Source organism: Capra hircus, chromosome 18, assembly GCF_001704415.2.
Source record: "Capra hircus breed San Clemente chromosome 18, ASM170441v1, whole genome shotgun sequence".
NCBI classification, from domain to species: Eukaryota; Metazoa; Chordata; class Mammalia; order Artiodactyla; family Bovidae; genus Capra; species Capra hircus.
In genome coordinates, this window is record NC_030825.1 from 18,767,211 (window position 1) to 18,911,389 (window position 144,179).

General features: G+C 41.6%; 2 protein-coding genes and 1 non-coding gene across 4 annotated transcripts; 1 reads left to right on the forward strand and 2 right to left on the reverse strand.

Annotated features, from left to right (window-relative positions):
- Positions 20,757–56,984, reverse strand: HEATR3 (HEAT repeat containing 3). 2 transcript variants are annotated; one of them, XM_018061951.1, is made up of 15 exons: positions 56,687–56,984; positions 56,368–56,540; positions 54,447–54,534; positions 52,954–53,066; positions 50,302–50,411; positions 48,013–48,153; positions 46,000–46,277; positions 41,516–41,606; positions 41,253–41,410; positions 40,900–40,982; positions 39,257–39,393; positions 34,300–34,388; positions 29,071–29,214; positions 25,488–25,664; positions 20,757–21,527 (listed from the first exon to the last, which is right to left on the reverse strand). In XM_018061951.1, exons 1-15 carry the CDS (start codon positions 56,819–56,821, stop codon positions 21,405–21,407), a joined length of 2,040 nt encoding a protein of 679 aa, XP_017917440.1. In that variant the 5' UTR covers positions 56,822–56,984; the 3' UTR covers positions 20,757–21,404. The 2 variants fall into 2 exon arrangements, with proteins under 2 accessions (XP_017917440.1, XP_017917441.1); XM_018061952.1 differs by lacking the exons at positions 56,368–56,540; positions 56,687–56,984 and adding an exon at positions 56,023–56,189.
- TRNAG-UCC lies at positions 51,968–52,040 on the forward strand. The gene has a single exon. It is a non-coding gene; the product is annotated as a tRNA-Gly (tRNA).
- On the reverse strand, positions 73,569–86,701 carry CNEP1R1 (CTD nuclear envelope phosphatase 1 regulatory subunit 1). Its single transcript, XM_018061953.1, has 6 exons — positions 86,548–86,701; positions 85,445–85,516; positions 83,174–83,247; positions 78,315–78,424; positions 78,146–78,200; positions 73,569–74,932 (listed from the first exon to the last, which is right to left on the reverse strand). The coding sequence occupies exons 1-6, from the start codon at positions 86,570–86,572 to the stop codon at positions 74,891–74,893; spliced, it is 378 nt and encodes a 125-aa protein (XP_017917442.1). The 5' UTR covers positions 86,573–86,701; the 3' UTR covers positions 73,569–74,890.

The window sequence follows — 144,179 nt, forward strand, 5'->3', positions numbered from 1 at the left end:
ATGGATTGAATCCTAAGTCCGGAAGATCCCCTGGAGTAGGCAGTGGCAACCCACTCCAGTGTTCTTGCCTGGAAAATCCCACAGACAGAGGCGCCTGGCGGGCTACAGTCCATGGGGTCACAAACAGTAGGACACAACTGAGTGACTAAGCAACAACGAAACTATTGGATTGCCAGGGAATGCCCAAGGGTGTGCTATTGTAGATGAGGGGGGTGGGAAGGGACATCATTTTATATGTTATATATAAATATATTAGTCACAATTACTAAAAGATAAGAAATGCATATATATATACACATACACATATGATGTATTATTATGTATTATAATTATATATAATGTACCATATATGTACAACTGTGTGTGTATATATATATACATATGTGTGGGTATGTATATACACACTTCTTATCCTTTAGTAATTCAAGTTCTAGGATCTTGTGCATAGACATTTGTGTAAGTACTAGAATATTCACTTCAGCAGTGTCTGTAGCAGCCAAAGACTGGAAACAGTCTAGCCATCTATCTAGGTAAGAAACATTTGTATAGCTTTAATATGTGTCAGGCACTATTCTGTGTTTTACAGATATTAACTCACTTAATGCTCAACAAGAAACCTATTGAGGATCTAATGTCATTATTCCCTTTTTCAGGTGAGAAGACTGAGGCACAGAAATTAGGTCATTTGTCCAACTTAGCACAGTGAGGAAGTGGTAGAATCAGGATTCAAGCCCAGGCTATACAGCTTCAGAGTTTGAACACTTAACCTGGATGCTGTCTTCTCCTCTGAGGGGAGATTAATTAAATCAAGGTTCCAACACTTCAGTGGAATTCTAAGGCATTGCTTTTTTTAAAAAAATGGGGGGACCTCACTGGTGGTCCAGTGGTTAAGACACTCAGTGCAGGGGGCATGGGTTCAATCCCTGGTCAGGGAACTAAGATCCCACATGCCACGAAGTGCAGACCCAAAAAAAAAGGAAAAAATGAGGGCAGTTCTATAATAGTTGATATGGAAATATCTTGAAGATATTGACTAACAGCATGAAGATACTGAACAGTGTGAAAACTACACTAACATTTTTACAAAACGGGGAAGAACACGTGTATGTACTTTATCAGTTAGAGAGCGGTTCTATAAGGATGCATGTAAAAACAGAAGGGGTACATTTTTTGGGGGAAAGGAACTGGGAGAAGAAAAAATTTTAAAGACTTTTCTGGAATTGTTTAATTGCTTATAATGCACATGTAATACCTATTTTGTTGACTATAACTTTAAAAAATTGAGGAAATTCCCTGGCAGTCCAGTGGTTAAGACTGAGCACTTTCACTGCTGGGACCCAGGTTCAATCCCTGGTCAGAGAACTAAGATCTGGCCAGCTGCACAGTATGGTCAAAAATTAAAATCTTCTAAATTAAAAAAATTTTTAAATAAATATAATAAAAATTGAAAGGAAATAAAACTTCTGCCAATAGAACAATGGAAAATGTCATCTGAATTTTTTTAAAGATTTATTTGTTTATTTTATTTTTGGCTGTGCTGGATCTTTGCTACCTCTCACGGGCTTTCTCAAGTTGCAGTGAGTGGGGGCAATCCTTTGTTGCATGGTGCAGGCTTCTCATTGCAGTTGCTTGTTGCAGAGCATGGGCTCTAGGCATTTGAGTTTCAGCAGCTGCAATGCAGGGGCCCACAGTTGTGCTGTGTAGGCTTAGTTGCCTTGAGGCATATGGGATCTTCCTAGATCAGAAATCAAATTCATGTCCCCTACCCTGGCAGGTGGATTCTTAACCACTGCACCACCAGGGAAGCCCTCATCTGAAAATTTTTCAGAACTTATACCTCAAGGTCAAAGTAAAAGACCCGAGGTGAAAACTTCGTTAACTTTCATATGGCTTAAAAAATTCTGGCTGACTTATCAGCTTTACTTTTATCAAATTGTGAAACGCATTAAATTCACGAGTAAATTTTAATGAAAATAATTGCACAATATGGAGTTATTTCCTTAGCGTGTATAATGTTTTTAAAATGGCCATGATGTCAAGCTTCTTTTCTGACTTTGTACACTAACCTTTGAAATAAAAAAGAAAAAGAAAGGCAACTACTTCCAACACTTTTGTGAAATCATTTTTGCTCCATGTTCAGCACCTATTCCACTATCTGTAATTTTAAATCTCATGGCCCTAAAAATGAATCCACTATTCTTTTAATTCAATAGCACTCAGTTCCCCCCAAAATCTTCATTTCTTCCTATTTTACTTGAATAACTTTAATTACCTTTATGTTAAATAACCTCAGGAAATTGGTTCCTACAAATGAAAGAAAGAATTTTTTCCTGGTTTCGTTAATAGTAAATGAAAGTAATCGAAGACTATATCTCCTTTATTCAAAAAGAATTTGTTTTTTTCATGGACAGGCATACATTGCTGAAAATGTTAAAACTTTAGGACAACTGTGTTCTCATAATTAGGATTCCTATAGGATATTAGGGAGGAGGAAAATATATTTAAGCAAATATTGGAAACCACTTGCTTGTAATTTCTCACTCTGCCTAGAAAAAAATGACTCAAGTTAATTCTGTTTATTAAAATAAGAAAATGCTCAATTGAGGGGACCAAAACAGTTTCAACAAAAGATATAAATTTCTTTAACAAGGCAAAATTTGAGAATCTTCCATTATATGAAAATATGACATTATCCTGGTTAGATGGTAAAACTAAGAAGGGAAAAGATTAAAAGAGCATTTACTAAGACTTTGAAATTCTCCATGTTTGTTACCAACAGAAGCAGTAAGCAGGTTTTGAGGTTTGGAGAGATAAAAACCAACTTCTCTAAAAGGGAAATTAAGATTTTCTAGATAAAAGCTTCCTTGACCGAAGCTACAGGTATGTTCTCCCTAACTTAGGTCTTGCTTCTAATCTTGAAAAAGAGACCACTATTCAATTAGTTCCATAAGCTGGAAACCAGGATCATTCTTGGATTTTCTTTTGCTCTATCGTCCATATCCAATGCACTTCCCAGGTGGCTCAGTGGAAAAGAATCCACCTGCCAAAGCAGGAGACGTGAGTTTGATACCTGGGTCAGGAAGATACTCAGGAGAAGGAAATGGCAACCCACTCCCGTATTCTTGCCTGGGAAATCATGGTCAGAGGAGCCTGGTAGGCTACAATCCGTGGGGTCACAAAAGAGTCAGACCAGACTTGGCAACTGAGCATGCTCACACACCACGTCCAGTGCATCACCAAATCACTCATTCATCGATTTATCCTAAGTGAACCAGGATGGCTCCTTCCTTCAACTGCTGCCTTATTTTCTTCCTCTCTTCGCAAATCTCTCTAAAGACCGGTCTCTGCACCAGCTTCATTTCCTCATATTCCCCTAACTCTGCCCAGGCTGACCTCTGACCTGACCACTCCACGGAAATAGCTCTTGCTACTGACACTGATGACATCTGAGTCACTAAACCAGTGGCTGCTTTTCATCTCTCCCCTTTCTGGATCTTAACCACATTCCACAATCTTAGCCCTTTCCTCCCGAAAGCATTTCCTAGTGCCCCTGTTTCTGCGTTCATCTGGTTTGCTCCTAGCTCTCAGGTTACTGCTGTGTATCCCGGTAAGACGACCCTTGACCTCACTATCTACAGCAGGTCTCTCTTATGGCCTCAGAGCAGCGTGTACTCTCTACAGTGCTTTTCACTTATGTAATTTTACATTGACTATGTCTGCCTCCTACAAATCCATAAGCTCTGTAAAGACATTTTCCTTACCTTGGTGTCCTCGGAGCAGAGTGCCTGGGACACAGTTCAGTTCAGTTCAGTCGCTCAGTCGTGTCCGAGTCTTTGAGAACCCATGAATTGCAGCACTCCAGGCCTTCCTGTCCATCACCAACTCCCGGCTGCTGCTGCTACTGCTGCTAAGTCGCTTCAGTCGTGTCCAACTCTGTGCGACCCCATAGATGGCAGCCCACCAGGCTCCGTTGTCCCTAGGATTCTCCAGGCAAGAACACTGGAGTGGGTTGCCATTTCCTCCTCCAATGCATTAAGTGAAAAGTGAAAGTGAAATTGCTCAGTCGTGTCTGACTCTTAGCGACCCCATGGACTGAAGCCTGCCAGGCTCCTCCGTCCATGGGATTTTCCAGGCAAGAGTACTGGAGTGGGGTGCCACTCCCTTCTCCGCACCAACTCCCAGAGTTCACTCAAACTCATGTCCATAGAGTCAGTGATGCCATCCAGCCATCTCATCCCCTGTCATCCCCTTTTCCTCCTTCCCCCAACACCTCCCAGCATCAGAGTCTTTTCCAATGAGTCAACTCTTCGCATGAGGTGGCCAAGTACTGGAGTTTCAGCTTTAGCATCACTCCTTCCAAAGAACACCCAGGACTGATCTCCTTTAGAATGGACTGGTTGGATCTCCTTGCAGTCCAAGGGACTCTCAAGAGTCTTCTCCAACATCACAGTTCAAAAGCATCGATTCTTCAGCACTCAGCCTTCTTCACAGTCCAACTCTCACATCCATACATGACTACTGGAAAAACCATAGCCTTGACTAGACAGAACTTTGTTGGCAAAGTAATGTCTCTGCTTTTGAATATGCTGTCTAGGTTGGTCATAACTTTCTTTCCAAGGAGTAAGCGTCTTTTAATTTCATGGCTGCAGTCACCATCTGCAGAGATTTTGGAGCCCAGAAAAATAAAGTCTGACACTGTTTCCACTGTTTCCCCATCTATTTCCCACGAAGTGATGGGCCCAGATGCCATGATCTTCGTTTTCTGAATGTTGAGCTTTAAGCCAACTTTTTCACTCTCCTCTGTCACTTTCATCAAGAGGCTCTTTAGTTCCTCTTTACTTTCTACCATAAGGGTGGTGTCATCTGCATATCTGAGGTTATTGATATTTCTCCGGGCAATCTTAATTCTAGCTTGTGCTTCTTCCAGCCCAGCGTTTCTCATGATGTACTCTGCATATAAGTTAAATAAGCAGGGTGACAACATACAGCCTTGACGTACTCCTCTGCCTATTTGGAACCAGTCTGTTGTTCCATGTCCAGTTCTAACTGTTGCTTCCTGACCTGCATATAGGTTTCTCAAGAGGCAGGTCAGGAGGTCTGGTATTCTCATCTCTTTCAGAATTTTCCACAGTTTATTGGTATCCACACAGTCCCGAAATCAGATTGATTTTATTCTTTTCAGCCAAAGATGGAGAAGCTCTATACAGTCAGCAAAAACAAGACCAGGAGATGACTGTGGCTCAGATCATGAACTCCTTATTGCCAAATTCAGACTTAAATTGAAGAAAGTAGGGAAAACCACTAGATCATTCAGGTACAACCTAAATCAATCCCTTGTGATTATACAGTAGAAGTAAAAAATAGATTTAAGGGACTAGATCTGATAGATAGAATGCCTGATGAACTATGGATGGAGGTTCGTGACATTGTACAGGAGACAGGGATCAAGACCATCCCCATGGAAAAGAAATGCAAAACAGCAAAATGGCTGTCTGGGGAGGCCTTACAAATAGCTGTGAAAAGAAGAGAAGCGAAAAGCAAAGGAGAAAAGGAAAGATATAAGCATCTGAATGCAGAGTTCCAAAGAATAGCAAGGAGAGATAAATAAGAAAGACTTCCTCAGTGATCAGTGCAAAGAAATAGAGGAAAACAACAGAATGGGAAAGACTAGAAATCTCTTCAAGAAAATTATAGATACCAAGGGAATATTTCATGCAAAGATGGGCTCGATAAAGGACAGAAATGGTATGGACCTAACAGAAGCAGAAGATATTAAGAAGAGGTGGCAAGAATACACAGAAGAACTGTACAAAAAAGATCTTCACAACCCAGATAATCACGATGGTGTGATCACTCACCTAGAGTCAGACATCCTGGAATGTGAAGTCAAGTGGACCTTAGAAAGCATCACTACGAACAAAGCTAGTGGAAGTGATGGAATTCCAGTTGAGCTATTTCAAATCCTGGAAGATGATGCTGTGAAAGTGCTGCACTCAATATGCCAGCAAATTTGGAAAACTCAGCAGTGGCCACAGGACTGGAAAAGGTCAGTTTTCATTCCAATCCCAAAGAAAGCCAATGCCAAAGAATTCCCAGACTACCGTACAATTGCACTCATCTCACATGCTAGGAAAGTAATGCTCAAAATTCTCCAAGCCAGGCTTCAGCAATACGTGAACCGTGACCTTTCAGATGTTCAAGCTGGTTTTAGAAAAGGCAGAGGAACCAGAGATCAAATTGCCAACATCTGCCTGATCATCAAAAAAGCAAGAGAGTTTCAGAAAAACATCTATTTCTGGTTTATTGACTATGCCAAAGCTTTTGACTGTGTGGATCACTATAAACTGTGGAAAATTCTGAAAGAGATGAGAATACCAGACCACCTGACCTGGGACACAGTTAGGCAAATACTAACATTCAGATGAAGAATGAAGTGCTACGAAGGAAGGGTATACAATACAAGACCCTCTGAGTGTCTAAATCTTTTCTGAAGGATTTGTGAAAGTTTCCCTGGGAAACTGCTATTTGGCTGACTTTTGAAGGATGAATAGGACTTAACTAGATTAAGGGGGAAAAGCAATCAGATGGTAGGTTTGCACACACATGTGATACCGAAGAACATGGAACATTCAAACAATCAAATAAAGGACAAGAAGGCCGAAACTTAGAGAACAAGGCAGGTAGGAGAGCAGGAGAAATGACAGGGTCAAGCAGGACCAGACTATGTAGGGATGACTCTTTAATTTACTGTTTAAACTGAAGAACTTTGTTTTCCCCAATTTAAAAACATTACTTTCCTACGTTTTAATTTTGATATCCTGATGCTGGGAAAGATTGAAGGCAGGAGGAGAAGGGGACAACAGAGAATGAGATGGTTGGATGGCATCACCGATTCAATGGACATGAATTTGAGCAAACTCCGGGAGATAGTGAAGAACAGGGAAGCCTGGTGTGCTGTAGTCCATGGGGTTACAAAGAGGGGGACACAACTGAGTGAACAACAACAATTTTTGATAACATTTCAAACTTAATGAAAAAAGTGCAGGAATAGTTCAGCGAGGTCCCACGTACCCTTTACCTAATGTACTGTTTACATTTTGTCCCATTTGCTTTATTTCTCTCTATATTTATACATAAATGATTTTTTTTCCTTTGAATCATTGAGAGTAAATCAAAGGGCTTCCCTGGTGGTTCAGATGGTAAATAATCTGCCTGCAATGCAGAAGACCTGGGTTCGATCCCTAGGTTAGGAAGATCTCCTTGAGAAGGGAATGGCTACCCTCTCCAGTATTCTTGCCTGGAGAATCCCATGGAGAGAGAGCAGCCTGATGGGCCACAATCCATGAGGTCACAAAGGGTCATACATGACTGAGTGACTAAGACACACACAGAGACATTTTGCTCCTTAACTTCTGAATGATTCAGTGTACATTTTCTAAGAACAAGAACACCCCCTTTCACAATCACAGTGATCAAATGAGGCCATTAGACAGTGATAAATTACTATTATCTAGTTCACAGGACACGTTCAACTTGGTCACTTGTCTGTTACGTCCATTGCAGCTGCTTCTACCCTGGTCCTGGACCGTATTCTGAATCTCACACTGGATCACTAGTTTCCTTTCATCTTAATCTAGAGCACTTCTGATGGTCAAAGAGAGTCCTATTAGTAATTATGCTGGACTCACAGGCAAACCTGGGCATACTTGCAGGTGATGGCAAGGATTTCAAACTTTTATCTTTTGGGTTATGGAAGCCACTGAAATATTAAGACTAAAAAGCAAGGAAGCAACATGAGTTCACTCATATTTCAAAAAGACTAATCTCATTCCAGTGTGGAGAAAATATAACAATGGAGCAATATTTGTTTAATAAAACATAAAATGTTGAATGAATAAAAGAAATCTATTAATAGACAATTCCATCTAGCTCATCATTGCTAATTTATTAGAGAAATGCAAATCAAAATTGCAATAAGGTATCACCTCACACTAATCAGAACGGCCATCATTAAAATGTCTACAAATAAATGCTGGAGAGGGTGCTTTTCACTATTGGTAGGAATGTAAATTGATGCAGCCACTATGGAAAACAGTATGGAGGTTCCTCAAAAAACTAAAAATAGGGTTGCCATATGATCTAGCAATCCCACTCCTGGGCATACATCCAGACAAAACCATAATTTGAAAAGATACATGTATCTTTATGTTCATAGCAGCACTATTTACAGTATCCAAGACACGGAAGCAACCTAAATGTCCATCGACAGATGAATGGATAAAGAGGATGTGGTAGAATGCTTGTCGTTGTTCAGTTGCTAAGTCGTGTCCAATTCTTTGTGACCCCAAGGGCTGTAGCCCAGCAGGCTCCTCTATCCATGGGGTTTACCAGGCAAGAATACTTGAGTGGGTTGCCGCTTCCTTCTCCAGGGGATCTTTCTGACCCAGGGATCAAACCCACATCTCCTGCATTGGCAGGTGGATTCTTTACCTACTCAGCTATAAAAAAGAATGAAATAATGCTGTTTACATTATTGCAATTTGCAATCTACAAAACAGAAATAGATGCCCAGATAGACAGAATAGATTTGTGGTTGCCAAGGAAGAGGGGAGAAAATGATTGGGAGTTTCGAATTAGCAGATTCAAACTGGTGTATATAGAACAGATAAACAACAAGGTCCTACTATATAACAGAGGAAACTATATTCAATATCCTGTGATAGACCATAATGGAAGAGACTCTGAAAAAATATGGATATATATACAAATGAGTCATTCTGCTATACAGCAGGAATTAACATAACATTGTAAATCAACTATATTTCAATAGAATTTAAAAAAATTCAATAGACAATTGAATCTAGCAGTGTTCAGAATACTTTTTGACTTAAAGTTGGAAGAGTAAGGAACTCAGTATAAAATCACAAAACTCAACCTAATGTCCATGAGTGAGTTGAAAAATCCAAAAACAACTTCTCTGATGCAGAATAAAGGTATGTATGTTTAAAAATACGTCTGCCAATTCTTTGCTCTTTCATTCTTCAAGATATGGGACTTAGTTTCCCTCCTCCTGAGTGTGGTTGGATTTGGTGGCTCGCTTACAACAAATGGAACATGGCTGGAGTGACGGTGTGCTACTTCTGAAAACAGTTTTATTTAATTTCAAAATTCTATTGAAGTAGAGTTGATTTACAATGTTGTGTTAATTGCTGTACAGCAAAGTGATTCAGTTATACGCATACATATTCTTTTTCATATTCTTGAAAATAGATTATAAAAGGCATCACCGCTTTCTCCTTCTCTCTCTCTTGGAATATTGACTCTGGGGAAAGCCACTTGCTGTGTCATGAGGATGGAGGCTGACTGCCAACAGCCAAGTGAATGGGCTACCTTGGAAGAAAGCCTCCAGCCCAGTCAAGCCTTCAGCTGACTGCAGCCCTGGGCAATATCTTTACTGCAATCTTGTGAGACCCTGAGGCAGAACCACCCAGCTAAGCTGCTCTTGAATTCCTGATCCACAGAAACTGTGAGGTAATAAATTTTGTTGCTCTAAGCTATTAAATTTGGGATAACTTGCTACACAGGAGATAACTACTAATGCAGTGCATTTATTTGAAGGGTCTATGATTTTTATCAGACTCTCGGCATAATTAATGACCTGGAAAAGGCTAGGAATTACTACTGTATAATAGTATAAGTACTAGATTTCTAAAAAGCTCTGGTCTCCATCTTATAGTTCTTTTGGGTTTATTTTTAATACAAGTTTGGGATTGCTTCCAACAAATGAGGAGATTCAATTCTCCAAATCACTGGAAGACTCAAACGAATGTTTAAAAGTGCTGTCTCAAGAACAGGCCTAGAGATGCAAATATCCATTCCACATTATATATGAAATAGACAAACTACAAGGTCCTACTGTGTAGCACAGGGAACCATATTCAATATCCTGTGATAAGCCATAATTGAATTATTAAAAAGAATGTATATATATGTTTATATATGTGTGTGCAGGCTCAGTCGTGTCCAGCTCTGTGACCCCATGGACTGGATCCTGTCAGGCTCCTCCGTCCACAGAATTTTCCAGGCAAGAATACTGGAGTGGGTTGCTATTTCCTTCTCCAGGGGATCTTCCCAACCCAGGGATCAAACCTGCATCTCCTGCACTGGGAGGCAGTTTCTTTGCCATTGAGCTACCAGGGAAGCCCATGTGTGTGTGTGTGTGTGTGTGTGTGTTTTTTTTTTTTTTTTTTTGTGTGTGTGTGTGTGTGTGTGTGTGTGTGTGAATCACTTTGCTGTACAGCAGAAATTAATACAACATGTAAATCAACTACACTTCAATAAAAAAAAAAAAAAGAGGCAGCCTGGAAAAGTAAACCACCCCAATCTATCAGACTGAGATCTAACAGACTCTTATGTGGAAATGAAGTGATTTTTCCTGTTCAAGAAGCAAGCTTTACCCTAAAACCTAAACACAATTCTGACATGACATCTCTGAATTACTGTTAAAGAAAAAAGCCAAGCTGCTGAACATTGTGTTCCTGTTGTAGAAAGAATATATTCATGTAGGTATAGATGGATATGCCCAGAAAGTACTAGAAGGATCAGGGTTTTCAGGTTGCAAGCAGCAGAAATTGAGAATGGCTATTAAAAATAGTTTATTCAGAGAGAACCACAGACTTAGGAACAAAGTTATGGCTGCCGGGGGGAAGGGATAGTTAGGGAGTTTGGGATGGACACATACACATGGATGCATTTAAAATGGATAACCAACAATGGATTACCAACTGTATAGCACATGGAACTCTCCTCAGAGCTATGTGGCAACTGGGATGGGAGGGGAGTTTGGAGGAGCATGGATACATGTAATGGATACGTGTATATTCATGGCTGACTCCCTTCGCTGTTCACCCGAAACTATCACAACATTATCAACTGGCTATACCCCAAGACAAAATAAGAAATTTAAAATAAAGAAAAAACAGCTTATTATTCTAGGGTAGCTCAAAGGAGGATCAGGTTCTGGAAATACACAGGACACAAGGGACCTGGTGCAGTCATAGGAACTGTCTAGTAAAAAGCTGCCACCCCAAAGAGAACATCATTGTGGCCACAGGCCTCTTGTTCTTGCTGGGAATCTCTCACTAATCCTTGACTTTCCATTGGTTCCACAACAGTTCAAGTCCTAGGACAGAATCAACCAAAGGACCAAGAATTTCTTTGGCAGCAGATAATCAATCACTACCACAGTCCACTTAAAACAGAAATAAAGGCTTAGAAACAAATAAAATAAATGCTTATAAATAAAAATAACTGCTTAGAAATAAATCTAGGCATACAATGAGGTACCACCTCACACTAATTAGAATGGCCATAATTTTAAAATATACAAATAACAAATGATGGAGAGTGGGTGGAGAAAAGGGAACCCTCCTTTTCTCACTGCTGGTGAGGATGTAAATTAGTGTAGCCACTATGGAAAATAGTATAGAGGTTCCTCAAAAAACTAAAAATAGAGCTACCATATGACCCAGCAATCTCACTCCTGGGCATATGTCCAGACAAAAGTCTAATTTGAAAAGACACAAGCATCCCTATGTTCATAGCAGCACTATTCACAGTAGTCAGGACAGGGAATGTTCATTAACAGATGAATGGATAAAGAAGGTGTGATATATATATACAATGGAATATTACTAGGTCATAACGAAGAATGAAATGATACCATCTGCGACAACACAGATGGACCTGGAGATTATCATACCATGTGAAGGAAGTCAGGAAGAGAAAGACAAATACCAAATGATGTCATTTACATGTGGAATCTAAAACACGACACAAATGAGCTCATCTATGAAACCGAGAAGACTCATGCACACAGAACAGGCTGCGGTTGCCAAGGAGGAAGAGGAGTGGGGGGAGGACTGGGACTGTGAGTTTGGCAGATGCAAACTCGTACATATAGGATGGACAAACAACAAGGCCCTACGTTACAGAACAGGGAACTATATTCAATATCCTGTGATAAATCATAATGGAAAAGAAGATGAAAAATAATACATACATGTATAAGAGGAATCACTTTGCTGTACAGCAGAAATTTACACAGCATTGTAAATAATTTTTAAAAGAAATAAATCTAAGTGGTAACAAGATAGAGACAATGGCAGACTTTATTTTGAAGGAGAAAGAATATATGGACTAACAATACTCTATCAATCCATATTTTTAAAAAATAAAAGGGTAAGGAAAGGAAGTGTTCTGGTCCTAAAAGCAGATGTTTTAAAATAGTATAATACAACTTAACTGCTGCTGAGCACAAAGAGTTTCTGGATATGGAGATGAGAGTGCTAACATTGCCCATGTTCTATATATGAATTAAATTAGCACACCTTGCGCTTCACAGGTAATAGCATTTGTTGTTGTTGTTGTTGTTGTTTTACAAATTTGCTCACTCTGTGTGTCTGTGTCACGTTTTGCTCACTCACTCTGTGTCTGTGTCACATTTCGGTAATTTTCACAATATTTCAAAATTTTCACTATCAGTATATTTTTATGGTGCTCTGTGGTCAATGATCTTTGATGTTTACATTGTAATTATTTGGGGGCACCACGAACCACACCTAGATAAAATCAGTTCAGTTCAGTTCCTCAGTCGTGTCCAACTCTTTGTGACCCCATGGACTGCAGCACGCCAGGCCTCCCTGTCCATCACCAACTCCTGGAGCTTGCTCAAACTCATGGCGATTGACTCAGTGATGCTACAAGATAAGATGATGAACTTAATAAATTTTGTGTGTTCCTTTTATTAAAAAAAAAAAGGTTTATCTAATTTTTGACTGTGTTGGGTCTTAATCATGGTGCTAGGGATCTTTCCTGCAACACACGCTTCTCTCTAGTTGTAGCACATGGGCTAAGTAGCTGCTGCACATATGGTTAGCTGTTGCACAGCATGTGGGATCTTGGTTCCCTAACCAAGGGTCCAACCCATGTCCCCCACATTGGAAGGTGGATTCTGAACCACTGGAGCACCAGGGAATTCCCAAGTTTTGTGTGTGTTCCGACTGCTCCCCCAATGGGCTGTGCCATTAACTCTCTCTCTATTGGGCATCCCCATTCCCTGAGACAAAATGATACTGAAATTAGGTCAATTAATAGTCCTAACTAGTCTCTCAATCTAATCACACGGACTACAGCCTTGTCTAACTCAACGAAGACGGGCGGGTCAAGGTGGAGAGGTCTGACAGAATGTGGTCCACTGGAGAAGGGAATGGCAAACCACTTCAGTATTCTTGCCTTGAGAACCCCATGAACAGTATGAAAAGGCAAAATGAAAGGATACTGAAAGAGGAACTCCCCAGGTCAGTAGGTGCCCAATATGCTGCTGGAGATCACTGGAGAAATAACTCCAGAAAGAATGAAGGGATGAAGCCAAAGCAAAAACAATACCCAGCTGTGGATGTGACTGGTGATAGAAGCAAGGTCCGATGCTATAAAGAGCAATATTGCATAGGAACCTGGAATGTCAGGTCCATGAATCAAGGCAAATTGGAAGCAGTCAAACAGGAGATGGCAAGAGTGAACGTCGACATTCTAGGAATCAGCGAACTAAAATGGACTGGAATGGGTGAATTTAACTCAGATGACCATTATATCTACTACTGTGGGCAGGAAACCCTTAGAAGAAATGGAATAGCCATCATGGTCAACAAGAGAGTCCGAAATGCAGTACTTGGATGCAATCTCAAAAACGACAGAATGATCTCTGTTCGTTTCCAAGGCAAACCATTCAATATCACAGTTATCCAAGTCTATGCCCCAACCAGTAATGCTGAAGAAGCTAAAGTTGAATGGTTCTATGAAGACCTACAAGGCCTTTTAGAACTAACAGCCAAAAAAGATGTCCTTTTCATTATAGGGGACTGGAATGCAAAAGTAGGAAGTCAAGAAACACCTGGAGTAACAGGCAAATTTGGCCTTGGAATACGGAATGAAGCAGGGCAAAGGCTAATAGAGTTCTGCCAAGAGAACACACTGGTCATAGCAAACACTGTCTTCCAACAACACAAGAGAAGACTCTACACTGAACATCACCAGATGGTCAACATAGAAATCAGATTGATTATATTCTTTGCAGCCAACGATGAAGAAGCTCTATACAGTCAGCAAAAACAAGACCAGGAGATGACTGTGGCTCAGATCATGAACTCCTTATTGCCAAATTCAGACTTAAATTGAAGAAAGTAGGGAAAACCACTAGATCATTCAGGTACAACCTAAATCAAATCCCTTGTGATTATACAGTGGAAGTAAGAAATAGATTTAAGGGACGAGATCTGATAGATAGAATGCCTGATGAACTATGGATGGAGGTTCGTGACATTGTACAGGAGACAGGGATCAAGACCATCCCCATGGAAAAGAAATGCAAAACAGCAAAATGGCTGTCTGGGGAGGCCTTACAAATAGCTGTGAAAAGAAGAGAAACCAAAGGTAAGGGAGAAAAGGAAAGATATAAGCATCTGAATGCAGAGTTCCAAAGATTAGCAAGGAGAGATAAATAAGAAAGCCTTCCTCAGCTATCAGTGCAAAGAAATAGAGGAAAACAACAGAATGGGAAAGACTAGAGATCTCTTCAAGAAAATTAGAGATACCAAGGGAATATTTCATGCAAAGATGGGCTCGATAAAGGACAGAAATGGTATGGACCTAACAGAAGCAGAAGATATTAAGAAGAGGTGGCAAGAATACACAGAAGAACTATACAAAAAAGATCTTCATGACCAAGATAATCATGATGGTGTGATCACTCACCTAGGGCCGGACATCCTGGAATGTGAAGTCAAGTGGGCCTTAGAAAGCATCACTACAAACAAAGCTAATGGAAGTGATGGAATTCCACTTGAGCTGTTTCAAATCCTGGAAGATGATGCTGTGAAAGTGATGCACTCAATATGCCAGCAAATTTGGAAAACTCAGCAGTGGCCACAGGACTGGAAAAGGTCAGTTTTCATTCCAATTCCAAAGAAAGGCAATGCCAAAGAATTCCCAGACTACCGTACAATTGCACTCATCTCACATGCTAGGAAAGTAATGCTCAAAATTCTCCAAGCCAGGCTTCAGCAATACGTGAACTGTGACCTTTCAGATGTTCAAGCTGGTTTTAGAAAAGGCAGAGGAACCAGAGATCAAATTGTCAACATCCGCTGGATCATGGAAAAAGCAAGAGACTTCCAGAAAAACATCTATTTCTGGTTTATTGACTATACCAAAGCCTGTGACTGTATGGATCACAAGAAACTGTGGAAAATTCTGAAAGAGATGGGAATACCAGACCTCCTGACCTGCCTCTTGAGAAACCTATATGCAGGTCAGGAAGCAACAGTTAGAACTGGACATGGAACAACAGACTGGTTCCAAATAGGCCAAGGAGTACGTCAAGGCTGTATGTTGTCACCCTGCTTATGTATCTTATATGCAGAGTGCATCAAGAGAAACACTGGGCTGGAAGAAGCACAAGCCAGAATCAAGATTGCCCGGAGAAATACCAATAACGTCAGATACACAGATTATACAACCCTTATGGCAGAAAGTGAAGAGGAACTAAAGAGCCTCTTATGAAAATGAAAGTGGAGAGTGAAAACGTTGGCTTAAAGCTCAACATTCAGAAAACGAAGATCATGGTATCTGGTCCCATCACTTCATGGGAAATAGATGGGGAAACAGTGGAAACAGTGGCTGACTTTATTTCTCTGGGCTCCAAAATTACTGCAGATGGTGATTGCAGCCATGAAATTAAAAGACACTTACTCCTTGGAAGGAAAGTTATGACCAACCTAGATAGCATATTCAAAAGCAGAGACATTACTTTGCCAACAAAGGTCTGTCTAGTCAAGGCTATGGTTTTTCCAGTAGTCATGTATGGATGTGAGAGTTGGACTGTGAAGAAAGCTGAGCGCCGAAGATTTGATGCTTTTGAACTGTGGTGTTGGAGAAGACTCTTGAGGGTCCCTTGGACTGCAAGGAGATCCAACCAGTCCATTCTAAAGGAGATCAGTCCTGGGTGTTCTTTGGAAGTACTGATGCTAAAGCTGAAACTCCAGTACTTTGGTCACCTCATGCAAAGAGTTGACTTACTGGAAAAGACTCTAATGCTGGGAGGGATTAGGGGCAGGAGGAGAAGGGGAGGACAGGGGATGAGATGGCTGGATGGCATCACTGACTCAATGGACATGAGTTTGGGTGAACTCCAGGAGTTGGTGCTGGACAGGGAGTCCTGGCATGCTGCAATTCATGGGGTCGCAAAGAGTTGGACAAGACTGAGCGACTGAACTGAACTGAATTGAACTAGTCTCTAAGTGTGTAAGTGAAAAGAAGAGTCACATATCTCTCACTTTAAATCGAAAGTTAGATTAAGCTCAGTAGAGAAGACCCTTCTACTTAGAAAAGAACCCGATGCTAGAAAAATTGAAGGCAGGAGGAGGAGGGGGCAACAGAGAATGAGATGACTGGATGGCATCACTGACTCAGTAGCCATGAGGTTGCGCAAATTCTGGGAAATAGTGAAGGACAGGGAAGACTGGTGTTGCAGTCCACGGAGTCACAAAGAGTCGGACACCACTTAGAGACTGAACACCACCAACAGTGAAAAAGTCAGGTGAAAGCCGAGACTGGCCAAACACTCAGGCTCTTGAGCCGGTTAGCCAAGTTGTGAATGCAAAGGAAAAGCGCTGGAAGGAAATTAAAAGTGCTACTTCAATGAACACATGAACGATAAGGTCGAAGAGCCTTATACCTGAAATGGAGAAAATTTTAGTGATCTGGATAGATCAAACCACTCACAACATTCCTTTAAACCAAAACCTAATCTAAAGCAAAGCCCTAACTCTCTTTAATTCTGTGACTCCTGAGAGAGGTGAGAAACTGCAGAAGGAAGTTAGAAGGTAGCAGAGGTTGGTTCATGAGGCTTCTGGAAAGAGACCATCTCCATAACGTGGAAGAGCAAGGTGAAGCAGCCTGTGCTGCTCTAGAAGTTGCAGCAAGTTATCCTGAAGAGTTAGCTCTCATAGTTAATGAGGGGTGAGTGTGTGTGTGTGTGTGTGTGTGTGTGTGTGTGTGTTCAGTCACTAGTCATGTCCAACTCTTGTGACCCCATGGACTACAGCCCACCAGGCTCCTCTGTTCATGGAAGTGGCTACGCTAAACAACAGATTTTCCCTGGAAGATGAAACATCCTTAAACTAGGAGAAGATGCCATCTGGGACTTACAGCTGAAGAGGCTCTCTCAATTCCTGGTTTCAGAGCTGCAAAGGACAGGCTGATTTTCTTGTTAGGGGCTAATATAGCTGGTGACTTTTAAGTTGAACCCAATACTCCTTTTTCATTCCTAAAGTCCTCATACCCTTAAGAACTAGACTGAATATACCCTACTGGTGCTCTGAAAGTCAAACAATAAAGTCTAGATGACAGCACATCTGTGTAAAACATGGTTTACTGAATATTTTAAGCTCATTGTTGAGAACTACTGCTCAGAAAAGATTTTGCAAAATATTAATGCTCATTGACAATGTACCTGGTCACTCAGAGCTCTGATGGAGATGTACAATGAGATTAATGCTGTTTTCATGCCTGCTAATGCAACTTCCCATTCTGAAGTCCATGGATAAAGAGTAATTTTCATTTTTAAGTCTTATTATAAGAAATAGATTTCATAAGGCTATAGCTGCCAGAGATAGCAATTCCTCTGGTGGACCTGGGCAAAATAAACCGAAAACCTTGCTTGTAGAAAGGATTCACCATTCTAGATACCATTAAAAACATTCAAGGTTCATGGGAAGAGGTCAAAATAACAACATTAACAGGAGTTTTGGAGAAAAAGACTCCAATTCTAATTCATGACTTTGAGAAGTTCAGGATTTCAGTGTAGGAAGTTACTGCAGATATGGTGGAAATAGCAAGACCTAGAATCAGAAGTGGAGTCTGAAGATGTGACTGAATTGCTGCAATCTCATTTTAAAACTTTTAATGGATGAGGAGTTCTTCTCATTGATAAACAAAAACTTAGTTAACATAGCAGGAACAGGGTTTGAGAGGATTGACTCCAGTTTTGCAAGAAGTTGTGTGGATAAAATGCTATCAAACACCTCTGCATGCTACAGAGAACTTGTTTGTGAAAGAAAGAGGCCATGGATGTTTCCTTGGTGACTTAGAAATTACTGCAGCCACCTCAAACCTTCAGCAACCACCACCCTGATCAGTCAGCAGCCATCAACATCGAAGCAAGACCCTCTCCCAGCAAAAAGATTACAACTCCCTGAAGGCTCAGATGATGGGTAGCATCTTTATTAGCAATAAAGTATTTGAAAATTAAGGTATTGCACACTTAATAGACCATAGTACAGTATACGTACTGCGAAATCAAAAATTCGTGATTCATTTTATTGTGATGCTTGCTTTAAAGTGGTTGTCTAGCCCCAAATCTGCAATGTGTCTGAGGTCTGCCTGTACAATCAAGTATTGGTCCATGCAATTTCAAAAAGGCAGGGAGCAAGGCTACAACAGAACTGGCTGAACAGGAACGCTGAAGAGATAAGAAACTTTCTCCATCCTGGTAACTCAGAGGTATTTTTTTGAAAGACTAGATAAAGGCAAAAGATAAGACTGCAGATAAAGAAATGTAATTACATGACTAATATTTCAAAATCAATTCTATCTTAAAATGAGTTTCCATGTTATAGAAAAAGAGAACTAAACAGTGATTTTTATTTCCTTGGATAGCATGCCATGGCAGGCTGGACACTTAAAGGTACCTTCTAGAACAAAGGCTGTCACATGAGCTTGAATATTTCAACTATTAAAAACAGTGTATCTTTTTAATGGACTATTCTGGATAATTTGCAAATAAGTATATTTTAAAGCAAATTTTTTTCCTTCAGGAAAAAAACTAGTTTCTATTTTGCTGTGCTGTGAATAATATTCATATGCTTACTGAGCTAGTATATAAACAGCTGTACATTTAATCTTTTCCTATCTTTCCTGTTGTTCAGAGTAGTAAAATTAAATGATAGCATTGCAGACTATTAATGCCTCAGAGCCTAAAAAATTGGGGGGATGGCACATTTCCAATGTCATAACTCACATGCTACTGTTCCATAGGATGATTCTGCATTGAACAACTGCAACAGCCTTGCTTAATAAGACAGAAAATCACTAACATTTATTTGACAAATTTATCGAGAGCCTACTATGAACTAGGCCCTGTGCTAGATATTTCACGTTTATGGGTTAGAAAGTGCGGGAAAGATGACAAAATTGGAAATTTTATTCTCTTTGAAAATGAATATATGCTATAAATATTTGATGCAGGGAGAACTCTGAAACTTTTCTTCACTGAAATAATTTGTCTCTCAAAACTACAATGAGCCTTACACCAGCTAGAATGATTTTCAAAAAGATAAAGTGTTGGTGAAGATGTGGAGAAAAGGGAATCTTTGTGCAGTATTGGTGGGAAAGTAAATTGGTGTAGGTACTACTGAACACAGTAGGAAGGTTCCTCAGAAAATTAGAAATAAAACCACCACATGATCCAGAAATTCCAACTCTGGGTATAGATCTGAAGGAAACAAAATCACTGTCAGAAAAACATAGCTGACTGCATGTTTATTGCAGCCTTACTCATAGTAGCCAAGACACGGAAACAAACTAAATGTCTACCAGTGGATGTATGGACAGAGAAAAGGTAGTGTATATACACAATGGGATATTACTCAGCCATAGAAAAGATGGAAATCCTGCCACTGGTGACAGCAAGGATATACTTTGAGGATATTACGCTAAGCGAAATAAATCACAGAAAAACAAATACTGTATGATCTCACTTATACATGGAACCTGAAAAACACCCAACCAACCAAACTCACAGAGAAGAGAGAATAGATTGTCAGTTGCCTGAGGCACGGGGCCAGGGCTGGGTGCTGGAAGACAAGCAAGATGGGTGAAGGTAGGCAAAAGGAACAAACTCCCAATTTTAAATTACTGGGCATGTAACGTAAGCATAGTGACTATAGTTAATACCGTATTGTACAGCTGAAAGCTGCTGAGAAGCAGATCCTTAAAGAGTCTTACCACAAGGTGAAAAAAATGTAAGTATGTGAGGTGATGGATGTCAGTTACCTAAAGTCCTATACTGGGTATGGGGCCTTTTAACAGATCAACTGAGATCTACAGCAGGGAAATTTTCAAGTCTCCAACTCCTCTGATCAGGCAAGTGGACAGACAATGGACCTGGGAGAGGGGCCGTGCTCAGTGACGTGCACTGAAACTCCCTCCCTTTGATCCACCTGCCACCTGCTTCTTGAAGGACACTGATAGCGATGCTGGAGATTCGAGGAATAAAGATGTCCTTTTTTAAAAATTAATTTTTATTGGAGTAGCTGCTTTACTGCTGTTAGTTTCTGCTGTACAGCAAAGTGAATCGGCTGTATGTTTACATATATCCCTCTTTTTTGGATTTCCTTCCCGTTTAGGGCACCACAGAGCACCGAGTAGTCTCCTGTGCCATGCAGTAGGCTCTCATGAGTTATTTTATGCATACTATCAAGAGTGGATATGGCAGTCCTAATCTCCCAATTCATCCCACCTCCCTTCATAAACCTTGTTTTTAATAGCACACATATATTCAAAGCAAAATCCATTAGCAAGCAGATACCCAGAAACAGGATTATCTGGCATTTTAAAAAAGATTTTGCAAGACACAAAGCTTTCAATTTAAAAATTATTTATTAAAAAACATATTCTCCCAATTTTGATTGCATTTCAAATTAAATAAGGAGTGATGTTACAAATTAACGGATCAGATCCTTTCATACAGAGGGTGATGATGGCCTCATTAGTGAGGAGTATAGTCTACTAAATAGTGGAGTATGAATCCAACTCATTCCCCTCGTCATGAAAGGTAGGCATAATTGATAGATCTCATACCAGAAAAAGTTATAGAGCGTGTTTTCATATTTCAGTTAAATATTCAGTTATTATAAAAGGACACTGGCTTAAAAGAGCATCCACGTTATGCTCTGGATTTTCTTTTGCAAAATCCAAGGGAACGTGATTGTTTGGCAGTGTCTCCCTGCTCATGAAGAAGCACCTGAGATTCACTGTGTTTCCCACCTTTGGGTTTCCAGTGATTGAAACATGCTGGAAGCCTGAGCGCGCCAGCAATGCCACACAGATCCCAGAGCTTAAAAGGAGTCTCTGACACATCCTGGAGCTTTTATCAACTTCAAATGAATACACAGAACACCAAGTCACTAAAAAGAAAATGACTTTCAGAAAAAACACCCTAAAAGGAAACCCTCTAGTAGTCTTCAGTGTTGAAAACTTTGGGGTGAGGACTGGTCTCTTTCAATGGTTCAAGTAGTCAGTCTTTTCTCAACAGTTTCTTGATAAGCGACAAATCTTCTCAAATTCATCTTCACGTTGTCAAGAACACACAGCTGATCTGGACTGTATTTAGTTCTCCCTTCTTTTCGTATCTGCCAAAAAAATATCATATGAGATTTGGTATCTACCACTAACGCCTTTAAATAAGAAAGCATTTAATTTGGGGTGTATTTATTTTTAGAACAAACGGTTGCCAGAAATTGGTGGAACAGTTTCACTTCCAAGGTGATGGAACACAGTACGTGAGCTGTAACAAAGATAAATTAGATCATGCACCTTTTCTTCATTTTTTACTGATTTCTGGCTGTGCCGGGTCTTCGCTGATGTGCGCAGGCTTTCTCTAGCTGGAGCGAGCAGGGGCTACTCTCCAGCTGCGGTGCACGGTCTTCCCGCTGTAGTGGCTTTTCTTTCTACAGAGCACAGGCTCTAGGGTGCACAGGCTTCAGTAACTCCAGTGAGTGGAGTCAGTTGTTGTGGTGCATAGGCTTAGCTGCCTCTTGGCATGTGGGATCTTCCTGGACCAGGGATTGAACCCGTGGCCCCTGCACGGGCAGGTGGATTCTTAACCACTGGACCACCAGGGAAATCCTGTGCACTTTTTAAATGATACTTATTTTAGCATTTGGAAAAGTCACAGTCAAAGTTGCTCAGTCATGTCCGACTCTTTGCAATCCCACGGACTATACAGGCCAGACTATTGGAATGGGTAGCCGTCCCCTTCTCCAGGGGATCTTCACATCCCAGGGATCGAACCCAGGTCTCCTGCATTGCAGGTGGATTCTTTACCAGCTGAGCTACCAGGGAAGCCCCCCGAAATACTGGAGCGGGTAGCCTAACCCTTCTCCAGGGTATATTCCCGACCCAGGAATCAAACCGGGATCTCCTGCATTGCAGTCAGATTCTTTACTAGCTGAGCTACCAGGCAAGTCCATTTGGAAGGCTTATTTAAAAAAGATTGCTAAAGCTCCAATACTTTGGTTACCTGATGCAAAGAGCCAACTCACTGTAAAAGACCCTGATGCTGGGAAAGAGAGGACAGGAGGAGAAGGGGATGACAAAGGATGAGATGGTTGGATGGCATCACCAATTTAATGGACATTAATTTAGGCAAATTCAAGGAGATAGGGAAGGACAATGAAGCCTAGCATGCTGCAGTCCATGGGGTTACAAAGAGTTGGATGTGACTGAGTGACTGAACAAGGCCGGTCCACATAGTTTCTGATAGGTCTGGAGTTAGGCCTGAGAATTTGCATTTACAACAAGTTACCAAGTGATGCTGGCACTGCTGATACAGGGCACTTTTGAGGATGTCTGCTCTAGAGAAGTTTTTTAGTAAAATGCATTATGCTGTGTTTAAATGCAATTTGGGGCTAAATATAAACCAAACAGCCTTTAATGCAACTGTGGTTTCATTTACAAAGGACAGTCATATAGAAAACTGCATGCTGCCACTCTGGCTAACAAAGATGCTTCATCAGGGCTTCATAGCTTTGAGAAAAGAAAGACAGCCGGTTAAACAGCACTATCACTGCCATGCATACCAGGTAGGCAAATCAATCAGAACAACGGGCGTTCCGGAGATGAGGGGCTATTCTCCTAGTTCACAGCTGGCATGACTGCTCTCTAAGCATTTGCTTCTGCAGAGTCTGACGACTCTCGACCACATCTGCTTTCCCAGGGGCTGCAAGGACAGGAGATATTTTCCTTTCCCTTCAGACTCCTTTTTCAGAAGTTTAGAGGGCTTGTGACCTTTAAGAACAATGTGGACACCCTCCATGTACTGGTTTAGAAATGTCTCTAGGAGACAGTGTAAAATAAAAGCGCATAAAGTACAAGGCTGTGAATATATTATGCTATCTGTTGGATAATAAAGGGGAAAAATACTAACGTACATTTGTCTTTGTGCAGAGAAACACCATTCCGTTTGGTTACCCATGAGGCAGGTTAGGAACAGGTGGGAATAAAACTTCTCACTGCTTAAAAAATAAATACCGAGGGAATGTGCTTGGAGGTCCGGTGGCTAAGACTCCATGCTCCCAATGCAGGGGGCCCAGGTTTGATCCCTGGTCAGGGAGCCAGATCCACCTGCTGCAACTAAAGATCCTGCCATGCCACAGCGAAGACAGAAGATCCAGTGTACCCAACTAAGACGCCAAGCAGCGAAAATAAACACAGAAAAAAAGCCACCCCAAACAAAAAACACCCACCCCCCCGGATGTGGGGAGGGTGAAATGGGTGAAAGTGGTCAAAAGGTACACACTTTCAGTTCCAGATGACCCCTGAACACTGCAGGGGTTAGCGGTGCCAACTCCCTACCCCCTTGTTGAAAACCCAAGTGCAAGCTCAGTGTTGGCCACAGGTCCAACCAACTGCAGACCATACTGCACTGCAGTGTTTACCACAGAAAAACTCCATGTGTTTAAGTGCATTTGCACAGGGTCTTGCACATCAACTGCGTAAGAGGAGTGAGTTCTGAGGATGTGATGCAAGGTGACTGCCGTTAGCAACACTGTATTATGTATTTGAAAGTTACTAAGAAAGTGGATCTTAAAAGTTTTCATTACAAGAAAATAAATTTATCACTACATGTGGTGATTTATGTTAACTCAATTTATTGTGGTAATCATTTTCTAATATATATACATCTCCAAACATTACGTTGCACACTCAAAACTAACACTATGTTGTAGTATGTTAATTATATCTCAAAACAAAACAAAACCCAAACAAACAGACCTAGAGGCTTAAACAAAGCATAATTAAGAGCAAGCTGATTAATTTTCCCCCCTTAAGACTAAAGTCACCTACTAGTGATGCTTAACTCAAAGTCAGCCACTATATTACTATATTTTTAAATGTAAGATGTCAAAACATGAAAATGCTACAAGACAAACCAGTTATTAACGTTCCTAAACAAACACTGACCTATCTGTGAGAATGGGCATGGCATATGTGGCTATTTTTTTTCCTTCTGGAAAACAAAACTATTTTTTACACCTTAAAAAAATTTAAAAAGTTTATATTTCTAGACATACAATCATTTTACCTAAAAACCTGTCACAGAGTTCTGCCTATGGGAATTGAATTCTGCCTTTGACGCTTGTTAGAGAAAAGAAATAGACACTGGAAAGCAACAAAAGTAAGCTAATTTTCCATTAAAACCTCTACTTTCCTGACAGAGAATTAAAGGCAAAAGTTAAATTCAAAATGTAAAGTCAAAAAATACAAATATTTTTGTTTCTCAAAATGAAATATATAGATTTAAATAACAGGAGAATTGGCCAACTTAAATTTGTGAATATGTGATCAAAGGCCTGCTTTTAAAATTTCTCATTGCTTTCCCCCAAACACCAAAACATTTAAAATTATCTTTTTGACTCAAAGTTAGCTTTGATGCTTCTGATGAATCAATCAATCCATCGATAAAAAGGCAAATGAAGGTAGCTGCATTCTCCATTACAGACCAGCTGAGAGTTTGTTTGCCTTTTTTTTTTTTTTTCAGAGGACCAAAGAGAAATAAATGAAGTCAGCCTACAATGCATTACATGATATAAAATAAATTTAACACTGTCTCTGAAAGTGCTTTGCAGGCCGGACTGTAGTGCTTACACATAAGCATTGTTAACACTGCTAAACCGCCGCAGAGAGAGGAACTTGTCCACACCATTTTGGCTCAAGTCACAGTGATTCAACAGAAAGGGCTCAGTCGCCCTGACTCAGCCAACAAGCATTTACACAGAACTGGGGACGAAGTGCTATGTGAATCACCAAGATTGCCAGCAGGGAACCACACACACCCTTGTCCCACAGAATGCGGAGACGTCAGCATTTCTAAATAAACCACTGGTTGTTTAGTCACTAAGTCGTGTCCGACTCTTTTGCAACCCCACGGACTGAAGCCTGCTGGGCTCCTCTGTCCATGGGATTTCCCAGGCAAGAATACTGGAGTGGGGCTGCCATTTCCTTCTCCAGGGGATCTTCCCACATCTCCTGCGTTGGCAGGTGGACTCTACCACTGAGCCACCAGGGAAGCCAAATAAAACGTTACATACCTTCATTTTGAAGACTGGCTGGAATTCTTTCAGAGTAGATAACAATTTAATTTGAACTGAGGCCCTTTCAGCTTCTTTGCCGTCTGCAAAAACATCAAAGAGGGCATCCAAGGCCTCCCCTGCTACCACAAGACAGGGGTCTTTGGTGGCAACCTCAAGCAGAAAGCACCCGATGGTCTGGAGAAAAGAAAACACAGCAAGGGATCGTCCAATATTCTAAGTCAGTATTCAAAATAAGTACTAACTCGAAATGTGACAACAATTCACGCATAAAGTTTTACATACAAATGCTAGGGAAAAGTTAACACTTCTAAAAGACTAAAGACTTGACATATATTTACAAAAATACCAAGTATAATGTAAGCAAGATAAATTCAAAACCTTAGTTTATATTAGTAAATAAAGTGAACTTAGATCCATAAATGACATACAATAGACTGACACTGGAAATTATTAAATTTTCCCTTCTATCTATCTCTATCAAGAAGGCTTTTCCCACGGTGTCAAATGCATATAAATATTATCAGTAACAAAAAAAACCCTGCCTTTTAAATTATATGAGAAACACTCAGACATTAAAAAAATTAAGAACATACAATCTCATCTTGCTTCACTGTGATGATTTTTAACATCCACTCATTTTTTTTTATGATTAGCTAGCTATAGGAACAAACTATTCCCAATGCAAAGAACTGGTCAAGAGTAAGGTTGCTTTATTATGGTTGTTTTGCTTCACCGTTTACATCTTTAAGGGCAATGTGCACACCTGTTATTATGGGTGAGAGAGTGAAAATGCTGAGTCTGAAATGCAGCTCTACTGTAAATAACAGGGTGACTCTGGGACCTTGCTACTCACTCTGGACCTCCATTTTCTCATCTAAATTTAAGTGGTCAAGAAAACCTCTAGGAGAGTATTTAAATTTAAATATCCCATTGGGACTTCTCTGGTGGTACAGTGATTGAGAATCCGCCTGCCAAAGCAGAGGACACAGGTTCAGTTCCTGGTTCGGGAAGATGCGACAAGCTGGGGAGCAGTTAGGGCTGTGCGCCACAACCGCTGAGTCTGCGCTCCAGAGCCCAGGAGCCACAGCTACTGAAGGCCGAGCGCCCAGGAGCCCGCGCTGTGCGACAAGGGAAGCCCCTGCAACCAGAAGTCTGTGCCCTGAAACGGAGAGTTGCTCCCGCTCACTGCAACTAGAGAAAGGCCACACGCACCAATGAAGACCAAGCACAGCCAAAAATATCAGTAATAAATAAATTTAATACCCTATTACAAACATGGAACGTTCAGCATCACCTATGAAGTAGTCTTACCGAAAAAGCTGAACCTGAATCTAACCTAGCCTTTAGATCTAAGCTCCACTCTGCAGGAAATTCAGAAGATAAAGGACCAAACTTACCACCACAAGGAGGCAATAGGACAAATCCACAAGGCTGAACACTAGGAGCCAACTGACCCAGAAGCTGAGGGAGAAAGAGGCGGCGTGCGGGAGGTACTAGACGGGACAAAGCTCTCAATGAAGAGAGACTTCAGTTCAGTTCAGTCGCTCAGTCGTGTCCGACTTTCTGCAACCCCATGAATCGCAGCACGCCAGGCCTCCCTGTCCATCACCAACTCCCAGAGTTCACTCAAACTCACGTCCATCGAGTCAGTGATGCCATTCAGCCATCTCATCCTCTGTCGTCCCCTTCTCCTCCTGCCCCCAATCCCTCCCAGCATCAGAGTCTTTTTGAAGACCCCAAACCAAGCACAACATGGAGACCTGACTTAGACCCTGCTTTAAACAGACAATCTATAAACAGTTATCCTGGCAACAACTGGAAGAATTTGAATATGGACCAAGTATTAGCCATATTAAGAAATAATTGTGTATGGCATAATAATGGTGGCTATACAAAAGAACTGTCTTTATTTTTAAGAAGTACATACTGAATAATAGGGACACAATACCAGGATGTCATTAATTTAACACATTCAGCAGAGGAAGTACTTTAAGTACAAATGATAGAAAATTCGTAACTGTTAAATACGCTTGATGGCTATACAAAATTCACTGCACTTTCTACTTTTCTTCATGCTTGAAAATGTGACTAAATAAAAACATTTTGGAAATCTTACGTTATGCCTGAGAAAAATTTGCGGTTCCTCTAAAGTGGGCCTTGGACTTGACAGTCTTAAGGGGTGGGAAGTGACTACACCTATACGTGCTCAATGGTATATGTGTACATGTACAGAGTGATACAGCCGTGCTCTCTCACTTAGGGTCTACATATTAGAATCTCTGGAGTGACACACAAGGAGTGGGTACCAGTGGCTGCCTCTCTGGAGTGGAACTAGGGGACTGGAATTTTAGGGGTGATGTGCCTTAGCTTCCCTGGTGGCTCAACTGGTACAGGATCTGCCTGCAATGCAGGAGACCTGGGTTAGAGCCCTGGGTTGGGAAGATCCCCCAGAGAAGGAAAAGGCTACCCACTCTGGTATCCTGGCCTGGAAAATTCCATGGACTATACAAGTCCATGGGGTCACAATGGGTTGGACACGACTGAGCAACTTTCACTTTCAAATGGTTTGGATGTGCACATATCATCGTTTTGAAACAGGCTTCTGAAAAATAACCAGTCACACTGTTAAGCTCTTAGCAAGTTAAGAAGTACTTTAGGGGCTTCCCTGGTGGCTCAGCGGGAAAGAATCTGCCTGCCAGTGCAGGAGACGTGGGTTCAATCCCAAGTCTGGGAAGACCCCACGTGCCCCGGGGCAACCAAGCCCGTGCACCACAGCTACTGAGCCCACGCGCCACGACTTCTGAGCCCACGAGCCCTACAGCCTGTGCTCCGCAGAAGAGCAGCCACCACAGTGAAAGCCTGTGCACTGCAACGAAGACCCACTACAGCCAAAATAAATCAATAAAGTTGTATATAGAAAAGAAATAATTTATAAGAACCAGCTTATTATTCACTGCCAGTAATCCACGCTTCAGCAATTACTGTTAGCACAAAGAAGGGTACCTTTACTATTACTGTCCCTTTAGTTACTAGGCTGTACCTCTGGCAGTGCAGTTGCTGAGCAACTTGCTTAGATCAAGTGCTGGAAGCAAACATGCGGAGTGAGCTCCTTGTGTGCGGGCACTACCAGAGTCGCCACTTAAAATTTACGGAGTGGTCTCGGGATGAACTGGGTGGCAAAGAGCAGACTGCACTTCAGCCTGGTGTGCTGGGAAAGCTGTTTGGATTGCTCTATATCCTCAGGAGAATACAATGTGCACACATTTTACGCAACAGTCAAAGCAGGGTCAACTTGAACAACTTTGAACCTTGGCCTTCCGCTGAAGACAAATTTACTTTTGAAAAACATCTCCAAAATAAAGTTAAATAGCAAAATGAGACTCGACTCTTCAGTCTGACTCATGGAGTAAGAGCAGACCAAAGGATATACTTTATAATGTATCTTAATAAACAATTTCTTGATATGATTTCATCTCATGAAATCCACAGGAGATTTTGAAATCCACAGAAGTGATTTTAAAGTCACTCTCCTTCCGTTTTTAGTGAGTTAATGGTTCAGGTTGGAAGCACAGTGTTTTACCTTGAGAGTGTCGAGTGTGCCATCTTCTTTGGCTAGGACGCTGCCTGTGATTCCTAAAATACTGACCACGTTCACTCTCACCCCCACATTACTACTGTGGATGCCTGCTGTGCACAGTATCATCAGCTGGTCAGGAGTCATGCACTGTTGAAAGAGAAGGAGAGAGTATTTAGCATGTTAAACTTGGCCAGTTCCAACAGCACATGCCTTGGGATTGGCGAGAATCTCTTGTACTGGGGGCACGACTCTACTACAAGTGACAAGAACAATGGGTGGGCAAGTTATTAAATATTCTAAACACTCCTAAAAACAACTAATTCTGCACTAGGATGAGGCTTGCTCACGTCACTGTCACCACTTACTCTATCATGGCTGGGAGCCTATAAACAATGGGCTGAACCTACATAAGGTAAGAGCTGACTCTTGAGACGTGTGCTACGGTAGATTATTAAAGATTGTAAAACGCTTTCAATTACATAGTGCTTCCACCACAGTGATAACTTTTATTTTAAGCTGATTTGACTTCATTTTTGGCCGCACCATGCAGCATGTGGCATCTGGGATCTTCACTCCTCAACCAGGAACTGAACCCATGCCCCCTGCATCCCAGCATTGGAAGCCTGGAGTTTTAACCCTGGACTACCAGGGAAGTGCCTTAAGCTGATCTGTACTCATGGATGAAGGTATCATTAGAGTGCGAATGTCACTTTCCATTTCACAGAAACTGAAGGTCAAAAGTTTTGTTCCTGGAAAAAAATTAAAAGAATACAATTTAAAGATATATATTACAGGCCAACATCATAGACTATATTTAACGGTAAAACATGAGCGGCTTTCTGTTAAGACTCTGAAAGAAGGCCAAGCCTGGATAGCACTGCTCTAGAGGCGTGGCCATGCAATGACTAAGGAAGGAAGGATGGAAGACAGCCCATAGGAGGAAAGGAGGCCCAAGAACTGCAAAGCCAGGTTCCTGGGAAGAGTATCCACGTGGATTCTGAAATCACCCAGAATCATATGGGACCAGTAACAAACAACAGGGTCCAACAGTAGGAATCTTTAAGGAATGAGTGGCCCCTGGGGATGGTGGGTGACTGTGACTGAGGGGTAGGTGGTGTGGTCTAGTGACATGTTACTCAGAACTGGAGGATTTCAGAAAGGAAGAAGTGAGCGTGGTTTAGATCTGTGATTCTCAAGTATCAGTGCACACGACCACTGCCTGGAGAACTTGTTAAAACGCAGACACGGTTGGGCCCCTCCCCAGAGCTTCTGCTTCAATAAACTGGGGGAGAAATCCTGGGATCTACCCTTTATTAGAAAAAGGAAAAAGACCATCAACTCAATAGCAAAGCTGGCCGAAGACAAGGAAAGTCACAGGAAAAGAATGCAAAAGCCCTTGAAAGACATGAAATGATCTCCAACCTCCTCATAACAAAAGAAATGCAGATTAAAATTGAGATACAATTTCTCGCCAACAAACCAGTAAAAATCCAACATTTTGACAACATATTCTTCTGGTGAGGGTGTGACAATACAGGCACTCTCAAACAATGCTGGTGGAGGTTTGAAATGGCTCAGACTTGTGAGGGGGACAAGAGCCATGCCTAGAGCACAGCTACTGGCCTATCTGTTCTCTGAGCTGCAGGCCCACCTCTAGAAATCGGCCGCAAAGACATAACGGCAAAAACACAACAGAACTTCGGTAAAGTGCTACTCGTTGCGGCTCTACTCGTAATAGCGAAAGATGGAAAGAACTAAAAATCCAGCAATGCAAACACGGCGAATAAAGATGGAATATGTACACAATGGAGGGCATCAAGCTGTAAAAAGGAAATGAGAAACATGTCGACATACTATGGAGACTAATAAGAGAGAAAAGCAAAGTGCAGAAGCATCCTTATAAGAAAAAGGGTGAAATACAAAGACATACATATTTTGCTTATGTTTTCTGAAAAAGAACAACAGAATGATAAATTAAAAAATCAATAAGGATGACTACCAATGGCACAAAGGAAGGAACAGGGGCAAGCGGACAGAAACCAGACATCCCTCTGCATATATTTGTGTGTGTGTGCATATAAAATATACATAAAACTTACCATTTCAACCATTTAAAAATGTATAGTTCAGTGGCAGGAAGTACATTCACATTGGTGTCTAAGCAACAATCACCACCATCCATCCCCAGGACTTTTTCATCATCCCATACTGCAACCCTGAACCTATTAAACTATATCTCTCTGAGCCCCTGGTAACTACTCTTCTACTTTCTGTCCTTACGAATTTAATTATTCTAGGTTCCTTACAAAGGATTCTTATAATATTTGTCCTTTTGTGTCTGGTTATTTCACTTAGCATAATGTCTTCATGGTTCATCCATGCAGTAATGTGTACCAAAATTTCAGTCCTCTTTAGAGCCGAATAATATTTCAATGTATGTATACACCATATTTTCCCTTGAATATATCCTGCTTTAGTTTTAACTCTGAAATTAGGTAAAAAATTTATTTAATTAAAAAAGAAAAATTAGAGCAATCAAACAAAAAATGCTTTTAAAAAGAGCTGAAACTGAAGCTAGCTTTATAACAAACCACACAAGAAAATTTGTTCAAAGCAACTTTAAAGCATAGTAATTTGTACAGTCCCAGAGGGATTTTTCTTCCTAAGGACAAAAAGAATCACAGAGAAATCTTACACTGCATCCAGTAGTGTTATTGTTAGTAATAACAGCATTACTCTGAAAATAATAACTATATGCCATATGATGAAGTAAATAATAATGAGTTCATAATGATACTTAAAAAAAAAAAATTCACTGATCATTTTTAGAGACTGCTAGGACACCAACTCCGGAGAAGGCGATGGCACCCCACTCCAGTACTCTTGTCTGGAGAATCCCATGGATGGAGGAGCCTGGTGGGCTACAGTCCATGGGGTTGCTAAGAGTCGGACACAACTGAGTGACTTCACTTTCACTTTTCACTTTCATGCACTGGAGAAGAAAATGGTAACCCACTCCAGTGTTCTTGCCTGGAGAATCCCAGGGACGGAAGAACCTGGTGGGCTGCCATCTGTGGGGTCCCACAGAGTCGGATATGACTGATGCGACTTAGCAGTGGCAGCAGCAGCAGTAGCAGGACACCAGCTCATTTTCTGGGAAAAAGGGTTGGGTGGGGAGAGAGAACCATACCCTGCCTTTTTTGGTATGAAGTGTATTCCAAAGTTACCAAAAATTGATGAAATAAGAAGTTCTTACTTATGGAAGAATCACAGCTAATAAATGTAAAAGGAACAACAAAATTAGGGTATCTTTATCTTGCAAACCCTGATGAAATAATGGATCTATATAATAATCACTCGTTGCTACAAGTGAATCTATGGATATTAAGATTTTAACATCATTATTTTACAACAGTATATCACTTGTGATATAAAAGTAAAATATACATACACCACTACCAATTATTTTTGTCTAAAAACTCTGAACCTGAATCTAATTAAGGCTCTAGACGTACCCCTCAATTTGTAGGAAATATGGAAGACAGACCCATTAAATAACATTGTTTCACCAGCCACATCTGAGAATGGGGGAAATTCTTTAGGATAAATGATAACTTACTCAATGGAAAGATAGCATGAGGAAAGGTGGGCAGGTAGGGGAGATGTTATAGATTCAGAGATTTCAGAATCTGTCAACATGTGAAAAATTGTTGTCTAGTTACTCAGTCGTGTCTGACTCTTTGCAATCCCGTGGACTATAGCCCACCAGGCTCTTCTGTCCATGGGCTTTCCCAGGCAAGAATAGTGGAGTGGGTTGACATTTCCTTGTCCAGTACTAAACGTTACTAAATTACATACTTTAAATGGGAGAACTGTATGGTATATGAATTATAAAAAAATACACATTTAAGAGACCAAAATATCAACTAAGAACAATACATGGATCCTGCTTAGATGCTGATTTGAACGAACCATTAAAAAAACGAGAGAGAAACATTTTTAAAGCAATCAGGGAAAAGTGAACTCAGACTGCATATTAAACGATAATTTTAAAACATCTGTTGATTTGGAGGTTTGAGATAATGGCAATGTGGTTAACTTGTTTACAAGCTCATTTTCTGTCTCAGACAACATAATGAAGCACACAATAAAACGTTCACGGGTGAAAGAATATGATTTGCCTTAACTATTCCAAGAAGCAAGAACGAAAATGTAGGGAAAACGAAAGACACAAGAAAGACAAGATGGGGCTTCCCTGGGGGTCCAATGGTTAGCAATCTGCCTGCCAAGGCAGGGCACATGGGTTGGATCACTAGTCTGGGAAGCTTCACGTGCCGTGGGGCAACTAAGCCCGTGAGCCACAACTACTGAGCTCACGTGCTGCAACCAGTGAAGCCCATGAGCCCTAGAACTCGTGCTCTGCAACAAGAAGAGCCAGCGCAATGAGAAGACGCCCATGAACCCCAACTACAGAATGGCCCTCACCTGCCCAGTCTTGAGAAAGCCTGTGCACAGCCATGAAGACCAGCACAGCCAAAAAGAGAGAAAGAAAGAAAACAAAGAATGACTTGTTGACGCTAGGTGATAATGCTTGCAGGTAACTAATATTATCTCTGCTTTTCGTGATGTTTCAAACTTTCCTTCGTGGAAAGTAAAAAAATAGAAACAAAAAGGCACCTATCAGAGAGGCGCAGACAAGTCACTGTGGAGTATCTGGAGGGCATGCTTGAAAATTTCTGTAATGCAGTATTTCAAAAAAAGACAAATGGCTTTCAGAGAAAATACAACATATATGTCAAATACATTATATCAATAAAAAGAAAGTTGTATAGGGGACTCCCCCGGTGGTCCAGGGTTAAGAATCTACCTTATAATGAGGCAGGGGGTGAGGTTCAATCCTTGGTTGGGGAACTAAGCTCCCTCGTGCCGAGGGGCAACTACTGAGCCTGAGCACCACCAACTAGATAGAAGACCCTGTGCCGCAAGGAAAATGATTCCACACACCGCAACCGAGACCGGATGCAGCCAAAACCAGACACATGGATAAAACTATGCTCCGGCGGCAGAGTGGCGATAAGAAGATTTCCCTGTTTACGCTCTAAGTAATTTTGTTTTCACTTTACAAGGAACATGCATTACTCTTCTAATAGAAATGCTTCAAAAAATTAATAAATTTTGCCTCCATTATACAGAATCTTTGCTAGCTTCATATAAAAAATTTTAAAACCTTACCTGAGGAATGTTCTTGGAGGCCATTGTTTGCAAAAGAGCCCTCAAGGCACCACTTATGGCTTCTAAAAAGTCAACGTGCTTAGCAAAATCTAAAACACAAAAGTGAAACATAAATTTGTCTTTTTCTTAGAAGAGTGAGTTTTTAGAAAAAGTCAAAACAAAGCATTGTTAAATGTTAATGTATGCTACTATAATAAAAACACCTTGATATTTAAGCCCAAACTTCCAGTGAACATCCCACTGTGAACTGAATATTTGAGTTTGAAAGATGACCACAATTGAAATAATCCTGACAGTCTTCAACTTGCAGATACTGGATTTTCACTTAACTCACACTTTAGCACACAATAGACCTGAGTGGGCCATTGTAGATGGAAGTCAGCTTGTCACTGATCACTATCACTGAGCTGAGCAGACTCAAATCAGAGTGCTGCCTGGCAACCCAAACCCACTGCCCAGCTGCGAAGTATCGCTAGTGTAGGGCCAGGCCACCATGCTTCTCTGCTTTTCAGTGGCTTTCATGGTTTTTACTGACCCAACTTCCCCTTCCCACTTTGGTTCAGTTTTACTCTTTTCTTATTGTCCCTTCTTATCATACAGGACAGAACACAACAGCAATCAACAATTATGCTAACAAAGCCATACAGCAGGGTGAGGGCCACCAGGTAAGCTGGCTCCCTCCCTGCTTCGGTGGGAAGGGAGAGTGACTGATGCATGAGATATGTTATGTCTCAGCCACCACAGTACTTCCAGTTCTACATGATTCTGCAGAAGCTTGCCACTTCCCACAAAGACATGGAGTCTATTTTCCCTCCCCTTGAACCTGGGTGGGACTTTGTGGCTTCTTCAACCAAGAGAATATGAGAAAGTGGCAGGCTGGGTGGTAGAAGGCATGACTCCCACCTGATTCACATGTGTTTGCCCTCTCCTCTCTCTCAGCTCTCGCTTTTGGAAACTAGCCATCACGTTAAGGTCACATGAAGGGGTCACCTGTGGGTGTTCTGGCTGACAGCTCCATGCTACCAGACATGTGAGCAGACAGACCTCAGACGATTCTGCCTGTCTTTCGACAGAGGCCCCCGGCTAGGGTTTCTCAACCTCAGAACTATGGACATTTTGGACCAGATCATTCCTTGTGGTATATGTGAGGTCCGCTGTGCACCAGGATATTTAACAGCATCTCTAGCCTCTACCCTTTAGATACCAGTTCAGTTCAGTTCAGTTGCCCAGTCGTGTCCAACTCTTTGCAACCCCATGAATTGCAGCACGCCAGGCCTCCCTGTTCATCACCAACTCCCGGAGTTCACTCAGACTCACATCCATCGAGTCAGTGATGCCATCCAGCCATCTCATCCTCTGTCGTCCGCTTCTCCTCCTGCCCCCAATCCCTCCCAGCATCAGAGTCTTTTCCAATGAGTCACCTCTTCGCATGAGGTGGCCAAAGTACTGGAGTTTCAGCTTTTACATGAGAATGCAAGCTCCATGAGCACAGCAACCTTGCCTATCTTGTTCATGCCTGGATACCTTGGACCGAGCACAGTGAGTGGCATTAAGTCAGTCAATAAATAGTTGTTAAAAGAAGGAAGGCCCCAAGGGCTTCCCTCGTGGTCTAGGGACTAAGACTCCAAGCTCCCAATGCAGGGAGCCTGGGTTTGACCCCTGGTCAGGGAACTAGATCCCACATGCTGCAACCAAGTTCACATGCCGCAACTAAAAATCCTGCATGCCACTACCAACTTCGAAGATCCCGAGTGCCACAACTAATACCTGGTCCAGACAAATAAATAAACAAAAATAAATTTTTTTTTTTAAATTTAGGAAAAACAAAAAAGGAACTCTCCTGAAAAAGTTCCTAAACCTCTAAATCTCAGTGTCCTTATCAGGAAAGTGGGGTGATAAAGCCTAGCTCATCAAACCTAGGACTTAACAGATCCTCAAAAGCTGGCATAAAATTGTTACTATTAAACTTCCGAAAGTTACCATACTGGCTCTGAAAAGTAACTTATGTTTGATTAAGCTATAAGTGTAACCCTGGATATTTGTGAGCTGCATATAACACAATTAAGATTCAAAATCCTAATCTAAACTACACTACTATTTTATATTATGTGAAATTCATATCTTCCCTAAATTTAGAAGATTTTTACTTAATTCATATTTCTGGTCATCTAACCCAAATTAGGGGAGGAAGTTCAAATGACTCTGCCTTTCTGACAAATTCTCAGTAAAAGGTCAGCAACACATGGTGTTGTCAAAAGAAGTTAAGTAAATGTCAAAAGAAGTTAAGCGATTCAAAATGTTTTTCGCCTCTCAACGACTTTGAGTAGGATCTAAGAATTTGCAGCACACCTAAATGTAGGTAAATAGTCAACCCGCGAGTAATCAAGCCACAAATTATTTTTAATTTTACAGACCTATTTTCAATGTTGACATGGAATAAAAAGCATATCCCAGAATGGGAGCTACGACCATTTTAACTGTAATGAGAAGAAGCTTTCTGCTTCCCAAAACCTAGGGAAACAGGGGATCCTAAACGATTTTAGAACCCATGAAATGAAACAAATGACAAACTGACCCAATTTGAAAATACAACATTGCTAAAAATCTCTTGATGTTCTGAAGATCAATATTTTAAATGAAGGAGACAAAGATATAGATGTTTTGAATGCAAGGGCCAGATTCTACTAAAAATGTTTTCCTTTTATCTCTGATGTCAGCCACAAAAAGCCTATACAGGTACGTATCACAAATTTTATAACTGTTCAGACTGTATTTAAGCATTAAGATGAAAGTAAGTTAAGTACAATACAGCTGTACCATCCTCATACATTACTTTCAAACATGGTAACACAAAAATGTAAAGAACTTTAGCCCCATTCTCCCCACCAAACTCCTCAGTAACAGTTCACATTATCCACCCAGAACTCACAGCGTTACATGACTTAATAAATCCCAAATGTCTGGGAGGACTATACAAGAGTACTGCCTCTAAATATAAAATTTCACTCTGATAAAATGGTTATGTCAAGAAAGCTGTGAAACTGAAACTTATTAAAAGATCAAAGTGTTTCATTATACTTTCCCACAATTCAGAAACTTTTCATCATTTCTCTAAGACTCGACTTGTTATGGTTTTCCTGTGACCTTTCCAGGCAATAAATGAGGATGTACCAGTGGCCACAAGCAGCCGGCTGAACTGGAAGAAGCATGCCCCAGTGTTTTCTCTCTAGCAGGGGGCAGAGCACATGCACTTACTTCCTGTGAAATAAACCCTTCATGCCGGCAGGAGACGGAGCCGGTGAGGTCTCGACTAGATTCGCACTGAGAAATGGCCCAGAGGAAAGAGACGGCAATGCAAGGGGTCACTCAAGCTAAGCACGTCTCGGGAGCATTAAGAGACCTGGGGAAGTCCTGCTCACCGGGGGCTTGGCTGTGGACCCTCCTGTGTGGCCCTGCTCCCTGCAGGGAGCCCACGGGAATGAGTGGATGGGAGCGGGCATGGGCAGTAGCGGTGCTCTACCAGGCACCCCTCCGTAGGACACTCTGCTGGGCTGACAGGAGCCATCCCCCGTACTTGCCATGCCATCCAGGAGTCTTCAGGTGTACTTCCTAAAAAAAACTGTGGCCGTTCTTCACATCGTGTGGAATCTTAGTTCTCCGACCAGGGACTGAACCTGCACCCCCTGCATTGGGAGGTGAAGTCTTAGCCACAGATCACCAGGGAAGTCCCCAGATCTCTTAGGTTTATAAGACTGGGAAAGAAATACAAAGCTTTAGTCATCACCTGACCAGCTTCCACTGACAGTCACCTCTGCACTCCAGAGCTGGCTCAGTCCAGGCTCGGAATGGGAATGGCACTGCTCATATCCTGTCTACGTCCTGTTTTAGATACGGATGGGCCTGGTTTTCACAGGATCGCACCAGCTAAAGAATACATAGCCTGAGATCACCTGAAAACTCCATCTATAATCTGACAAATGCTGACAACTATATAATGAGTTTCTGAATATTTATTTACTTAATCTTTAAAAATTAATCTAGAACTTCTAAAACAGGTACCATTAAATACACAGCACCTCTTCATAGAGAGCAAAACAGATGTCTTAAACTATCAGGGATCGGGCTTCTCTAGTGGCTCAGTGGTAACAACCTGCCTGCCAATGCAGGAGACGTGGGTTCAATCCCCGATCCGGGAAGATCCTACATGCCTCAGAGCAACTAAGCTCATGCCCCACGACTACGGAGTCTGTGCTCTAAAGCCTGGGAGCTGCAGCTACTGGAGCCCCATAAAGGCCGTGCTCTGCAACAAGAGAAGCCACGGCAGTGAGAGGCCTGTGCACCAGAACTAGAGAAAAGGCCGCACAGCAGCAAAGACCCAGCAAAGCCAAAGGAAAAAAAGAAAGAATCAGGGAACAACTCTTGAAGGACTGTTTATACAGAAACTTGTATTTAGTCAAAAGCGACCTTATTTTGATCTAAGAATTTCAGCTTTTAGATTCAGTGTTCTAAGAAGGGGAAATGTTAAAACAGTTTTGCAAAGAATTAGAGCAGATTCGTATCTCCAATATTAACCCTCACTCCAAACATACATGCAGGGTAAAGTAACGTGGAGAATTCTTCTTTACTGTGTAAAATACTCTATTTCCTCAGATGTACGAAGAGTCTCAGATGTAGAAAACAAACTTATGGTTACCAGGGGGATGAGAGGGGAGAGATAAATTGGGAAATTGGGACTGACATATATACACTACTATTTATAAAACAGATGACTAATAAGGACCTACTGTATAGCACAGGCAACTCTACTCAATACCCTGTAATGGCCTATATGGGAAAACAAGCTAAAAAAGAGCAGATATATGTATACGCATAGCTGATTCACTTTGCTGTATGGCAGAGACAAACACACTACTCCAGTAAAAAAAAAAAAAAAGGATACTATATACAGCATATTTACCTGGCTGAGAAAAGAGCAGCTGTGACAGGTGCTGTGCAAGCGTCTGAAGGGCAGCAGGTCCTCCCAGATGGTCCACATCCAGAAGGGAGACAAGGCTCTGGAGACACACGAGGGCTCTACACTGTATAGTGTTCATTCTGGAAAGGAAGAGAGAGAATGCTGTCTTGCCCTCTCACAGTCACCCGACAGGATTCAGCACTGACGCTGAACCTAGGCGTCTGGAGGTCTCAGGCAGTTGGCAAGAACACTTGAGGTGAACTGTGAATCTGACCAGATCAAACTGCTTGAGCACTCAAGGCCTCTGAGGCACAGTAAACTGATGAGTCGTATGGAATCTGCTCAAGAAAAATTTCTGTGCGTGGCAGCATGTTTAAAGCCTATTTTTAAATGTAAAATATGACCCACATAAAGCACTCAGGAATATACAGAGTTTAATAGTTTACAAAGCAAACACTGGTGCACCTAGATAAGAATGCTAGCGCTATTCACAATACTCAAGACATGAAAGCAACCTGAATGTCCATCAGCAGATGGATGGATAAAGAAGATGTGGCGTATTTATACAATGGAATCCTACTCAGCCACAAAAAAGAACAAAATAATGCCATTTGCAGCAACATAGGTGGACCAGGAGATTATCAGACTAAGTGAAGCAAGCCAGAAAAAGACAAATATATTATATTGCTTATAGGTGAAATCTAAAAAAAAAAGATACAAATGAACTTATTTACAAAACAGAAATAGACTCACATACATAGAAAACAAACTTATGGTAACCTACAGGGAAAGGCGAGGAAGGGTAAATTAGAAGTTTGGGATTAACATATACACAGTACTATATATAAAACAGATATCCAATAAAGACATACTGTATAGCCCAGGGATCTCTACTCAATATTTTACAATAACCTAGAAGGGGGAAAAAAATCTGAAAAAGAATACATATATATAACTGAATCACTCTGCTTATACCTGAAGCTAACACAATACTGGAAACCAACCCTACTTCACTAGAAGAAGAAAAAAAAAAAAAAAGAAATGTTGCTAGCACTCTCACCTACCCCCTCCCTATCACACCCACCTCCCTGACCCCTAAAGTGAAAGTCGCTCAGTCGTGTCTGACCCTTTGCGACTCCATGGACTATACAGTTCATGGAATTCTCCAGGCCAGAATACTGGAGTGGATAGCCATTCCCTTCTCTAGGGGACCTTCCCAACCCAGGGATTGAACCCAGGTCTCCTGCATTGCAGGCGGATTCCTTACCAGCTGAGCCACAAGGGAAGCCCAGGAACCATCTATGTACGCACCTCTCAATGAACTACTCACTATTTTGTGAGTGGTTCCAGTTCAGATTCTTTTTACTGCTGTATGTATTCTATTGTATGATCATGTCCGCATTGATTTATCCATTCTGCCACTGATGGACACTGAGATTGCTTCCAAGTTGGGGCAACTGTGAACCACACGGCTATGAGCATTCTCCTGCTTAGGGCACACACGTGCTCACTTCTCTAGGGAACATACGCAAAACACGGGACTAGAACTCTTGAATCTGGGGGGAGTCGGCATCTTCTATTTAATGGTCCATCATTTCCTATAATAACATAATGACAAATGGTTTTGAAAAGAGAAATGTTCTTACTTTCTAATCAAAGGTTTCCAAGTGGGGCTCCTAGAGCACACGTCAACTGCAACGCTGTTTGGAAAGGTAGTTTTGTCAAAAATCTAAATTTAAGAAAGACAGTAAGGCAAATGTTACAAGGAAAGGTTTTTTTCCTGAACACATGATTCCTTCATAAAATCCCAACTTCTAAGTGAGACGGTCAGGCTTGATGAACTTCAGCCCACCTCCAGCGCTATTCACTGTTCCACTTCCCGCATCTCACCCATCACCCACACCTGGCAGTATTAGCACACTTCCTTTGTGCACAGAAAGAATGGCTTTCTGAAACGTTCTCGATGCTCTAGAGTGAGCCCAGACTGGAAACAGATTACCTTCTTTGGGAGGAGGTGGTGGGTGAGAGCCGTGTGAACCTCATGGGACAGGCAGAGGGGAGAGAGCAGCTGCCCACCGCATTCACTGAGGGAATTCTCCATAAATGCATCGCTTTCATCACTGCTAGAAAGCTCTTCCCATTCGTCATCCGTGGGATCTGGGAAGAGTGCAGATCACACAGAACTGGACTGTTTAAGATAATCCTCATGGAAGCGCCCTCCCAGTGCTGGGGAGGATATCTAAATGTGAACTGGTAACACACCTTCACTGCAGCACATGTTCACAATGATTTCCAGAGCCGTCTGCTGAGCGGTCAGCAAAGCTATGGCTTCTCTCAGCTCCTTGTCAGTGGGCTAAAAAAAAAGAAGGCAAACAACCAACTCTCACTCCAAGGTTTAGAAAACTATTTTCAGGTGGCTTTCTTTAGTTAAAGCCCACTAAATGGTATTTGCACTTGGAATAGGGGACTTGGCGGCGGGGGTGGGTAAGCACAAGAAAAGTCGTAACGGGCTGGAAGGACAAGCAGGCATTATGGTTCCGCTTGGCACTCTGCGACACACCACTGTTCACTGGGTTCCCATCTCTCCGCATGGTTTCCCTAAGTGTTGCTTAGTTAGCTGGAGAGAAAAGATAAATATTCAGGAATTCTGAACTGAATTCACCCTGAAACTTGATATACTGTGTTAAGAAGTAGCTCAGCACACAAAGATTAAAACAAGGGTTCGTTACAGACGCCAGGCACTTATACACAACAAACCTGCTTTTAGATGCTTAGATGTCTTCTCGGAAAAGTCTGCACTAACCAGAATTACTAACAGGCCCTTATGTGACCAACAGAGCTTGGCTAAGGAGCAGATGGGTTTCCTCCATTCTGGCTTTCTTTGAAGACTGCAATAAAGCATTCCTTTAAGACTGAAGAAAAAGGGGGACTTTTTCTTGAGGAAATAAATAATGTGAATCTAACATCAATTAACAGTCTCAAAATGGGTTGCATAAATTTATATGACCTTAATTCTCAAGTCACCTATGAAAAGTGAAATAGCTATACTGATATTTCAAAGTAGTGCACATGCTAAAAAATGATGTATATTTTGTTGTCTGGATGATTCCCAAGCTCAAAAGTGTCTATTAAAAATTGTCTTTTCAATGGTTGTGCAATATTCCCTCAAATGAATGTTTCATAATTTATTTAGCATTCCTCTAGAGTGGAATAATTCACATTTGGTTATCTTATTTCCTCAGATTTACTGGATCAAAGGTTAAAAACATGTCTATAGATCCTATGACATATTTCTGTTCTCCTTTTCCAAAATGTTCATACTCATTTATAATCCTCTAGCAACTTCCTGTGCAATGAATTAACTATAATTTTGAAACACACTGTTAAAAAAAAAAAAAAAGCAGACTGCTAATTTAGTAGATAGACTTTAGGAATCCCTATATTTATGTTCCTTTTATTACAGGCAAGAATGTATCCAAAATTTATTCTTCTGCTGTGCTGTGCTGAGTGGCTCTGTCCTGTCTGACTCTTTGAGGTCCCATGGACTGTAGCCCACCAGGCTCCTTCCTCTGTCCATGGGGACTCTACAGGCAAGAATTCTGGAGTGGGTTGCCATACCCTCCTCCAGGGGATCTTCCCAACCCAGGGATCGAACCCAGAAAATTTATTCCTATTCACTTCATCTGTGTATGATGAGACTCTAAATAAGACACACCCTTGCTGGCCTCTCATCTACTTAACATGTATGAAGATCTGGCATGAAACAACTCTGAAAGAAGTTCCATTTCTTTACCTGACTTTCCTGCTCAGAACAATCCCCTGCTTCTTACTGTTATCAAACTGACATAAAGAACCAAGCTAGAGGAAATGTTATGACAGCTGAGATTTGCTTCAAAGTATTCAGTAGTGAGAGGGGAGAGTGGGTAGGAAAGGAGATGAAAGAAAATAGACCATGATTTGATAATTGCTAACTCTGGAAGCCAGGTAAGGAGTGTTCTACTTCTGCAAGTTATGGCAACAACTTGGGTTGGTTCTCTCCTTCCAGGTTTGTGATTACACTTGCACACCCACTGGGCAGCGTGAAAAGACCTGAGCTGCCTGCCTGTGAATCTGTATTCCTGGCACACGGCAGCACGATGCTTAGCACCCTACTGGCACCAAAACACCGGCTGCCTGACCAGCATGTTAACCATCCAGTCTGCTCAGCCACGGTGACAGACTTTAAAAAGCGAGCTTCTGTTAGGAGAAAACACTGCATTTTCTAAGCACCAAAATTCTACCTGTAAGTAATACCTGAGAACGTGCATCTCTAGATAACAGTTAAACACTGATACTTTCAAATAGTGGCACTTCATCTTGGTGGACTGGGATCCCAATCCCCACTCACCCATTCCCTGGAGGGTCCCCCGGAAGCAAAGCTGGAGATGGGGCAAACCCGCAGGGGTGGTTCTTCCCCCACCCCCAGCCAGGGACGTCCCATCTCTCAGAGTCCCCAGGCAGCCCAAGTGGAATTCCCACTGCTCCCCTGATGGGATTTTGGGGTGGGGAAACGCAGTATAGATGTGTCCATCAGGATAAAGTGACCTGGTCAGCACAATGCCAGCCCCTGCAGAAGAGCCTCCGAGCGCCGATCTGTTACACCTGACGTTCCACACGTGGACCCCAGATCTGTAACTTACCTCCACGTGGCACCTGAGAAGAGGTTGCTGGGGTTCTATCAATACCCTTTGGGATGAAAAGGCTCACAGCTATGCCTCTGTCTATCTTGTTTACCGACTTTAAATTCTACCCACTCTGACTCAGATGCACAAGAGAGATATGATATTGAGTTGCCAAGCAACTCAAGGGCAGGATGGACTTTTCATTTTTGTATTCAACCCAGCACTTAACACAAAGCTTTGCACCTAACAGCCATTCATGGGGTCTGAGAAAACAGCTCTTAACTACATTTGAGTGCTTTAGAACACCACCAGTTCAGCTTTACAAGACTACGTGAATGTAAGAAGGTGGTACACTGATGAGTTTATGCCCATTATGAATTCTTTAGGGACTTCCTTGGCGTTCCAAGGACTCTGTGCCCCTAATGCTTCTAATTAATGCTTCTAATAGGACTCTGTGCTTCTAATGGGTTCAATCTGTGGTTGGGGAATTAAGATCCCACAGGCCATGTTGCTGCTGTTGTTCAGTACTAAGTCACGTCTGACTCTTGTGACTCCACGGACTTGTAGCCCACCAGGCTACTCTGTCCACAGGATTCTCCAGGCAAGAGTACTGGAGTGGTTGCCATTTCCTTCTCATGCAGGGGATCTTTCTCACCCAGGAATCAAACCCAGGTCTCCTGCATTGCAGGCAGACTCTTTACCAACTGAGCTATGAGGGAATCCCACATGCCATGTGGTATGGCCAAAAAATAAAAGAAATTTTAAAGAATTCTTTAAAAACAAATCTATCCAAACTCGAAGACACTGACTTAAGACACTTCTCAGATTCAGTTTCTCATACACGAATCAGGACAGGCCACATGTGCGACGGTAGAGGGGGTGAGAGGACATCACTAGAGTCCTTCCAGTTCAAGCATGACCATCCTTCCCTAGAATGACTTCGGCAGCCCTGACCGGTTCTCCCGCCTCCAGGCCCCTCGAACAACGCTAACCTGCTTTCACCACGCTGTCTGCCCCATCCTTTCAGACAGCTCAGGTGTTCTGTCCGCCAAGCCTCTTCTGAGAGTCTCTTCCTTTCTGCTCCCGTCAGGGCTGAGTCAGCTGTGCCTGCTCTCTCAGAAGTCTGGGCACAGACCTATCACTGCTCTTAGCACAGGTACTGTGATAAGTTAGAATCACGTGTCCATCCTTACAAGATGGAAAAGGTCCCTGAAGACAAGAAATATGTCTTATCGTCTTTCTGCCAGTAGCCTCTGGCACAGTGCCTGCCACACAGCGTGAGCACGGAAAACGCGCACCTGGATGAACAAAGCCCAGCTCGCCGTCCTCCCTGGCTTTCTGATGACTTGCTTTCTTCCTCGGGAAACATGTTTTCCCAAAGAACAGCTCCATCTCTGCCGACGGGCTCAGCTGAAAAGTTGCCTGCGCTGGAGACTGGTCACCCACACTCTGACATCACACCCAGCCAAGTAAGCCACGATTATCCAGGCTGCAAACCTACAAACCGTCATTAATTCTCATGGTCACTCTGCCTCCTCTGCTCAACAGCAGTGGGCAATATAACTCTGGCTTGCTACTTTGGCTCAGTAAGGCTAAACTCTAAAGCAGAAGAGACAAGGATGCAAGGGACTATCTGAGCCAAGTAAAATCCTTTAGTATAGAGACAGTCTGGGGGAGAGTAAGAAACTTAAGTGAGACACAAATGTTAGGAAGGGGACCACATATTTTTTTTCTTGACCACACCATGCCACATGAAGTATCCTAGTTCACTGACCAAAAGTCAAACCCATGTCCCTTGCCTTGGGAGCTCAGACTCTTCATCACACGACTGCATGTTTCTGAAATATTGCAAAAGTACTGGTCTACCCATCTTTCAACTCCTCTACTATATAAATGTTTCATCTCAGATTTTTTTTTCTCCTTTGGGAGCTGATGTTTTAATGAGAATTAATAGGAAAACATGGCTGTTTTTACTGAAATTCACTTCATAATTAATTGTTACAACATTTTCCTACGAAGCTTAGGATATCTATTAAAAGAAAATAGCTGTCTTAATCTATGCTTGAAAGCACCAATCTGACTTACTGGAAGTAAATCTGAAATGAACGTTTTCCTTCTGACTTTCCTTCTATGAGGAATTTCTTCCATTTCATCGTCTTCCATCAGATCATCACCATTAGCATTCTGTAACGTGTCCTCGGTCTCTGCAGCGGTTTTTATCCTTTGAGTTTCAGCCTCCTTCATCTGAATAACCGTTTCGCCAGCATCCATTTCCAGAACTTCAGATAAGATCTTTAGTATGGCATTTATGATTTCTGCCTGACTCCTGGATGGAATAATGTCCTTTAGATTCCAAATTGTGCCTGTGGAAAAAATTGAGCATGAGGACAGAGAAATCGACTGTGAAATCTTTTATTAAATACAGTGTCTACCTTATTGGTTCTATAAGCTCAGGCATAATTTCAAGAAATCTCAGTCCTACTGCCTTTGTTGAGTTCTTATTAAATGTCAAAAAGCTCTGCCCAGAGGCAGCTCCCTATACTGCAGCGGTCCTTCATAATCGTCTCCCATTCCTGGCTTACAATGCCTTGCCCTGATAGAGAGCCAACAGACCGAGAGAACACCGATCGAGTTTCTTTCACAATGACAAACTAAGTTGCCTCGGCTTTCTTTCATCTTAACCTGAGATGCTCTCGTGAGCAGTTTCTTACAGTCCAAGAGGGGAAAGGAATGCATTAAAATTCCAAGATCTCACGGACAAACCAGGGAGCAGGTTCTTGGTATTGCACTTGTGAAACCAGAACAATAGCTACTGCTAAGTACACTAATTTTTAAAAATGGGACAAAATTAAAATAGTTCTGGGGTATATTCTGCTATGTTAAAAAAGAACTGAAAGGAGTCAGACAGATCATCTGAAGATCCACATTAGCAGCATTATTCAATAACTAAAGACTGGAAGCAACCCAAGTGTCTAACCAGGGATGGATGAACATACACAGGGAGCTGTTTAATGTGTACAGTGTTTCAGTTTTGCAAGATGGTTACACAACAACGTGGATATACTTAACACAACTGTACATTTAAAGATGCTTACTGCTGCTGCTGCTGCTGCTAAGTCGCTTCAGTCATGTCCGACTCTGTGCGACCCCATAGACGGCAGCCCACCAGGCTCCCCCGTCCCTGGGACTCTCCAGGCAAGAACACTGGAGTGGGTTGCCATTTCCTTCTCCAGTGCATGAAAGTGAAAAGTGAAAGTGAAGTCGCTCAGTCGTGTCTGACTCTTAGCGACCCCATGGACTGAAGCCTACCAGGCTCCTCCATCCATGGGATTTTCCAGGCAAGAGTACTGGAGTGGGGTGCCATTGCCTTCTCTGTAAAGATGTTTAAGAAATATCATAGAGCAATTATCCTCCAATTAAAAAAAATGGTTAAGAAGCCAGGGAGCTCTCTGCTGGTCTAGCGGCTAGGATTTGGTGCTTTCACTGTGGAGGCCAGGTTCAATCCCTGGTTGGGAAACTAAAGATCCCGCAAGCAGAGCAGCGTAGCCAAAAAAAGAAAAACTTCAACAATGGTTAAGATGGTAAATTTTATTTTGTGCGTATTTTATCAATTTAGGGAAAATACAAAACATCTCTCAAGATAAATTACCCTTGAAGCCCAAACAAAGGGCAAAAGGAAAATACACAGTAAGTTACCTACTACTTACACGCCATCAGATTATTTCTGTATTCAGAAATTCTGGGGAGAGGCACTGGGGGTGAAGATCTTATAGGAAAGTGAGTGGTCATGTCTTAGATGCCTGCAGTCAACTTCTGAACTCACTGCTTCAAAAATAAGAGGGGGTCCTGACAGCACAATTTCTCTATCAGACAACAGGAGCTATTAAATTGAAAACACGTCTAATCTTCTAAGGCTCTGAAATTATGCAGAATCACTTGAATTAAAGGTTTCCATTTAAATATTAAAAATTTGAGAACAGACATAAGCACAGAAAGTCCTGAAGTGGTGAAATGGGGGACTGATTGAATTTTGGCCTCTCCATCTTTGCCTGCTACAAGTTACTAAAATGCACACTATCGCAAGTGGTTAACTTTTACCTGCCACCAATGTCTTCAATAGAAGATACTCCATGGAATTGACAGGAGAAAGCATTGCTGATTCCAGCACATGCAATGCTGGGGTACTGAAAGATTTCAGTAGCTCTGGGTTATCTTCGGTCACCGTCTGCAAACAATATGCTATAGAGACAAAAATCAAATATTCAGAAACAAGTGAATTCCGCTAGGATAATTTAAACCAAAATGACTCATCAAAAAAAACTGCATCTTTACAACTTCTCTGGACACATTTTGTAAGAGACTCACCCTTTTCCTCAAACATAGTTTGTGCAAATGAGGCTTCCCAAATTATCAAAGCTATAAAAGACTTTTCTTTTTTCTTAACTTATAATCCTTTACAGAACTATACTTTCATAAATGAAAAGGCTCTCAATTGCCGTGACAACGTGGAATTACTATAAACATTTACAAAGATTTAGCCTCAATTTCTGTACTCGTCACAGACCAGTAGCAAACAGCCTGTAGGCTGAACACCAGTGCATGGAAAACTGTTGTCTATGACAAGTCCCAGGTTTGGGGACATTTAAAAAATTCTGCATGATCTTAAAAGTTAATTTATGATATAGCACATTTAAGAAAAACGGTATTTTATATAAAAATGAGTAAACTAAGAGATAGGTAAAGTGTTAACAGACATAGGGTTCACTTAGCACTTAACTCTTCTCTCGCAATTAAAACAAGATCATGGATTATAACTTGTAAATTAGAAATAATTAACTGGAAGTATAAAACAACTGGGACTGCATGAAAAGCTTGATGGAAGAGACCTCTGATGCACAAATGAGGAAGCCCAAATTTATTTTCTTTGAGATAGATACTGCATTCTATAAAATCCATTTCTATCCAGGTCTAAAAATTTCAAAGCAGATCATTTCCATCCAAATTAGTAGTCAAAATACATGTTATTATTGTGCTCTAGTCTGCATTCCAAAATACATTTATATACAAATCCATATGTACGCATATATGTATATATACATATATTCAAGTGTAATTTTTTTTCATTAAGAGACTAATTAAATTCACTTTAACAAAAAGCTAAGGTAAGTTGTGATTGCTAAGACAGCATGAGTCCAAAGAAAGCTATATTAATACATAGTATGGAATTTCAGTATTTCACTTTACTATATATAAGCTTTGCTTGATTTTCAAAACAGAAGCAATCTGACATTTGCCTTAAAAAAGTTATGAACCTAGCTAAGTGCCAAAGAAAATACTGCTATACACTGTAAAGTTACTTTATTCTGATCCCCTTTTTAAAAAATTCTTTAGGAAAAAAAAGAAATAACCAAATCCATAAAACTTAAAGCCCAAAACACAGAAGTGAAGTTTTTCTTTTCAAAACTATGAACTTTCCTGACATTCTTATTGTAATAAAGACTGTCCTCTGAGACTGAAAGTCACCAGCCAATTTTCTAGTTCAAGTGTTTTTAAAATCCACATTTACTCACAAGTCTCCCCTCTGCCAAATATCCCATTCTGAGAAACTGATTGAAAAGTTTTTCCCAATAGTATTTATTCCACTATTATTTTTTCCTTCTCTGTTCTATTTCCACTAGAGCCAAGAGAAACATTGGTAAGGGGAATACACTTCAGTAAGGGGAATAAACTTGTCCTTGCCAGGAGAAATGTGTAGTTAAATAAAAGGACAGATGCCTATTGTTATGAAGGGTTGAATAAAAAACACTTCTTATCCATTATTTCTCCACTTACCCCCCGCGTTCTGTTGAGACAGAACCCACCCCCTGGTTTGTCTCCTCCCTCTGCTGAGTGAGGGCCCCCAGTGGCTTGTAACCCCACGGATAGAAAGCGAGGGAGCCAAGGCTGCTAACGCTGCCAGACTCCTGTTTTCCCTGTCTGGAAGGGAAGCAGGCCTATATGAAATTGCAATCACTTATCTTCCTCTCTCAAAAAAAGCAGAGGTTATCGTCTACATTCCAATTAACTTTGGCTCAAGGCCTGGCAGTTGTGGGTTACTGCTTCTCCGTAAATGGGAGATGAAAACTTTCAAGAGTTAATAAAAACTTCTAAGAATGTTCAGGCATTAGAAACCACATATGCTCACATAATCCTTTTCCTCCCTCTTAGAGACAAGAGCAGGAAAACTGCATGAGTAAGTAAAGAATTAATCACACATTTTAAAAGATTCAGAATAGAACTCAGTGATGCATTTATATACAATGAGAAAAAAAATCACTGCCATAGAATAAATAAGTTATGTCTGAATAAAAAATTTTGAATAGGGCACACAAACTTTTCTTTACTTACCTACTGAAATAGCCAGGTCAACATTGGTGGAAAACCTACTTAAATACTTTAATACAATCTCCAAACACCCTTCTTTGTTGAATATAGATACTGCTCTACTACTGCATTCACTAAATGAAAGGGGGGAGAAAAAGTTTTACTATTCACATTTTAACATTAAGAAATCAACTACAGAAATTCATGAAAAAATAATGAGGCTTTATAAAGAACCGGAATTGTAGTCAAACCCCCACCATTTTTACAGATGAAGAAATTAATGCCCATTCCTAGTCACTGTGCATGAATACAGCTGGCTATCTGAATTTTTATTCCCATCACAGTACAATATATTAGCCAATCTCTTTACCTACATGCCAGCTTCCTTACAGGAGGTTAAAGATGGAAAAGATCTTAGAAATCATTTGCTTCAATTCCTCTTTTTGTGGATAAGGAAACCCAGACCCCCAAAGGTGAAGTGATCTGTCTAATGATCATACATTTTGTTAGTGGTGAGTCCCTGGATCCAGTCTGTCTTTCCACTATATCACAGTAATAATAAATTAAAGTAAGGGTTAAAGGCCTCTATTTTTATCATACAAAAAGCACAAGTTTAAAAGAAAGTAAAAATAAGTTTTAATTTTTCCATCTAGACTGCTATAATGATAACATTCTGCAATCTTCGACAGAGAAACTCTCACCAAAATATATTTTTGAAATTACAGTATCTTCTAATACAAGAATCAGAATTAATGCAATTGCTGTTATTAATTGACATATATGCTAAATATAGGGTAAACAGTTACTGATAATTATTACAATTTTATTCGTGGTTCCAGAGAATATTCTTCTAGACATACCACACACACACATGGCAGATTAGCCACTGACAGAGCTGACTAAATGGTTAAATCCAGTCCTGTCGTCTAAAGATAAACTGCTTTCTGTCTGCGTTATCCACCTATCCCTCCATCCATCTAGTCACTACGACACTGCTATGAACCTCCCCTCAAGAAGCCCACAGCAAGCTCAGGTACAGTCAGCAAAATAAAGCATATATCTGTTAAGATAATAAAACATATACATGTGTAAACATAATTTAAATGTAAACTATGCAATGGGAAGTGTTAAGAGCTATGAAAACCAGAAATGATAGAGACAGGGCTCACGGGCACTCAGGAAAGAAAGATTACTGGACCACTTTTTCAGGTGCTTTTCAAAGAAAATTTTTTTTAAATTTCCAAATTAAAAAATTAAAAAAGAAATTGCAGATTCAACAATTTATATAAGTTAAAGTCATTAGAAAAACAGCACGCACTAGCTTGCTTGAATGCCATTTCCTCAAATCTGCTGCTGCTGCTGCTAAGTCGCTTCAGTCGTGTCCGACTCTGTGCGACCTCATAGACGGCAGCCCATGAGGCTCCCCCATCCCTGGGATTCTCCAGACAAGAACACTGGAGTGGGTTGCCATTTCCTTCCCCAATGAAGGTGAAAAGTGAAAGTGAAGTCGCTCAGTCGTGTTCGACTCCTCGTGACCCCATGGACTGTGGCCCACCAGGCTCCTCCGTCCATGGGATTTTCCAGGCAAGAGTGTTGGAGCGGGTGCCATTGCCTTCTCCTCCTCAAATCTGACCTATCCTATTTTCCTGGTGGAATGCATCCACTAGTTCAAAATGAAATCACAGGGACTTCCCCGGTGGTCCAGTGGTTAGGACTCTGCGCTTCCACTGCTGGGGGCCCAGGTTTGATCCCTGGTTGGGGAATTAAGACCCCTCAAGCCGAGTGGTGCACCCAAAAAAACAAAGAAAGAAACCATAGGCAAGTTTGACTGCTTGTAGGTAGTCAAGCAATGTAGGCAGCTTTCCAGGATCCAACTTAACCTTGTATTCTGAGATATACCTCTAAGAGGTCAGAAATAACCATGGCTATTGATGGAAAATAATCATGACACACTCCAGATAGAAATGTGGTCCAATAAAATGGGGCAGAAAAAAAAAATCCATGTTGTGTTTCTAGCCATCTCCATTCCTAAAAGCAAGCCCCCATCTCCAAGCCCCCTTCCACTGCTACAATGATGGAATGGAGTGTGGTCTCCTTTCTACTGGGGCCAAAGGAGCTCTTCTCAGACGTCGACTTGCCTGTCAAATGGCACTCACCAAAGTCTGTGGTTCCTGTCTCCTTCCAGATCAAAGTACCTACTGCACTGGACCTGGCCAGCTTTAAGACAACTGCTGCTTAAGGTACACAGGCAGTGGGGGAGGAAGGGATGCAGGGGCCACTAGTGACCACAATTTCTCTTATTTCTATCAGTAGCAATAAATGGATAGAAGAGTTGTAAAGCAAGGAAAGATGTAGTGGGACTTCCCTGGCAGTCCAGTGGTTAAGACTCCAAGAAGCACTGGCACAGGTTCAATGCCTGGTTAGGGAACTAGGATTCTGCATGCCACATGGAAAGGCAAAAAAATAAAAAAAGATACAGTGATGCTAGGAGGACAAGGGCTTGGGAAGGACGGTTGATCTTAGGTCACTTGACGAGATCGCCTAGCAAGCATTAACAGATGCATTAACAGATGTACAGGCCTGCCAAGGAGAACGGAGATTTGTCTGCAGTTTAACAGAGAGAGTAGAAGCCTGAGTAGTGTTGAGGCAGCAAGCTGCACCTGGAAAGCATCTTACCATATATTCCACAGCACATTTACGGCCTCGTTGGCTATGTTCTCAATAGAATTTCTGTTCTCATCTTTTTTTTTCTGAGGGGACATCTCATTTGAATCCAGTCCAGTACTACACTGTAACCAAATACCATGATTAGCACTTTTGTTCAAAAGAATAAACACACAGAAATGCAAACGGCAGTGAAGAATCACAAAAACGAAACATCAGAAATGACAGTTAACACCAGCCCATCAAGTTCTCACAAGTCACTGTACAAGCTGGATACAAAGCATTTCACATCTTAAGTGAAAATGTAAAATCAATACAAAATATTTTATTTAACGTAGTCAAGATAATATATAAGACAAAAAAAAAAATAACCCATAATAAAAGCTAATATCTATACGGCATCTTCTAAGCGCGAGGCACTATTCTAAGCATTTCATGTCGATTAAGTCATTTAATTGTCACCAGAGACCTATAACGCAGATGAACTATTATCCCCAATCTCCTGCTACAAATGGGAAACTGAGGTACAGAGAGCCTGCTGAGGGTGCAGCCTAGTATCTAGTGAAGCGGGATTCAGATCCAGGCATCCTGGCTCTGAAGTGGGTGCTCTGAATCCCTCTGCAGTTCTGCCCCCTCCTACAATCCATGACATCCTCTCAATCGGGCTTCTCAAACTTGGCACTGCTGACATTTTGAACGGGATGATTCTTTGCTGTGGTGCACGTGGGACACTTTGCTGTTGTGCCCAGTATAGGATGCTTAGCGGCATCCTTGGCCTCTATGCACTAGCTGCCAGTAGCAACCCCTCCTCCAAAGCTGTGACAATCAAAAATGGCTCCAGACATTGCCAAATGTCCCCTGTGGGGAACATCACCCCTACGAGAATTACTGTTCTAAAGGGACAACAGGTCTTGTCCCTTTGATGATGATGTCTCTTATCAAACCTGGATATTCCTCCTATGGCCTCAAGTGAAAACTACCCATCAATACAGAACAGTGGACCAGAGGCATGACAGGGGGAGAATTCCTTAATCCCTGAACTGCATCTTGCAATAAAGAAGGCACATTAGAAAATTTGAAAACTTAATCTAGTCTTCTCAGCAAATTCTTAATGTCCATGCTTGAGCTTCCTCATCTGTAAAACAGGAATAACAAAGAATACCTGCCAAATAGGACTGCTTTCAGGATTCAGGAAAATAACACACAAGACACATAATTAAGCATCGAATAAATACAAATTCGTTTCATCCTATGAAGTTTGAAGTCTAAAGGAGACAGTCGATACTTTTAGGAAGGTCTTTTCCAACAAGCAGATAAATAAAGGCAGCGGGGACAAACTAGAGACTAGTGTCAACGATGAGAGATCAGTGTTTCCAGGAAAAGAAACACAATTCCTACAGAATGTTTTGAGGGAAGACAAAATGGCACCAAAGTACTTAGAAACAAGACAAAACCCCAAACTGTTCGAGTGCGTGCACTAACAGAGACTTGGGAAAGTGGCCTACCTCTTTCAGAAGGGCAACCAGTGGAGTCATGATATCCTTCGTCACCATGTCATCACAAACTTCGAAACCGCCACAAGCGCTGAGATTTCTACACAAGAAGTTTAAAACACACCCGCTTCAGATCACATGCCAAAAAACATGCTAAGCGCTCAAGTTTATTTCTATCTCTACCCATACTTAACATTTCCCGTTTGAAATTGCTTTACGATTTCTGTAAGACGCTGCAGAACCAATCCACAGAACTCCACCTGCTCTGATCCTTGCTCTACATGAACTAAACAGATGACTCTGTCTTGTAACAATGTAATTCTCAGGAATGAGGCAGCACCCAGCAAGAGGGAAGACTTTTCCTATTTAATGTAAATCAATTACTGCCTGATATTTATTTTTTTGGCCATGCCATGCTGCTTATGGAATCTTAGCTCCCTGACCAGGGACTGAACCTGCTCCTTCAGCAGTGAGAGCTTGGAGTCTTAACCACTGGACTGCTAGGGAATTCTCCTGCCTGATCTTGTATGAAGGGACCTTTTTCTGGAATCAAGACTTCAAGGATAGGAAGGGTGAGGCTATTGAGAATGACCTTCCCTGAAACAATTCTGACTACATTTAATTTTGATTGTGAAGACACTGCTCACCCTCCGAGTGCACAGCACTGGGCTAGGCACTCAGGCTATGAAGAGAAATGAGAAGATGTCTCACCATCTTCCAGGAGCTCCCAGTGTATGCTGTTTTCTCCATCAACTGGTTAATTCCCCCTCATCCCCCAGATCTCACTTCAAACATCATGCCCTTAGTTTTCTTCCCCAAACCCCTTCTCATAGCATCTTTTGTAAACATCATTGGTTGTAATTACACACTTACGTGATTATTTGCATAATGCTTGCCTCCCTCAATACTGTAAGATCCATTAAGGACTGAAATTATGTGTCTTGTTCACTCCCACTAGCCCACTGCCTGGCACTGCAGGCTCTCAATATAAACCTGCTACATTTAATGAATGAAACAGAACAAACACAGAGCTATGAGAACTACAAATATTAACATTACTCTGGCCCCCTCTACAGTCCATTCTCAGTGCAGCTACCAGCCCTTTTGAAAAGGTAAATTAGACTAGTCACTCTGGCTTAGAATAGGTCCTTAAGCTCTGCACCACTGAGTCCTTATCTGTCTCTCCAGCGCAATCCCTATAATGTGCACCCTCTACTCTGCTCAGCCACATAACCTTCCCTTTCCTTAACCGTGCCAAGCCCTCTGCTGTTGCTACTCCCTGTCAGGAATGCTTTTCCCCTGTGTGTCCACCTCTGGTTCCAGGCTACCTCAGCTCTTAGCTCACAAATGTTATCTAGAGATTATCCAATTTAAAGTAACTCCCCACCTCCGGCTATCACCTTCTTGGTTTCTCCATACCACCTCTTAAAACCTAATATTATGTTTCATCTGGTTACTAGTTCCCTGTCTCTGCATCAACATGGTTCTGTGAAGGCACAGATCCTGGCTGTCTTGCTCAGTGTTCTGCTTTCTCAAAATCCCTCGCGTCTAGAAAATCTGGCACATACAATGGAAGAGTTCACCGAACCTCAGGACTCTATGAAGTCTCCTTGGGGAGGGTACAACGTGCGTTAATAAGCCTTGAGCAGAGGACGCTTGGCAGATGGCTACTGCAGTTGAAGCAGTCAGGCGGACAGATGGAATACGTGTAGTCCGGGGCTCATGAGGTCCTCCGGAATCCGAAGCCTGAGTTCAGATCCCTCCTCTGCAAACAGGAGAGCATAGCCAGTTCTTGGCCCTCCCGAACTGTGCCGCAGACAAGAGCACTGAGGATGAAACCCGTGAGCGACGGTGCCAGGTGCACAGGAGGCGCTGGCTGGACGCCGATGCCCGGATCCGAGGGCACCAGCACGGATCCCCCTTCCCCGCTCACCTCAGTGCGCCGGCCGCCGTTTCCCTCACCGCCAGACTGGGATCGAGCAGCAGCGGCCCGAGGCGGCGCACGGCGTCCCGGCGAGCCAGACCCGGGAGCACCGGCCGCTGCTGCACCAGCCGGGCCAGCCCCGCGCAGGCGCACTCGCGGACCTCGGCGCTCGGGTGCTGAAGCTGCGGGACAGAGCGAGTGGTCAGGGGGACAGCAGAGCGCACGCGCAGGGGCGCGGCGGCAGGGGCGCGCGGCACGGCTGGGGGCCTCTGCGCGCCGCCTGCTCCCCCGCCCCTCCCCGCGCGGCCCCGGCGAGCCCTCGCCTCACTTTTTCCAGCAGTTCCGCCGCTGGCCCGTCGTCCTCCTCTGGCTCCGTCCCGTTCGCCGCCGCCGCCTCGGCCTGACAGTCGCCCGTAGGCGAGAACTGAGGTCGCTTGAAGCGCTTCGTCCGGCTCTTGCCCATTGCGAAGTCCGCTGTGGTGGAGGTGGGGGGTGGGAAGACCGAGAGAGGAGGGGAACAGCAAGACGAGGCAGGAGGGTCTTGCAACCTAGGGGTTTACTTGCCGCTGCTCAGCTGGGCCGGATGACGGCCCGCGCCCACATGGAGAAGCACTGCGCGTGCGCGTAGCGAGTCTGCGGCGGGGGCGGGGGCCAGCCGCGGGGAACGCGCAGGCGTAGAGAGGATGGTGGGCGGGGCCAGGCCTTGCGGAGAGGCAGGTCCTGGGGACCTGCTCGGAAGAGGAAAGGCTAGGTTTGAACGATGGTGCCGTCTCCGCCTCTCCTCAGCTAGTGACGTGTATCAAGAAACTGAATCTGCCAAACCTTTACCTATTTCCATAATAATCGAGGGCGATTAAGGGTACCTAACTTGCCTAACCTTAGTGAGAGGCTTAAAAAAAAATACCATGTAAAGCCCCTAACTCCAAACCTGATATGTATATTATCAGTTCAGTTCAGTCGCTCAGTCGTGTCCGACTCTGCGACCCCATGAATCATAGCATGCCAGGCCTCCCTGTCCATCACCAACTCCCGGAGTTCACTCAAACTCAGGTCCATCGACTCGGTGATGCCATCCAGCCATCTCATCCTCTGTCTTCCCCTTCTCCTCCTGCCCCTAATCCCTCCCAGCATCAGGGTCTTTTCCAATGAGTCAACTCTTCACATGAGGTGGCCAAAGTACTGGAGTTGCAGCTTTAGCATCAGTCCTTCCAATGAACACCCAGAACTGAGCTCCTTTAGTATGGACTGGTTCGATCTCCTTGCAGTCCAAGGAACTCTCAAGAGTGAGTAGGTGCTCAAAAATATTATCCTATCCTATCCTTTGTGCTCAGTCCTGTCCAAATCTTTGAGACCCCATGGGCATGGAATTTTCCAGGCAAGAATACTGGAGTGTATTGCCATTTCCTTCTCTAGAGGATCTTCCCTGATCCAGGGATCAAGCGCACGTGTCTGGCATCTCCTGCATTGGCAGGCGGTTTCTTTACCACTAGTGCCCCAAAATATTAACGATGATTTTATTCTGCGCCTAGTCCAGGTCCTGTCCTAGACAAGGTCCATATATTGGTCCATAAGATGGACTCCCTAAGAAGTTGCTTAATCTTCCTGCCTCAGTTTCCTCATCAGAGAAATAGGGATACTAATAATATATACCCAATGGAGTTGTAATGAGAAAAACTGTTCTAATGTTTGTAAGATACTAAGACAGAGACAGGCACAAAATAAGCATGATATAAATGTTTGGTTGAAACTTTTACTTAACAGAAGGATTCTTTCACAAATATTTACTGAGTACCAGGTGCAGTGTGGGGCACTGAGATAAAGCAATAACCAAGACAGATATGGACCCTACCCTTGTCCTCATGGAGTTGACAGTTTAGTGAGAGGTGATGAATAACTATTTCATTACAATTATGGTAAGTAGTAAGAAAGGAGGAAGGTATAGGAGAATCTTATGTACTCTTTATAATTATGTGTATATATTGAGCACCCAATAGATACATAGCTTGCAGGTCAACAATGTATGGGAGAAAAGTTCCACTCCATGCAACCCTGCCCTCAAAAAGTTGACTTTCTAGTAAGGGAAATGATTAACTACTTTAGTATATTTTGGAAAATAATCACGAAGGTGTAACTAAAGTTGTAAAGAAGCTCATGCCTATCAAAGACCAGCTTTAGGTATAAGGAAAAGTTGAAACCCCAGACATACACTGGTAACCTTAACTTCCTAGATCTCTCTTATCTGGTTACTGATCTGCATACCTCCCTGGTCCAGGCTATTGTCTGCTCTTGTCTTGACCACATGGCCTTCTGGCCTTGCCTTTCCCAGTCTGCCCATCTATAGAGCAGCTGGAGTGATTTTTTTTTTTTCAAACTGAATATCCTTCCAACTTTCTCATATGTGTTCCTTTGCTTGAAACCTTTCAGTGGCTTCACTTTCTCTTAGGACAGGGATCGAAACCTTGGCTGGCTGCAGTGTCTCATTCCAGCCTCCAGCTTCATCTCGTCACCTCTTGCATCCAGTCCTTTAGCCATCCTCCAAAGGCCCAACCTCTCTCCTGCCTTAGAATTTTGGGCAAGCCCCAGATCTGACCCGTGTCCTGGTGAATGCAAGAGTTGCTTCATAGGTTCCTCCTCTGATTTTGAAGTCTGAGATGGATCTCTCTTGAGATGACATTTATCTTGTCCCTTTGCTTCAAAGCACAGTTCAAAATTACAACTATACACAAGTGAATTTAAGTTACAAGTATGCCCATGCTCGGCCCAACCGCACACTGAACCTTGAAAGGATAAGACTGCCTGTTTTAACACACCACTGTCTTCTCAACACTGGCTGAAACCTGGCACAAAATAAGCATGCCATTTTTTTAAATGAATAGAGACCACCCTGATGCTGGGAGGGATTGGGGGCAGGAGGAGAAGGGGACGACAGAGGATGAGATGGCTGGATGGCATCACCGACTTGATGGACAGGAGTTTGAGTGAACTCCGGGAGTTGGTGATGGACAGGGAGGCCTGGCGTGCTGCGATTCATGGGGTCACAAAGGTCAGACACGACTGAGCAACTGAACTGAACTGAATCAAGAAAGAGTAGGGCAAGCAATCTAGACAGAATAGGGAGAGACAGATTCTTGCTATTTCTCCCACTGTAGGGATGAGTAAAAAAAAATAAAGTTCAAAACCTTAAACCCAGGGAGAACTTTGGGATCTATTTCATTACTATTTCCTGTGAGAAATTAACATTTCTGCTAAAAAATGAATAATGAACTATTTAATGAGAGTTGGACCATAAAGAAGGCTGAGCGCTGAAGAATTGATGCTTTTGAATTGTGGCGCTGGAGAAGACTCTTGAGAGTCCCTTGGACTGCAAGGAGATCAAGCCAATCCATCCTAAAGGAAATCAACTCTGAATATGCATTGGAAGGACTGATGTTGAAGCTCCAGTCCTTTGACCACCTGATGCAAAGAGGTAACTTTTTGGAAAAGACCGTGGTGCTGGGAAAGATTGAAGGCAGGAGGAGAAGGGGACAACAGAGGATGAGATGGTTAGATAGCACTGCCAACTCAATGGACATGAATTTGAGCAAACTCTGGGAGACAGTGAAGGACGAAGCCTGGCATGCTGCAGTCCACGGTGTCACAAAGTCAGATATGACTTAGCGACTGAACAACAACAAAAAACTATTAGTGAACTTAGGAGCCCTTCCAGAACCCACATCAGTCTTAGAGGCAGTGCAACCTTTAACCAGTCTGCTGCTACTGCTAAGTCACTTCAGCCGTGGCCGACTCTGTGCGACCCCAGAGACGGCAGCCCACCAGGCTCCCCCATGCCTGGAATTCTCCAGGCAAGAACACTGGAGTGGGTTGCCATTTCCTTCTCCAATGCAGGAAAGTGAAAAGTGAAAGTGAAGTTGCTCTGTCGTGTCCGACCCTCAGCAACCCCATGGACTACAGCCTTCCAGGCTCCTCCGTCCATGGGATTTTCCAGGCAAGAGTACTGGAGTGGGGTGCCATTGCCTTCTCTGTAACCAGTCTAATAATCCTTAAAGTGAAAGTGAAAGTTCCTCAGTCATGTCTGACTCTTTGTGTGACCCCATACACTATACAGTCTGTGGATTCCCAAAGCCAGAATACTGCAATGGAAAGCCTTTCCCTTCCCTGGGGATCATCCCAACCCAGGGATCGAACCCAGGTCACCCGCATTGTGGTCAGATTCTTTACCAGCTGAGCCATAAGAGAAGCCCAAGAATACTGGAGTGGGTAGCCTGTCCCTTATCCAGTGGATCTTCCTGACCCAGGAATTGAACTAGGGTCTCCTGCATTGCAGGCAGATTGTTTACTAATTGAGCTATCAGGGAAGCCCTATCTTTAACCAGTCATTAAAACAAAAAATCCAGCCAAGCAATAATTGACATGATCAATGTCAGTGATCCAGTCAATCATCCATATTCCTACAAATTGTCTTTGTCAAGAGGGAATTTTTGAATTCAATTGCATAGAATCCTCCTCCCTTTTGAGACAATAAAAATGCTTGTAATCAATTATCTGCAGACAAATTTTGTTTCAAATAAGAATGAGCCGTTTTCTCAGATTCCTGTTTCTCACCTATCACAAGGTTGAAGGACAGGGAAGCCTGGTGTGCTACAGTCCATGGGGTTGCAAAGAGTTGGGCACAGCTTAGCGACTGAACAACAACACAACTACATTTTGGCAATTATAAATAACGCTGCTATGAACATCGGGGTGTGTGGATCTTTTAAAATTAGTGCACTCTATGTATATATACATATATATACATCAGTTCAGTTCAGTTCAGTCACTCAGTTGTGCCCAACTCTTTGCGACCCCATGAATCGCAGCACACCAGGCCTCCCTGTCCATCACCAACTCCTGCAGTTCACTCAAACTCACGTCCATCGAGTCAGTGATGCCATCCAGCCATCTCATCCTCTGTCGTCCCCTTCTCCTCCTGCCCCCAATCCCTCCCAGCATCAGAGTCTTTTCTAATGAGTCAACTCTTTGCATGAGGTGGCCAAGGTACTGGAGTTTCAGCTTTAGCATCATTCCTTCCAAAGAAATCCCAGGGCCGATCTCCTTCAGAATGGACTGGATGGATCTCCTTGCAGTCCAAGGGACTCTGAAGAGTCTTCTCCAGCACCACAGTTCAAAAGCATCAATTCTTTGGTGCTCACCCTTCTTCACAGTCCAACTCTCATATCCATACATGACCACAGGAAAAACCATAGCCTTGACTAGACGGACCTTAGTCGGCAAAGTAATGTCTCTGCTTTTGAATATGCTATCTAGGTTGGTCATAACTTTTCTTCCAAGGAGTAAGCGTCTTTTAATTTCATGGTTGCAGTCACCATCTGCAGTGATTTTGAAGCCCCCCAAAATAAAGTCTGACACTGTTTCCCCATCTATTTCCCATGAAGTGATGGGACCAGATGCCACGATCTTCGTTTTCTGAATGTTGAGCTTTAAGCCAACTTTTTCACTCTCCACTTTCACTTTCATCAAGAGGATTTTTACTTCCTCTTCACTTTCTGCCATAAGGGTGGTATCATCTGCATATTTGAGGTTTTTGATATTTCTCCGGGCAATCTTGATTCCAACTTGTTCTTCTTCCAGCCCAGTGTTTCTCACGATGTACTCTGCATATGAGTTAAATAAGCAGGGTGACAACATACAACCTTGACGTACTCTTTTTCCTATTTAGAACCAGTCTGTTGTTCCATGTCCAATTCTAACTGTTGCTTCCTGACCTGCATATAGGTTTCTCAAGAGGCAGGTCAGGTGGTCTGGTATTCCCATCTCTTTCAGAATTTTCCACAGTTTATTGTGATCCACACAGTCAAAAGCTTTGGCATAGTCAATAAACCAGAAATAGGTGCTTTTCTGGAACTCTCTTGCTTTTTTGATGATCCAGCAGATGTTGGCAATTTGATCTCTAGTTCCTCTGCCTTTTCTAAATCCAGCTTGAACATTTGGAAGTTCACGGTTCATGTATTGCTGAAGCCTGGCTTGGAGAATTTTGAGCATTACTTTACTAGCGTGTGAGATGAGTGCAATTGTACGGTAGTTTGAGCATTCTTTGGCATTGCCTTTCTTTGGAATTGGAATGAAAACTGACCTTTTCCAGTCCTGTAGTCATTGCTGAGTTTTCCCAATTTGCTGGCATATTTAGTGCAGCACTTTCACAGCATCATCTTCCAGGATTTGAAATAGCTCAACTGGTCCATCACCTCCACTATCTTTGTTTGTAGTGATGCTTTCTAAGGCCCACTTGACTTCACATTCCAGGATGTCTGGCTCTAGGTGAGTGATCACACCATCGTGATTATCTTAGTCTTGAAGATCTTTTTTGTACAGTTCTTCTGTGTATTCTTGCCATACACACATATATATACACACACATACATACATATATATACACACATGTATGAGTGCATACTCATACATTATATGTACACATACGTATATGTGTGTGTTATCTATGTATACACACCCAGGAGTGGAATTTCTGGGTCTGTTTTTAGTTTTTTGAGACCTCCATACTGTTTTTCACAGTGGCTACACCAGTTTACATTCCCACCAACAGTGTGCAAGTGTTTCCTTTTCTCTATATCCTCACCAACATTTATTTGTGTTCTTTTTGATGGTAGCTCTGATGGTGTTATGACAGGTGTGAGGTGATATTTCACTGTGGTTTTAATTTAAATTTCTCTGATGATTAATGATGTTGAGCATCTTTTCATGTGTCTATTGGCCATCTGTATGTCTTCTTGGAAAAATGTCTGTTCAGTTCCTCTGCTCATTTTTTAATTGTGTTGTCTGTTTATTGATGTTGAATTGTTTATTTAGTTTGGATATTAACCCCTTAGTAATATCATTTCCAAATATGTTCTCTCATTCAGTAGGTTGTCTTTTCTTATTCTTTAGGATTTACTTCACTGTGCAAAAGCTTTTAGGTTTAATTAGGTCCCATTTGTATATTTTTATTTTTATTTCCTTCGCTTTAGGAGACAGATCCAAAAAAATATTGCTACAATTTATGTCAAAGTGTTCTGCCTATGAACACAACATTGTAAAGCAACTATACTCCAAAAAATTAATTTTAAAATAAATAAAAAAGAACAAAGAAAAAAGGAGTTCTGCCTATATTTTCTTCTTTCTAGAAGATTTATAGTTTCCTAGAAGTCTTCTTTAAGCATATTTATCCTCTGACTAAATTTCTGTTCCTCCTTTAAACCAATGTTTCCATCTTCCTGGTTCCTTCATTAAGGAACTGATGCATGATCACTATACGTTTATATGATAAACACAAAAATTTAAACTTGTTGAAATCATCCTTTGACAGTGTTTATTCAAGGCTAGCAAGGTGTTCACCAGATATGAAGTAAAATGGCAGGTTACAGACCAGCATATATAGTAAAATCCCATTTACAGAAAAGCACACACAGAGGGAATGTCTCTGGAAGTATATATACCAAGGGCTTCCCTGGTGGCTCAGATGGTAAATACTCTGCCTGTTATGCAGAAGACCTGGGTTCAATCCCTGCATCAGGGAGGTCCCCTGGAGAAGTGATGGCAACCCACTCCAGTATTCCTGCCTGGAGAATTCCATGGACAGAAGGAGCCTGGTGGGCTGCAGTCCATGGGGTTGCAAAGAGTAGGACACGACTGAGTGACTAACACTTTTCTTTCACATATATAGCAAAGCGTAACTTGTGTTTGACTACGGGGGAATTAAAGGAGATTATCTAACTATCTTACTTTTGAAATATTTTATTTTGGAGGTTTTCTAGAATGAGCAGGTAGTCTTTGCGTATATTTTTTTTAAAATCATGAACAATTTTAAAAAGAATTGTGATTTGACTTCTCTGGTGATCCAGTGGTTGAGAATTCGCCTGCCAATTCAGGGGACATGGGTTTGATCCCTAGTCCGGGAAGATTCCACATGCCTTGCCACAACTAAGCCTGTGTGCCCCAACCACCAAAGACTGTGCACCACGGAGCCCGGGCTCCTCAACAAGAGAAGCCATGGCAAAGAGAAACATACACACTGCGGTGAGGAGTAGCCCCCACTCGCCGCAACTAGAGAAAGCCTGCATGCAGAATGAAGACCCAGCACAGCCAAAAAGACATAATTTGTTTTAAATGTTAAAAAAAAGAAAAAGAAATGTGACTCAACTTCCGGATGGAGTCCCTATTCCTTTCGTATTACCCCACACCTACCTGCCACAGGATGAGCGGCTGCCCCTGGAGCCAGACTCTGCCCCGCTCAGGGCTCCTCCCACGATTCCCGTGTCTAGATCGGTATTTCGTACCTTTTGTTAAGATCAATACCATTAATATGAATATTGTGGACTGTTGTTTCCAGGTTAGCTGTAGCACGAGTTCCATGTAGTGTAACAGTCTTAATGTTTGTAGAGTTCTTAGAAATTTCTCACTTTAAAAACATTGTAATTTTCCAAATAAACCCATTTAATCCTATAGTTCTTTTTTCTCCCAGACGGGCAACACTTTCTTCCTGTTGGTAGTTGCTCACTTTCTTTGCCCAGCTCTTTATGAATCCAGTCTAGGTGCTTCGACAGTCCGCGAGGCTGCAAAGAATCACTCGTGACTGAGCGACTGAGCACAGACCACAGACCAAGCTCTCCAGTGAGGAGCCGGTATATTCCTGTGTGTTTTTTAAAATTCACTTTTTTTTTTTCGGTCTTTTTTATTTGGCTGTGCTGGGTCTTCCTGTGGAACACGGAAATTTCCATCTTCGTTGTGGCACGTGGGTTACTTGTGGCATGTAGGATCTAGCTCCCTGACCAGGGATGGAACGCAGGCCCCCTGCCTTGGGAGCAGAGTCTTAGCCACTGGGCGACCCAGGAAAGTCTTCCCATTTGCTTTTAAATGAGCTTGTCAAGAACTAGCTTTAGGGCATCTAAAGATTATTGTATTTTCCTATATGTTTTATTTGTTTTAACCGATCATGGGATAATATCACTTCAGATAAGTAACTGTGATTATAAAATTTTGCTTTTTCATTACCTTCTAAGCCAGATCAAAATCAGGGTTTATCAAATTTTCAAGTAAAACTGAAAGTAAGGAATTTTTTTAGATGACTGACAGCTTTTTTTGTGCATCTCAAATGTTAAAAAAAAGTTACAAACTGACTACCTAGGGAATCTGTATCATATGTGATATAACATGCAAAATCATATGAATTAAAAGATCATGGTTAATGATACCACATTTTACATCCAAAAGAAATATATAGCCTTGAAAACAAGTGGGGCCCTGTGGGGCTCCCAGGCACAGAGGCCTTTCTCTCCCCCATTTCTTGTAGGCAAGACTCCAGCCATTATGACCTTCCCTGGGTTCCAAGGGTCAGACTGGAACAGCTGCTAATCAAAGGAGGAGCAGCCAACACATAACACCTGATGCAGGATTAAGGGTACCCGAAAAGCTCATCAAGATTAGGAGACTGAACACCTGAGACTCTGCTCACACCCTAATCTTGTCAGAGACCCCACCTTTGACCCACTAACACAAAAACCCTCATCAAGTTCTCTGGGGTAGGGGCCACAGTTTTTCGAGGCAGAGCCTGGTGTGTCTTCCTTGGCCTGGCAAAGCAATGAAGCTGTCCTTTCCTACTTCATTCCAAACTCTGTCTCCAGAATTTGATTTAGCACCGATATTATAGAGAGGCTGAGCTTTTAGTAATAGCCTCTCTATAAAAAGTTCAGGCTTAAACTGTCATTTCACGTTTAGCCAATAGCAAAAGTGACAAAAATAATACCAATTGCTGATATAGCATTTCAATTTTTTTATTTTGTCCTAGCAGGTTAAAACTTTCTTCAAATAGAGAACTAATATTAAAAAAAAATTTTTTAAAGAAAGCTGAAACCTAGTGGTCTTGCCTAAAATGAGCCAAATTGATTTTGTGTTGTAGGATATTCACATTTCTGCCCTTGAAAACTATTGCCTGCTTTGTTGGCTGTTTGGCCAAAATAAACACTATGAAAAATACCTAGATTAGAACACATAATTTCTACCTCATAGGATTTAATCCTGAGTCGCCCTAAATTCCATCGAACTCAACCAGCCTTTGTTGTTGTTGTTCAGTTGCTAAGTCGTGTGTGTCAGACTCCTTGTGACCCCATGAACTGCAGCATACCAGGCTTCCTTGTCCTTCACCATCTCCTGGAGTTTGCTCAAACTCATGTCCCTTGAGTCCATGATGCTATCCAGCCATTTCATTCTCTGTTGACCCCTTCTCCTCCTGCACTCGATCTTTTCCAGCAAAGGGTCTTTCCCATGAGTTGGCTCTTCGCATTAGGTGGCCAAAGTACTGTAGCTTCAGCTTCAGCACCAGTCCTTCCAATGAATTAAGCCAACTTTTTCACTCTCCTCTTTCACTTTCATCAAGAGGCTCTTTAGTTCTTCTCCACTTTCTGCCATAAGGGTGGCGTCATCTGCATATCTGAGGTTACTGATATTTCTCCTGGCAATCTTGGTTCCAGCTTGTGCTTAAAACTCAACATTAAGAAAACTAAGATCATGGCATCTGGTCCCATCACTTCATGGGAAATAGATGGGGAAACAGTGGAAACAGTGGCAAATTTTATTTTTGGGGGGCTCCAAAATCACTGCGGAGAAGGCAATGGCACCCCACTCCAGTACTCTTGCCTGGAGAATCCCATGGACGGAGGAGCCTGGTGGGCTGCTATCTATGGGGTTGCACAGAGTTGGACGTGACTGATGCGACTTAGCAGCAGCAGCAAAATCCCTGCAGATGGTGACTGCAGCCATGAAATTAAAAGACGCTTTTTCCTTGGAAGGAAAGTTATGACCAGCCTAGACAGCATATTAAAAAGCAGAGACATTACTTTGCCAACAAAGGTCCATCTAGTGAAGGCTATGGTTTTTCAGTAGTTGTGTATGGATATGAGAGTTGTACTGTAAAGAAAGCTGAGTACTTAAGAATTGATGCTTTTGAACTGTGGTGTTGGAGAAGACTCTTGAGAGTCCCTTGGACTGCAAGGAGATCCAACCAGTCCATCCTAAAGGAGATCAGTCCTGAGTATTCATTGGAAGGACTGATGTTGAAGCTGTAACTCCAATATTTTGGCCACCTGATGTGAAGGACTGACTCACTGGAAAAGACCCTGATGCTGGGAAAGATTGAAGGAGAAGAGGATGACAGAGGATGAGTTGGTTGGATGGCATCACCAGCTCAATGGACATGAGCTTGGGTAAACTCTGGGAGTTGGTGATGGACAGGGAAGCCTGGCGTGCTGCAGTCCATGGGGTCGCAAAGAGTCGGACACGATTGAGCGACTGAACTGAACTTTCAATGAATATTCAGGATTCATTTCCTTTGGGACTGACTGGTTTGATCTCCTTGTCCAAGGGATTCTCAAGAGTCTTCTCCAGCAGCACAGTTCGAAATTAACCTTTGGAAAGCAACAAATCTTAATGATTTTGATCCAAAGAGAGGGATGGGAGTACATTTTAAGAGCATCCTGTATACCCCAAAATCAACAGAGTCAGCTATCACCTAAACCAGTATTGTCAGTCTTTCTCATTTTAGCCTTTATAGTGGTTGTATAGCTCCTGGAACTCTCAAACATTGCTGGTGGGAATGTAAAATGGGGCAACTACTTCAGAAAACATTTTGGTGGGGACCTCCCTGGTGGCTCAATGGTGAGACATCTGCTTGCCAATGCAGGGGACACAGGTTCAATTGCTGGTCTGGGAAGACTCCACATGCCTCAGGGCAACAAAACCCACGTGTCACAACTACTGAACCCATGAGCCTAGAGCCCAAGTTCTGCAACAAGAGAAGCCACTGCAATAATAAATTTAGAAGGATAAAAATAAACAAACAATGAAAAAAAAGAAAGATAACAGTTTGGCGGTTTCTTATAAAGTTAACATATACTCAGCCTATGATCCAGGTGTTCCCAGAAAAGTGAATATATCTACACTGACCTGTAGATGAATATTCACAGAAGCTCTATTAATAACAGCCCCAAACTGAATACCTGTCAACAGGTAAATGAAGAAACAAAAAAGCAATGAAAGGGAATGAATTACAGATACATGTATTAACATAGATAAAAATCTCAAAAACATATTTGGCAAAAGAAACCAGACAAAAGAGAACTGTACTGTATGATTATACTATGATTTCATTTATGTGAAACTCTAGAAACCACAAATCTCGTCTATAGTGATAGAGCTGACAAGGGTTGCCCAGAGCCAGAGGTTGGGGATGGGAACTGACTGGCAAACGGTGTGAGGGAACCCTTTGGGGTGATTGTTCTGCATCTTCCTTGTAATGGTTGTTACAGGGGTACTATATTTATCAAAATTCATCAAACTGTACAGTTAAAACTGCATTTTATGATAAAAATGAGTTGTTTTAAATTAACCTCAATAAAGTTGTTTTTTTAAAAAGCCTGCAGAACCTATCCCTGTTTTGATCATCTCCCCCATACTCATTGGTAATTACAATGGATTCCATTCCCTACTTGGAGAGTGAGGGTACCCTTGACAGTATTTATTGAGCCATCGCTATGTGCCAGACACTGAGAGCTCTGCGTGGATTAAGCTGTGTAACCCATCAACAACCCCATGTGACATGCATTGCCATGTCAGAGATGAGGGAAGCGAGGCACTGAGAAGTTACTTGCCTAAGACCACGTGATTTGTAAATGACAAAGACAGGACTGCCCCTACACACACAGACTCGAATTGGCTCCTAATAACTCCAATACATTGTCTCCTAATGAATTTTTTTGTATCTACTGAAGAGCTAGCAAATTGAAAAAAAAAAAACAAAACAAAAACAAAGTTTTATTGGGTAACACCAGGTAAAAGGAGGAACATAGAAAATGACTAAGTGTAAGAGCAGAGCAAGGGGTCCCAAACTGGGCAAACACTCTATAGTGTCTCCTAAAATGAACTACTGCCCCCAGCAAACTTATATTTTATTTTGCTGCCTCACTGAAGTCTCTTACGTAAATACACAATTCGAAAAGTTATAAGGAAGAACAGCAGTCCCTTGCTTTTCTTCTCCCCAACCCCAAGCCAATGTCTACTAAGAAGCAGACATTCTCAACTCTGTTTCTCCTGTTATTATCTCCATATTCCCGAGAGTAAGCTATTATTACTCTTTCTTGCCTTCTTGCCCTGGTAGGTATAAAGATTTTACTCTCCTGTACCTTCTCCTCCATTTCTACTTCATCCAACAAAACCATACCACAATTCTTGGTTAAATCAACTATTGCTCTTCAATTTACTTGGACAATGCAAATATTACTCACTGCTAAATGTCTAAGTATTATTCACTCAGTCGTGTCTGACTCTTTGTGACCCCATGGACTGTAGCCCTCCAGGTTCCTCTGTCCATGAGATTCTCCAGGCAAGAATACTGGAGTGGGTTGCTACTTCCTTCTCCAGGGGATCTTTCCAACCCAGGAACTGAACCCAGGTCTCCTGCATTGCAGGCAAACTCTTTACATTCTGAGCCAACAGGAAAGTTAAAATGCCTAGGAAGTCCACTGAAACCAGTCTCTTTCTTATACAATCCTTCATTTTCCTTGGCCTTAGTAATTGCCTTATTTTCATTACTTTGTCAATTGTATTTCTCACATGTTCCAACATACCCATTCCAGTTTCTCCCTGTGATCGTTCTCCTTTCCTCCTGCCCTTATCCGGACTGGGACCTGTCTACGCTGCATAGCAGTCATACTGGACTTTCAAGGTGGACTGCGTGTGGGTTCTCCATTTTCTTTGAAGTTGTTGATACATGGAAGAAATAGCAGTGGTGTTCACTGTGATAATGCTGTTTACTCTGGAAGCTCTTGACTGGAGTCACTTTACATAACTTATTAAAAACATATTTTACATGCATGAGTTCACAAATGTAATCAGACATAATTCAGAAATAGGGATTTCAGAAACCCAGTCCCAGACCCTAGGCTGTTATTTTTTTTCCCCAAACTGTGGCTACTCAAATTTATCTGATTCTTTTTAAAAATTTCAACAGTACCTGAATTCTACAAGTGGAATTTAGAAAAGGCACAGGAACCAGAGGTAAAATTGCCAACATCCACTGGATCAAAGAAAAAGCAAGAGAATTCCAGAAAAACATCTACTTCTGCTGCATTGACTATGCAAAAGCCTTTGACTGTGTGGATTACAACAAACTGTGGAAAATTCTTAGAGAGATGGGAATATCAGACCGTATTACTTGCCTCCTGAAAAGCCTGTATACAGGTCAAGAAACAACAGTTAGAACTAGACATGAAACAATGGACTGGTTCAAAATTGGGAAAGGAGGACATCAAGATTATATAGTTACCCTGTTTCTATGCAGAGTACATCATGTGAAATGCTGGGCTGGATGAATCACAAAATGGAATCAAGATTGCAGGGAGGGAAAAAAAAAGATTGCAGGGAGAAATAACAACCTCAGACATGCAGACGATACCACTCTAATGACAAAGAGCCTCTTGATAAGGGTGAGAGAGTGAAAAAGCTGGCTGAAAACTCCACATTCAAAAAACTAAGATCAAGGCATCCAGTCCTACCACTTCAAGGCAAACAGATGGGGAAAAAGTGCAAACAGTGACAGATTTTATTTTCTTGGGCTCCAAAATCACTGAAGAGGGTGACTGTAGCCACCAAAATAAAAGATGCTTGCTTCTTGGAAGAAAAGTTATGACAAGCCTGGACAGTGTATTAAAAAGCAGAGACATCACTTTACCAACAAAGGTCTATATAGTCAAAGCTATGGTTTTTCTAGTAGTCATGTATGGATGTGAGAGTCAGACCATAAAGAAGGCTGAGCACCGAATAATTCTTTCAAACTGTGGTGCTGGAGAAGACTCTTTTAAGAATCCCTTGGAGAGCAAGATCAAACCAGTCAACCCTAAAGGAAATCAACCCTGAATATTCACTGAAAGGATTGATGCTGAAGCTCTAATACTTTGGTTACCTGATGCCAAGAGCCGACTCACTGGAAAACCCTGATGCTAGGAAAGATTGAAGGCAGAAGTGGGCGACAGCCCCTTCGTAACTTTGATGGTACAAAATTATTGCTTTACATGTGATACACTGTTGTTGACTATGTTGAAAGAGTCCTTATTTTTTGGAGATATTTACTGGAATATTTACGGTTTTAATGAAAAATTACCTAGGCTTTACTTCAAAATAATCCTCTGTGGGGGTGAGGAAGTAGAACACAAGACAAATTGGTTACGTTTATGTTGGTAACTGTTAAAGTTGGGCAATGGGTCCATGGGTGTCCACTATACCACTTTCTCTACTTCTACATTAAAAATTTTTCATAACAACGTTAGATTTTAAAAAATGATTTTTTAGGGTAGGGCAGGGGCAAATGTCTGATATTGACAGATAACTGTAGGAAAATTAGAATACAGTAAGCAAGGATAAACAATGTTTCTTTTGACTTAATGAAGTTATAATGAAGCTATGTTAGTTTCACTATGGCTTTTTACATTACAAATCTTAGCATTTAGCCTTCTAACTTAAAATCTCCCCTCATGGCTATCTCAACTGAGATGTTAGGTAAAGTAGCTGTAACAACACGGAGAAGGCAATGGCAGCCCACTCCAGTACTCTTGCCTGGAAAATCCCATGGATGGAGGAGCCTGGAAGGCTGCAGTCCATGGGGTCGCGAAGAGTCGGACACGACTGAGAGACTTCACTTTCACTTTTCACTTTCATACATTGGAAAAGGAAATGGCAACCCACTCCAGTGTTCTTGCCTGGAGAATCCCAGGGGCAGAGCCTGGTAGGCTGCCGTCTATGGGGTCACACAGAGTTGGACACGACTGAAGCGACTTAGCAGCAGCAGCTGTAACAACGAGGTTTTCTTTCTTTAGTGTTTGGTTTAACAACTAGATTTACTGAGCACTGACTCTGTAGCCAAGCGCTGGTTAAGTGCTCTCTGTGAATTAATAATACTGGATATAAGCCTGGATGATTGGCAATACACCTTTATCTTATACATTGTACCTTTCCCTATCTAAAGACTGGCACCATGCCCATTTTATAAATGAAAAAACTAAGGCTACATATTTGCCTAAGGTTACAAAAGTAGCAAGTAGTAGATCTGAGATCAGAATGCAGACAGTTTGGCATAAGAGTGTACATTCTTAACCATACCATTGTAACGGCTCATGACTTTAGTCACACACACGCACCCTTTCAATCTGAGTCAAGAGACTTAGTGTTGGTTGTCTTCAGTCAGTCAGGTGGATGTAAAGTCACTTTGAAAATCTAAGACTGCCTTTCCCACCTGTAAAGTTAGAGGACTAGTCTCAACAGTAATTTCCTAACAATGTGGAAGGGCATACGAGAGTGAGGGTGCTGGTGGTTAAGAAGCTAGCTTGGCAAGGATCCTTGGGCCATTTCAATCAGAGTAAAGACTTTTTTGGAAAACAAATTATTCTGCTAGAAGTTAAGGTGTGAAAAGTCTTTGGTACTGTAACAAAAGTTTCTTGGAGCCAATGGATTCCAAGCAGTCTGGCATCAGGAAATCCTTGGAATCCTCTCCATGTACGTGTGAAGTATATGCATTACACAGACGTAGATTTCTAGGGAAGGAGAGTCAAGGCTTTTGTTAAATACATGAAGTAGCCGATGATTCCATACAGGATTTAGGACATATGAAATCGCTCTTTAGTTTTATACTCTTGGAGGAAACTAGCCATCAGTTTTTGAGAAAACCTGAATTTCCTAATTAAGCGCCAAATGTTATTAGATAACAATGAATAAGAAATGGGGTTTCTCAGGTGGTGCAGTGGTAAAGAATTCACCTGCCAATGCAAGAGACACAAGAGACCTGGGTTCAGTTCCTGGGTCAGGAAAATCCTCTGGAGTAGGAAATAGCAACCCATTCCAGCATCCTTGCCTGGAAAATTCCAAGGACAGAGGAGCCTGGTGGACCATAGTCCACGGGAGACCCAACTGAGTAACTGAGCACAGAGCACATAGAATAAGACGTATTAAAAGTACTGACAGCCTGATAAACTGTGGACCTTCAGTTGTCACTTGAAATTTGCTCTACTGAACCTACAGTTAGAGTAAAATATCTCATTTGGAACTAACCTGTATCTGACACACAGTATGTTTAAAATTCTTTTCAGTTACAGACTTAAACCAAGGAAAAGCCCAATCACTATGTATATATAAAGTATTTATTTTTATGCACATATTTACCTACAAAATTTACAGGAAATAAAACAATGAAGAATATATAGAATACCCTCTTAAGACTTAGTAGGAGCAGAGGGTTTATTGCTGCAGTTCAAAGAATAAAATTTTATACATGTGAAAGACAAGATGAACACATTTAAGATAAATGGCAGCCTTGTTAAAAATTTTTTGTCCTGTCTTTGAATTTTCAGCTTTACATTAAATGAAATTAAAAAGATTGCTCATGAAATAATTTAAACCTTTTCAAAATCTTCTAATAAACAGGTAAAAGGCACCTCCAGTTCTTTAAAATATTTACAGCAATCCCAATAGTTTAATCTTAAGGGTTATTATAGTACATGTGGCTAATATGCATACACAGTATGTCATTAACACTCTCTAAACAGTGAGAATTTTAGACTCTAGTTTGTGGCACTGCTCCCAAGTGATCCCGCGATGGAGTGGATGACCAATCACACCTGCACAATACTAGTTTAACAGCATGTCCACCACAGCATAAAATCCAATAATCTAAAACAAGGACTGTCAAATTCCCAGACAATGTGTAATTTATAACTAAATTTGTCTACTCAGAAGCCTTTGGAGTGTTCTTAAAATCATTTAAAAAAATATAAAGTATATTTAGCATTAAATGAAAACAATGAACCTGGAAAATAGCACTACAGTGGCTGAAATTCACTATCTGGTTTAACGAAAACTGTTTCTCAAAACATCTACAATTTCTTACAACATAATGGAGATGAATTTTCCTTAGCCTAAGCTCAATCTGCTGTTTTTCCTGCATTGTGATTAAAAGAGGAGTACAGAGTAAAAGGCACAGCTATAAATAATAGCCGGTTTTAAAGAGCTGTGGAGATGGCAAGCGGATGTTCTTGAAATACCGGTGCAGGAGAACGATGTCCACATAACATTTCCTCTTTAACATTGGCATTGACTGGCTATTTACAGTAGTTTGCAAAAATACATTATAAAAACTGGATGAGGTTCTGTTTCTAAGTTTAACTTAGTAACATGTTACATACATACTTCATCTGCAAAAATCTTCGCAGGATGTGAAGTACTAAAGTGACACTGATGCTGAAAACACAGATAATCAAAGGTACCACAGCACTGACAATGAGGGTCATCATCACGAAGACCATCTGGGTAAATATTGCACCTTTCTTGTCCGCTGTTGCTCTGACAGTCACATGTCCAACTGCAAAAGGAGTCTTTTATGGCTTTTTGCTGTTATCACTTTTTGAAGAAAGGTTGTTTTAAGTCCCAAAACCATGAGTGTAGATTGTCATTGAACATGAGGCCTAGGTTTCAAAATTAGCTTTCCTGTCTGTAAAAATGAAAAGAAAACAAGGTTAAAAATATATATATATATATATACAGTTCTATTAAAAGTATCACCACTTTCCTAAAAGCCTTATAAGGCATCAGAACACCCTGCTATATTTAGTCAAGATTAAGCAATTAATAATTATATCTTCCAAGTGTTCTTTGTATAGAATTTTCTTCTAAAATCTTTAGTACTTTAAAACACACACATACAATCTTCCTGAAAATCAGTCAACCAACCCATTGGATAAAATAAAATCCAGACTTGTATAGGCTAATTTATGCTCCTTACCAAGTGGAGTCTATAAAACATAAATAAAACTGTATATCTGAACAAAAACTTGTCCCATTTTCTAACATCAAAACTTTAATTTCCTCAAGTTAAAATGCAAACCTAAGGTTGGAATGATAGATATTCATATGCTGTTGGTATTCAATGCACATGGATACAACTCTTCTGTATCCATGTGCAGATGGATACAGTAGGGCCAGTGTCATATTTATCGAAAAAAAAAAAAAGTACATACCATATAATCCAAAGAATTTCATTTCTAGGAACTTATCTGAAGAGATGCAAGTGTAAGGACGCACATTTAAGTCCTATTCTTTCATTCAGGATTTACTGAGTGCTTATCATGTGCCAGGCCTCAAGAGACGTTAAAGACCCAGTAACAAACGAGTTTCCTGTCCTCATGGAGCTCGTTCTAATGAAGTATGCACAACATATACAACATGAAAGTGTGGATGGAATTATGATGCATCCACAAAGCGGAGCACTATGTAATTAAACAAAGTGGACGACGTTAACTGAGACCATGCAAATAAACAAGAAAAACAGGCCCAAGACCTTGTATACAGTTAATGTCTAATATATGGCAGCTCTGAAATCCTAACACTGGGTCAAAGAGCAGAACTGAAAACGCTGTAACACTGTTTAGAGGTTCTTTACTCATAAACTTGATTATAACATCTTTCCCTTATAAGCACATGGGATATACAATAAAACATAAAACATGGTGATTATCTTTGGTTGCAAAGTTCTAGGTCAAAAGTGTTATCAGGATTCTGGCTCCCTCTCAAGTCTTACTTTCTCTTAATTTTTGGTAATACTTTTATATCTTGGTAGAACTTTGATACTAAGTTTTCTACTGTTTTACTGGGGTGTAATTCATATAAAATTGTTAAGTTCTGACAAATGTATAGACCCAAGTTGCCACCTCTGAAGGAAAGCTACAGAACATCACCACCACTTAGAAAGTTCCTCCATGCTTCTTTCTGAGGTCAATGGAACCTGAGCTCCGACATAACTGCTCACCACAGATTAACCTGCCTGTCTCCGACCTGTAAATAAATAGAATCACACAGTGTGTGTTCTTTCGCTTCTACTTCTTTCACTCAGTGTGTTTTTGAAACTCACCAATGCTACTATGTTTCAGCACTTTTGTTATCTTTTTAACCTGCTATTATAAGATGTGTAGTATTCCACTGTATAAAAATACCATGGATTTAATTAAAAGTTCTAACAAGACAAGCCAAAGTCATCCTTTCCATTTACCTCAAATTCTAGTCCTCTTAGAGAAGAAAACGGTTTCAGCATGAATTCTTACATACTGTCTTTTAAATGGATTTATATTCACATATATGAATAAAAATTTGGTGCTTCTAACATGCTAATGAAGCGTTTCATTTCTAAATAACCTGATGATGGGGAAGGTGGGCAGGGGTACACATAAGAACGGCCATGAAAACAAAAAAGAATGGCCAAGAGCTGATTTACTGTTGACACCGGTCGAGGATAAATGAAGTTCATTTAGCTCTTCTCTTTGCCTTCTTATGTTTGGAAATTTCCCTAATTAAAACTTAAAAAAAAAAAGCACCAAACTGAGCATACTGTTTGTTAATTTACTTCTTGCTCCTAACATTGTCTTGGATGCTTCCACGTCTGTATTTACAGATTTACTTCTGATTTCCTATGATATGGTTTTACAACAGCCTATTTCAACACTCCCTTGTTGAGACACAAAAATTATTTCCATTTTTTTTTTTTTCACTACTAAGGATGTTATAATGAACAACCCTGTGTACCTGTGGGATGGTACCCCCAACCAGGGTAGGAGAAGAAAAGCAGAATGGTCAGGTCATGAGGCAAGCACATACTACATTTTATAAGAATGACGAAAACTATCCTTCAAAAAGGGCTTCCCTGGTGGCTCAGATGGTAAAGTTATCTATCTAAAATGCAGGAGACCTGGGTTTTGGGTTCAATCGCTGGGTCAAGAAGATTCCCTGGCAAGAGAAATGGCAACCTACTGTATCAATGTATATTCCCAACAAGCGGCGTGTGGCTGCATCATTTCACCACAATACTAGTTATAAAGTATTTAATTTTCACTAATCAGTTCATTTATAAATGAACTGTTTAACTCTGCACGTCCTCCATGATAAACGAGGCTGTCCAGTCTTCACCTTTATCCATCTGTATTTCCACTTGTGTGATATGACTTAACCTTTTCCCATTTTAAAAATGTACTATTTGTCTTTTTATTATTGATTTTTAATGAGTCTTCAAATATCGTGGATACTATCCTCTACATTCTCTTTCACTGATCCAGTTGTTCTCCTGCCCTAAAATTTTTTTGGCCTTTTATTCTAATTTTCTATACTGGGTGGGTATTACTAACTAGTTTTTTAAGTTGAAGGTAAAAATGCTTTTTATAAATAAAATCAATATTGTGACATATTCTCATCATACTGATATGTGATTAAAAAAAAAAAGAACGGCAGGTTCATACGTCTATAGTCTATCAATTAATCTATTCCTCGATTTAAAACCCTGTATACACAACAGCATGAGACAAGTAACAGTAGTTTATAAACCCAACTCCCAGCGAGTCATTTTTGGCCAATAATGACCACTGTATTTCATTGAAGCTAAGACAGCTTCAGTTAGAAGATGCATCATGACTTTATGTCATTAAGACAGATTATACTCTCTATCAATTTAACTATTAGACACCACTGATTATTAGATGTATCTCAATTTTCAGGGATGTTACAGTATTTTTTAAAAAAAGTGTCTTCGAATCAATGCTACAATGAATATTCTCCCTATTAATTCCATTGAGACAAATTATTTTTAACACTTTTTTCACTTAAACCAAAGAACTTCAGTCCTTTCACATACTGTCTACAGTTTTCTAATGAAAATACTTACATCATCACAAGACATGTTGTATTCTGCTAACACAGTTCGACATCGAGCAGCTATACTGAATAAATACGGTCAAAGGAAAATTTGTATTTCAAAAGTAAGCTTTTAACAACACCAGAGAGGTGCTTTAGTTTAGTTCCGAGAATAAAATTCAATTCATGATAAAGGATACATTGATGGTGCAACTACTCTCTTGTGAATCCCAGCGAAGAATAAGCCTATTAGAGTGATACAGCTAATGGTGAAAAATGGATGGTTCCATAATGATGTGAAGAAGGACACCTGTCAAAAGAAGAGTTTGAAACATAAAAATGTTAAAAATCTTAGAACAGTATTGATTCCTACTTCTTTACTTGTGCATGAATACATGTAACATTTAATTCTCTAAAGTATGAGAATTTGCTGAGTTCCCTGGTAGCTTTTGGCCTTTCACTGCCATGGCCTGGGTTTGATCCCTAGTCAGGGAACTGCTCCTTGGAAGAAAAGCTATGGCAAACCTAGACTGTATACAAGAGCAGAGACATCACTTTGCTGACAAAGGCCCATATAGTCAAAGCTATGGTTTTTCCCATAATCATGCCTGGATGTGAGAGTTGGACCATAAAGAAGAATCAATGTTTTTGAATTGTGGTGCTGGAGGAGACTCCTGAGAGTTAGCTGGACAAGGAGGAGACCAATCCAGTCAATCTTACAGGAAATCAACCCTGAATATTCACTGGAAGGACTGATGCTGGAGCTGAAGCTCCAATACTTTGACCATCTAATGCAAAGAGCCAACGCAATGGAAAAGACCCAGAGGTTCGGAAAGACTGGAGGGCAGGAGGAGAAGGGGTAACAGAGGATGAGATGGTTGGATGGCATCACCAACTCAATGGACATGAGTCTGCGCAAACTCTGGAAGACAGTGAAGGACAGCTAAGCCTGGCATGCTGCAGTCCGTGGTCAGAGATAACAGCCACTGAACAAGAACAAGAGGGAACTGGGATCCCATAAGCTACGAGGCAAGGCAAAAAAAAGGGAATTTGAAGACTTTCCCAAATCCCAGTTCTTCATATTGCTAGCTACACAAATTAATGTCTGTTTTAAATCTTCAATGCAGCAAAACAATATAGTAATATTCCCTCCATTCATTTCAAATGCTTCAACCATTACAAATTCAATTCTATAATTTAAAAAAATGCCCTTCTGACAATATTTACTGAACCCTTCCTAGTGAGAAGTAATTTAAAAAGCGTAAGACTACAAGTTCCGTGGACTTCCCAGGCGGTCCAGTGGTTAAGACTCCATGCTCCCAGAGAAGGGGGCTTTGATCTCTGGTTAGGAAAGATTCCACATGCCATGTGCCATGGCCAAAAAGAAAAAAGCTCTGCAGGAGGAGGGACACTGTCCTGGGCGCGGCATTGCTATTTTCCCAACGCCTGAAACAGGCCTTGGCAAATATTGGCGCTCAGGGGCTTCCCCAGCGGCTCAGCGGGTAAAGAATCAGGATAGCCTGCAATGCAGGATCCACAGGAGACAGGGATTCAGTTGCTGGGCTGGGCAGATCCCCTGGAGGAGGAAAATGGCAATTCACCCCAGTAATCTTGCCTGGGAAATCCCATGGACAGAGGAGCCTGGCGGGCTATAGTCCAAAAGGCTGTAAAGAAGTGCACACAACTGAGCAACCACCCAGGCAAACACAGGTGCTCAATAAATATTGTTGAATGAATGGAGATGAAGCCTCTAATCTCAATGAAACACAGGTCAGACAGGATCTAATTATCTCCCCTGTTAAAAAGCAGAAGTGAGCAAACTGCATACACAACCTGGTCTCAGTCTAATCACTACCATTTTCCTTTTCTCTCTTCACCTGGCTAGCTCCTACATATCCTTACAAGACTCAGTTTCAGCATCACCCTTTCTTTATGAAAGAGACAAAACATGAGTTTGGTTTTGAAGTTACTAGATTTAGATGGCCACAGCACATTCCAAGAGAGAATAATTAGTAGCTATCCATAAAAAACTACAGTTCAAGAGAAACAAAGGGCTAATTTCAGATATGAGCATAATCAGATGGCAGAAAAAAACACAGAACCATCCACAATTCTGAGACTATGTAGAAGGACAAGGGAACAGGATCCAGAATGGCACTGAAGCCAGACTACTGGGAATCAGAATGCAGATGGAGAAGGCAAGTATTTAGAGTCGAGAAAAAGAAATCAAGTGGACTAGAAACTAAATGGGAGTAACAGAATCAAACTAAGGGCATCTGTGCTCCACTCTCATACTAAGATGTGTGTACGTGTTTCAAAACAGAGAACTAAACTTAAGGAAGAACAGGGGCCTCGCATGGTACTGGTTAAATAAACTTGTCAAGTGAAGAGATGACAGGCTGAAAACATCAGGAAGGAGATGGCTCCCAGAAGGATGGGCTCTTGAAGCAAGATTAATATTCTAGAGTAATGTCTTCTTAAACCCTTGAGGACAGTTCAATTCCCACAGGCTAGCTGTGTTTTATGAGCCCTGCACAATATTAGCACATACAGTGTTTTAATTTTAATTAGGTCAGCATCCGCCTTCTCTCCTCCATGGCAACAATCAACTGCATCCAAGTAATGGTTTCCTCCTTTAGTTTAGGCACTCCTGTACTTTCCAGCTTGCCACATTCCCTCTCCCCTGTGTTCCTCCAGCCAGCCACTGGCTTCGAGTTTGCAACTCTTCTTACAGACACAATTGCTGTTTATTAACTCTTGTCAGGTTTGAAGTTATTAAATACTGAAATATAGAGTTGACATTTAGGCTAATAGTTACATTCTCACCTAATTTAGAGAATTATATTAACTACACAATTTTGAGCCTATTTCATATTATATTTAATTCTATCTTTTATTAAGATGTCAACTAGCTGAAATCAGCTTATGTTTTTCCCAATTAGAAGTCAGATTCATTTCCCAAGACAGACCTTTTTCTTGCCAGTCTCTTTCACTCTTCCTCCAAGGATGAGTACCAGCTATAAAGGGACACACAGGAGGATTTCTTATCCATTATAAAAACTCCTCTATTAACGTGAAATCCCATCACCAACCTCCCCTGCTCCTATTCTTTTGTGTTTCCACCTCAGTGGATAAAGTCAAGAGAGATTACATGGTAAATAACCCCCTGGTTATCTGAACTGAAATTTAGACTGCTGACAAAAGTCTTATTATTGAGTTTTTCTTCTATATAACTTAAAGGTTGTAAATAAAGCTACTGGAAATAGTTTGTCTAGTTATAGTTTAAAAGGGGAAGTAAGGTTAATTTTGTGAAAATTATAGTATCATTAATACCTAAAGAAAACTGAACTGGGAGAAAAGAAACTTCACTGAAAAACTGAAGATGATTATTTCCTCTAACAAAAAAGCTCAAAGTTTTAAATTAAGGCACAAGTTGGTAGAAAGAGGTAGAAATTTCAGAAACATGCTATCATGTTTCATCGAAGGATGCTTCAAGAAATAACATTATGAAATCTGTTATTGCATTTGGCACAGCGATATTCTTAGACAGTGTCCAATGGGAGATCTCTCAATGTCTCCTATATTAAACTTCATGCAGAATTTTTTTTTTTTAAAGATAAAATGAAGTTGAAAAAGAAGGGCTTTGACAGTTTAGGGAATTTACACATGTGTTCTCTTCATGATGAAAACCATGGAACTGGCAGTGACTTCAATTCAGTTCAGTTCAGTTGCTCAGTCGTGTACGACTCTTTGCGACCCCATGAATCGCAGCATGCCAGGCCTCCCTGTCCATCACCAGCTACCAGAGTTTACTCAACTCATGTCCATAGAGTCAGTGATGCCATCCAGCTATCTCATCCTCTGTCGTCCCTTTCTCCTCCTGCCCCCAATTCCTCCCAGCATCAGAGTCTTTTCCAATGAGTCAACTCTTCGCGTGAAGTGGCCAAAGTATTGGAGTTTCATTCAGCTTTAGCATCAGTCCTTTCAAAGAACACCCAGGACTGATCTCCTTTAGAATGGACTGGTTGGATCTCCTTGCAGTCCAAGGAACTCTCAAGAGTCTTCTCCAACACCACAGTTCAAAAGTATCAATTCTTTGGCGTTCAGCTTTCTTCACAGTCCAACTCTCACATCCATACAAGACCACTGGAAAAACCATAGCCTTGACTCAACAGATCTTAGTTGGCAAAGTAATGTCTCTGCTTTTTAATACGCTGTCTAGGTTGGTCATAACTTTCTTTTCAAGGAGTAAGCATCTTTTAATTTCATGGCTGCAGTCACCATTTGCAGTGATTTTGGAGCCCCCCCAAAATAAAGTCTGACACTGTTTCCACTGTTTCCCCATCTATCTCCCATGAAATGATGGGACCAGATGCCATGATCTTAGTTTTCTGAATGTTGAGCTTTAAGCCTACTTTTTCACTCTCCTCTTTCACTTTCATCAAGAGGCTTTTTAGTTCCTCTTCACGTTCTGTCATAAGGGTGCTGTGTGATTTCAGAGACCCTGGCAATTATGCTGGCCCAGACGGTCTATGGTATTAGTGACCAGGTTTCCATCCTGGGTCTGACATCCTCCTGTTTTTTTCTAGTCTTGGCCGCTTAGTACACTTATATCTACTATTTAATCATAATGCTGACTGCAAAGTTGTCTCAAATGCTTTACGGGGTGAGAAAAGGCATTAACAAAAGTAACTCATAGAAGAAAATGTTGCTGTATAGTTTTTAAAAGTTGGTACTGATGACACTACATGAACAAAATAAAATATAGTGTTTACACTGAAATATGTAATAGTGAGATACATAACAACTGCACACAAGTTCAGAAATGAAAAGTAATATAAGTAGTATTTCTGAGACCTTTTTCTCTGCAAAGATACTTGACCCGCAATAGCCAGCCAAAGTTTTTTTCAAGCAAATTAATATAAGGCATCTTTTTAACATGATTAATATCACTACTAGTACTAATAGGTAGCATTTGATTAATACTTTACAAAAAACAAAGCACTGCTATAGCCATTGTCTCACTTAATCTACGAAAGATTTAAATCAAAACTTCTACCTTTTGTGTCTCGGGATCTATTAACCAGTTCCAGGCACCAGTAGCTGTACAGACAGATACCACTATAAGAAGCACTGATGAAAGATAAACACGAAATTAGTAAGGAAATAAGCCATTACTGTGATACTACTACCAGTTCTTAAACAACAGCCAGAGGGTGCAGCACTGCATGAAACGGAAAATGTGCTCTGCTCAGGAAGTAGGGAGACTTGCCTCAAGACCTTGGGGAATTCTCCAAAACAATGCGATCCTTAGTAACTGAGGCCGATACTGTCCCCCTGAATTCTTTAGTCAGTGTTTCTATAGATTTATGAAATTAAAAGCAGTAAGAACCAAGGTGGTAAAACTTTAATGTAAATTTCTGTTCTGTGCTTTACGCTTGCTGCAGATTCAAAACAAAAAACACTCCCCACCAAAACCTCAGTTTTTAATGTAAACAAACCAAACAAAGACTCTTTTATGAATACACTGAGAACTTGGCCTAAAGAATTTTGCCTTGCAGACAACCGCCTGTTGTTGAATTAAACAAAGGTCAGTGTTAGGAGTGTGGAGCACACCAATCAGTATCAGATTTTCTTTAAGGGACTTAAGGAAAGTTGGGGTAGAATCACTGACAGTACAAGTTTGAAAGATTCTTTCTCCTCATTAAGGTAGAATTATTTTAGAAATTCTAGATAGAGCATAAGTAAAACTTGAGAATAAATAATATTACTAAAGTACTATTATACTATTAAAAATAATACAGGGGCACCAAGACCTAGTTAATGTTCTAGAGACCAAGACAGTTACTTTCTTTCAATTGGGATGCAAACATTTTTAAAATTTACAGATCAAGCTTCAAAGAGCAACAAAAATAATGCAAAACCTTAATTATCTAGAACCTCTGGTGATGCACTTTTAGAAGAGGCAAATCATAGAAAAACAATCTCATTTGAGTTATTTAATAATACTCAAAATTTCAAATTTATGCTCTCAGCTCAGAACAGATTAAACTCAGTTTCTTACATTTCTATATTTCCAATAAGAAATATACTAAAGTATACAGATTTTTCTTTTCTTGAAGCAAAATCATAATTAAACCCACCAGACAGGACCTTATACGCATGGGTATACTAAACAAGCTGATGTTGTTTATATGGAAGCACTGAGACAGTGAACCAGAGAAAAAGTGTACTCATTATATTACATTTGATAATCCTATATATTTAAAAAGATTCCCAAGTAACAGTGAAATAAGGTTTTCGGGATAATTCCTAGGTAAACGGGAGAGCTTGAGAAAAATCATTACTACTCGTGAATTCTGACCAATCAGAATTCCTGTAACGTATGATTAGCACTTTGCAAACAGATTTAATAAAAATTACACAAAAAATCCTGACATAGGGAAAGACCCCTGACTCCAGCAGTTCTCTTCAGTTCAGTCCTAACAACTGAATCGTACTTCAAAATAAAGTATGTCCTTCTCGGGCTTCCCTTGTGGCTCATCTGAAGAGTCTGCCTGCAATGTGGGAGACCTGGGTGCGATCCCTGGGTTGGGAAGATCCCCCGGAGAAGGGAAAGGCCATCCACTCTAGTATTCTGGCCTGGAGAAGTCCATCGACTATAACAGAGACCGTGGGGTCCCAAAGAGTGGGACACAACTGAGCGATTTTCACTTTTCACTCTTCTTGGAAAAAATTAAACTTCAGCAATGAACAGCCAAGAAATTAAGACTCTCCCAACATAAGTTAACAAAGCATTTTGTTTACTGATCTTATCACTTATATATTTGTCTACATTTCCTATTTCCTATGTATTTCAATGGGGCAGTAACTACAATTCTTTCAAGTCACATTTTACAGTATTGTTGAATATCACTTCCTTTAACAAACTTTACTTCAATAGTTTATAGGCAAAATTGTAAAACTGCTAACAAGACTACTGAAATTTTCATTACGTGTTCTGGTAACCAGATTTGCCATATATGCCTAACAAAATATATGTATTTTAATATAAACATAAAAAGTCAACCACACAAAATAAGACTATCTTTTTAGGGTTGTCGGTTTTTTTCCTTAAAATTTCTTTAAAATGCCGTTATTTACAATATTAAATAGATCTAGAACTGTCAAAACAAAAGGGAAATTATGGTTTAATAAAGCAAGCATATGTTTGTTCTTAAGCAAGCATTTGTTAATCAAAAGTTTTAGGTGAAAGCAAATCACTGCTAGGCAAAATAAAAGTATGAACTGTCAGCTTATTTTCCCTTAAAAAAAATGTCCAAGCACTTACTTCTCCAACGGCCAGTGGCAGGTTGCAAACAATGAATATATTCAGTAAGTCTCCTCTCGAAAGCCTTGAGATCTAGGTAAAAAGATTTCAATTTTGAAATTAGCCACTCTTACTAGTCTCATTTATTACAATGAATTTTAGATACTCTAACTGCTTCAGGTCTTGCATACTGACTTACATGTTTACTTTTTTTTAAATTTGCACTGTTTACTTCTTTACTATGATAGCTTTACGCACTTGACAGAAACACTAGGTTTCTTTAGTTCCAATTTCACATAAAATGGTATGTGGAAAATCAGCAGCTGCCTCAGTCGGCGCCAAAAGCTAGAAATTTGGGGTTGCAAATAAAGAATCAAAATCAAGTAGAGTTTTAACTCTGCTGGAATCAAGAACTCCGTATTAGGATAATGTCTTACCTAGGACCAAAGTCTCGATGCCCTTATGTTTAATTAAGTTACGCTTTCAGTCTGCTCTTACTGGACTTCTGATACAGCTAACGGATGGGTAATGGAAAGACTCTCCTTTCCAGCCTCCCAAGAGCTTACAGATGATCTATGTGGCATTTCTGGAGCGCCGACGCCTGGTTCTACAAGACACGGGCGTTCAAGGTGTTCCCTCTGAATGAGCAAGGTAAGGTATCATTTTCAGTTGCGCCTTTCAAACTTTAAAAAGGAGACCAAGAAGCACTCCCTTACCCCGGCAGTTACCAAAAACCAAGGCAGGAATTAGGGATACAACTCTTATCGACTATTGGAAAAAAATAAAGTGAGTTAGCACCCTACAAGGCACAAAGTACAACGGTTTGCTAACGAGTAAGAGAGAAGTAACCGGGCGAGAAGCTCCCTGGTCCACGCACGGGGAACGGGGGGGAGCTGACGCAGCGCCTCTCCAGCGCCGGCGGAGGCCAGGCGCGCCGGAAGCAGCGCCTGGCCGTGTCCGGCCGCCCCTTGGCCCCTGGGCCGGCCCCCGCGCCCCCAGCTTCGGGCCCCGTCAGTCCATCCTTCGCGGCCTCCTCTCCCGACCAGGTTTCCACGATTCCGGCGCCTCTAGAGCCCCAGAGCTTCCGGGAGGAATTAGGGAAGGGCCCAGGAAGCGTACCCTACCTTCCGCCTGCTCCAGCGAGTTCATGTCGGGCGGCAGCTCCGGTCACCGGCGCGGCCCCGTCCGCATCTCAGCTCCGCGGTCCCTGCCCGGCTCGCAGCGCCAACTCCCACCTCTAACCGCTTCCCTCCGCCCCTCTTCTTGGCACCTCCCCTTGACTAGACCCGCTACGCTCATTGGACGTTTCCGCCAGACCCTGTAACTAAGACGGTTTTCTACTGGCTAGTTCCCCACGGTCCTCGGGCACTGGCGTTGGACGGTCAGCCAGAGGGACCAAGAGTTGTCGGCGGCTGAGTTGGCGTGACCCTAGCGCCGCCTCCTGCCCTGGGGAGGAACTGCAGCCTGTCCCGTAAAGTTCATTCATTAGGTGTGTGTACAATTCCTAGTTTCCTGCTTGGTTCTTTCATTACTTAAATAAGCCTGGCGTGCCGCAGTCCATGGGGTCGCCAAGAGTCGGATACGACTGAGCGACTGAACGACGACGAACCCTTTAAGTACACATTTCTCCCTTGGTTATATTTTCTCATGTCATCCAATTTTCATAAATCATAAAATGAGCAAAGTGTTCTGGAACTTATACAAAAAAAAATCTGTAAGGCATTGACTACATTTATATTTGATTAAAACGCTTTCTTGCTCCTTTCCTTGTGGTCACTCATTCATTCAAGAACTATTGCATGTCTGGTAGGCACTGTATTTATGAGGGATGCAGTTTAGCAAGATAGACGAGGTTCCCATCCTCGAAATGAAAGTGTTACAGCAGACAGTAAACACGCACATAGGTCATTAATTTCAGATGAGCTTGGTTCTGTGGAGGAAGTAACAGGGTAATAGGATACAATGAGAGAAGAGCGGGAGGTGGGTGGTGGGGCGGGTGGTGATGGGTAATGGGAACTAGTTCTAGGGAAGAGCTATTCAACACACAGGGCGGGGCGTTTGATTTGAGAGCCCCAGGAAGCGTCTGGCCATGCAAAGATGGGCGCTAAGAAGCTCCAAGTGGCACTGGGAGTTTTTAACTGTTGGTATTTTATTCACTCATCCTTTAGTTTTCCTTTTCCCCACTTGCCATTGGAATTGACACATTCTTGCCCATTACTTCACTTCGTAGGTTCCTTAACCCTAACACTTCCAGAGTCTTCCTCTGGGACAAACCCTTTACATACATTATCTCATTTAGCGCTGGAACGCAATCTTTTTTTAAACTGTGGGTCAAAACCCCTGAGAAGATCATGAAAGACATGCACTGAGCCATAATTGTTATTTTGTAAATATGAGCTAAAGTAAAACTTAAAATGTTAGCATCACTAGAAGAATGTGTCATTTCATGATTTTTTATTTTGTTTGTGTGTGTATCGCGTATGTGCTATGTTCCGATCATAATGTAAAACATATATGTAACTAAGCGTTCCAGTAAAAAAAAGTTTGAAAGCCACCAATGTAGGTATTAATAGGCTCCTTTACAATGAGAAAAGTAAAACAAACTTGCCCAGAAGTGTGTGTGTCAGTCACACACTCATGTTACAGGTTCATTTTCATCTGTGCACACACACACAAAACATTGGCCATGCCTTTGAAAGGGTGAACATTTTTATCCTGTTATTGGCACCTGCATCTATGGATCATGGGGACCTGGGGAACAGTGAGGGGGAAAAGAGGAAAACACGGGCTCGTAGTTAGGCTAAAAAATTTTGAACCTGAAGTAATGGGGAGACGATAGGATATAGATTTGTAGAAACATTGTATCAATGAGATTTGTCAAGAAGATAGTTGACAAATATTTAAGGAATACATGTTTCAGACCCTGGGATATAAGCCAAGAGTGCAAAGGTCTTCCTCTAGGGTCTCCTGCCCTGTGTAAAAGATAGTGCTCAGTGTAAAAACACAAGAACACTGAAGACCCTGAAAACATCAGTAATAAGATGAAGATCTGCTTCAAAGAGGGATAGCCAATACAATAACTAAAATTTGTTCTATTTTCCTGGAGGTCTGGTGCTACGTCTTTTATAGTTCAGGAGTATGTAAACCTCTTTTAAACCCCACAGCAGCAATATGAACCAAAAGGTGTTATCAAATCCATTTAGGGTTGAGTTTAGAAATAGGTAGATGAGTTGATCAGCTCCAAACGCTGTCGCTGGAATTACCCTTGATTCTCTCTCCCTCTCTCTCTCCACATGGTAGATCAGATTCCGTAGCAAATCCTCTTGGCTCTACCATCCACAGCGATTTAAAATTTAATCACTTCTCACCACCTCTGCAGCTCCCACTCTAATCCAAGCCACCGTATAGCCTGGATTTACAGCTGTGGCCTCTCACCAGCCTCCTGTTCCCACCCTTTTGCCGAATAGTGATTTGTAAAATACTAAAAGATCACACGTTGTCCTCAGAAACTTCCAATGGCCCCTCGGAGTGACTACAACAGGGATTTTCCTGCTATCTCCATGGCGACACCGTCTAAAATAATTTTGACAAATTGTATGCCTCCTCACATGTTTCAGAAACTACATCTGAGATTTTCATCATGGACTTGAATCCTTGTAAAAGATGTATTTTCTAGTATTGTAAATATTGACATTTGGAAGTAAACTCTTATGTGACTCTTTTAAAGGTATTCGATGGAATCAAAATACCATGGCAATTTGACGTCCACCATCATCCCTTTAAAAATAGACGAATATCTGTTATGAATATGGACATAAAATCCTTTAAAGAATTAGCGAATCAGATCCAGCAACATATGAAAAAGAGTATAAAACAAGGTGAAGTGTTGGTTTGATGTGAGACTTAGTGAATTTATGGTTTACAAGGGAGAAGGGTTAGAGGGAGGGATAGTTAGGGAGCTTGGGATTGAGAAAACACATTGCTATATTTAAAATGGATAACTGACAAGGACCTACTGTATAGTACAGAGTGCTATATACCACTGCTCCATCCGGGAATCCATAGCACAGGGAACTCTGCTCAGTCGAGTTCAACAACCTAAATGTGAAAAGAATTAGAAAAAGAATGAATGAAGTTGCTCAGTCGTGTCCGAGTCTTTGCGGCCCCATGGACTGTATAGCCTACCAGGCTCCTCTGTCCATGGGATTTTCCAGCCAAGAATACTGGAGTGGGTTGCCATTTCTTCCTCCAGGGGATATTCCCAACCCAGGGATCGAACCCAGGTCTCCTGCATTGCAGGCAGATGCTTTACCCTCTAAGCCACCAGGGAAGTCAGAAAAAGAATAGATGCATGTATATGTATATACGAATCACTTTGCTGTACCCCTGGAACTATCACAGCGTTGTCAATCAATTGTACTCCAATATAAAATAGTTAAAATTCAGAAAAAAAGAAAATGAGTATGACCCAGTACTCAGATAAAATGAATACTCATATAAACAGTATATAAACAGAATAAATGACAAAAACCAAGTGACTTAATGAGGATGTAGAAAAACTGGAGCCCAGGAGCATTCGTATATGGTAGGATGTGTGTGCTGCGTCAGACTTTAATCGTGTCTGACTCTTTGTGACCCCACGGACTGTAGCCCGTCAGGCTCCTCTCTCCATGGGATTTCCCAGGCAAGAATACTGGAGTGAGTTGCCATTTCTTTCTCCAGGGGATCTTCCCACCCCAGGGATGTCTGCGTCTCTGAAGCTCCTGCATTGGCAGGCAGGTTCTTTACCACTAGCGCCACCTGGGAAAGCCATATATGGTTAGCAGGAATGTAAAATGGTGCAGCTACTTTGGAAAACAGTCTGGCAGTTCCTCAAAAAGTTAAGCATATAGCTACTATATGAACCAGCAATTCTACTCTTAATATCTGAGAGAATCGAAAACATATGTTCACAAAACACCTCTCACATGAATGTGCATGGTAGCATTAATCATAATAGTCAGAGTGGAAACAATCAAATGCCCACCAGCGAAAGAATAGGTGAGCAAAATGTGATATTTCTATACAGTAGAATATTATTTAACAATAAAAAGAAATGAAGTACTGATAAATGCTACATCCATAGAGACAGGAAGTAGATAGTGGTTGCCATAGGAAAAGCGAAAGTGGAAAGTATGAGATTTTGGGGGGCGGGTGATGAAGAGGTTTTGGAATTAGATAGTGATGATTGCCTAACTTTGTAAGTACACTAAAAGCCACTTTAAATGTGAATTTTATGCTATGCAAATTATATCTCAATTGTAGAAGTGTGGGAAAACCCCACATAACCATCTCAATTGTTGCAAAAGAAGTATTTAGCAAAATCTCACACCCTTTCATGATAAAAACACACAACAAACCAAGAATAAAAGGAAATTTTCTCAGTGTTGATAAAGAATGTCTACAGAGCCCAAAGCTAACTTCATATTTAAAAGTGAATGTTTCCAGGACTGCTCTAATGGTTCCGTGGTTAAGAACCTGACTGCAAATGCAGGGGACATGGGTCTGACCCTCTGTCCTGGAAGATCTCACATCCTGAAGAGCAGTTAAGCCCGTGTGCCACAGTTACGGAATCCCTCGCCTGGAGCCTATGCTCTCCAACAAGAGAAGCCACACAATGAGCATTGGAACTAAGGAGAGCCCCTTGCTGCAACCAGAGAAGGCCCACACGCAGCAACAAAGACCCAGCCCAGCCAAAAAGAAAAGTGAATGTTCTGTTCCTAAAATCAAGAAGTAGACAAAAATGTCATGCTTGCTACTTCTGTCCAAAATTGTAATGGAGTTTCTATCAGGCAATTACGGAGTAAAACATGATCAAAGGAATCCAGACGGGAAACGAAAAAGTAGAAGACGTGATCCGATCTTACATATAGAAAATCCTAAGGAATTCGCCAGTAAGTTGTTAGAACCAACAAATGGGTTCAGCAAGGTTGCACGGTATAAGATCAGTATAAAAATAAAGTGTATTTCTCTTCATGAGATGGTTAGATAACATCAATGACTCAATGGATATGAGTTTGAGCAAACTCTGGGAGATAGTGAAGAACAGGGAAGCCTGGCGTGTTCCAGTCCATGGGGTTGCAAAGAGTCAGACACAACTTAGTGACTGAACAACAGCATTTTTCTGCACTTGTAATAGCAGTCCGAAAACGGAATAAATGAAACACTTACATAGCATAAAAAATAATAAAATATTTAAGATACATTTAACAAAAGAAGGGCAAATCTTGTATTCTAAAAACTATAAAACACTATTGAAAGAAATTAATGAAGACCTAAAACATTGGAAAGACATCTTATGTTCATGGATTAGAAGATAATATTGTTAAGATGGCAATATTCCCCCAAATAATATACAGAGTCAATGCAACAACCATTAAAATCCCAACTGTTTTTTTTTTTCCTGCAGAAATTGACGAGTTGATCTTAGAATTCTTGTGGAAATGCAAGGGATCCCAACAGCCAAAACAAATTTGAAAAAGAAATAAAGTCAGAGAACTTACACTTTCACATTTCCAAACTTTCTACACAGAAAGTGCGGTACTGACCTATAACAGACATATAGATCAGTGAAATAGAATTGAAAATTCAGAAACAAAGTCTGCTTTTATAGTTAACTGATTTTTGACAAGGGTACCAAAACAATTCAACAGGGAAAGAATGGTCTTCTTAATAACTGTATATGCACATGCAAAATAATGAAGTTGCATCTCTGTCTTCACCATGCACAAAATGGATCATGTAAGAGCCGAAACTATAAATCTCTTTGGAGAAAACAGGAATAAATATTTTCTAAATTAATTAATTTCGCTGCATAGAGTCTTAGTTGCGGCTCACAGCTTCTCTCTAGCTATGGCTGTGCAGGTTCTGTAGCTCAGTAGTTGGGAAGTCCCAGGAATAAATCTTTGCTGCACATCCACTGCAGGGGGTGAGAGTTCAACCCCTGGTTGAGGAATTAAGATCCTACATGCATTGTGGTATGGCCAAAAAATAAATAAATCTTTGTGCTTCAAAGGACACCACTGAGAAAGTGAAAAGAGAGACAACTCATAGAACGCTGGAAAGTATTTGTAAATCATGTATCTGATAAGGGATTCATACCCAGAATATATATTAAAAACTCTTATAATCCAACAATAAAAAATGGATAAAGGATTTTAATAGATATTTGTCAAAAATAACAGTGGCCATTAAGTGCATGAATGATGCTCAGTTTCATTGGCCATAGGGAAAATGCAAATCAAAACCATGATGAAAAACTACTTCACATCTATGGAGGTGGTTAGAATAAAAAATATAGAGGGAGGGGACATATGTACACCTGTGGCTGATTCATTTGATGTGTGACAGAAAATAGCCAAATTCTAAAAAGCAAATATCCTTCAGCTAAAATATAAGTAAATTTGAGAAAGTATATAGATGATAACTGTTATTGAGGATATAGAGAAATTAGAACTCTTGCTTGTGGGAATGTAAAGTTATATAGCTACATTCAAGAACAGTTTGGCATTAAAAAAAAAAATTAAATGAAAACTCCCAGATGGCTTAGCAATTCCACTTCTATTTACTTATGAAAAATGAGAACATCAGTTCAGTTCAGTCTCTCAATTCAGTTCAGTTCAGTTCAGTTCAGAGTGTCCGACTCTCTGCGACCCCATGAACCACAGCACGGCAGGCCTTCCTGTCCATCACCAACTCGCGGAGTTCACCTAAACCCATTTCCATTGAGTCGGTGATGCCATCCAACCATGTGATCCTCTGTCGTCCCCTTCTCCTCCTGTCCTCAATCTTTCCCAGCAGCAGGGTCTTTTCCAATGAGTCAATTCTTCGCATCAGGTGGCCAAAGTATTGGAGTTTCAGCTTCAACATCAGTCTTCCCAATGAACACCCTGGACTGATCTCCTTTAGGATGGACTGGTTGGATGTTCTTGCAGTCCAAGGGACTCTCAAGAGTCTTCTCCAACACCACAGTTCAAAAGCATCAATTCTTCAGCGCTCAGCTTTCCTTATAGTCCAACTCTCACATCCATACATGACTACTGGAAAAACCATAGCCTTGACTAGATGGACCTTAGTCGGCAAAGTAATGTCTCTGCTTTTGAATATGCTATCTAGGTTGGTCATAACTTTTCTTCCAAGGAGCAAGTGTCTTTTATTTCATGGCTGCAGTCACCATCTGCAGTGATTCTGGAGCCCCGCCAAAATACAGTCTCTTACTGTTCCCACTGTTTTCCCATCTACTTGCCATGAAGTGATGGGACCAGATGCCATGATCTTAGATTTCTGAATGTTGAGTTTTAAGCCAACATTTTCACTCTCTTCTTTCACTTTCATCAAGAGGCTCTTTAGTTCTTCACTTTCTGCCATAAGGGTGGTGTCATCTGCATATCTGAGGTTATTGATATTTCTCCCAGCAATCTTAATTCCAGCTTGTGCTTCATCCAGCCCAGCATTTCGCATGATGTACTCTGCATAGAAGTTAAATAAACAGGGTGACAATATACAGCCTTGATGTACTGCTTTCCCGATTTGGAACCAGTCTGCCGTTCCATGTCCAGTTCTAACTGTTGCTTCTTGACCTGCATACAGATTTCTCAGGAGGCAGGTCAGGTGATCTGGTATTCCCATCTCTTGAAGAATTTTTCACAGTTTATTGTGATCCACACAGTCAAAGGCTTTGGCATAGTCAGTGCAGCAGAAGTAGATGCTTTTCTGCAACTCTCTTGCTTTTTCAATGATCCAACAGATGTTGGCAATTTGATCTCTGGTTCCTCTGCCTCTTTTAAATCCAGCTTGAACATCTGGAAGTTCATGGTTCATGTATTGTTGAAGCCTGGCTTGGAGAATTTTGAGCACTACTTTGCTAGTGTGTGAGACGAGTGCAATTGTGTGGTAGTTTGAACAATCTTTGTATTTGCCTTTCTTTGGGATTGGAATGAAAACTGACCTTTTCCCGTCCTGTAGCCACTGCTGAGTTTTCCAAATTTGCTGGCATATTGAGTGCAACACTTTCACAGCATCATCTTTTAGGATTTGAAATAGCTCAACTGGAATTCCATCACCCCACTAGCTTTATTCGTAGTGATGCTTCCTAAGGCCCACTTGACTTTATATTCCAGGATGTCTGTCTCTAGGTGGGTGACCACACCATCATGATTATCTGGGTAGTGAAGATTTTTTTGTATAGTTCTTCTGTGTATTCTTGCCACCTCTTCTTAATATCTTTTGCTTCTATTAGGTCCATACAATTCTCTCCTTTATTGTGCCCATCTTTGCATGAAAAGTTCCCTTGGTATCTCTAATTTTCTCGAAGAGATCTCTAGTCTTTCCCAATGTATTGTTTTCCTCTATTTCTTTGCACTGATCACTGAGGAAGGCTTTCTTATCTCTCCTTGCTATTCTTTGAAACTTTGCATTCAAATGGGTATATCTTTCCTTTTCTCCTTTGCCTTTTGCTTCTCTTCTTTTCATAGCTATTTGTAAGACCTCTTCAGACAACCACTTTGCCTTTTTGCATTTCTTTTTCTTAGGGATGGTCTTGATCACTGCCTCCTGTACAATGTCACAAATTTCCATCCATAGTTCTTCAGGCACTCTGTCTATCAGATCTAATCCCTTGAATCTATTTGTCACTTCCACTGTATAATCATAAGGGATTTGATTTAGGTCATACCTGAATGGTCTAGTGGTTTTCCCCACTTTCTTCAATTTAAGTCTAAATTTGGCAATAAGGAGTTCATGATCTGAGCCATAGTCAGCTCCCAGTCTTGTTTTTGCTGACTGTATAGAGCTTCTCCATCTTTGGCTGCAAAGAACATAATCAGTCTGATTTTGGTATTGACCATCTGGTGATGTCCACGTGTAGAGTCTTCTCTTGTGTTGGTGGAAGAGGGTGTTTGCTATGACCAGTGCGTTCTCTTGGCAAAACTCTATTAGCCTTTGCCCTGCTTCATTCTGTACTTCAGGGCCAAATTTGCCTGTTACTCCAAGTATTTCTTGACCTCCTACTTTTCCATTCCAGTCCCCTATAAAGAAAAGGGCATCTTTTTGGGGTGTTAGTTCTAGAAGATCTTGTAGGTCTTCATAGAACTGATCAACTTCAGCTTCTTCAGCATTACTAGTTGGGGCATAAACTTGGATTACTGTGATAGTGAGTGGTTTGCCTTGGAAACAGAGATCATTCTGTCGTTTTTGAGACTGCATCCAAGTACAGCATTTCAGAATGTTTTGTTGACCGTGATGGCTACTCCATTTCTTCAAAGGGATTCTTGCCCACAGTAGTAGATCTGTGGTCATCTGAGTTAAATTCACCCATTCCAGTCCATTTTAGTTCGCTGATTCCTAAAATGTCGATGTTCACTCTTGCCATCTCCTGTTTGACCACTTCCAATTTGCTTTGATTCACGGACCTAACATTCCAGGTTTCTATGCAATGTTGCTCTTTACAGAGTTGGACTTTACTTCCATCGCCAGTCACATCCACCACTGGGTGTTGTTTTTACTTTGGCTCTGTCTCTTCATTCTTTCTGGACTTAGTTCTCCACTGGTTTCCAGTAGCATATTGGGCACCTACCGACCTTGGGAGCTCATCTTTCAGTGCCCTATCTTTTTGCCACTGACATAGGGTACAACATAGATGAACCTTGAAAACATTTTGCTAAATGAAATAAACCAGCCAGAAAGAACTCATATTGTATAATATGATTCCATTTATATGATATGTCAGACTTGGCAAATCTGTAGAGATGTAAAGTAGACTATTGTTTTTCAGAGGGAAGTTGGGGAAAAATGAAGAGTGTCTGCTAATGCAGAGGGGGTTTCTTTCTGGGGCAATGAAAATGTTATAACATTGATTTTGATGATGATGACACAACTCTGTGAATAAACTAAAGTCCACTGAACAGTATGCTTTAAATGGGTAAATCGTGTGGGATGTGAATTGCTCACGTGCTCGGTCATGTCTGACTCTTTGCAACCCTTTGGACTGAAGCCCACCAGGCCCCTCCATCTGTGGGATTTTTCAGGCAAGAGTACTGATACTGGAGTGGGTTGTCATTTCCTCCTCTAGGGGAATCTTCCCAATACAGGGGTCAAACCCATGTCTCCTATGTTGCAGGTGGATTCTTAACCACTGAGCTATGGGGGAAACTCATGACAAGTGAATCACATCTCAATAAAGCTGTTACACAGTAAACAAATAAGCTCTTTGTTTAAGCAAAAGTTTTGGCATTGTTCTTTCCTTCTCTTAACTATTATTTCCTTTCCATTTTCTCATGGAGTTGTTTTCTAACAAACTATATTTTATGCGGAGAAGGCAACGGCACCCCACTCCAGTACTCCTGCCTGGAAAATCTCATGGATGGAGGAGCCTGGTAGGCTGCAGTCCATGGGGTTGTGAAAGTCGGACATGACTGACCGACTTCATTTTCACTTTTTACTTTCACGCATTGGAGAAGGAAATGGCAACCCACTCCAGTGTTCTTGCCAGGAGAATCCCAGGGACGGGGGAGCCTGGTGGGCTGCCATCTATGGGATCGCACAGAGTCGGACACCACTGAAGTGACTTAGCAGCAGCAGCAACAACATATGTTATGCTTGAAAAAAAAATTGGAATTGAGTATCTTATTTCTCTGTAATAAAACTGTGCATTTAAATTAAATTTTTAAAATTTAAAATTTCTTGTGTCCAAGGGGTCTATTAAGAATAGTATTCTGGACTTGCCTGGTGGTACAGTGGATAGGAATCCTCCTGCCATTGCAGGGGACATGGGTTTGATCCCTGGTCTTGGAAGATTCCATGTGCTGCAGGGCAACTAAGTCCATGTGTCACAACCACAGAGCCTGGACTCTAGAGCCCATGAGCTGCGATGACTGGGCCTGTGAGCCCTAGAGCCCATGCTCTGCAACAAGAGAGTCCACAGCAGTGAGAAGCCCTCGCACCACAATGAAAGCCTGTGTAAAGCAAGGAAGACCCAGCATAGCTCCACCCCCCCCCAAAAAAGAGCATTCTGGATTGTGTTGAGTAATAAATTATATTTGGTAAGCAATTGATCAAGGCAAGGTGGCTCAGACAGTAAAGCATCTGCCTGAAATGCAGGAGACCCAGGTTCGATCCTTGGGTCGGGAAGATCCCCTGGAGAAGGAAATGGAAATCCACTCCAATACTCTGGCCTGGAAAATCCCATGGACAGAGGAGCCTGGTAGGCTACAGTCCATGGGGTTGCAAAGAGTCAGACACGACTGAGTGACTTCACTTTCTTGATCAAGGCAATATAAATATATTATAATAAATAACAACAAACAGGATAAAATTTGATTGGAAATGTATCTCTTAATGAGATAAGTATGCTGCTGCTGCTGCTAAGTCACTTCAGTCGTGTCTGACTCTGTGCGACCCCATAGACGGCAGCACACCAGGCTCCCCTGTCCCTGGGATTCTCCAGGCAAGAACACTGGAGTGGGGTGCCATTTCCTTCTCTAATGCATGAAAGTGAAAATTAAAAGTGAAGTTGCTCAGTCGTGTCCGACTCTGTGCGACCCCATGGACTACAGTCTACCAGGCTCCTCCATCCATGGGATTTTCCAGGCAAGAGTACTGGAGTGGGGTGCCATTGTCTAAAAGTTAGGTCATGAGCATTACTTAGTGCTATCATCCAATTGAAATTCCATTTTTTTTTCAACTTTATTGGTGTATAACTGACAAATAAAAATTGTATATGAAGTATACAATATGATGATTTATTTTATCTGTGCATTGTGAAAGGATTACCACAATCAAGCTAATTAACACTTTGTGTCTGTGTGTGATGAGAGCACTCAAGATCTACACTCAGAACTCTCAAGTGTATCAGTTCAGTTCAGTTCATTTCAGTCCCTCAGTCGTGTCTGACTCTTTGCGACCCCATGGACTGCAGGACACCAGGCCTCCCAGTCCATCACCAGCTACCGGAGTTTACTCAAACTCATCTCCATAGAGTCAGTGATGCCATCCAGCCATCTCATCCTCTGTCGTCTCTTTCTCCTCCTGCCCCCGATCCCTCCCAGAATCAGGGTCTTTTCCAGTGAGTCAACTCTTCACATGAGGTGGCCAAAGTACTGGAGTTTCAGCTTTAGCATCAGTTCTTCCAATGAAAACCCAGGACTGATCTCCTTTAGTGTGGACTTGTTGGCTCTCCTTGCAGTCCAAGGGACTCTCAAGAGTCTTCTCCAACACCACAGTTCAAAAGTATCAATTCTTCGATGCTCAGCTTTCTTCACAGTCCAACTTTCACATCCATACACGACTACTGGAAAAACCATAGCCTTGACTAGATGGACCTTAGTCGGCAAAGTAATGTCTCTGCTTTTGAATATACTATCTAGGTTGGTCATAACTTTTCTTCCAAGAAGTAAGCGTCTTTTAATTTCATGGCTGCAGTCACCATCTGCAGTGATTTTGGAGCCCCTCAAAATAAAGTCTGACACTGTCTCTACTGTTTCCCCATCTATTTCCCATGAAGTGATGGGACCAGATGCGATGATCTTCGTTTTCTGAATGTTGAGCTTTAAGTCTACTTTTTCACTCTCCTCTTTCACTTTCATCGAGAGGCTCTTTAGTTGTAGTATATTATCAACTACCGTCACTGTGTTGTACATTTCTATAACTATTCATCTTATAACTAAAAATTTATGCCTTTTCATCAACATTCGCCCATTTCTCCAATCCCTCAGCCCTTGACAACCACCATTCTACTTTCTGTGTCTATGAATTCAACTTCTTTAGATCCTACATTTAAATAAGCTAACAGTATTTTCTATGTCTAGCTCATTTAGAATTATATTCTCAAGGCTCTGTATGCTGTCATTAATGACAAGATTTCAATCTTTATATAGTTGAATAGTATTCCTCTGTGTGTGTGTATGTACATGTACCTCACGTTTTCTTTATCCATTCAACCACCAACACTCAGGTAGATTGTTTCCACATGTTGGCTATTGTGAATAATGCTATGATGAACTTGGGGGTGCAGATAGCTCTTTGAAATAGTGATTTCATTTCCTTCAGATATATGCCTAGAAGTGGGGTTTCTTTCTAGATCAAATGGTAGTTTTATTTTTTTTTTTTTGGCCATGCTGCTCAGCTGGTGGGATCTTGGTTCCCTGACCAGGGATTGAACCCAGGCCACAGCAGCGAATGCACAGAGCCCTAACCACAGGAGCATCCAGGAATTCCCTAATATAAATTTTAACAATTAAATCTCTATACTATTTTATAAAATGGCTGTACCAATAGCAATTTTATTCTTATTTTTTCATTATTATACATCTAAGCACTGGAAAGAGCTTCCCTCATAGCTCAGTTGGTAAAGAATCTGCCTGTAAAGCAGGAGACCATGGTTCGATCCCCAGGTCAGGAAGACCCACTGGAGAAGGGATAGGCTATCCACTTCAGTATTCTTGGGCTTCCCTTGTGGTTCAGTTGGTAAAGAATCTACCTGCAATGTGGGAGACCTGGATTAGATCCCTGGGTTAGAAAGATCCCCTGGAGAAGTAGAATATACTAAGAAGAGGTGGCAAGAATATACAGAAGAATTATACAAAAAAGATCTTCATGACCCAGCTAACCATGATGGTGTGATCACCCACCTAGAGACAGACATCCTAGAATGTAAAGTCAAGTGGGCCTTTAGGAAGCATCACTATGAACAAAACTAGCGGACGTGATGGAATTCCAGTTGAGCTATTTCAAATCCTAAAAGATGATGCTGTGGAAGTGTTGCACTCAATATGCCAGCAAATTTGGAAAACTCAGCAGTGGCTACAGGAGGGGAAAAGGTCAGTTTTCATTCCAATCCCAAAGAAAGGCAGTGCCAAAGAATGTTCGGACTACTGCGCAATTGCATTCATCTCACGCACTAGCAAAGTAGTGCTCAAAATTCTCCAAGCCAGGCTTCAACAATACATGAACCATGAACTTCCAGATGTTCAAGCTGGATTTAAAAGAGGCAGAGGAACCAGAGATCAAATTGCCAACATCTGTTGGATCACTGAAAAAGCAAGAGAGTTGCAGAAAAGCATCTACTTCTGCTGCATTGACTATGCCAAAGCCTTTGACTGTGTGGATCACAATAAACTGTGAAAAATTCTTCAAGAGATGGGAATACCAGACCACCTGACCTGCCTCCTGAGAAATCTGTATGCAGGTCAAGAAGCAACAGTTAGAACTGGACATGGAACCGCAGACTGGTTCCAAATCGGGAAAGGAGTACTTCAAGGCTGTATATTGTCACCCTGCTTATTTAACTTCTATGCAGAGTACATCATGTGAAATGCCAGGCTGGATGAAATACAAACTGGAATCAAGATTGCTGGGAGAAATATCAATAACCTCAGATATGCAGATGACACCACCATTATGGCAGAAAACAAAGAAGAACTAAAGAACCTCTTGATGAAAGTGAAAGAGGAGAGTGAAAAAGTTGGCTTAAAGCTCAACATTTAGAAAACTAAGATCATGGCATCTGGTCCCATCACTTCATGGGAAATAGATGGGGAAACAATAGAAATCGTGACAAACTGTATTTTTTTTACCTCTAAAATCACAGCAGATGATGATTGCAGCCATGAAATTAAAAGACACTTGCTCCTTGGAAAAAAATTTATGACCAACCTAGGCAGCGTATTCAAAAGCAGAAACATTACTTTGCCAACAAAGTCCGTCTAGTCAAGGCTATGGTTTTTCCAGTGGTCATGTATGGATGTGAGAGTTGGACTACAAAGAAAGCCAAGTGCCGAAGAATTGATGCTTTTGAACTGTGGTGTTGGAGAGGACTGCAAGGAGATCCAACCAGTCAATCGTAAAGGAAATAAGTTCTGAATATTCACTGGAAGGACTGATGCTGGCGCTGAAACTCAATACTCTGGCCACTTGATCTAAAGAACTGACTCATTGGAAAAGACCCTGCTGCTGGGAAAGATTGAGGGCAGGAGGAGAAGGGGATGACAGAGGATGAGATGGTTGGATGGCATCACAGACTCTATGGGCATGAGTTTGAGCAAGCTCCGGGAGTTGGTGAAGGACAGGGAAGCCTGGCATGCTGCGGTCCACGGGCCTGCAAAGAGTTAGACACAACTAAGCGACTGAATTGAACTGAACTGAAGCACTGAAAAATCTTTTTCACAGAAAGAAGTAGATGGGCATGGAAGGAATTTTGTAGAATCAGTGTTACTCAGTTCTTTAAAGTCCTTTTGACTTATCTGCCAAGATCATGTAATAACGCAACTAGGATGGTTAATGTTAAAAAATGTTGGTGAGGATGTGGAGAAATTGGAACACTTGTGTTGGTCGGAAATAAAGTATAAAATGCAACTACTGTGAAAAACAGCACAGTAATTTCTCATAAAATTAAAAATTGAACTATAAAACCATGTGACCCAGTACTTTCATTTCTGAATACATACCCAAAAGTATTGAAAGCAGGGTCTCAGAGAGATATTTGTGCACCCACTTTCCATAGCAGTGTTATTCACAACAGTGGAAAAGGAAGAAGTAACCTAAATTTCCACTGATGAATGAAGGGGTAAGCAAAATATGGTATTTGTATATACATGGAATGTTATTCAACTTTAAAAAGTAAGGAAATTCTGACACATGCTATAACATGGATCAATGTCGAGGACGTTATGCTGAGTGAAATAAGCCAGCCACTAAAGGACTTGGAGAAGGCAATGGCAATCCACTCTAGTACTCTTGCCTGGAAAATCCCATGGACAGGGGAGCCTGGTAGGCTGAAGTCCATTGGGTCGCTAAGAGTCGAACACGACTGAACAACTTCACTTTCACTTTTCACTTTCATGCATTGGAGAAGGAAATGACAACCCACACCAGTATTCTTGCCTGGAGAATCCCAGGGACGGCGGAGCCTGGTGGGCTGCCATCTATGGGGTTGCACAGAGTCAGACACGACTGGAGCGACTCAGCAGCAGCAAAGGACTAATACTGTATGATCTCACTTAACGTGAAGCAACTAGAGTACTCAAGATCACGGAGACAGAAAGCAGAATAGTGGTTGTCAGGGGCTGGGAGAGTGGGCTGGGGAGTGAGTGCTTAATGCACACAAATTTTCAGTTTTACAAGGTGAAGAAAGTTCTGGAGATGGATAGTGGTGATGGAAGTACAGCAATATGAATGTACTTAATACCACCAAACTACAGCCTTAAAAATGGCTAGGATGGTAATCACATGTATATTTTACCAAGTTTTTTTTTTTAATCATTTAATAGGTTATTATCAAAAAGTATTTTTCTTATTCTCTCACTGGATTAGGTCCTCAGTTCTGTGGGATTTTCCTCTTTTGTAAAAGGATTTCTTACTCAGACCCTGTCACCTCCTCAGTTTCTGGAATATATATCAAAAAGGCTTTACCAAAACTTATCAAATGAGAACTAATTTTTCCTGGTTCTCCTTCACTTGGAGACAACTTGTATAACCCAATATGCTCAGAAACAATTGGGAAAATGGCAGTGTTGGTAATTTAAACACAGCTTTGCTAATATTTTTCTTGAAAAATAAAAAGACTTTTATCTTCTATGATAAATATATTTTCATGAAAAGCTGGAAGATGCTGATTGAGCTCATTTAATTTCTAGACACTCTTCACCATTTACTGTAATTGGCCAAATAAGTCCTTATTGTCAAAACAATCAGCGAAATCACACTCCATTTCTGTCAGAAACTTTCCTACCCTCTTCAGCTGTAAATCCCTGAGAAAAATCAACAGGAGCCCAAATTGCTTGTGTCCAAACAGTGTCTTACTCTTAACAGAAATCTGAACAAGACTAGAAAGCCAAGGGCATAGGATGGATTTAACGTGCCTTGGTTTAAGAGGCTTCAAAGGTGTTCTGTTTCAAATAAGACACCCTGACTATTCCTGCCACCCACACCCCAGGCTTGCCAGTGCCAGGGCCAGGCCCCATTGTAATTCTGGAGGGTGGGGAGTGGGCCTCTCCTTTGTAAAGTGGGCTTTAGGGCTTTAGAGCAACCGTGAGAGAGGGGAGGAGAAGGAAGGCCCAAGGGAGAGGGAACTGGGCATCCTTGTTCTCTAGAGCCTCCCTCCCTCATTTTGTCAGTCCAGGAGGTGGGGACCACTTGGAGGATGTGCACTTACGCAGACTCAGTGCCTAACCTGCTGTTTACCCCTCTTCACCACTGCAGTCAGTGACTCAGCGGCCACCAGTTGCTCAGCCAAGAACCTGGGGATCATCCTGGAGTCCTTTCCACTCCCCACACCCTTTATCCCACCAATTAAGTTCTGCCACCTTACCTCCAAAATATATCCCAGGGACTTCCTTGGTGTTAGGGGAAACACACGGACTGAAACTATCCACCCTGGCCAGGCAACATAGTAAACATCTGCATGAGTTATTTTTCCACAGGAGATCCTAGTAAGGAACACGGAACTAATAAGCCACCACCAACCGGAAGAGTTCAGGAAAGGTCAAAAGGAGACACCATGTGTCCTACCCCCTTCCAGAATCCTCTCGTTGGCATCCATCTTGGCTGAGCAATGCGGGGGCCACCAGGAAGGACCCTGAGTCAGAATGACTGGCCAAAGACAACCTGGAAACTAATCCCATCACCATAAAACCCGAGACAGCTGGCCACGTGGCAGAGCAGTCCTCCTGGGTTCCCTTACCCGGCTCCTCTCCGCCCGGGTGCCCCTTCCCAGTAAAGTCTCTTGCTTTGTCAACACATGTGTCTCCTTAGAGACATTTCTGAGTGTTAGACAAGACCCCCCTTCTGGGCCCTGGAAGGGGTCCCATTTCCTTCAACAGTGGTCCAGTGGTTACGACTCCACAATTTCAATGCAGGTGTCGTGGGTTCCATCCTGGGTCAAGGAACTAAGATCCTAGATGCCAGCATGGCAGAAAAAAAGAGGCGAAGATCCATTTTACCTCCTTAAGTGCCTAGAACAGTGCCTGGTGCATGTCAAGAGCTCAAGATGTGTGTTGAGCATGAATGAAGCTTCATGGTTGCCAACTATGTTAATGTGTCTAATGCCACTAAATTGTACACTTAAAAATGGCAAAGGGTGATATTTGTGTTATGTTTATTTTTGTTGTCGTTCAGTCACTCAGTTGTATCTGACTCTTTGCGACAGAATGGACTGCAGTGTGCCAGGCTTCCCTGTCCTTCACTATCTCCTGGAGTTTGCTCAGACTCATGTCCACCGAGTTGGTGATGCCATCCAACCTTTTCATTCTCTGCTGCCCCCTTCTTATCCTGCCCTCAATCTTTCTCAGCATCAGGGTCTTCTAATGAGTCATGGTGGCCAAAGTATTAGAGCTTCAGCTTCAGAATCAATCTTTCTAATAAATATGTTTATTTTACCTCCTGCCAGTGCAGGAGACATAAGAGACATGGGCTGATCCCTGGGTTGGGAAGATCCTCTGGAGGAAGACATGACAACCCACTCCAGTATTCTTGCTGGAGAATCCCATGGACAGAGGCACCTGGAGGGCTACAGTACATAGGGTCGCAATGAATTGGACCTGACTGAAGTGACTTAGCATGTTCCACAGCAAAAATGCATGCTGATGTCATATGTATTATGTGACATAATACTTGATACTTAGTTACCAAAAGAAAAAAAAAAAAAAAAAGAATGAATGAAGCCAAGTTCCAGCCTCCAAGGAGTGGTTATTCACTTGGAGGGTGGGGAGCCTTGGATAGCAGCTTTCTGGAGCTTAATACAGGACACTCACCTTTTCACTATCTTTCATTGGCATGCACACCTTCTCTGGGGAGGTTAATGGAGGTGGGGCCTGGGAATCCCAGGAGACCTGTGCAGAGGTTGAAACGCCTAAGAATTCTACCTTCTTCACATAGTACTTCAGGGGTGCAACCTGGACACACTGGGTTCATCACTCTTCCAAGGACAGTCTCCACAGCTAATCAATACTGTGTCTCAAGTAAGTTACCTGAACTTCCTGTGCTTCCCAATAAATGTCGACAGTCAGAGAAGCTCTCTTTCAGAATTGGCGTGAGGATTGGGTGGGATAAAGTATGGAAAATGCTTAGAAGAGTGCTCACTTCTACATAGTAAGTGCTATACAAATGTGTGTTAGTTACTCAGTTGTGCCCAATTCTTTGTGACCCCATAGACTGTAGCCACCAAGCTCCTCTGTCCATGGAATTCTCCAGGCAAGAATACTGGAGTGGGTTGCCATTCCCTTCTCCAGGAGATCTTCCCAACCCAGGGATCGAACTCCGGTTTCCTGCCTTGCAGTCAAATTCTTTACTGTCTGAGCCACCAGGGAAGCTATTATTAATCTTATTTTTTTTTAATCCATCCTGTTATTTTAGCTAAAAATAACTATTCATGCCCTTTCTCCCCTCCCCTCCATTTCCGTTCTTCAAAACGTATCTTAAATCCATTCACTTTTCCTTCTAAACGTTCTCAAGTTTTGCCTTTTACACTGAAGTCTTTAGCCTGTTCAAAGATATAGTGAATTTCTCGCCATTTCCGTATGGACTACTAGCACCATTTACTGAATAGCTTATTATTTCCCTGTTGATCTACTTGGGCAGCACTGTCATTCTTCAAGTTTCTATGACCGTGAAGGTCTGTTTCTGGACTCTGTTCCATTGGCCAGCCATTACTGATTTCCTTCCTCCTCATCCCTTATGTGTAACCCATCAGCAAGTCCATCCCACATCTAAAACACCTCTTGAACCCACCTTTTCTACTTATGCCATCATTTCCTAGCTGGACACTTGCGATGGCTCCCATCTGCTCCTTCTCCCCACTTCCACTCTGCAGCCTCCCACCCTTAGCCATTCTTTTTACTGCAGCTCAAGAGACCCATTCCCCTTTTAAAATGACAAAATATTTGATTCATACAAAAATATAAAGGACCATGTGTGAAGGTTATGAACCATGGTCACAAAACAACGTTGTGAGCCCATTTACTCTCTTTTAGATTCTGTTTCCATTAGAAATTGTTTTGAGGAGAGTTGACGTCTTGATGATATTGACTATCCCATCAGCAGCAACATACAGTTATCCTTTAAAGAAATGAGATATAATTGACACATAACAGTGTATTAGTTTTAGGAGTACAGTATAAAAATTTGATATATGTATGTATTGTGAAGTGATTACCACAGTAAGTTTAGTTAGCATCCATCACCATGTATAGTTACAAAACTCGTTTTCTTGTGATGAAAGCATTTTAAGATTTACTCTCTTAGCAACTTTCAAATATACAATGTCACCTTAAAAAAATACACAAACTAAGGGTTGAGAATTATGTTTCATTTGGCAGATTTTTCTGAGGACTTCAGCCCAGAAAACTGCCTTTCAGATACTTCTGAATGACTGCCAGTATATATAAGCATTTTTGCCGCAAAAACAAGGTAGTCGGAACTTCAGAAGTTCAGTTCAGTACAGTTCAGTTCAGCCACTCAGTCATGTGCAACTCTTTACGAGCCCATGAACCATAGCACGCAAGGCCTCCCTGTCCATCACCAACTCCCAGAGTTCACTCAAACTCATGTCCATCGAGTCAATGATGCCATCCAACCATCTCATTCTCCGTCATCCCCTTCTCCTCCTGCCCTCAATCTTTCTCAGCATCAGGGTCTTTTCCAATGAGTCAGCTCTTTGTATCAGGTGGCCAAAGTATTGGAGTTTCAGCTTCAACATCAGTCCTTCCAATGAATACCCAGGACTGATCTCCTTTAGGATGGACTGGTTGGATCTCCTTGCAGTCCAAGGAACTCTCAAGAGTCTTCTCCAACACCACAGTTCAAAAGCATCAATTCTTCAGTGCTCAGCTTTCTTCACAGTCCAACTCTCACATCCATGCATGACCACTGGAAAAACCATAGCCTTGACTAGATGGATCTTTGTTGGCAAAGTAATGTCTCTGCTTTTGAATATGCTATCTAGGTTGGTCATAACTTTCCTTCCAAGGAGTAAGCATCTTTTAATTTCATGGCTGCAATCACCATCTGCAGTGATTTTGGAGCCCCCCAAAATAAAGTCTGACACTGTTTCCACTGTTTCCCCATCTATTTCCCATGAAGTGATGGGACTAGATGCCATAATCTTAGTTTTCTGAATGTTGAGCTTTAAGCCAACTCTTTCACTCTACACTTTCACTTTCATCAAGAGGCTTTTTAGTTCCTCTTCACTTTCTGCCATAAGGGTGTTGTCATCTGCATATGTGAAGTTATTGATATTTCATCTAGCAATCTTGATTCCAGCTCGTGCTTCTTCCAGTCCAGCATTTCTCATGATGTACTCTGCATTTAAGTTAAATAAGCAGGGTGACAATATACAGCCTTGATGGACTCCTTTTCCTATTTGGAACCAGTCCATTGTTCCATGTCCAATTCTAACTGTTGCTTCCTGCAACAGTTTCTGCATATAGGTTTCTCAAGAGGCAGGTCAGGTGATCTGGTATTCCCATCTCTTTCAGAATTTTCCACAGTTTATTGTGATCCACACAGTCAAGGCTTTGGCATAGTCAATAAGGCAGAAATAGATGTTTTTCTGGAACTCTCTTGCTTTCTCAATGATCCAGCAAATGTTGGCAATTTGATCTTGGGTTCCTCTGCCTTTTCTAAAACCAGCTTGAACATCTGGAAGTTCACGGTTCATGTATTGCTGAAGCCTGGCTTGGAGAATTTTGAGCATCACTTTACTAGAGTGTGAGATGAAAGCAATTGTGCAGTAGTGTGAGCATTCTTTGGCATTGCCTTTCTTTGGGATTGGAATGAAAACTGACCTTTTCCAGTCCTGTAGCCACTGCTGAGTTTTCCAAATTTGCTGGCATATTGAGTGCAACACTTTCACAGCATCATCTTTTAGGATTTGAAATAGCTCAACTGGAATTCCATCACCTCCACTAGCTTTGTTCATAGTGATGCTTTCTAAGGCCCACTTGACATCACATTCCAGGATGTCTGGCTCTAGGTAAGCGATCACACTATCGTGATTATCTGGGTTGTGAAGATCTTTTTTGTATAGTTCTTCTGTGTATTCTTGCCACCTCTTCTTAATCTCTTCTGCTTCTGTTAGGTCCATACCATTTCTGTCCTTTATTGTGCCCATCTTTGCATGAAATGTTCCCTATCTTTAATTTTCTTGACGAGATCTCTAGTCTTTCCCATTCTGTTGTTTTCCTCTATTTCTTTGCACTGATCACTGAGGAAGGCTTTCTTATCTCTCCTTGCTATTCTTTGGAACTCTGCCTTCGAATGTTTATATCTTTCCTCTTCTCCTCTGCTTTTCACTTCTCTTCTTTTCACAGCTATTTGTAAGGCTTCCTCAGACAGCCATTTTGCTTTTTTGCACTTCTTTTCCATGGGGATGGTCTTGATCCCTGTCTCCTGTACAATGTCATGAACCTCCATCCATAGTTCATCAGGCACTCTGTCTATCAGATCTAGTCCCTTAAATCTATTTCTCACTTCCACTGTATAATCATAAGGGATTTGATTTAGGTCATACCTGAATGGTCTAGTAGTTTTCCCTGCTTTCTCCAGTTTAAGTTTGAATTTGGCAATAAGGAGTTCATGATCTGAGTCACAGTCAGCTCCCAGTCTTGTTTTTGCTGACTATATAGAGCTTCTCCATCTTTGGCTGCAAAGAATATAATCAATCTGATTTTGGTATTGACCATCTGGTGATGTCCATGTGTAGAGTCTTCTCTTATGTTGTTGGAAGAGGGTGTTTGCTATGACTAGTGCATTCTCTTGGCAAAACTCTGTTAGCCTTTGCCCTGCTTCATTCTGTACTCCAAGGCCAAATTTACCTGTTACTCCAGGTGTTTCTTGACTTCCTACTTTTACATTCCAGTCCCCTATAATGAAAAGGACATCTTTTTTGGGTGTTAGTTCTAAAAGGTCTTGCAGGTCTTCATAGAACCGTTCATTCAGTCTCTACTGTATAGCACAGGGAACTCTGCTCAGTAATAATATATAGATAGGAATTTGGAAAGAATAGACACATGTATGTGTATAACTGAATCAACTCTGCTCTATACCTGAAACTAACACAACATTGTTAATCAACTATGCTGCTGCTGCTGAGTCACTTCAGTCGTGTCCGACTCTGTGTGACCCCATAGACAGCAGCCCACCAGGCTCCCCTGTCCCTGGGATTCTCCAGGCAAGAATACTGGAGTGGGTCACCATTTCCTTCTCCAATGCATGAAAGTGAAAAGTGGAAGTGAAATCGCTCAGTCAGGTCCGACTCTTGGCGATCCCATGGACTGCAGCCTACCAGGCTCCTCCATCCATGGGATTTTCCAGGCAAGAGTACTGGAGTGGGGTGCCACTGCCTTCTCCTAATCAACTATACTCCAGTATAAAATAAATAGTGTTTTTAAAAAAGATCATTCAGTATCTGTCTTCTTGCGTTTGACATTTCGCTTACATAATGACCTCAAAGTCCATACATGTTCTCACAAATGGCAGGATTTCCTACTTTTTTGTGGCTGAATAATATTGTATTATATATGTGCATCATTCATATTGTCCTTATCTATTCATCCATCAGTGGACATTTAGTTTGTTTCCATGTCTTGGCTATTGTAAATAATGCTGCATTGAACGTGAGGATGCAGGTATCTTTTCTGAATGATTTCATTTTCTTTGCACAAGTACCCAGAAATGGAATCGCTGGATCATAGATAGTTCTATTTTTAATTTTTTGAGGAACCTGCGTACCATTTTCCAAAGTGGCTACATCAATATACATTCTAGCAACAGTGCACTCGGGTTTCCTTTTCTCCACATAATGGTCAATACTTATCTCCATCTTTTCAATAGCAGGCATTCTAACAGGCATGAGGTGATATCTCATTGTAGTTTTGATTTGCATTTCCCTGATGATGAGTGACGTTGACCACCTTTTCATGTACTATTTTTTCCCCATTGTATACTCTTGGCTTCTTTGTCATAAATTAATTGACTGTACATGTGCAGGTTTATTTCTGGAACTTCTTTAATTATTTGTCTTTTTTCCATGCTGTAGGTTTAAGAGAGAGTTTTTTAAAATGTATATTAGATCTCCTCCCTTCTCTGCTTTTAACTTGATAATGACCTTTCCCCTGCCCTTAAAAGAAAGCCTGAATTCCTCACCTGCATATGCACAACCTGGCCCTGACTACTTCAATTTTGTTACAAAACTAGCACCCTCACTCAGAACTGGGCAGTCTCATGGGCTTCTGGTCAATCCCTCTTATTTATTACCTTAGGGAAGTTGCAGTCACCATCAGTGTTTACCCTCTGCTACGAAGCCTTCCTACCTAAAGGTCCCACCCTCTGCGTATCTATCATTCAGCTCAAATCTCTCTCTTGCAAAGAGACTTTTTTTTTGAAAATCCTATATACCCTTTTACAGGCAGAGAGAGTGCCTTATTCTTTTCCCATCCAACTCTTTATCACCTTTGACAGTTGCTTAGTTCGTTTATGTCTGTGCTTGTCTAATGTCTGGTTCCCCTAACAGCCTGCAACTTCCCTGAGGGACCTTGGCTCTGGTTCACAAAGGCATCTGGTGTATTGTCTAGCACATAATAGACACTCAATAAATGCTTGTTAAAGGAAGAAAGGGAAGAAGAGAGGAAGGGAGGGAAGAACTTCCGTCCCATAGGTAGGAAGGAAGCAACAAAGGGCATTAGGAGTAAAAAAGGGCCAGATTTTAAAAAGGTAGGAATGGGCCTTTTTGGTTACAACTTTTAAAAATTACGTCATTAATATAATGTAGAATGCATTCTAGTGGTTGAAGATTCAAATGATACAGAAATATAAGAAATTTAAGTTTCCTTTTACCATCCCATCTTCAAACTTACTTCTCATCTCAAGGGTAACCACTATTTATTGCTAGTTTGGCAAATATCTTAACACATCTATACACATGTAGACTTTTCTTTTTTAAAATCATGAATAGAACCATCACTTACTAGTTCTTGTGTGAAACCTTTCTCCTTGGCAGAAACCTTCCTTGTTACTAACAATGTTATTGCATTACTATTGTCTGTTCTCATCACTTTTTACTGCAAGTCAATAAGAGGAAGTTCCAAGGAAAGAGGATGGATATCTGTCTGATTACTCTGCTCTTATACACTGGCCTACAGGGCTGCTCAAGGCTCCAGCTGATTCAGTTCCTGATGAGGGCTCTCTGCTTGGATTGCAGACAGCTGCCTTCTCAGTGCGTCCTCCTATGGCTGTTCCTGGGTGTGTGTGTGTGTATGTGCGTATGCACACAGGTGTTTGTTTGCACAGGGAGGTACTAGGGGGAAGATGGGTGGGTAGAAGTGAGAGAGAGAGAGAAAGAGGGAGGGAGGGAGGACCTTCTGATCTCTCTTCTCATAAGGACACTAATCCTATAGGAACAGGGCCCCATCCTTATAATCTAGTTTAAACTCAGTTACCTCCTTAAAAGACCTTCCTCCAAATACACCCACAATTGGGGTCAGGGCTTCAATAAGTGAATTCAATATATGAATTTGCAAGAGACATGAATGTTCAGCCTATAACACAGTGGAGTATTATTCAGCCTTAAAAAGGAAGGGAATTATGACACATGCTAAAACATGGATGAGCTTTGAGAATATTATACTAAGTCAAATATGTCAGTCACAAAAGGATAAGCATTGTATGATTCCAGTTGTTTGAAATACCTAGAGGAGTCAAAATCATAGATGTAGAAAGTAGAAAGAGTTATGGTGATGAATGATAGCAATGGTTGCATAATAATATAAATGTATTTTTTAATCTTTTTTGTTTTAAAAAATTTTTAATTATTTTTTCTTCATTTACTTTTTATTTTTTGAATGTACTTTTAATACCTCTAAACTGATTGAGGTGGTAAATTTATGCATATTTTACCAAAAATTAAAAAAAGGTCTCACTGAAAGCATGTAGATTCTCTTGTATTTGGAGTGCTGAAGGAATAAAAGGTTAAAGTTTTAAAAAGGAAAAAGATCTTACAGAAGAATTTAGAATAGTTCTAGGAAGATAGAGTCCACAATCTATACCAATTGATTCATTCATTAGTCAGAAGCTGGGCTGCAAAAAATTGGGTAGAAAAGTTACAGTGGAAAGGCTCAGAGGGTAGCCTAACAAATCCTTTGTTGTGCAGGGATTCAGACAGGTTTTGTAAAGCTGCAGATGTGTGACAAGTTCTGGAGCCAATATCTTGTGATAGTCGATTGGAGTCATATCCTGACACACAAGTAAGTTAAGAGGTGAAACCATTGAAGATATCAGGGATAGATTCTTTAACACTCTATTTGTTGTTGTTGTTTTTTTAATGGATTTTAAATTGTATTAAACTACACATCAAATTTACTATATGGACCATCTTTAGCTGTGTAGTTCTGGCCCATTTAAGGACATTCTCATTGCTGTGTAAACATCACCACCATCCCTCTCCAGAACACTTCTCATCTTGCCAAACTGAAACTCTGTACCTATTAAATAGTAACTCACTCTCCCCCAGTTCCTAGCAACCACCATTTTACCTTCTACCTCTATGGTTCTGACTCTAGGCTCCTCGTATGAATGGACTCAGAGTATTGGTCCTTTTGCTACTGATTCATTTCACTCAGCATAACAAACTCAAGGTTCATTTATTTTGTAGCATACATCAGAATCTCCTTCCTTTTTAAGAGTGAATAATATTCCACTATATGTATATACCCCATTTTGTTGATCCATTCATTACCATTTGTTAACTAGACAACCATCTGAGGAGCCTCAGATTTCTCTAAAGACAAACAATATGGGAAGAAACATAGCTACTCTGTGACCCTCAGAGCAAGTGGAGGAAAGGGAGGAAAGGTAGCTTCCACACAAAATGTGGGTCAGAACCTCGCCTTGTCTTCCTTCTTTTGCTCTTTAAATCTCTGGCTTATTCTTGTCATTCTGCCTTTATTCTCTGCCCACACACTGTTCAGGAATGTAAAGATGGAAATTATTACTTTTTAAAAATTATTTATTTATTTATTGGCCTGGAGTAGGAAATGGCAACCCACTCCAGTATTCTTGTCTGGAAAATTCCATGGACTGAGGAGGCTGGCGGGCTACAGTCCATGGGGTTGCAGAGTCGGGCACGACTGAGTGACTGTCACTTGGCTGTGGTGGCTGTTTATTGCTGCCTGTGGACTTTCTCCAGTTGTGGTGATCGGGGGTTACCCTTTGTTGTAATGCAGGGGTGTCCCTTTGCAGTGGCTTCTCTTCTTGCAGAGCACAGACTCTGGAGCACAGGGGCTTCAGTCGTTGCAGCACGTGGGCTCAGTAGCTGTGGTTCCCAGGCTCTAGAGCACGGGCTCAACAGTTGCAGCACACAGACTTAGTTGCTCCATGGCATGCGGGGTCTGCTCGGACCAGGGGTCAGACTCATGTTTCTTGCATTGCAGGTGGTTTCTTTACCACTGAGCCACCAGGGAAGCCCCAAAGAATTGCTTTTATATTAACCTTTTCCCCCCAGGTGTATGTGTTTGTGTGCGTGTGGTAATTTCTTGATATGATATTAGTTACAAGTAGCTTGCTCAATAGCCAATACCCCCCTCTCCCAAAAAAAGCATCTCAGTGTATTTTCATGTTGCTTTGTTGGCTGGTCACTCCCCATTATTCCCCATTCCATAGCCAAAACAAGTAAAACATCCCTTTCAGAGACAAGAACAACAGTTTTTAAATAAAAGACCTAATGAGTTCTTTGAAAGTCAGTGTAACCATAGACCTGAGCTATACAGGTCTGATTCACTGTGTGATGTGATTCACAGAAAGGGAAAAAATGTTCAGGGTAGAACATGCACCAAAAGTCACCTTTAGGTGTCTGTGCCAGAAGGAAATTTTAACTGCAATGCCCAGGCAATCCATGCGGCCTGCCCGATCCCTCTTTTTTCCTTCAGCTCAGAAGAAAAGAACTCCTTCTTTTCCAAATAACCCAAGTATGGGGGATTTAAGATGGTCACAAAATCTTTGACATTCCTTACATCAAGAGGTCAGTCTGCATCCCATTCTCTTGCATCTGGGTTCTCTCTGCTATTGCTTTCACCTCAGAATACAGCAAAAATGAATCCGTGCTCAGCAAGATAAGGCTGTAAACCAATAAATAACTTTAGGGATTTCATTCAAGCCTATTTATCTGGACCATTTGCTGGATGGGCTCTCCCATCAGGACCTCCATCAGGGTTGGTCGTCTGGGAAAACAGCTTGCCTATTGAACAGCAGTTTTACTTATTGAAACTTGCTTTCAGACCTTTGCTTTGTTGTGTTCACCAGTCCTAAAATGGTGTCATACTATGTCACGATATTTGGCCGATCTCAGTTGATTCCTTTCTTGAAAGACCTGCTTTGAACTACCTAAGTATAGACCCCAAACTTTAAGTTTCCTTTTCTCACTACCCCCTACTCAGATTGTCAAGATTATGTTCTCCACCACCACCACAAGTCTAGCAAAGTTAGCTCTGCTTGATAGCAGGTTTCCTGGTCATCTTTGGAGATGCTGACAGTCTACAAGGTAAGTACCGTTTTGTGAAACGAGTTTCAGCTTCATGTATGTGCATAAGTATGTGTCTGTGTTTACTGGAAAGTGATGTAAAATGTATTGCAACTGTAGGTGGTGGTAAAAATGATTGAAAGCAGTCTTCTTCTACTAGAATAAATGTTCTTCTCTGCCGTGTCCCCCAATGTTTTGAAGAGTTTCTGGCACACAGACACTGGCTGAACGAAAGAATGAATGGAAGAACAACTATCTGGTTGAAAAAAATGAAAGGAAACAAAAGAAAAGGAGGGAGGGGAAAGGAGTGACAGAAGACAGGGAAAGGAAAAAGCAACAAGAAGAAAGAGGAAAAGTCACAGGATGTGGAAAAAACTGGACAAAGCCGTGCGCGGCCTGCGCCTCCCGGCCGGCAGGGGCGCTGTTGGCCGCTTTGCAGCCCCAGGGAGGTTCCGGTGGGCAGGGCCGCAGGTGGGCGGGGCCAGGGGGGAGCAGAGAAGCTGGACGGAGGGGGAGCGCGGAGGCTGCATGAGGGAGCCTTGAAGCACACTATGCGCAGGTTAGCGGCCTCCGAGGCAGGCAGGTCTGGCCCGGCCACACTGCAGCCCAGCCCCCAGTGACCTTGAGGATAGAAGGTCAGGGAGGCCCAAGCAGGGCTAGTGCCTCAGAACCTCACTTTTCCGCTCCTTGGTGGCCTCAGTTTCCTCATCAGGGAAGTGGGTAGATGGGCGCGACCCGTTGCCTCGGAGCGAACTTGGAAGCTCCAGCAGCGCCTCCTTTTACACTCCTGACTGGTCCTCTTGACTTCTTGCCTTGGCGAGCCGTTACCTGGTGCGGGCTGGTGCTGTCTGAATCAGCCTTTCCTCGGCCTGCTGCCTCTTTACCTCTTTAGCAGAATTACTGCTACTAACCTGTTGTGGCTGTCTCCATTCATTCCTTCTTCCCACACCTGAGGCAGCAAATTTGGCGAGGACACCAGGTTTCTGGGGTCAGGCCAGTTATGAGCTTGGGTGGATCACTCGACCTGTGTGACCCTAATTGAGTTCCTTTACGTCTCTATGCCTCTATTTTTTCATACCTAAAATAGAATACTAACGTAACTTACCTGTAGGGTTTTTCGATATTTAAAGAAGTTAATATGGATAGAGTTTTCAGGAGATGGCCTCCTGTTTCACCCCTAGCCTCATGCCTCTGCTTCCTTGTTCATTACCTCACAGTTGTGATTTTGCTTCTGTGATTTAATTACTCTTTTCACTGCTTAATGTTTGTTAATAAATTTTTCCCAGGACAGCACTCTTATCTTTGTTCACCTTGTATCCCTCGATCTAGGTTGATATCTGCATGGAGTCTGAAGCCAGCGCTGGCTAGGCTAGAAGAGCAGTCAAGACAGTTCTGCCCTAGGTCTGAAAGAGGCATTTGAACAAAGATAGCAGGGTGGAGTCTTGTTTGGGAGCTCAGTGCCTGGGGAAAATCAGTTCAGGTCAATATTACTCATGTAGGACCTGGATCTTGAAAGCCCCATATTGGCATTTACTCTTTTGGGTCATCTTTGTATTTCAGTTTTTTCCCAGTCCCAGGAAAGTAGAGGCCAAGACCAGTTGTTTTGCAAGATAATTGCCTCCTGCTATAGCTCTTTTGTGATGGAGAAATGAGACGTGAGGCCACCCACAGTTCAGTGTTGGCTTTCAAATACTGCCCTCAGTGTTGAGAATGACAGAATCCCCTGCGCTTACTTTTGAGTACATACCAGCAACTTCTAGGGGGAGGTATCATTTTCAGTGTTATGAGTTTTTACCTCTTTAAATTTACTCCTTAGTGTTTTATTCTTTTTGATGTTCTTTTCAATGGGATTGTGTTCTTTTCTTTTCACATTGTTCATTGTTAGTATATAGAAGTGCAACTTTTTTTTTCTTTTGCAAGTTGATTTTATACCCTGAAACTTAGCTGAATTTGTTTATTAATTCTAACAGGTTTTTTTTGTTGTTGTTCAATACTTATGAGGTTTTCTGTGTTTAAGATGATGCCATCAACAAACAGATAATTTTACTTCCTGTCAAATTTGTTGCTTTCTTTTCTTTTTATTGTCCAATTGCTGTGGCTAGGACTTCTTGGACTGTGTTGAATAGAAGTAATGAAAATGGGCATATTTGTCTTGTTCCTGATCTTAGAGGAAAAGTTTACAGTCTTATGACTGAACGTGATGTTAGCTGTGGGACTTTCATTTATAGCTTTTGTTTTGTTTAGGTTGTTGATGTTGTTCAGTCGCTAAGTCGTGTCTGATTCTTTGTGACTCCATGAACAGCAGGACACCAGGCTTCCCTGTCCTTCACTATCTCCCTGAGTTTTCTCAAACTCATGTCCATTGAGTCAATGATGCCATCAAACCATCTCATCCTCTATCACCCCCTTCTCCTCTTGCCCTCAGTCTTTCGCGGTATCCTGGTCTTTTCCAGTGAGTCGGCTCTTTGCCTCAGGTGGCCAAAGTATTGGAGCTTCAGCTTCAGCATCAGTCCTTCCAATGGATATTCAGGGTTGATTTCTTTTAGGATTGACTGGTTTGATTTCTTTTGCTGTTCAAGGGACTCTCAAGAGTGTTTTCCAGCACCACAGTTCAAAAGCATTATTTCTTTGGTGCTTAGCCATCTTTATGGTCCACCTCTCACATCTGTACATGACTACTGGAAAAACCATAGCTTTAGCTAGATGGCCCATTTCAGCAAAGATTTCCATTTTGTGGTGTGTTTTTTTTTAAAAATCATGAAAGTGTGTTGAATTTTGTCAAATGCTTTTTGTATCCGTTGAGATGATCATGTGGATTTTTCCTTTATTCTGTTACTGTGGTGTAATATTTTCCTCTGTTGACCACCCTTATATTGAAGGAATGAATCCCACTTGGGTATGGTGTATAATTCTTTTAATGTGCTGCTGAATTCTGTTTGTTCATATTTTGTTGAGGAGTTTTGCATCAATATTCATAAAGGACATTGGTCTGTAGTTTGGTTTTTTTTTCCCCTTGTAGTGTCTTTATCTGACTTTGGTATTAGGGTAATGCTAGTCTTACAGAATCAATGAGGAGAAATTTGGTGGAATTCACCAGTGAAGCCAGCTGGTCACAGGTTGTTCTTTTTTTTAAAATTTAAAATTTATTTATTTTAATTGGAGGCTACTTACTTTACAATATTATATTGATTCTGCCACACATCAACATGAATCCGCCACGGGCGGATCCTGAACCTCCCTGAACCCCCCTGAACCCCATCCTGAACCCCCCTCCCTCCTCCCTCCCTGTACTATCCCTCCGGGTCCTCCCAGTGCACCAGCCCCAAGCATCCTGTATCGAACTTGGACTGGCTATTCGTTTCATATATTATATTATACATGTTTCAATGCCATTCTCCCAAATCATCCCACCCTCGCCCTCTCCCACAGAGTCCAAAAGACTGTTCTATACATCTGTGTCTCTTTTGCTGTCTCGCATACAGGGTTATCGTTACCATCTTTCTAAATTCCATATTTATGCGTTAGTATACTGTATTGGTGTTTTTCTTTCTGGCTTACTTCACTCTGTGAAGTAATAATAGGCTCAAGTTTCATCCAGCTTATTAGAACTGATTCAAATGTATTCTTTTTAACGGCTGAGTAATACTCCATTGTATATATGTACCACAGCTTTCTTACCCATTCATCTGCTGATGGACATCTAGGTTGTTTCCATGTCCTGGCTATTATAAACAGTGCTGCGATGAACATTCGGTTACACATGTCTCTTTCAATTCTGGTTTCCTCGGTATGTATGCCCAGCAGTGGGATTGCTGGGTCATAAGGCAGTTCTATTTCCAGTTTTTTAAGGAATCTCCATACTGTTCTCCATAGTGGCTGTACTAGTTTGCATTCCCACCAACAGTGTAAAAATGTTCCCTTTTCTCCACACCCTCTCCAGCGTTTCTTGCTTGTAGACTTTTGGATAGCAGCCATTCTGACTGACATGAAATAGTACCTCATTGTGGTTTTGATTTATATTTCTCTGATAATGAGTGATGTTGAGCATCTTTTCATGTGTTTGTTAGCCATCAGTATGTCTTCTTTGGAGAAATGTCTGTTTAGTTCTTTGGCCCATTTTTTGATTGGGTCATTTATTTTTCTTTGAGATTAGTTCTTTGTCAGTTGCTTCATTTGCTATAATTTTCTCCCATTCTGAAGGCTGTCTTTTCACCTTGCTTAGAGTTTCCTTTGTTGTGCAGAAGCTTTAAATTTTAATTAGGTCCCGTTTGTTTATTTTTGCTTTTATTTCCAGTATTCTGGGAGGTGGGTCATAGAGGATCCTGCTGTGATTTATGTCGGAGAGTGTTTTGCCTATGTTCTCCTCTAAGAGTTTTATAGTTTCTGGTCTTATGTTTAGATCTTTAATCCATTTTGAGTTTTATTTTTGTGTATGGTGTTAGAAAGTGTTCTAGTTTCATTCTTTTACAAGTGGTTGACCAGTTTTCCCAGCACTACTTGTTGAAGAGATTGTCTTTTCTCCATTGTATATTCTTTCCTCCTTTGTCAAAGAGAAGGTCTCCATAGGTGCATGGATTTATCTCTGGGCTTTCTATTTTGTTCCATTGATCTATATTTCTGTCTTTGTGCCAGTACCATACTGTCTGGATGACTGTGGCTTTGTAGTAGAGCCTGAAGTCAGGCAGGTTGATTCCTCCAGTTCCATTCTTTTTTCTCAAAATTACTTTGGCTATTCGAGGTTTTTTGTATTTCCATGCAAATTGTGAAATTATTTGTTCTAGCTCTGTGAAAAATTCCGTTGGTAGCTTGATAGGGATTGCATTGAATCTATAGATTGCTTTGGGTAGTATACTCATTTTCACTATATTGATTCTTCCAATCCATGAACATGGTATATTTCTCCATCTATTAGTGTCCTCTTTGATTTCTTTCATCAGTGTTTTATAGTTTTCTATATAGGTCTTTAGTTTCTCTAGGTAGATATATTCCTAAGTATTTTATTCTTTTCATTGCAATGGTGAATGGAATTGTTTCCTTAATTTCTCTTTCTCTTTTCTCATTATTAGTGTATAGGAATGCAAGGGATTTCTGTGTGTTGATTTTATATCCTACAACTTTACTATATTCATTGATTAGCTCGAGTACTTTTCTGGTGGAGTCTTTAGGGTTTTCTATGTAGAGGATCATGTCATCTGCAAACAGTGAGAGTTTTACTTCTTCTTTTCCAATTTGGATTCCTTTTATTTCTTTTTCTGCTCTCATTGCTGTGGCCAAAACTTCCAAAACTATGTTGAATAGCAGTGGTGAAAGTGGGCACCCTTGACTTTAGGGGAAGCACTTTCAATTTTTCACCATTGAGGATAATGTTTGCTGTGGGTTTGTCATATATAGCTTTTATTATGTTGAGGTATGTTCCTTCTATTCCTGCTTTCTGGAGAGTTTTTTTTTTTTTATCATAAGTGGATGTTGAATTTTGTCAAAGGCTTTCTCTGCATCTATTGAGATAATCACATGGCTTTTATTTTTCAATTTGTTAATGTGGTATATTACATTGATTGATTTGTGGATATTGAAGAATCCTTGCATCTCTGGGATAAAGCCCACTTGGTAATGGTGTATGATCTTTTTAATGTGTTGTTGGATTCTGATTGCTAAAATTTTGTTAATGATTTTTGCATCCATGTTCATCAGTGATATTGGCCTGTAATTTTCTTTTTTTCTGGCATCTTTGTCAGGTTTTGGTATTAGGGTGATGGTATTAGGGTATTATAGAATGAGTTTGGAAGTTTACCTTCCTCTGCAATTTTCTGGAAGAGTTTGAGTAGGATAGGTGTTAGCTCTTCTCTAAATTTTTGGTAGAATTCAGCTGCACAGGTTGTTCTTTGTGCAGGTTTTAAATTACTGATTCAGTCTCCTTATTGCTTAGTTACAGGTCAATTCAGATCTATTTGTTTATGATTCAGTCTTGGTAGGTTATATATTTCCAGGAGTTAATTCCTTTCATGTAGGTTATCGAGTTTGTGGTGTATAATTATTCATAGTACTCAAATTTTTTATTTGTATGAAACTAGTAGCAATGTCCCTTTCATATTTGATTTTAGCTTTTTTTGTATATTATCTCTCTTTCTCTTTTTAAAATCCAGCTAAGGCTTTGACAGTTTTGTTGACCTTTCTGAGGAACCAGCTCTTGGTTTCATTAACTTTTCAAGTCCTTATTTTATTTATCTATCTCTGATCTACTCTTTATTATTTCCTTCATTCTAGTAGCTTCAGGTTATTTGTCCTTTTTCTTCTAGTTCCTTAAGTTGTAAAGTTTGGTTGTTGATTTAAAATCTTTTAAAATGCATTTACAGCTATAATTGTTTCTCTTAGCAACCATACTATATCTCAAAAGTTTTGGTAGGTTATATTTTCATTTGCCTCGAGATATATTCTATTTTTCTTTGTGATTCCTTCTTTTGACCTCTGGTTGTTTAGAAGTGTGTATTTCTACATGTTTGTGGATTTTCCAGTTTTCCTCCTATTATTGATGTTTTATTCCACTGTTATCAGAATTACTATGATTTCAATGTCTTTAAATTGATTAAGACTTATTTTGTGGTCTGATATGGTTTATTCTTGAGACTGTTTAATGTGCACTTGAAAAATATGTGTTCTGCTCCTGCTGGGTGGAATTTTCTGTAGTGGTGATTTCTCTTAAGCCTTCTAAAATCTATAAGTTCCTTCAATTTTTAAAAAAGGATTTTGTTATTGTTGAAATAGATCCTCTGTCCTCTAGAGTTTCCTACAGCCTAGATTGTGCCAGTTGCATCCTGTGGTGTCATTTAGCCTGTCTTTCTGCCTCTTGTATTTCCTGTTTGTTGCATGCAAGTCTAGAGGTGTGGCATGATTTGGGTTCTTTTTTGGGAATATAATTCCACAGGTGATGTTCACTTTTGAGAAGTACTCAATACCTAGTGGTCTTTCTGTTGTTAGCAACTATTTATCTTTGTCTGGGTGCATTAATTCATTGGCTGTTATAAGATGTTGATTCTCTCATTTATTAACTGTACTAATTCTGTAATACCCCTTAAAAACTGTTTGTTTATTCTGAGATACAGTTCCAATTGGAGAGAAAAATCATTTATCTTAGTAGTAGCTTTTAAGATGAAAATATACAACATTAAATTTACATATTAGTTGTAAGAAAGATCCTTAATTCCAGATATAAAAAAGAAAAATTGGGGACTTTCCTGGTGGCCCAGTGGTTAAGAATCCACCTGCCAATCCAGGGGACATGAGTTTGATCCCTGGTCCAGGAAGGTCCCACATGCCATGAAGCAACTAAGCTGTGCACTGCAACTACTGAGCCCACACTCTAGAGCCGGGGAGCTACAGCTACTGAGCCTGTGTACCTAGAACACGTGCTCCACAATAAGAGAAGCCACTGCAATGAAAAGCCCGCTCACACAATGAAGAGTAGCCCCCACTCACTGCAATTGGAGAAAGCCCACATGTAGCAACGAAGACCCAGTGCAGCCAAAAATAAATAAAATTTTTTAAAAAGGAAAATTGTAAGTCTTACATTTGAAAAAAAAAAAAAGTAGCTGATGTGATAATTGGCCTTAAATAGTCAATAAGACAGATAAATAATCAAAGATTATTTCAGCTGTTGGGGTTCCCAGGTGATGCTAGTGATAAGGAACCAGCCTGCTTGCCAATACAGGAGGCATCAGAAACACGGGTTTGATCCTTGGGTAGGAAAGATCCCCTGGAGGAGGGCATGGCAACCCACTCCAATATTCTTGCCTAGAGAACCTCATGGACAGAGGAGCCTGGTGGGCTTACAGTTCATAGGGTCGCAAAGAGTAGGGCGTAACTGAAGCAACTTAGCACGTACATTTCAGCTGTTAAGGAGGATGGGATGGGTCTGGTATGTTTTAGAGAGGCCCACTAGGAAAAGCTTAAAATGAAAAATTTTGGCAGTGTGTGTGTATGTGTGTGAACCATCATGTACCCCAATAATACTGGATAATGAAATGCTACCATATGGGAATCACCTTTCCTAGGCGGAATCCCTAATGGTTTGGAACCAGATAGAATAAAAACGCATAAGTAAAAATTTCCTTATGTCTATCAGCTTGACTTGCTTGAAGTTTCTGAATTATCTCAGAATATAGGTTTGTCAGAGAATACTTCTGTGTATCTAGAGTGTGTTTGCTTTAATATCTTGTATTTTGTTCTTTGGTTATATATTTTCCTTCATCATTTCAATAGAATATATTAATTACCTAGCCCTTGAGGAAGTGAAAGGTATAAATTGTTACGGAATTGATTGAGGGGCTTCCCAGTTGGTGCAGTGGGAAAGAATCTGACTGCCAATCCTAGAGACACAGTTTCAATCCCTGTGTTGGGAAGATCCCCTGGAGGGGGAAATGGCAACCCCCTTCAGTATTCTTGCCTTGGTGATTCCATGGACAGAGGAGCCTGGCGGGCTACAGTCCATGGGATCCCAGGGAGTCGGGCACGACTGAGCAACTGAAAACACACAGACATGGGATTGCTTGGTGACCATTAAGCCCCAGCATTTCTGTGGAGTTGCTTAGCAATGCTTCTCATCTTGCTGGCAGTTTTGTTAGTCAGATTTCCCCTGATCATATGCTGATAACTCCTGGAGAAGGAAATAGCAACCCACTCCAGTACTCTTGCGTGGAAAATCCCATGGACGGAGGAGCCTGGTAGGCTACAGTCCATTAGGTCACAGAGTCGGACAAGACTGAGCGACTTCACTTTCACTTTTTTAGATGCTGATAACTAGGCAGCAGCTGAGGGAATAGGCTATGTTGTGGTTTTATGTGGCATTTGTTGTTGTTCCGTCGCTCAGTCACGTTCAGTCCTTTGCGACCCCATGGACTGTAGCCCGCCAGGCTCCTCTGTCCATGGCATTCTCCAGGCAAGAATACTGAAGTGAGTTGCCATTTCCTTTTCCAGAGGATCTTCCTGACCCAGGGATCGAACCCACACCTCTTGTGTCTCCTGCATTGGCAGGCAGATTCTTTTCCACTGAGGAAGCCCTTATTTCATAATAATGCTTCATTCATTATGACAGATGTACCATACAAATGTAAGATATTAGTAATAGGAGAAACTAGGTATGCGTTATATAGGAGCTGTCTTATATAGGTACCCTCTTTACAGTTTTTCTGAAAATCTACAACTGTTCTAAAAATACGAAGTTTATTTTAAAAAGGTGTGTGTATGTGTGATAGCAGATGTTGATGAGTGACTAGAAGAAAAATAAAACCAAGTCAGAGGGGCAGGGAGTACAGATAATGGGTAAGGTGAAGGAGGGCCCTGCAGAGAAGAAGCCAGTGGACAGAGCTCTGGATGGGAGCGAGGGAGCTGCCTGCATGGGTTTCGGGGATGTGTGTTCAAGACAGGGAAACAGCAAGGGGCAAGGCCCTGCACGAGGGAACAAGTAGGAGGCATGCTGGCTGCCGCTGGGGGAGCCTGTGGAGGACAGGTCAGACAGGTGGTGGGCACAAGTTGGGGAGGGGGCTGGGCCTCGGGAACCGTCTAAGTCCTGGTCAGGACTTTGGCATCAACTCTGGGCCAGATGCAGGCGGAGCCGTGGACCTGGCCTTCTTCCCCGTGGCAGAGATCCCACATCACAGTGGCCTGCCTTTCACAGGCTTTGAAAGCTACCACTTGAGGGCATCGTTAGGCTTTCGAGCAGGGGTTGGAAAACTACAGCTTTAGGGCCAAATCTTCTCCCACCGTTTTTTGTACAAAATTCTACGGAGTAAGCCCATATCTTTTCCCTCTCTCCCATCAGCAAAGTTGATTCATACATTCGAAGTACAGTTTATAAGTGTTTTGTCACATTCTGTGCTCTATCCCGGATCCTCTCGACTTCCTAAACGCAAAATTTGCATATGTTAAGGTTCACTCTTTATGCTGTATTCATTTGTGGGTTTTGACAAATGCATTAAGCATCATGTATCTCGCAGAATAATTTCACTGCCTGGAATAAAACTCTGTGCTTCACCGACTCAACTCCTTTCCTTCCTGTGAAGCCCCTGGCAACCTCCAATCTTTTCCCTATCTCTACAGTTTTGCCTTTTCCAGAATGTCTAATAATTGGAATTGTCCAGTATGGAGCCTGTTTAGATTGGCTGCTTTGACTTAGCAATATGCATTTAAGATTCCTCCAAGTCTTTTTGTGGCTTGATAGCTAATTTCTCTACAACTGAAGCGACTTAGCAGCAGCAGCAGCAAAAATATTTGCATGAACGAACCACAGTTTGTTTATTCACCTATTGAAGGGCCTCTTGGTCACATCCAGTTTTGGGGCAATTATGAATAAAGCTGCTATAAACATTTGTGTGGATGTTTTTATGTGGACATACATTTTCAAATCAGTTGGGTGTGATTGCTAACTTGCATGATAATACGGTTTAGCTGTACACTGACCCTGCTTTTTAGAGTGTCGTGGAAGGAACCAATGACTTGTTGGTCCTTTTAACAGTGCCATGTTACTGGGTACTCTCTTCTATTTCTAGCAGCTTGATTGAAATTTCTCTAGAGGAGTGTTAAAATTCAAATTGTTTTCAGTGAAATTTGAAATTATGATGGAACTTCCAAGAGTAGATTCTTAAAAATCTTTTTAATTTTAAAATTTATTCCCAGTGGGTCCTATGCTGAGAACTTAATAGATCAGCTGTCTAATAAGTTGAGTAATTGAGATACAACAGTAAAAAGTTAAAAATAATTGTACTAGCATTTCTAGAGGCCTTGGGAGTGACATGTACTTTTAATTTTAAATTGGGAGGGGTGTTTTGACAGACACTGTCTTCATAGATGCATAAGGTGCTCTCTGTGTAAAGACTTCAGAATCTACATGATTTCTGACTGGCACTAAGACCTGAAGCACATTGAAACCTATTGATGTCAAAGAAGGAAAAAAATGAAGCAATAAAGAGGCTTGGATTTTTCCTGCTTTATTGATGTACAATTATTGATGTATAATATTGTTGTATAATACTGATTGGGAACACGTGTACTACACATATTTAAAATGTACAATTTGAGTTTTGACATATGGATGTCAGAGCAGCGTGATAAAGATAATGAATACACCTATTACTTTCCAAAGTTGCCTCATTCCTCCTTGTATTCCCCCTTCTCCATGTACCAACTGATCTATCACTTGTATTATTATAGATTAGTTTGGATTTTATATAAATTTATATATTATTATATATAATTTATGTCAATTATTTAAATGGAATTGTACAGAATGTAGTAGTTCCCCCTTATCTGCAGTTTTCCTTTCTGTGGCTTCAGCTACCTATAGTCAATCACAGTTCAAATATATTAAATGGAAATATTTCTGGAAAATTCCAGAAATAAACCATGCATAAATTTTAAATTATGTGCCATTCTTAGTAACATGATGAAATCCCTCACTGTCACACTCTGTGTTCCCTGGGATCCCCAACCATCAATATCTCGCACCTCCATTGGCCAGAATCAACAGAAGCAGATTATTCTCATTTTTATTTATCAGAAAGTCAGGAGTAGCCTGATGCTATGTTACAAGGCCTACATCATCCACCTCACTTTATCTCATCATGCAGACATTTTATCATCTCACATCATCACAAGAAGGGGAGTACAGTACAATAAGATATTTCAAGAAAAAGGTCACACATAGTTTTCATTGCAGTGTGTTATAATTAATCCGTATTATTACTATTGTAATCTCTGTGTCTAATTTATAAATTAAACATAGATATGCATATATAGGAAAAACATGGTATATATAGGGGTTGGTGCTATCTGAGTTATCAGGCATCCACAGCGGGTCTTGGAATGTATCCCCTGTAGATAAGAGCAGACTTCTGTGTATTTTTTTGGAGCAGAAGTTTCTGACTTCATTCAGCACAATTATTTTGAGATTCTTCCATGTCGGGTAGATCAGTACTTTCTCTTTTTAAAACGCATTTATTTATTCATCTGCATTGGGCCTTAGTTGCATCATGCGGGATTTTTCGTTGTAGTGCGTGGACTTCCCAGTTGTGGCACATGGGCTCTGGAGTACACAGGCTCAATTGTTGCAGCACGTGGGCTCTCTAGTTGTGGTGTGTGGTAGTACTTTGTTTCTTTATTGCTAGGTAGTTCTCTATTTTATGGTGCTGTGGCCTGAATAGTATCCCCTATAATTCACATGTTGAAGCCTTATAACCCCCAGTGTGACTGTATTGTGAGACAGACAGGGCTTTTAGGATGTGATTAAAGGCTAAATGAGATCATAAGGATGGGGTCCTAGTCCAATAGGACTGGTGGCCTTATAAGAAGAGGAACAGAGAGAGAGACATTCCCCTCCATGTGCATGCACCCAGGAAGGCCACGTGAAGACGCAGCAAGAAGGTGACCATCTGCAACAGGAAGAGAGGCTCACCAGAACTCAGCCGTGCTGACATCCTGACCCCAGACTTTGAACTTCCAGAACTTTGATAAAATAAGTCTCTGTTGTTTCAGCCACCCAGATTATGGTATTTTGTTATGGCAGCCTGAGCAGGCTGAGACATATGGATATACTACAGTTTGTTTTTTTCATTCACATGGATATTTGATGGATATTTCCAGGTTTTGGCTGTTACAAATACAGCTGCTGAGAACAGTTGTGTATACGTCTTTGCATGGACATTTGCTTTCATTTTTATTGGTTAAAAATTTAGGTGTGGACTGGCCTGGTGTGGTTTTACTTTAAGAAACTGCCAAATTGTTTTCTCAGGTGACTATACCATTTTACTTTCCCGCCAGCAACATACGAGAGTTCTCATTTCTCCACATCAGTCTTGAGGTTTGAAGTTTGAATTGCTCTTGCTTAGGCGGTCCACCCAGAAGTGTGGAGGAAGACTCTTTACCTGCTGTAACGCGGCCGGGAGAGGCGTCCCCAGCACTGTGCAGCCTTCTCCCTCCTACTCCTTATGTTCTTGAATGAGAAACTTCTGTGTATGTGAATTTAGTTTCCATAAACATATAGGAAGACATTAATGATATCTTTATTCCTTTTACTCATCCTTCTTTCATTACTTTTCCTAACTTTTTTACTTGCAGACTTTCTGGGTTAACCTTCAAGTTTCTCGACTGTGAGATATTAAAAGGAACATGGCTTTTGAGTCAGACACACATGGATTTCGATTTGGGCTTTATAGCTTAGCTCTGCAGCAAGTCGTATGACCGGAGCTTCAGTTTCCTCATATGGTTTTTTTTTAAACCCAGCCCCCTGGCAGTGAGAGCACCCGTTACTAACCACTGGATAGCCAGGGACTTCCTTCCTCATCTGTTTTTTAAAAGTGCGTGTGGAAAGGTTGATATTACCCAGATTGTATGGTTGTGGTAAGGCTTAGATACCATGCATTGAAAACATTTTCTGGGAACATCTGGGAAACTGTATTCACTTCCTTGGATGTATTTTTAAGTTCCATTTTCTACTTGATAGTGGTTAATTTGCTACTCATGAAGTGAGAAGGAGAGGACCTGAAGTTTAATGGGTGCCACCAGTTAGACAGAGGCCACGGAGAACGTGGCAAAACACAGTGGCGTTGCCATGGCTCAGGGTGACCTTCCAACACTTAACGCGCAAGCCTTCCTTCGGCCATTTGAGTTATAAAGGGGATGTACTTCATGCGCATATTTATGTACGCCCACAAAGGCAATTCCTGCCTGAGTGTATATCTGCGCGGAAGGAGGGATGTTTCTCAGGCCTCCGGGATCCTCGCCGATGTGTGTGCCCTCCTTTCTCAGTGCTTGGCCTGCAGTGTTTGAGCCCCGGCCTTTTGGCCTGTGAAATCCTTTGTCCAGCTGGCCAAGTTGCATGAGGGGAGCGTGAAGCCTTCCCTCCCGTGGAGAAGTGGAAGTTGCTCTTTGATGGCTGGGCCAAACTGCTCATCTGAGGTTACTGGAGTTTGAAAGGTGGTCCTGAGAGGAGCTCTGTGTGGTTGGGTGGTGGACATGAGCCGGGCCAGGTAGGCCAGAGCGGGAGCCTCAAGGGGAGTGAGAGGATCTGGGGAGGTGGGAGGTGTGGGTGTCGGCAGGCAAGGAATCCGTTTTGCCAGGTGGGGGTATCTGGAGGCCTTCTCTCCCCTGCCCGACCGCTGGGTTCCAAGTATCCTGCAGTGTTTCTCCTCAGAGCCGGCTGGCTTTCTTGGCATCATTCAGTCTAGTTGCTAGGAAGCCGAATAAGGCAAATGCAACTTCCTTTTGACTTACTCACATTGAACCATCTGCTTATTCCTTCTCATGGCCTTCAGACTTGGCTGGAATCGTCAGGGAAAGGGTCGAGCAGAGCATCTGCGCTCCTTATCCTTTCTGGAAGCAGAAATCTTTCTAGTAACTCTTTAACCCTCTCCGTCCGAATTGCTAACCGTTAATCTTGTTTCGTCCCTTGGTGCTTCCAGCTAAATGATTTGCAGCAGGCACTTTCTTCTTAGGTTTTGCCTTTTGTTTTTGTCTCAGTTTTGGACCTATGTTATTCGTGAACCACACAACCTCGAATGAGGAGGGAGGTGTCACTGTATGTCAAAATGTGTTTGGAGTGTAAATATTTATAAGAGATCTTAATTGAGGATGTTTAATACTTGCAATTGATACACATGAATCATTTAGGAATTTTCTTTCATAAGCTCCATTGTGGAGTTAGTGTCAGATACATTAAAGGTGGCAGATAATCCACGAAAATTTACGGTGCTATTGATGGAGCATCTGGCATAGAAAAGCTTTAAAAAAACACAACCGTGATTTATCGTTATTTTTCATAATTGCCAAACACCACCAGCACTGCGTACGTACTTTGAGGTTTAGTCCGGCTCAGTGGGGCAAATCAGATTCATTGTGTTGGTTCCTTGCTGTCAGTGAGTTTCAAATGGTCTTTTCTTGTGACAGAACCCAGCCTTCAGTTGTCAATTCTGCAAACAAACTAGACAAAAATAGAAAAAGGCATTACAAAATAAAGTAGGGGTTCTGAAAAAAAAAAAATCTGGGGAAAAACCATTGTTTGAGTTTTTAAAACCCAGCTGAACTGAAGACTTAATCACCTTTGAGTGTACCAGAACTGTGGAAACCAATGTGAGGACGATGGGAAATAATTTCTTCTTAAGTGTAATTTTGTCTTTGTTGGTTTTTTAGCAGTAAAATGTATAAACCTTTTCTGCCGACTTCTTATTCTCCCCAAGAGGGCTACTTAAAGGAGGGTGAAGACATGCTAAGGTAAAATTTTATTGTTGTGGCTCAATTTGCTAAAAGCTTTAGTAATAATTTAGATGTGGTCTTACTGTGCAGACTTATGTGTTTGTTCAAATTGATGTTATTAATATTTGCTTTTTGGGAAGTCCCTCAGGTCAACTTGATCATATTAAGCCATTCTGCATTAACTTTTACCTTTTCATAGACCTTTGGGCTCTAGGAGCTAAAACAGATGTATAGCCTGAGGGGACTCAGCCCTAGGCCTTTTTGTTGTGGGTGGGTCTGTCAGTTCCATGTGGGCGACCCACCTGGTGGGTTATCAGTAGAGAGGCCCTATATCTCCTCTAAGACTTTCCCCTCACATGCCTCCACACAGTCTCTCTGCTACCATCCAATCCTAGGTATGTGCTCAAAAAATGCCAGCTTGTTCTATTATGAGACAGATTAATACTCCAGAGCCTGGTATAGAACTAAAAGTCGCTTAATTTTTTTTTTTTAACCCAAGAAATGGGTAAATAGATGTAAAAGTGTCTGGTAATAAAAAGTGAAAATCCCTTTTCAGAACTCTCCCTATTGTTTTCTGCTTGCTTGTAGCTTAAATGGCTCACACTAGTATATTGTTCTGGAACTTCCTTCACTTAACACCATGTCATGGAGGATTATTCATCCTCATTGTTTTTGACCACTGTGTAGTATCCCAAAGTAAGTCAACCAGTTCTGAAGCTTACCTTATTTAGTTTCCTCTGTCTTGCTGCACTGAACAGTGGAGTTCTTCTGAGAAACGAAATGGGTGAATCAACGTGGCAGTTCAGGACTCTCGGCCTGGATCTACCTCCGTAGTTTTGGTAAAAGCAGATTTCCTTGAACTGTATTTGCATTGATTTTTGAATGTATGAACCTTGACAGGGCTTCTCTCTTGCCTGCATTAAAGATGAGATTTGTGTCAGATTAGATTAATAATTCAAAATTGAAAAATGCTTTCCTCAACTGCAGAAGCACTTGGAAGCATAGAATTCAGGAGTGACTGTTAATGGAGGTTAGTTTCTCTCAGGTAGCATTTCCTGAAAAGGAGACTTAGAATGCTTACACTGTTACATGCTCTTCTGAAGGAGAGATTTTCTTAGCCTTGGGCCTGACAGAAACCTCAAGGCAGAGGTGGATAATAAGGGCTTACATCTATCGAGAGCCTACTCTGCAGTCAGGCACTATTGAATGGGAAATACCTGTATTAACTCATGTAATCCTCACAGCAACACTTAGGGGCAGGGTCTCCAAATATCCCCATTTCACAGGTGAGGAAACTGAGGTGTAACGACATTAAGTATTAATATTGTGTTCAGGCTTCCCTGGTTAGTGAGTGAAGGAGCTGAGATTCAAATCCAGGCAGTTACAATTTCACCAATACACTGCCTTTCCTGGATGAGCCCGCTTCTGGAGCACCTCCAAATCCCCTCTAATCACTTAGGGGAGTGGGGAGGGTGTTTACGTGCCACTTCATTAAAAGAGAGTAAGTATATGAAGTTTGAGAGAAAGCCAGTGTAGCAAAGGCTGGAGAGAGCAGACAGCCTAAGGAATGGCCTGTGGAATCAGAGGCAGCTATTGTCAGAGACAGCAGACAAAGATGGAGCCTGCTGCGGGGTGGGAAGCACGCTGGTGTAGCTCAGGATTCTTGGGGCAGTAGGGGAGGCATGCACTCAGGCAAAGCCTTGCATCTGAAAATCTGGAGCCGGAACTCTGCTCTGTCAGGAGGTTAGCTGTGGACAAGAACCTGCCTGAAAATCGCCAGGGGGAGAGCAAAGGGATCGACGCTGGTTGGCAGCTTGCTGAGTAGTCATGGTCTGACTGAGGGGTTCTGTGCCGCTCTGCCACGCAGCCCGAGGCCTCTGGTGAGAAAAGAGCTAATTGCTGCCTGCCCAGGTGGTTCTCTCCCTGGCAGGACATTCCTTGTGGACAGAAACATCGGCACCTGGATCCTGGGGAGCTGCAGTAAAAATGCCTGATTTAGGGGGCATCGTGCATCGAACGCCCCCTTTCTTATAAAATCACAGCAAAGGGGACCACTTTAGATGTGTGATGGATTATCCAGCATCTGTGCGCTCTTGCATGCCTTTAGCAAGGGAACACAGCTTGCTCACAGGAGCTGTAGAGTGTTCAGGAGTAATGTGAGCAGATCTCGCTGATTCATTGTGCACCCATATCCAATGAGCGCCTTCAGAGATAGCTGCCCTTTCTTCAAGAGATGAACACTTCAGATAAAATGATCTCATATCCTTTAGAATAAACACCTTAAAGTGTGACTCGCACTGTCAGCCTATATCTGAGTCTTCTGTGACAAAGATCAATGGCTCCATTTAGTACTTTTTGTTGTAACAGATGAGAAGAAATGAAAAGGGCAGAAAATCCTAGAAACTAATATTAATGGAATTCTAAAATGAGAACAGATTATTGAGTGTTGTTTTACCTCTGAGTTGACACAGTGTTTATTTAGGTGCCTGTCTGTTCTGCTTGGATTTCCCAGGTCGCTCAGTGGTAAAGAACCTGCCTGCCAATGCAGGAGACTCAGGAGACATGGGTTTGGTCCCTGGTTTGGGAATATCCCTTGGAGAAGGAAATGGCAACCGCTCCAGTATTCTGGCTGGAGAATCCCAAGGAGAGAGGAGCCTGGTGGGCTACAGTCCACGGGGTCACAAAGGAGTCAGAAACAACTTAGGGCTAAATAGCAACAAATATTTTGCTTGGTGATCTGGTATTTACTTTTTGGCTTTTGGGGACACATAGAGGGAGACTATGTTTGCACAAAGTATTATATTTTCATGCATCCAACAGCATTGAAGAATAATGATACAAGGTGGCTGATTATTCCAAAGGGAATGAAGATAGCCATGCGCAATATTAGGTAAGAGCCTTGTTGAGAATCTTCTGTTTTCCTTGTCTATTCTTGGTAGACATGCTGTCTTTCATTTACACTTTGGTAAGAAACCCTGAAGACCTTTCTTTTGGAGAGTTTATTTTCACCTGTGCATTGCTTTTGGCCTTGCAAAAAAGCATGAATATATCAATATATTCCAGATGATGCCAGTGGCAGGAATGCTCGGAAAGGGTGGTTTTTCTAGCGCTGTTATCAAGTGATTCAGAAAGAACATGACCGAGAGAGGTCTTCGGGTTGCTAATTATTGTTTCTGTTGACAAAGAGCAGAGGTAAATTTATTTCTTTTTAGCGTGTCAAATGAGATTGTGTAAAACCAAATAACGAAGTCTTCAGCCTTACGTACATAAGTTGCTGAGAGTTGAAATTCTCAAAATGCTTTGCTAGAACCCTGAGTTAGGAATTATGAGAATTATGCTGTTGGGTTTACTGGGCTGGTGGTAGAGGCATTCAGTAGATGGGGAGGTTTCTGAAGATGACGATCTTATTCAGTTTTTCTGTATTGCCTGAGTTTTCTACAGTGAGCATCTGTTAGTTTTATAATCAGAAAAAAAACAAAGCTATTTTTCAGGTTGGGGCCCATGTGCTAGGCACAGATCTAGGCTCTGAGGATATTTGGATGAATATAACAGACAAACCCCTGCCCCGGGCACTGACTGTCTAGTGTAGTGTGCTAAAAAAATTGCTTTCACTGATTTTAGAGAAGGGTTCTCTTGTTTCTTTTTCTTTTTAAAAATTGCTTATTTATTTTTGGCTGCACTGGATCTTCCTTGCTGTGTGCAGGCTTTCTCTAGTTGCATGAGCGGGGACTACCCTTCATGGAGGTGCGCAGGCTTCTCACTGCCATGGCCCCTCTTGTCATGGAGCACAGGGTCTAGGTGCCCTGGCTCAGTAGTTGTAGTGTGCAGGATTAGTTGCTCTGCCACTGTGAAATCTTCCCGGACCGGGGATTGAACCTGTGTCCCCTGCATTGGCAGGCGGAGTCTTATCCACTGTACCACCAGGGAGGTGTGGGTCCTCTCATTTCTTAACTGCATGTTGAATTCCTCTTAGCCTTTGTGCTGTTTTGGTTTCAACATGAGATGCTGTTCCGTCTTCTCCGCCTGCCTCACAAGGGCTGCTTAAGCACAGCTGCAGCCTGGTCAGTGTCCAGCTTGTACTCTGGGCTCCTGCGGGGCCCTGATCCTGCACACCATTGGCTGGCACTTGAGGGCAGATGGAGGCTTAATATGCGATGATAACTGTGTCTCTGGATTATGTTGGGTTTCATGGTGCTTGGCAGAGAGTCTGGCTCGTAGACCAGTGGTTGGCTGGAGGTGTGTACGGTTACTCCAGGTTAGGTAGGTACTGAGAGGGAAGATCCAGGCATGATGAGAACTGATAATTCCTGAACAGGAGCTCAGGCATACAGAAAACATAACCCATCAATTCAGGCAGCGTTGGTTTTCTTACTTTTTTAAATATGCAATTTATGGGACTTCCCTGGTGGTCTAGTGGTTGAGAATCTGCCTTGTAATGCAGGGGACGTGGGTTTGGTTGGGAAACTTGGATCCCATGTGCCAAGAAGCAGCTGAGCCAGTGCGCTGCAACTTCCAGAGCCCAGGCACTCAGGAGCACAGGCGCCACACCTAGAGAATCCCCCCGATACAACAGCGATCCCATGTGTTGCAACTAAGAAGTGATGCAGCCAAATAAATAGGTAAATAAATAAATATTAAAAACGCAAACAAGCAAAAATGCAGCTCTGGTGCTAGAAGAAAGAAAGAATTAAATAAAAAAAAGAAAGAAAACATGCAATTTAGACTTGCCTCAGAATTTTTATTCTGTGATAGCTCCTCTACAGATATCTGTTTGTCGGTAGCATCTTTTCTCTGAGTTTGTGAAAGCAAAATCGTTTCATTTGGAGGGTTATTCGGGTTGGACCTTAGGAGACAGCGCAGTGGAAGAAATGAGGTCAGTCATAGCGTGCAGAGGGTGGGAGAGGCCAGTTCCCTTTACATTAGAAAAATTATGGAATTTCCCTTTAATAATTGAAAGACGACAAGGCATGCCCTGGATTAATTTGATCATGTAGTAATTTAAACTGATTTTGAACCCAGAGGCAGTAAAGACTCAGCATGCCTCGTAGCTTTGTTTTCCCTCAGCATTTGGCAACTTTACTACCATACTCTGCATCAGCCAGGGAAACTACATTAATCTTGGACTGCATTCAGCTTTCTCAAAACTTGTAGCAAGAATCGCACCAGTCTTGTAGCATCTTGTGCTTCTTTTAGAATCGCGAGTAACTCCAGCTGCTGTGTGACATTCCCCACCCTGGTATTCTTGCCACCTTCCCATCTCCAGTATTAATTTGAGGGGGGAGTCCTGGAGAGTGCTCTTCTCCCCGTTCCATCTGGAGTGGAGGTCACTCCTCTGCCTGGCGTTCTGCAGGCCTGGCACCTAGCTGTGGAGTTGGACCCTGGTAGATGCAGTTGAGGAGCTCTTGCCCTGAGGGGTCTGCCTCTCCCAGGGAACTTGTGAACTAGGCCGTTCAGCCGGCCTGCTCGTCTCTTCAGTGTCAGGAAGATGTGTAGTGATCAATTAGTTGGCTCATTCATTCCTTTATATTCCAAAGCAGTAATTAATTTTCAAATCGTGTCATCTCAATGTGAATTATTTTTGTGATAGTGTTTTGTGTGTGATAATTTTGACTCGTGGGCTGTCACTCTGTGAATATGAACTATGTCATGTTTTCCTTGCTTTCCTCTTGAATTTATTTCCTGAAATCATCCATGGAAAAAAAGAAAGTGTAGCCACTCAGTGATGTCTATCTCTTTGGGATCCTATGGACTGTAGCCCACCAGGCTTCTCCGTCTGTGGGATTTTCCAGGCAAGAATACTGAAGTGGGTTGCCATTTCCTTTTCCAGGGGGTCTTCCAGACCCAGGGATCGAATTTGGGACTCCTGCATTATGTGGGCAGACTCTTTACCATCTGGGCCACCAGGGAAACCCGAAATCATCCATACTCTCCCAAATTGCCAGAAAAGCATTTGTCTGCCATCGTGTTACTTTTTCACTTACAAAATGCACATTTTATGTGCTGTTCTGTGTAAAGCTCTGTGCTGGGCATAGAGAGAAACCTAAAGAGAATTAAATAACAGTCCCTATTTGGACCACGTGTAGTCTAATAAGATAGTATCTGTATAAATAACAAGCAGAAGATAGACTATACTCTAAGCAGAATATACATACAGAAAGAGCATTACCTTTATGGGGCCAATGAGTTGAATCAAGATTTCAGGGAATAATTTGAGCTGGGCCTTTGAGGTGAGGACTGCTAAGAGTTTAGCAAACAGAATGGCAAGGAAGGCCCAGCTAGACAAAATGTGAGAGGAGTTGATTGTCCTGAGATCACAAGACTTTCAATTTGGAAAGAGAAACAAGATGTTTGAAGCTCAGTGGGTTACAAGACCTCTTATGATAGGATGGAGCCCCCTCTTGCCAGGACTTGGGAAGCAAATGTGAGAAGTTTAAGATGCTGAACAGTTGCTGTGGCATTTTTGAAAGTAATACTCAGATTGACGTGTAGGATGGACTGGAGTGGGAAACAGAATCAGAGCCAGAGGATGTGGTAAGAGGCCATTGCAGGTTCTCAGAAAGTTTTGGGCAGGAATGGAAGCAGAAACCCAAGGGAGAGGTCTAGGACAGATTCTTCAGGACCTGAGGACCAAGGCTAAGGAGGTGGGTGATGAGATGATGCTAGGTTTTGTGTTTTTTAAGACGGATTGATCTGGGGCTGTGCTGGGTCTTCGTGGCTGCATGGGCTTTCCTCCAAGTGCACTGCGTGGAGCCAGGCTGTTCTTTGGTGTGGTGGGCAGGCTTCCCACTGTGGGGGCTTCTCTCATTGTGCAGCATTGGCTCTGGGCCAGCAGGGTTCTGGAGCTGCGGCTCTGGGGCTCAGTAGTTGTGGCACATTGGCTTAGCTGCTCCATGCGTGGTAGGTGGGATCGGACCTGCATCTCCTGTATGGGCAGGTGAACTCTTAACCACTAGACCATCAGGGAAGCTCCAATGGCTGGGTTTTGATCCAAGGCTAGTTCTGGGATGATAGCTGATGTTGGATGAGATGGTTAACTGCAGTAGCATCCATTTATTCTTTAGCAAGGAATTGTCCAAGTGGTAATAACCTCAACAAGTACTGGTCTTTCCTAGGAACTAACTGAATGAGCAGTCTCTCATTTTTCTGAAGATAAAAGTCTTATCTATTCTTTAAAATAGTTAAAAAATTTCTCTCATGGTCTTTAAATTTCAATTTAAATAATTTTAATGAATACTGTGGCCACCTGATGGGAAGAGGCAACTCATTGGAAAAGACCCTGATGCTGGGAAAGATTGAAGGCAGGAGGAGAAGGGGTCGACAGAGGATGAGATGGGTGGATGGTATCACTGACTTAATGGATGTGAAGTTGAGCAAACTCTGGGAGATAGTGAAAGACAGGGAAGTCTGGCAGGCTGCAGTCCATGAGGTCACAAAGAGTCGAACACTGCTGAGTGACCGAACATCAAATAACACGTGAATGATTCCATTTTGAAAAATGCCTCCCACATTCATGGTGCTTCCCCCACAAAAATAAGGTTTTAACATATTCTGCTTTCTTTATAAAATTGTGTACATAACCAACCAAATGAAGGCACTATATTTAAAAAAAAAAAAGAGAGAGATTTCTTTTGGTTGGGGTTGCCTCCAATCCTCTTAACTGATTCTATCAGATGAATAACACACCCTAGAATGTTTTCAATGTGCCTGAGAACGAAAACAAGTGGTATGGCATGCATGATTTTTGGAAAAATACAGCATCTTCCGCTTCACTTACCTAAATACACTAAAAATATAGTATCTGTCCTCTCACTTAGTTAAATCTGTGGTGCATCAAAGTATCTAGGGAACAATTGCTTTGTGACACAGATTTTTTTTCAGTTGTTTGATTGAAAGTAACTCACATTTTTCTTGCGTTTATGGGTGTGTGTGTCTGTGTGTGTGTGTATTCTTTTTAAGGGAATATGCAAGAGTCATGGGTCAGTGGTTGAAGGATCATGGCCTCATGGTGGAAATGATTCACCTTGCCTTTGAGTCAGGCCTCACTTAGGCACTCCAGAAGTTAAAGACGATGGATCCCCATTTTGTATTCTTGTCAAACGGTCTAATATAAAACTTTTCCCTTGCACCATCATTATGCTTCATGAGTCTGTCAAAAGTAAGTCTAGCTCAATATAGAACAATTGCTTAAAATAGATCCTGCTTTTAAAATGTGATATTTTTTCTTTGTATGCTGGTTCACTTTGAAGGCTCACATTTGTCAGTGACTAAACTTGAGCCCAGTTTGGAAGAAGTGACTTGGACGGTTATCACAGAGTACTCTTTGGTGACTAGAGACAATTGAAACTTAAATCGTCTTTACTGCTTATTAAGTAAGAATCGAAAATATTCATCCAAAATATTATGGAACCCATTCAGTTCTCTTATGTAGAACTTTTGATCAGGTCCCGCCACCACCTTTTTTACACTTGGTGATAATAAGACCTCCTTCATTCTCTTACACTACCTTTCTTGCCAACTTTGCTTTCTCTGAAAGTGAAAAGTGAAAGTGAAGTCGTTCAGTCGTGTCCGACTCTTTGCAACCCCATGGACTATAGCCTACCAGGCTCCTCCATCCATGGGATTTTCCAGGCAAGAGTACTGGAGTGGGTTGCCATTTCCTTCTCTAGGGGATCTTCCCGACCCAGGGATTGAACACGGGTCTCCCACATTGTAGGCAGACACTTTACTGTCTGAGCTACCAGGGAAGCTCTGTAGGACAGCTCAAACGTTTAAGTACTCTTAGGTTCATGCGAGTCCACAGAAATGAACTCTTTCCCCTTAAAATACCCAGACTTCAGCAGATGCACACATCTTGAACTACCCTCAGCCTCTCCCTCCTGGTCAGAACTGCTACTTCAAGAGAGGAGGAGTGACTTCCCCGGTGGCAAAGTGCATAGGAACCTGCCTGCCAACGCAGGAGACATGGGTTCGATCCCTGGTCCAGGAGGATTCCACATGATGCAGAGCAACTGAACCCATTAGCCACAACTAGTGAGCCCGCTCTCAGGAGCCCGTGAGCTGCAAGTAGTGCCTGTGTGCCACGACTACGGAAGCTCACCTGCCTGGGGCCTGTGCCCCGCAGCGAGAGAAGCCACTGCAACGAGAAGCCTGCGCACTGCCGCAAAGAGTAGCCTCTGCTTTCTGAAACTAGAGGAAACTTGTGTGCAGCGGCCAAGACCCAGGGCAACCAAAAATAAATAAATTAAAAAACAGCATAGCCATGGAAGACTTTTAACAATACATATAAATAAACAAATTTTTAAAAAGAGAGGAGGGGGCCGGCTTGTGAAGGTCCTTAGTAGCTTGCCTAGAGCCATACCCCAGAAAAGCGTGGGTTTTCTGGTCCTCTCATCTTTGCAGAGGCTCTTGGAAATTTTCTGTTCAGTCCTGATGTGTTGAGTTCCTCCTGCCCCAGGAGGTCTATAGGATGTCAGGCCAACCCTGCACCAGGTGAGCAACACAGGCCCACTTCTCCTGCAGGCCCTGGATCATCAGTCCCAGCTCAAGTCTCCTTAGCAGTGTACGGTTTTCCTTGCTGAGTCTGGAGAAATTTGCTTTGGACAGAGACCTTGTGGAACGCTAGTAGCTGAATTTATATACTTCTTATAGCTCCTGGAGCCTGCAGAGAGGCCCGTGTAGGACTGATGGTCTATAATCCAGCCATAATATTGGGTGTGAAAAGATGGTCATGAAGAACACTTGCTTCCTGTCTTTGGGGGGAGGCCAGCATATCTTTTATTCTGACCATTCCATTTGCTTGGCCTCTTTGTAGCCACGCACACCCCCCTAGCCAGTTCTTACTCAAGAGTATGAAACTGCAGTTTTTCTAAGCCTGTGTGTAGGTGTGCTAAGTCACTTAGTTGTGTCGGACTCTGTGACCGCATGGACTGTAGCCCTCCAGGCTCCTCTGTCCCTGGGGTTCTCCAGGCAAGAATACTGGAGTGGGTTGCCGTGCCCTCCTCCAGGGGATCTTCTCAGCCCAGGGATGGAAACCACATCTCTTATGTCTCCTGCGCTGGCAGGTGGTTTTTATTTTTTACCACTAGCACCACCTGGGAAGCCCCTTTTCTAATCATAGGAAATGTCTAATTTATTTCAAAGAAACAGTAAGACTAAACCATATTTATGTCATATATAAGTTCTGAAAATGTAAAAGAAGATTCAAGTTTTAATAAGTTTTTAGAAGAAAATTTTGGTGTGGACCGTTTTTAAAGTCTTTATTTAATTTGTTACAATTTTGCTTCTGTTGTTTCTATGTTCTGGTTTTTCAGTGGGTCATAAGACGTATCGGATCTGAGCTTCCTGACCAGGGATCGAACAAACATCTCCTGCATTAGAAGGTGAAGTCTTAACCACTGGACCATCAGGGAAGTCCCGAAAATGCATATTTTCAAAAATCACAAATCCCAATCTCCTGGGCTAGGGTGGAGAACGGTGTAACTTGAACAGGTTGTGCAAAAGTCTAATCACATGTGGTTATTTGCATGTTATGTTCCTGCAAGATCGTTTAGAAGATTATCACTCAAGTAGATTGAATAATTTGTTGAATACTAAAATACTTAAAAAAAAACTCAGCACTCCTTCAAAAAAAGTATAGTCTATTTTTTAACATGTAAGGAATTCAGAAGATAGTTTCTTTTTCATGTCCAGAATAGTATGAAGAGAAAAGTGTTTCATTTCTTATCCATGAATTTAACTCCTGAACTCAGATCATAGATAAATAGAGCACGTTGTTTCCTCCTATAAGCTCCATCTATTTTAGCAAGATTTGTCTTGGCTGGGCTCTCTCTAACCATGCTTTTATAGCCAGCAGCTTGCTTCCTACCTTGCCTGCAGCCATTATTCAAAAGTGTGTGGAGCTGCTTTTGCACCCAGACAGATATTTAAAATAGTCAAACAATGAACCTTCAACACCTGAAGAGAAATATATGTTCATATTGTTTCCTAAATGTAATCTTAATAAACACAGTTTAAGATTTAGCCAAGTACCATAATCTCCACTTTAGCTCTGTGGTGTCCCTTGGGTCCTAAATTTGTTCAGAAGCCAGTGATATATGGCAAGATAGGGTAGGGGCCTCCCACTTAAAATTAAACTTTTATTCAGTCTTACCCTCTGTAGATCAGCTTGGGAGAGATCAGAAGATATCTTGCATTAACTAGAGCCAGGAAGTTATGTGAAAGCTATGCTTGGTGTCAAGAATTCATTTTTTATGTAGTAGTTAGAGCTCTGCTGATCTGACCTGGAAGGGCTTTCAGTACTGTTTAAGATCTCACACTGCTGCTGCTGCTAAGTTGCTTCAGTCGTGTCCGACTCTGTGCGACCCCATAGACGGCAGCCCACCAGGCTCTCCCATCCCTGGGATTCTCCAGGCAAGAACACTGGAGTGGGTTGCCATTTCCTTCTCCAATGCAGGAAAGTGAAAAGTGGAAGTGAAGTCGCTCAGTCGTGTCCGACTCTTAGCGACCCCATGGACTGCAGCCTTCCAGGCTCCTCCATCCATGGGATTTTCCAGGCAAGAGTACTGGAGTGGGCTGCCATTGCCTTTTCCGAATAGACCTGAGCTCAAGACTGGAGCCAGGTACTCCTCATCTTACAGTGACAGAGCCTGGAAGCCCTGCACGGCGTGTCTGTCTGTCTGCCTTTTCTCTATTGCTTTTACAAAGTTAAAAGACAGACACTAAAAGGCTCATAATGAAAAACAGCAGCCCCTGCCTCACTGTTTTTTACCCCGCCATACTCCACTGTCTATAAAGGCTGCCATTCTCAGGGCCTGGTTGATTCTTGTGAATCACACTCAAGTCATATACCTTGATTGCTGAAACCAAATGCAAACCTTCACCTTTAGGGATTTTCTTGTGGTGGTTTTGTTTCTTAGCTTTTCAAGTGGCCAGTGATGGTTTCAGTTGCATCCTGTCTTAACTTTAGGCTAGGTTTGTTTAACCATAGGAGTTTCCATTGACTTGCAGGCCACCTGTTCCTCCCTTCCTCCCTCTCCCATCTCTCACTCTCTCTCTTTCTCTCTCCCTCTGTCCCCCACCCCCTTTCTATCTCTCCCTTCCTTGCTCTCACTCTTTGTCTCTGTGTCTCTCTCTGATTAGCCTTGCATGAAACTACCCAATTATGAAGTAAGGGTTTGCATTCAAACCGTAGACCGAGCTGTCGCATTCTGTCTCTTTGTAACAGAATGTACCGTTTGATTTTGAAATCCAGCAGCGCATCTGCTGCTGAGGGTCCCAGTCTCTTGAATCAGTAGATAGTCACATCTGTACTGAAAGCTGAAAGTTTCAGCAGCAAATCGTTAGGTTAACTATGTTCTTTTCTGATTGCTTTTCCCCTTGTCTTTTAAATGTGTTTTAAATGTGTAAATGTGTTTTAAAAGAAACCAGGGCACCCATTTGATGTAAAGCAGGCTCTTCTTGACGGTGCTAGTGGTAAAGAACCCCCTGCCAGTGCAGGAGACATAAGAGACACGGGTTCGATCCCTGGGTCAGGAAGATCCCCTGGAGAAGGGCATGGCAACCCACTCCAGTGCTCTTGCCTGGAAAATTCCATGGACAAAGGAGCCTGGCAGGCTACAGTCCATGGGGTCGCAAAGAGTTGGACACGACTGAAGTGACTTCAGCACACAGGCCCACGCAGGCTCTTCTTGTCCCTGGTACATCGTCATATGCCTTTGGAGAATGCCCTGGTGCTGATGGCTGAAGAATACGGGAGATTTTCCGCTCTATGGGAGCAGCAGGAACACACTGGCATTTCTCTGAGGGCTGGAGATCTGGTAAACGACATTATGGCCCAGAAGTGCCTTACCAGCTACACTGTCCGTTCGGGCATTCAGCATCTTCTCTTCCTGTTGAATGAGGGCAAATATCTGTACAGGAATGAGCTGGACCTACTCATCGACTACCTGGAGACCAGGAAAGGACAAGTGGAAGGTATTTGGCCCTGTCCCTTTTCTTCTCTATTTAATTAATTAGTTTATTTTTTGAACTTTTTGTTTTATATTAGGGTATAGCTGATTAACAATGTTGTAGTTTCAGGTGAACAGTGAAGGGACTCAGCCATACATCCACATGTATCCATTCTCCCCAAAACCTCCCTTCCATCCAGCCTGGCACATAACATTGAACAGAGTTCCGTGTGCTACACAATAGATCCTTGTTGGTTATCCATTTTAAATATAGCAGTGTGTGCATGACCATCCCAAACTCCTTAACTGTCCCTTCTCCCTGGAAACCCTAAGTTCATTTTCTAAGTCTGTGAGTCTCCCCACAAATTTCTTTTCTACAATCTATGTATGAAAGAAAAGTAAGAATTTTTCATTCAATAAAGAGAATATACCTCTGTAATACAACGATATCTGATTCAAATGTGTTCCAGATGGGAATACACTGGTTTAATGTTTAACCTTTATAGGCTAAAATGCTTCTTCTGAAGCTACATTTTCTTTTGAACCAGAGTTTAATACATAAATGGAATGGCCTCTTTATATAGATGGACACATAGGAAATAATTCCAATTCTCTATCTGTTTATTTTTCTGATTCTAAGTTTGTTAATTGAGACATTTTGAAGAGTGCCTTAAAGTGTATGGTGAATGTGAAGAAGCAGTTCCTCATCGATTTTAAAAGCACTTCAGCTATAAGCCGAGTCCTTGAAGCAGTGACTTTTCAGATTGCTTGTTTTGAGCTAAGTAGGTGAGAATAAAATAATACTCACTTGTCCCTTGCAGGGAAAAAGCTGAAGTTACAGGACTGTTAAAAAAAAGCCTTAAACAAATTGTTATTTTTATTTTATTCATATTTTCATATTTTATTCATATTTTCATTATTTATATTCAAAGAATATATTGTATTACTATTTTATTCATATTTTAAATGAAGAATGTGTTTTATTGAACTCACTTTCTCAGGATGGGGAGGGAACTCATAAGCTTAAAATGTAACA

What these genes read in the sequence shown, in the direction of transcription:
- CNEP1R1 (XM_018061953.1), bottom strand. Translation starts at nt 86,572, where the DNA reads ATGAACTCGCTGGAGCAGGCGGAAG. An exon ending in TGCCACTGGCCGTTGGAGAA is followed by an intron (nt 83,248 to 85,444) that starts GTAAGTGCTTGG and finishes ATCTTTCATCAG; the next exon opens with TGCTTCTTATAGTGGTATCT. An exon ending in ACAACATGTCTTGTGATGAT is followed by an intron (nt 74,933 to 78,145) that starts GTAAGTATTTTC and finishes TCATTTTTACAG; the next exon opens with ACAGGAAAGCTAATTTTGAA.
- HEATR3 (XM_018061951.1), bottom strand. Translation starts at nt 56,821, where the DNA reads ATGGGCAAGAGCCGGACGAAGCGCTTCAAGCGACCTCAGTTCTCGCCT. An exon ending in GAACATGTGCTGCAGTGAAG is followed by an intron (nt 41,411 to 41,515) that starts GTGTGTTACCAG and finishes CACTCTTCCCAG; the next exon opens with ATCCCACGGATGACGAATGG. An exon ending in CCTCCAAGAACATTCCTCAG is followed by an intron (nt 29,215 to 34,299) that starts GTAAGGTTTTAA and finishes CTCTTTCAACAG; the next exon opens with TGCATGACTCCTGACCAGCT.